The 126,660-nt window shown below is 52.1% G+C and overlaps 4 protein-coding genes across 5 annotated transcripts; 2 read left to right on the forward strand and 2 right to left on the reverse strand.

Moving 5' to 3' along the window:
• Nucleotides 1–7,851: 7,851 nt before the first annotated feature.
• NPM2 (nucleophosmin/nucleoplasmin 2) lies at nt 7,852–12,008 on the reverse strand. 2 transcript variants are annotated; one of them, XM_030964298.1, is made up of 10 exons: nt 11,711–12,008; nt 11,530–11,623; nt 11,339–11,424; nt 9,964–10,080; nt 9,124–9,217; nt 8,542–8,657; nt 8,351–8,379; nt 8,229–8,265; nt 7,966–8,043; nt 7,852–7,882 (listed from the first exon to the last, which is right to left on the reverse strand). In XM_030964298.1, the coding sequence occupies exons 1-9, from the start codon at nt 11,777–11,779 to the stop codon at nt 7,999–8,001; spliced, it is 687 nt and encodes a 228-aa protein (XP_030820158.1). In that variant the 5' UTR covers nt 11,780–12,008; the 3' UTR covers nt 7,852–7,882; nt 7,966–7,998. The 2 variants fall into 2 exon arrangements, with proteins under 2 accessions (XP_030820158.1, XP_030820157.1); XM_030964297.1 differs by having other exon boundaries at nt 8,229–8,268.
• Nucleotides 12,009–13,088: 1,080 nt separating this feature from the next.
• Nucleotides 13,089–19,372, forward strand: PBDC1 (polysaccharide biosynthesis domain containing 1). Its single transcript, XM_030964077.1, has 6 exons — nt 13,089–13,159; nt 13,293–13,358; nt 15,410–15,469; nt 16,381–16,521; nt 19,071–19,182; nt 19,254–19,372. Exons 1-6 carry the CDS (start codon nt 13,133–13,135, stop codon nt 19,370–19,372), a joined length of 525 nt encoding a protein of 174 aa, XP_030819937.1. The 5' UTR covers nt 13,089–13,132.
• Nucleotides 19,373–26,013: 6,641 nt separating this feature from the next.
• XPO7 (exportin 7) lies at nt 26,014–89,639 on the reverse strand. The gene is given in 28 exon segments (XM_030964242.1): nt 26,014–26,350; nt 27,847–27,974; nt 28,685–28,783; nt 30,636–30,796; nt 34,697–34,835; nt 36,958–37,172; nt 39,397–39,479; nt 41,144–41,251; nt 46,866–46,954; nt 47,940–48,046; nt 49,048–49,156; nt 50,353–50,416; nt 51,883–51,963; nt 52,976–53,049; nt 54,752–54,887; nt 57,468–57,573; nt 59,201–59,394; nt 62,023–62,195; nt 64,847–64,993; nt 65,997–66,116; nt 67,130–67,203; nt 67,696–67,861; nt 68,946–69,050; nt 71,840–71,932; nt 74,062–74,228; nt 76,914–77,007; nt 79,566–79,712; nt 89,528–89,639. Coding segments are annotated over 28 exon segments (3,291 nt in total). The 5' UTR covers nt 89,546–89,639; the 3' UTR covers nt 26,014–26,256.
• A 1,306-nt stretch (nt 89,640–90,945) lies between these two features.
• On the forward strand, nt 90,946–96,497 carry DOK2 (docking protein 2). Its single transcript, XM_030964078.1, is given in 6 exon segments — nt 90,946–91,008; nt 92,974–93,068; nt 93,070–93,253; nt 94,069–94,159; nt 94,934–95,115; nt 95,652–96,497. Coding segments are annotated over 6 exon segments (1,461 nt in total).
• Nucleotides 96,498–126,660: the final 30,163 nt, after the last annotated feature.

The following is a 126,660-nucleotide window of genomic DNA, read 5'->3' on the forward strand; positions in this document are numbered from 1 at the left end:
GGACAGGGACAGGCAGAGCAGAGGCAGGGCACAGGTGAGGGACAGGAAGGGAACAGAAAGGAGACAGGTGAGGGACAGGTGAGGGACAGGTGAGGGACAGGCAGGGCACAGGTGAGGGACAGGAAGGGAACAGAAAGGAGACAGGTGAGGGACAGGCAGGGTGCAGGGACAGGCAGGGACAGGGACAGGCAGGGCAGGGACAGGCACAAGCAGGGACAGGCAGGGACAGGCAGGGACCCGGCACTCACCGCTGCCTCTGTGGCTCCACATCCCCCTGGGCGCTGGGGCTCGGCTGTTCCCTGTGCAGGGAGAGCGCAGAGGCGGCGGTGAGTGGGTGCCAAAGCTCCCCTTGTCCCCACGCTGTCCCCACGCTGTCCCCGCGCCCGCCGCGTGTCCCTGCCCGCCCGTGCTGACGGTGCTGTCGCCCTTTTGTCCCTCGCGCGGCCTCCAGAAGGCTCCACGGGCAGCGGGACGGGCTCGGCCCCCGCAGCCCCCGGCGCTCGGGCCCGGCCGCGCTCCGGGGCCACAATGGCGCGCACAAAGGGGAAAATTCCCCATTCTCCCCCAAACTTCTCCTTTCAGAAGGGACGGAGTTGGGAAAAGCTCGTGCGAGCCGGGTGGTGACAGCGACACTGACGGCGGTGGCACCGCCTCTGGGGACACCAAGGCCGCTGTCCCCGCAGATCGCGCTGCGGATGGAGCGGGAGCAGATCCCAGAGAGCCGGGAGCATCCTCGGGCTGCGGGAGGAGGCGGCTCTGCCCTCCCTGGGGACCCCCCGGCACAAAGACCCCCAGAGCCATCCCTGGCGCGGGGTTTGCGGCGCTGCCCGCCCCCCCAGCCCCTCCCCGGGCCCGGGACCGGTGCGATGGGCGCTCCCCGAGCGGCACAAGGGCGGCATTGTCCGGGCGGGCACAGCCCTGAGCTCACAATTTCCAGCGCCGGACGGAGCCAGCCTCGCCCCCCGCCCCCGGTGGCGCTCCGGGGACAGCGGAGGGCCGCGGTGACAGCGAGCAGACGGAGGCGATGGCGGAGAAGGAAAACAAACCCGAGCGAGGCGTGCGGAGAGACGCCACAGAATTGGCGAGAGGTGCCAGGGCCGCGCAAGCACCTCGGCCACCGCGGTGCCCCCCCCGCGTCCCCAGAGCGCGGGGACAGCTTATCAGGAGCGCGCAGGAGCCACCGCCCCGATGGCAGCCGCGTTCCCCATGGCAACCCCCGATCGAACCGCGGGGCCGGGCCAGGTCCGCGCCTGGCCCGAGATAAGCGCGGCTGTTTTGGGATTTTCCCGGCCAGGAGGGCTCGGGGGAGCGGGGACAGGACGGGGGGGACACGCAGCGTGTCAGGGAGATGCTGAGGGCACCGAAAAGAGCCGGGCAGGGAGCGTGGGAAGAGAGAGAGAGATGGAGGAAGGAAGGATGGATGGATGGACGGACAGACGGACAGGACACCGGTGCCCCCCCCGAGAGGGGAGCCAGCGCTGCGCTGCCGCGGGAAGAGCTCGGTTCCCTCCTCCCCACCCCGAGGAAATCCGGATTTGAATTCTCGCAGCCGCCAAAGCCATCAGCGCCCGGCCCCGCGCCAGGGGCCAGGCCGTGAGAACCCCCCCAGGGCCCGGGGGGAGCGGGAGGGGACCCCCCCAGCCTTCCTCCATCCCCTTCTCCTCCTCCTCCTCACCCTCCCTTCCCGCCCGTGTGTGCCCGAATTGCGGCGCGGCTGTCGCGGCTCGCAGCCAGCAGCGACACGGGGGGACACGCGGGGTCACAAGTTCCCTGAACAGACGGTTCCCGCCAGCCCTGGGACGGTGTCCGGTGCTTCCCGGCCCAGCCCCGGCCTCCTCCTCCTCCTCCTCACCCTCCTCCTGCTGCTGCTGCTCCTCCCAGCACAAGCTCCGAACAAACAGCGCAGGCGAGGCCCGGAGCATCCTCGCCGCTCACCGGGGAAACCGAGGCACCGCCACACGCGGGGCCCCACCGGCAACCTGAGCGCGACAGCCACAGCGACCGTGGGTCCCCGAGCCGCGCCTCGCCGGTGTCCGGTTCCTCCTCTGTCCTGTTTGTGTCCCCGCCAGCCCGCGGCTGTCGCCGGCCATCGCTCCCGTGTCGCTGCCCCGCCACCTCGGTGGCCTCCAAAGCCACCAGCTGCCACCCCCGGGCGTTTTTCCATGGCTGGGATGGACCAGCCGCGCGCACGGGGATGCTCCGTGCCTCAGTTTCCCTGCGGGGAAGGTGGATGGGGAGGGGAGGGGGAGTATCAACAACCCGCCCACCCCATCCCGGAGCGGATGGAGATGGAGGAGGCATTTCCACCTCCTCGGTTCCTCCCATCCGCGGAATCTGGGCCAACGCAGCTCCCCCGGCCCAGCCCTGCAGGTTTAAAGGGGGGAGACGTGGCCTGAACCCCAAAACTCCCGGGGATGAGAGAGGGGGGCTCCTTGCCCGGCCCCCCCTGCCCCGATGGCCACCCCACAGCCCGCTTTGGGCCGCGCCTCACGTGGCTCGTAATCCGGGATTAGAGCGGGATTAGCCTGCTCATCCCGCACGCGGAGGGACCCGCTGCGGATGGGTGAGGAGGCCGCGCCCTCCGCGCCTCCCCCAGGGGCGTTGGGGGAGCCCCCGCACCCCAAAACCCCCGGTTCTGCCAGCCCTGGGCTCGGCACACCCAGCGTTGGGTACCCGGGATGGGGGGCCTGGGGTCACCCGGGGGGGTCACACCTGACAGGACACCCGGGGGTCCCGAGGTTGCCCTGGAACGAGCCCAGCTGAACCCCCCCTTGGCTCCATCCACGGCCAAGAGATGGGGGGGACGCCCCGAATTTACACCCCAAATTCTGCCCCTAAATCACCCCCCTCAATGCTCCGTGGCAATGGGGAAATGGGGATTTATTCTGCCCCTAAATCCCCCACTGGTGCTCCATGGCTGTGGGGAAATTATTCTGCCCCTAAATCACCCACCCTGATGCTCCATGGCAATGGGGAAATAGGGATTTATTTGCCCCTAAATCCCCCACTGGTGCTCCATGGCAATGGGGAAATGGGAATTTGGCCCCTCCGGGCTCTGCCAGGGGGGTTGGGGCACCCCAAAATTCCGGCCAGGGAGCATCAAACCCTTCACGGGGGGGGTGGGGTGGGATTGGGGTGTTCCCCCCCAGCAGCAGCAGCGCTGAGACCCCACAAATTCACCAATTCCCTCCTCAGGTGGGGCTGGGCAGGGCTGGGCGGTCCCGGCCTCGTCCCTGGGCGATGTCCCCGGGGAGGGGACACGGGGGTGGCCCGGGGGGCGCTGAGAGCTCTCTGGTGCCTTTGGGGGGCTCGGGGAGGGGTCCCCGGGTCCCTCCCCCGCCCTTCCCCCAGCGCCGGGCGTGGGGACAAGGTGGGGCGGGGGAAAGCGACGGGAAAATGGAGAGCGGCGGTCACAGAGCGGCCCCCCGCACCCGGCGTGTCCCCACGGTGTCCCCAGCGTGTCCCCCGCGTGTCCCCGTGCCTGCCGAGCCGCTCACTCACCTAAGGCCGGGCTCCCCGCATCCCTCCGGGCCGATGCTCTCCCCCGGGCCCCGATCACGCGTGGGCTCCCGGGGGGGCTGCGGCGCATCCGGAGCCGTGATCGCGGGGCCGCGGGCGGCAGAACGGCGCAGCGAGCCTATCACCCCCCGGCAGCCCGGCCCCGCCGCCCGATAACCGCGCTGGGCGTGCGGGGGAGGCTGCGTGGAGCGCGGCTGGGAGGGCGGAGGAGTGCGCGGCCGCCCGGGAGGGGGGCGGCGGTGAGCGCGGGGGTGCCGCTCGCCTCTCCCCGGCTCGCTGCTGGCTCAGTCCCTTTCCCAACAAGAGGAGAATTAGCCGGCATCATGACGAAGCAGTATTGGCTGCCGCTCCTCCCGCTTTCCCCGGCACAAAGAGAGAGGAAAACAGGGATAACCCGGCCTGGCCCCGCTGCCAGGGGCAGCCCTGGCACCCCCCGGCCCCCGCTGGGCACCGGGCGCGGCTGCCCCCGCTCCTCCCGGAGGGATTTTGGCACCCCCAGCACCTCACGGGGCTGCGGCAGCGTGGGGGGGAGCGGGGGGGCGGCACCTCCCGCCCGATCCGAGCCCCAGGATGGGTCTGGGGGCGCTGCGCCCACCCCTCGCTGCCTCAAGAGGGGAAATCCAGCGGGAATTTCCATCCGCGGCCCCGGCGCAGCCCAGGGAGTGGTGGGAGGTGCTGGGAATCTGCCACAACCGAGCGCTGACTCTGGCGGGGAGAGCTGAGCCCCCAAAACCCCAACGCCCCCCAAACCCTGGGGGTCGCGGTCCTGGGCAGGGCAGGGCTGGGCACGGGGGGCTGCGGCCACCTCCATCCCTCCGGGGGCGCTCGGAACGTGATCCCGGCATCCCGGGAACCGGCACGGCAGCGGAGCCGCGGCCGGACCCGCCGGGGGCGGCGGGGCTGCGTTGGTGCCGCAGCGCCGGGAGCCGGAGTCTATTCCCGGCTCTGTGTGGGAGCGCTGCCTGGTGACAGCAGCAGCAGCAGCTCCCGTTCCGGGGCTCCTCCTCGCTGCTTCTGCTCCTCGCTGCCTCAGTTTCCCCCCACCCCGCTCAGCAAAGCGCTGCTGGACCCCTCCGGATGGACACGCAGGGCCTGGGGTGTGTCCGGGCCGCACATCTGGGAGGAAACACACCCAGGGCTGCACATCTGGGGGGGATCCAGGCCCAGAGGTGAACATCTGGCAGGGATACAGCCCCACGGGGATGCACACGCGTGTCCTTCAGCGCCAGGAGCATCGCGGTCCTGGCTCCGCCATGCCGCCGTTCCCCCGCGGGCCCGGGGGGCTCCGCCGGCCCCCGCCGCCCCCCGGGGCCGTGCCCGTGAATCATCGAGGCTGCGGCCGCCTCTCCGCCGCCACTAACCCAGTTTCTCAAGCATGAAGACGATCGCAGCGGCTGCTCGGCGGCTGCCACCTGCGCCCGGGGGCTGCTCGCGCTCCTGACCCGGCCGTGGCACCGACACGCCCGGGGGTGCCCGCGGGAGCGGCGGGAGGAGTTCGGGGGCGCCCCGATCCCGCTCCGACCCACAACGCGCGGTGTTTCACGCACGCACTCAAAGCGAGCCCGGTCGCGGTGCGGGAGGATGCGCAGGGGGTGCAGGAGGATGCCCGGGGGGTGCGGGATGGGGTGCGGGGGTCAGGCCCTACCTTCAGGGGAGCCCATGGCCCGCAGGCAGCGCTGCCCGTCCGCCGGGAGCCATCCCCGCGCCGAGCAGCCCTCCCGCCCCTGCGCCGCACGCGCGTTACCACAGCGACCGCCCCCCGCCCGCCGCCGCACCGGGAGCGGCACCGGGAGCGGCACCGGCACCGGGGATCGCCCGGAGCTGCAGCGGGGGCAGGAGCGGCCCCGGGGCTCGGCCGGGGAGGGAGGAGGTGCAGGAGAGTGCTGTGGATCGAGAGAGGGATGGAGGAGGTGCAGGACAACCCTGTGGAGACACAGAGGGATGGAGGAGGTGCAGGACAATCCTGGGGCTTCAGAGAAGGACGGAAGGAATGCAGGACAGCCCTCTGGATTTAGTGAGGGACGGAGGATGTGCAGGAGCATCCTCCGGCCTTGCCAAGTGATGGAGGAAGTGCAGGAGCATCCTTCAGCCTCACTGAGGGGTAGAGAATGTGCAGGACAGCGCTCTGGATGAGTGAGGGATGGAGGATGTGTAGGACAATCCCCTGGACACTCAGAGGGATGGAAGGAGTGCAGGACAGTCCTCTGGCCTCTCCAAGTGATGGAAGAGGTGCAGGAGCATCCTTTGGCTTCACCGAGACATGGAGGAGGTGCAGGACAATTCTCCGGACCCACAGAGGGATGGAAGGAGTGCAGGACAATCCTGTGGGTTTAGAGAGGGATGAGGCAGTGCAGAAGAGTCCTCTGGACACCCTGAGGGATGGAGGGAGCGCAGGAGAGCCCTGTGGATTCAGAGAGGGACGGAGGAGGTGCAGGATCATCCTCCAGCCTCAGTGAGAGATGGGAGAGGCGCAGGACAACCCTGGGCATTCAGAGAGGAATGGAGGAGGTGCATCCTGGGGATTGAGGGAGCAGTGAGGGAGTGCAGGACAACCCTGGGGGACACACACAGGGAAGGAGGATGGGCAGGAGCATCCTTCGGCCTCACTGAGACGTGGAGGAGGTGCAGGACAGTCCTGTGGATTCAGAGAGGGATGGAGGGAGTGCAGCACAATCCTCTGGTTTGCCAAGTGATGGAGGAGGTGCAGGAACATCCTTCAGCCTCACTGAGGGATGGAGAATGTGCAGGACAATCCCCTGGACACACGCAGGGATGGAGGAGGGGTAGGAACATCCTTCAGCCCCACTGAGACGTGGAGGATGTGCAGGACAGTTCTCTGGACCCACAGAGGGATAGAAGGAGTGCAGGACAATCCTGTGGATTTAGAGGGGATGGAGGAGGTGCAGGGGCATCCTTTGGCCTCACCGATGGAGAATGGGCAGGACAGTCCTGGGGACACACACAGGGATGGAGGAGGTGCAGGAGCATCCTCTGGATTCAGAAAGGGATGGAGGAGGTGCAGGAGCAACCTTCAGTCTCAGTGAGGGATGGAGGATGTGCAGGACAATCCCCTGAATTTAGTGAGGGATGGAGGATGTGCAGGACAATCCCCTGGACACCCCGAGGGATGGAGGGAATGCAGGAGCATCCTGTGGATTCAGAGAGGGATGGGGAGTGCAGGACAATCCTGGGGACACACACAGGGATGGAGGATGTACAGGAACATACTTCAGTCTCACTGAGGGACGGAGAATGTGCAGGACAGTCCTGTGGAGACACAAGGGGACAGAAGGAGTGCAGGACAATCCTCTCAATTTAGTGAGGGATGGTAGGAGTGCAGGAGAGTCCTCTGGATTCAGAGAGGGTTGGGGGAGTGTGGGACAATTCTGTGGACACGCACAGGGATGGAGGATGTGCAGGAGCATCCTTTGGCATCACCGAGGGATGAGGGAGCACAGGACAACCCTGGGGACACACACAGGGATGAGGGAGTGCAGGAGCATCCTTCGGCCTCACTGGGGGACAGAAGAGGTGCAGGACAATGCTGTGCACACACAGAGGGATGGAGGGAGTGCAGGACAATCCTCTGGTTTTGCCAAGTGATGGAGGAGGTGCAGGAACATCCTTCAGCCTCACTGAGGGATGGAGAATGTGCAGGACAATTCTCTGGACACACAGAGGGATGGAGGAGGCACAGGAGCATCCTTCGGCCTCACTGAGACATGGAGGAGGTGCAGGAGAGTCCTGTGGATTTAGTGAGGGATGGAGGCAGTGCAGGACAATCCCCCGGACACACGCAGGGATGGAGGAGGCACAGGAGCATCCTTCGGCCTCACTGGGGGATGAGGGAGTGCAGGAGGGTCCTGTGGGCACACACAGGGATGGCAGGAGTGCAGGACAATCCTCTGGATTCAGAGAGGGATGAGTGATGGGTGTGGAGCAGTTGTCACGCCCGGGATGTGCCTGGAGCAGGGCCGGGAGCTGCCAGCGCCTCCCGGGGGTGCCACAGCCCCCGTGGGGTGGGGACAGCGCTGCTGTCACAGCTGTGGCCCTGTCCCCTCTGTCCCCAACCCCATCCCGGGGGTGCAGAGCGGGGTTAGCCCCCCTCTCACTGCCCCAAGTGGGGTTCAGGGCCCCTCTGGGACAGCCAGGTGCCCCCAAATCCCAGCCAGGTCAGTGGGACCCCATCCTATCCCCCTAATCCCCCTTTGTCCCCTTCTCACAGCCCCCCAAATCCAGGGTGGGGGGTGCTCCCACAGCCCCCCAGTCCCGCAGCAGCACGGGGATCCAGGATTGCAAAATGTGCTTTATTTTGGGAACGACACCACCACCACCACCAGCAGCTGCTGCTGCTTCCAGGCACCTGGAGGAAAGGAGGAAAAGGATTTTTAGTGGGGTGACCCCGCTGTGGGGTCAGAGCCCCCCGGGACACCCCCCAATCCTCACCTGGATGGAATTCCCGGAATTCCCCAATTCCCGTCATTTCTTGGCTGCTCCTTTCCTGCCCCGGCCGGCCCCGCGTCCCTGCCAGAACGGGGAGGGGGCTCAACATGGGGTGGGGGTGGGGGGGGGGGAGCCCCCAAATCTGCGCTTCCCCCCCATTTTGGGTCCAGCGGTGCTGCCCGTCACACCCCGAACCCCCAGGACCCCCGGCCCGGTATCCCGAGGGATTGGGGGGTGCAGGGGACGCCCCCTGGAGCTGCTCCTACCTTGGCTGGGGGGGGACGCGCGGGGGCCAGGCTGTTCCTGCTGGCACAGAAATGGGGGGGTCGGGGTGGGGGTCCCGGCCGCGGGGACCCCCCCGCTCCACCCCCGCGGTTTCCATACTCACGGCTCCTCCTCCTTTTCCCGCTTCCTTTTCTGGGGGAGAGAGAAAGAGACAGAGGATGAGGAGTCTTCCTCCCGCAGGGATGAAGGTCACGGCTCATCCCCTGTGCAGAGGGGGATTTGGGGTCCCTGCCCCCCCTCCCCGTGCCGCAGGGACCCCAAAACCCCTCCGACCCCCCCCCCATCAGTGCTGACCTTGGCCGTGCCGCCCTTCTGGGCACCTGAGCCCTTGGGGGGCTTCTTGGGGGCCTCCTCTGCTGCTTCCTCCTCATCATCATCATCCTCATCCTCGTCCGAGCTCAGGTCCATGACTGCGGGAGAGGCCGGCTGAGCCCCCAAACCCCGCTGGGGGGGTCGGGAGGACCCCAATACCCCTCAGGGGACACGCGGGGGGTGTGAGGGGGACCCCAATACTCAGTGAACACCTGGGGGGGTTCAGGGGGTCCCCGATAATCACGGGACACATGGAGAGGGGTCACGGGGTGGGGGGGACACCCCGATAGTCACTGAACACGCAGGGGGGGGTTCAGGGTGTGGGAGAAACCCCAATACTGGCGATCATGTGGGGGGGACACCCCGGTACTCACTGGGGGTTCAGGGGACACCCCAATACTCACTGGACACACTGGGGGGCTCAGGGGACACCCCGGTACTCACTGGACACACTGGGGGGCTCAGGGGACACCCCGGTACTCACTGGACACATTGGGGGGCTCAGGGGACACCCCGGTACTCACTGGACACACTGGGGGGCTCAGGGGACACCCCGGTACTCACTGGACACGTGCTGGCCGCTGACAAAGAGCGGCCCGGAGCCGGCTCGCAGGCGGAAGGTCACCGGGGGGGTCAGCTCCACTCCGGCCAGCGAGGCCTGGGACATGGGGGTGGGAACAATTCCTGGCAACAGCGACCCCCGGGACAGCAACAGCGACCCCCAGCCCCCGGAGCCCTTCCCCGGACAGGAGCAGCCCCCAGACCCCTCCCGGGACAGACCCCGGTCCTCTGAGCCCTCCCCGGGACAGGGGCAGTTCCCGGAGCCCTCCTCGGGGCAGCCCCCAGCCCATCCCCGGCAGAACCGCCGGAGCCCCCCGGGACAGCCCCCAGAGCAGCCCCCGATCCCCCAAGCCCTCCACGGGACAGACCCTGGACAGCCCCGAGACGCCCCGAACCCTCCCCGGGACAGCTCCCGGAGCAGCCCCCAGACCCTCCCCGGGACAGGACAGGAGGGGTCCCCCGGGGCAGCCCCCAGACCCCCAAGCCCTCCTCGGGGCAGGAGCCCCCCCAGACCCCTCCCCAGGACAGCGGCAGCCCCCGGACCCCCTGAACCTTCCCCGAGACAGCCCCCAGACCCCCAATCCCTCCACGGGGCCCCGGACCCTCCCGGGAGACTCCAGCAGCCCCAGCCCCCTGAACCTTCCCGGGGATAACGCCAGACCCTCCCGGGCAGGACCCCCCCCAGCCCCGAACCTTCCCGGGGCAGGAGCCCCCCCAGACCCCTCCCCAGGACAGGGGCAGCCCCAGCCCTCTAAGCCCTCCCTGGGACAGGAGGGGTCCCCGGAGGAGCCCCCAGACCCCCGAGCCCTCCACGGGACAGCCCCCAGCCCCCCCGGGCCTCACCATGGGCAGCACCGAGGGTTTGAGCGTGGCCAGCGGCACCGGGGCGCGGCTGTCGCCGTCCTCGGCCACCACCTCGAGCACGTGGAACTCATCCCGGGCCGCGTCCCCCAGGCACACCTGGGCACGGGGAACGAGGGAACCCCCTCAGGACAGCCCCAGAATGCGGCCCGAACCCCAAATTTGGGGTTTTTTGGGGGGGGGGGGTGAGGAGATCTCCTGGCAAGCCAAACAAGTAATTCATCCCTGCAGGAGCCATCGCAGCACCGGGAATTTGGGGGGCACCCCGTCCCTGCCACCATCGCTCCCACATCCCGATAATTAACTAATTAAATTACTAATTAATCCCAGGCAGTGGGAAGAACAAACCCCCACTCAACCCCCCCTTTTTTTTTTTAGGGTATTTTTTGAGGTATTTTTGGGAGGTTTGGGGTTTTTTGAGGTATTTATTGGTTTTTTTCGGGGGATATTTTTTTGGTTTTGGGGAGTTATTTTTGGGGTTTTGGGGAGTTATTTTTGGGGGTATTTTTTGAGAATTGGAAATTTTTTTGGGAGGGGTTTTGGGGTTTTTTGGGGGGTTTTGCGTTTCTTTTGGGTCGTATTTATTTGGGTTTTGGGGTCTTGGAGGGTTTTTTTTGGGGGGTATTTTTGAGGGGTTTTGGGGGGCGTTTAGGGGTTTTTTGGGGGTATTTTTTGGGTATTCTTTGAGATTTTGAGGTTTTTTGAGGGGTTTTTTGGGGGATATTTTTTGGGTCTTAGGGCTTATTTTTGGGGATTTTTTTGGGGTTTTTTTTGGGGTTTTTTTTGGGGTTTTGGGGTCTTTGTTTGGTTTTTTGGGGGTATTTTTGAGGGGTTTTGAGGGCTATTTTTGGGGGGTATTTTTGGGGGTTTTTTTTTTTTGGGGTCTTAGGTTTTTGGGGGTTTTTTGAGGGGTTTTGGGGTATTTTTGGGGTTTTTTGGGATATATTTTTCGGGTCTTAGGGTTTTTTTGGGGTATTTTTGAGGGGCTTTGGGGGTTTTTTGGGGTTTTTGGGAAGATGTTGGTTTGGGGTATTTTTTTTGGGGGGTTTGGGGGATTTTTTTCGGTCTCAGGGTTTTTTGAGGGGTTTTGGGGGTTTTTCGGGTTCAGGTGTTTTTTGGGGGATTTTGGGTTTTGGGGGATTTTTGAGGGTTTTTGGGGGTTTTTTTTTTTTGGGGGGTTTTTTGAGGAGTTTTTGAGGGGTTTGGGGGGATTTTTTGAGGGGTTTTGGGGGGCATTTTTTTGATCAGGGTTTTTGGGGTATTTTGAGGGGTTTTGGGGGTATTTTTTGAGGGGTTTTTGGGAGATATTTTTTTCGGATCGCAGGAGTTTTTTTGGGGTATTTTTGGGGTCGCTCACCGTGCGCAGCACCAGCTGCTGCTCGCAGTTCCAATGCTCGGTGACTCGGAAGGTGCAGGAGCTCCTGGCGCTGCTCAGCTCGCACCCTGCGGGGACAGCAGGGACAGCAGGGGACAGAGCCACACGCGGGTCCCCCCGGGCAGGGGGTGACACCTCGGGGGGGGTTTGGGGCGGGGAGGGGTGACACTCACCCCAAAGGACGGACACGGGTCTGTCGGAGCCGCTGTCGGTGCTGTCCGTGAAGGACATGGCTGGGGAGGGGACACGGCTCGGGGGTGGCACAGCCTGGAGGGGCACACACACACACAGAAAATCCAAATTTTGTGGGAAAATCCCCCAAATTCCGCGCCTCCCCCGCCCCCAAAGACTCACCCAAAGCAGCGCCGCGGTTCCGAACCCCAAGGGGAGCCCACAAACAGCGGGGCCACCCCAGAGCGGCATTTATGGGGTCACAGGGAGCCCGCCCACCCCATCCCCCCACCCGGGGGCAATTAGGAGCAGCCGCGCTGGTAATTAGTTAATTAACTACTCAGGTGGGGGGGTTAATGAGCGTGGGAGCCCCAGCGACCCCCGCGCTGTGTGACAGGTCACCGTGCGGTGACATCACGGGTGGTGGCCCCAGCCTGAGGGTGTTCCCGTGCCCTGGGTGTCCCTCGGTGTCACCCGTGTCCCCTCCCCCTGTGTCCCTCGATGTCCCTCGGTGTCCCTCGGTGTCACCCGTGTCCCCCCATGTCACCCCGTTTCTTGATGTCCCCCCCATGTGCCCCCGTCCCCCTCGTGTCCCCCGATGTCCCCCCGTGTTCTGTGTCCCCTCACATCACCCGTGTCCCCTCCATGTCCCCCTGCGTCCCTCGATGTTCCCCGTGTCCCCTCCATGCCATCCCCCGTTTCTTGATGTCCCCCGATGTCCCCCGTGTCCCCCCGTGTCCCCTCACATCACCCGTGTCCCCTTGCCTCGCGTGTCCCCCCGGGTTGTCCTGTGTCCCCCGATGTCCCCCCATGTTGTCCCCTCCATGTCACCTCGTGTCCCTGTGCCTCGTGTGTCCCCACGTGTCCCCCCCCGTGTGTCCCCTCCATGTCCCCGTGTGTCCCCCCCCCGTGTGTCCCCCACCCCACGTGTCCCCCCGCGTTGTCCTGTGTCCCTCGATGTCACCCCATGTCCCTCCATGTCCCCCTGTCCTGCGCGACCCCCTCGTGTCCCCACCATGGCACCCCGTGTCCCCCGCGTGTCCTGTGTCCCTTGATGTCACCCCGTGTCCCCCTGTCCTGCGTGACCCCCTCGTGTCCTGCGCTCCCCATGTCCCCCCGCGTTGTCCTGTGTCCCTCGAGGTCACCCCTTGTCCCTCGGTCCTGCGTGTCCCTCCCGTGTCCCCCCCCGTACCCTCTGTCCCCATCCCCCCCGTGTCCCTTCTGTCCCCCCCTGTCCTCCCAGTGTCCCCATTCCCAGTCCCCCAAGTCCCTCCAGTGTCCGTCCGCGTCCCTCCGTTGTCCCCTTGTCCCTCGGTCCTGCGTGTCCCTCCCCTGTCCCCCTGTGTCTCCCCCTTGTCCCTCCCCCGCCGCCCATGTTCCCTCTGTCCCCCCGTGTCCCCCTCTCTGTCCCTCCCCATTCCCCCATGTCCCACCCCGTGTCACCCCGTGTCCCCTCTCTCCCTCCGTGTCCCCTCTGTCCCCCCGTGTCCCCCCCTATACCCCCCGTGTCCCCCTCTGTCCCCCCCGTGTCCCCCCATGTTCCCTCTGTCCCCCCGTCCCCTCCGGTCCCCGCCCGGTCCCGGTGCCCCTCCCCTTCCGGCAGCGATGGCGGCGACGGGACTGGCGGGGCTGGTGAGGCCGGGGGGGACCGGGGGGACTGGGTGGCTCTGCGGGCCGTGTCCCCTTGTCCCCATGTCCCCATGTCCCCATGTCCCGTGTCCCGTGTCCGGTGTCCCCGCGGTGTCGCAGCCCCGTGTCCCCGCAGGGTCCCGGCGAGGCCGCGGCGGCCGCTCAGGCGCTGGCGCTGCCCGCGGAGAGCTTCGGCAACGACGTGAGTGCCACTGCGGGGACACTGCGGGGACACTGCGGGGACTGGGGGGGACTGGGAAAGTGAGTGACACTGGGGGGACACTGCGGGGACACTGCGGGGACTGGGGGGACTGGGGGGACTGGGGGGACTGGGAAAGTGAGTGACACTGGGGGGACACTGCGGGGACACTGCGGGGACACTGTGGGGACACTGCGGGGACTGGGGGGACTGGGAAAGTGAGTGCCACTGCGGGGACACTGCGGGGACACTGGGGGGACTGGGAAAGTGAGTGACACTGGGGGGACACTGCGGGGACACTGGGGAGACACTGTGGGGACTGGGAGTGGGGACTGGGGACACTGGGGGGAGTGGAGGGGGGACTGGGAGTTGGGACACTGGGAATGGGGACTGGGGGGACTGGGAAAGTGAGTGACACTGCGGGGACACTGGGGGGACACTGGGGGGACTGGGACACTGGGAATGGGGACACTGGGGGGACTGGAATGGGGCCTGGGAATGGGGACTGGGGGACACTGGGGGGACTGGAAATGGGGACTGGGAGTGGGGACTGGGGACACTGGGGGGATTGGGAATGGGGACACTGGGGGGACTGGGGACATTAAGGGGGCTGGGGACACTGAGGGAACTGGGAGTACTGGGAATAGGGGAACTGGGGGGACTGGAGGGGACTGGGACTGGGCAAGTGAGGGACACTGGGGACACTGGGGGGACTGGGAATGGGCACTGGGTGCACTGGGGGGATTGGGGGAACTGGGAGTGGTGGCACCGGGGGGACACCGCAGGGGACTGGGGACACTGGGGACACTGGTGGGACTGGGACTGGGAAAGTGAGTGACACTGGGGACACTGGGGGACTGGGAAGACTGGGGGTACACTGGGGGGACTGGGAATGGGGACACTGGAGGGACTGAGGGGACACTGGAGGGGACTGGGGGGACACAGAATGGGGACACTGGGGGGACTGGGCTCCTTACTGGGAGGGGGCCACAGATTTGGGGGTCCCTGCCCTGGGGGTCCCTGTCCTTGCAGGGGGGTCCCAGCTTTGATGGGGTTTCATCTTTTGGGGTCCCAGTCCTGGGGGGGGTCTCAGATTTGGGGGTTCCAGCTTTGGGGTTCCCTGTCCTGGAGGGTCACAGAGCTGAGGGGTCCCTTGGGGAGGGTCCCAGTTTTGGGGGTTCCCCCAATCCAGGAGGGTCCCAATCATGGGAGGGGGTCCCAATTTTGGGGTGTCCCAGTTTTGGGGGTCCCTATCTGCAGAGGAAGGTCCCTGTCCTCATAGGGGGGTCCCAGATTTGGGGGTTCCAACTTTTGGGGTCCCTGTCCTGGGGAGGAGTGGTCACAGTCCTGGGAGGGGTCCAGGTTTTGGGGGATCCCAATTTTGGGGTGTGCCAGTTTTGGGGTCCCACTCCACAGAGGAAGGTCCCTGTCATCTCAGGGTGGTCCCAGATTTGGGGGTTCCAACTTTTGGGGTCCCAGTCTTGGGAGGAGGAGGGTCCCAGTTTTGGGGGGGGTCTCAGTTTTGGGGGTTCCCCCAATCCAGGAGAATCCCAATCATGGGAGGGGGTCCCAGTTTTGGGGTGTCCCAGTTTTGGGGGGTCCCAGTTCACAGAGGAAGGTCCCTGTCCTCATAGGGGGGTCCCAGATTTGGGGGTTCCAACTTTTGGGGTCCCTGTCCTGGGGGGAAGTCACGGTCCTGGGAAGGGGTCCAGGTTTTGGGGTGTCCAGGTTTTGGGGTGTCCCAGTTTAGGGGTAACCCAGTTTTGGGGTATCCCGGTTTGGGGTATCCCGGTTTGGGGTATCCCGGTTTTGGGGTATCCCGGTTTTGGGGCTCTCAGTCCCACCCTTGTCCCCTGGGAGGACGAGAACCCCAAAAAGGAAAGAAAAAAACCCAAAATGGGAAAAGAGGAACCCCAAAGGCAGGGGAAAAACCCCACAAAAGCAGGGAGAACACCCCAAAAACGGGGAGGGGGTCCCCGAAATGGGACAGGGACCCCCATCCCGAGGGGACGTTTGTCCCCGGGAGGTGACCCAGGTGTCCCTGGTGCCACCAGCCCCGCGTGGAGCTGGCCTGGGCCATGAAGGCGCATCAGCACGCCCAGGTCTACTTCAACGTGAGTTTGGGGTGCGCGGCTGCGGGGTTTGGGGTGCGGGGCTTTGGGGTTTGGGGTTTTGGGGCTTTGGGGTGGGGTTTCAGCATTTTGGGGTTTTGTCATTTTGGGGCTTTGGGGGTGGGGTTTTGGGGTTTTGGCACTTTGGGGTTTTGGGGTGGGGTTTTTTAGTGGGGTTTTGGGGCTTTGGGCTTTTGAGGTTTTGGGGCTTTGGGGCTTTGGGGTTTTGATGTGGGGCTTTGGGGTTTGGGGGCTTTGGGGTTTGGGGGGTTTTGGGGTTTTGGGGCTTTGGGGTTTGGGGTTTGGGGGCTTTGGGGTTTGGGGGCTTTGGGGCTTTGGGCTTTGGGGTTTGGGGTTTTGGGGTTTGGGGGGCTTTGGGGTTTGGGGCTTTGGGGCTTTGGGCTTTGGGGTTTGGGCTTTGGGGGCTTTGGGCTTTGGGGGTTTTGGGGCATTTTGGGGCTTTGGGGTTTTGGGGTTTGGGGGCTTTGGGGTTTGGGGTTTGGGGGCTTTGGGCTTTGGGGGTTTTGGGGTTTTGGGGTTTTGGGGCTTTGGGGTTTTGGGGCATTTTGGGGCTTTGGGGTTTTGGGGTTTGGGGGCTTTGGGCTTTGGGGTTTGGGGCTTTGGGGTTTGGGGGGCATTTTGGGGCTTTGGGGTTTTGGTATTTTGGGGTTTTGGCATTTTGGGGTTTTGGGGCTTTGGGTCTTTGCAGTGGGGTTTGGGGGCATTTTGGGGTGGGGCTTTGGGATTTTGGGGCTTTGGGATTTTCAGGTTTTGGGATGGGGTTTTGGGGCTTCGGGGTGAGGTTTTGGGATGGGCTTTTGGAATTTTGGGGCTTTGGGGTGGGGTTTTGGCATTTTGGGGCTTTGGGGTGGGCTTTTGGGGTGTCCCAGCTGATGCTGGGCCTCCCCGTGCAGCTCATCTCCTCCGTGGAGCCCAAATTCCTGAAGCTCACCCAGGTGGACGAGCGGATCTACGAGGAATTCCGCAGAACCTTCCGGAACCTGCGCGTGGACGTGCTGGACCCCGAGGAGCTGAAATCTGAGGCGGCCAAGGAGGTGTGCTGGGGTTTGGGGGTTTTTAGTGGGGTTTCCCTCCTTTTTAATGGGGTTTTTAAAATAAAAACCTCAAAAAACCCCCCAAACCCCCCAAAATACCACAAAAAAACCCAAAAATATCTCAAACCCCCAAAATACCTCAAAAAACTCCAAAAAACACCTCAAAAACCCCAAAACCCCAAAAAATACCACAAAAACCCCAAAAAACACCTCAAAAACCCCCAGACCCCAGAAAATACCTCAGAAAACCCCAAACTCCAAACAGTACCGTAAAAAAGAAAACCAAAACCCCCCAAAAAATCAAAAAAACCCCAAACCCCCCAAAAAAACCTCAAAAATACCTCAAACACCCAAAACACACCCCAGAATACCTCAAAAAAAAAAACAAACCAAAAACACCTCAAAAACCCCAAACCCCCAAAAAATACCTCAAAACAACCCAAAAGTGAAAAAATACCTCAAGAACCCAAAACCACAAAAAAAACACCAAACCTCTCAAAAAGCCAAAACCCTCAAAAAATACCCTAAAAATCCCAAAAACCCCAGAGGTGTTTTGAAGGGTTTTAGTGGGGTTTTGCCCCCTTTTTTTGTAGGATTTTTGGGGTGCTGAGGGTGTTTTTAACCCCTCAGAAATGGCGCCTCTGCTCTGAGGGGATGCTGGAGGATTTCAACTAGGCCCGGCCAAGGCTTGGGTGGGGTTTGAGGGATTTTAGTGGGATTTAGGTTTTTTTTTTGTGGGGTTTGGGGGTTTTTAGTGGGATTTGGGGGTTTTTAGTGGGATTTGGGGGGGGTTTAGTGGGGTTTTGGGGTGCTGAGGGTGTTTTTATTCCCCTCAGAAATGGCGCCTTTGCTTTGAGGGCATGGTGGAGGATTTCAGCTACAGGGCCAAGGCTTGGGTGGGCTTTGGGGGGGTTTAGTGGGATTTGGGTTTTTTTAGTGGGGTTTGGGGGTTTTTAGTGGGATTTGGGGGTTTTTAGTGGGATTTGGGGGGGTTTAGTGGGGTTTTGGGGTGCTGAGGGTGTTTTTAACCCCTCACAGAAATGGCGCCTCTGCTCTGAGGGGATGGTGGAGGATTTCAACTAGGCCCGGCCAAGGCTTGGGTGGGGTTTGGGGGGTTTTTAGTGGGGTTTGGGGGATTTTAGTGGTGTTTCCCCCCTTTTTATGGGATTTCCCCCCTTTCTCTTGGAGTTTTGGGGTGCTGAGGGTGTTTTTAGCCCTCCAAGAAGTGGCGCCCCTTCTGCCTCAGCTTCGAGGGGATGGTGAAGGATTTCAGCTATGGGGCCAAGGCTTGGGTGGAGTTTTAATGGGGTTTTAGTGGGGTTTGGGGATTTTAGTGGGGTTTCCCCCCTTTTTAATGGGGTTTTGGGGTGCTGAGGGTGTTTTTAACCCCTCAGAAATGGCGCCTCTGCTTTGAGGGGATGGTGGAGGATTTCAACTAGGCCCGGCCAAGGCTTAGGAAAGGCTTGTGGGGCTTTTAGTGAGGTTTCCCCAGAAGGCAGTGTGTGGGGTTTGGGGGGGTTTAATGGGGTTTGGGGGGGTTTACTGGGATTTCCCCCCTTTTATTGGGGTTTTGGGGTGCTGAGGGTGTTTTTATTCCCCTCAGAAATGGCGCCTTTGCTCTGAGGGCATGGTGGAGGATTTCAACTATGGGGCTGGGGCTTGGGTGGGGTTTTAATGGGATTTCCCCCCTTTTTAGTGGGATTTCCCCCCTTTTTAGTGGGGTTTCCTCCATTTTAATGGGGTTTCCCCCCTTTTTAGTGAGATTTTGTGGTTCTGAGGGTGTTTTGAGCCCCTCAGAAATGGCACCTTTGCTTTGAGGGCATGGTGGAGGATTTCAGCTACGGGGCCAAGGCTTGAGTGGGGCTTGGGGGGTTTTAATGGGATTTGGGTTTTTTTAGTGGGGTTTGGGGGGATTTTAGCGCGGTTTTAGTGGGGTTTTGGGTGCTGAGGGTGTTTTTAACCCCTCAGAAATGGCGTCTCTGCTCTGAGGGGATGGTGGAGGATTTCAACTAGGCCCGGCCAAGGCTTGGGTGGTGTTTGAGGGATTTTAGTGGGATTTAGGGGTTTTTTTTGTGGGGTTTGGGGGTTTTTAGTGGGATTTGGGGGTTTTTAGTGGGATTTGGGGGGTTTTAGTGGGGTTTTGGGGTGCTGAGGGTGTTTTTAACCCCTCAGAAATGGCGCCTTTGCTTTGAGGGCATGGTGGAGGATTTCAGCTACAGGGCCAAGGCTTGGGTGGGCTTTGGGGGGTTTTAGTGGGATTTGGGTTTTTGTAGTGGGGTTTGGGGGTTTTTGTAGTGGGGTTTGGGGGGATTTTAGCGCGGTTTTATTGGGGTTTCGGGGTGCTGAGGGTGTTTTTAACCCCCCAGAAATGGCGCCTCTGCTTTGAGGGAATGGTGAAGGATTTCAGCTATGGGGCCAGGGCTTGGGTGGGTTTTATTGGGGTTTGGGGTTTTTAGTGGGGTTTGGGGGGATTTTGGTGGGGTTTGGGGGGATTTTAGCACGGTTTTATTGGGGTTTCGGGGTGCTGAGGGTGTTTTTACCCCTCACAGAAGTGGCGCCCGTTCTGCCTCAGCTTCGAGGGCCTGGTGGAGGATTTCAACTTCGGGACGCTGCTGCGCCTGGACTCGCGTGGGGAGTACTCGGAGGAAAACTCCATCCTGGGTGGGTTTGGGGTCTGGGGGGCCCCGGGGGGACCCCAAAGCCTCCATGCTGAGCCCTGTCCCCCTCTGCAGCCACCAGGATCCAGTTCCTGGCCATCGAGATCGCCCGGAACAGGGAGGGATGCAACGAGCACGTGCACGGCCGGGGCAGGGACGGGGGAGAGGGGGCACGGGGGGGAGCCCTGAAATAAATCCTGAAAAATGCAATGGGTGCTGGAAAAACTTCTGTAAATCCTGAAAAACTGCAGTGAATCCTGAAAAATGCAATGGGTGCTGGAAAAACTTCTATAAATCCCAAAAAACTGCAATGAGTGCTGAAAAACTTCTATAAATCCTGAAAAACTGCAGTGAATCCTGAAAAATGCAATGGGTGCTGAAAAAACTTCTGTAAATCCTGAAAAACTGCAGTGAATCCTGAAAAACTGCAATGGGTGCTGGAAAAACTTCTGTAAATCCTGAAAAACTGCAGTGAGTCCTGAAAAACTGCAGTGAATCCTGAAAAAACTTCTATAAATCCTGAAAAATGCAATGAGTGCTGGAAAAACTTCTGTAAATCCTGAAAAACTGCAGTGAATCCTGAAAAACTGCAGTGAATCCTGAAAAACTTCTATAAATCCTGAAAAATGCAATGAGTGCTGAAAAACTTCTATAAATCCTGAAAAACTGCAGTGAATCCTGAAAAACTTCTATAAATCCCAAAAAACCTCAGTAAATCCTGAAAGGACTTTTATAAATCCTGAAAGAATTGAATAAATCCTGAAAAAATGCAATGAGTGCTTGAAAAAACTTCTGTAAATCCCAAAAAACTGCAGTGAATGCTGAAAAACTTCTTTAAATCCTGAAAAACTGCAGTGAGTCCTGAAAAAACTTCTATAAATCCTGAAAAATGCAATGAGTCCTGAAAGGGCTTCTATAAATCCTGAAAGAATTCAATAAATCCTGAAAAACTGCAATGAGTGCTGACAAAACTTCTATAAATCCCAAAAAACTGCAGTGAATCCTGAAAAAAAATTATAAATCCTGAAAAATGCAATGAGTCCTGAAAAACTTCAGTAAATCCTGAAAGGACTTTTATAAATCCTGAAAGAATTCAATAAATCCCAAAAAATCAATAAATCCTGAAAGAATTCAGTAAATCCCCAAAGGGCTTTTATAAATCCTGACAAAACTTTAATAAATTCGAAAAGGACTTTTAATAGAACTTAAATAAATCGAAAAATTGCTTTTATAAATCCTGGAAGAACTTTAATAAATCCCAAAATTATTTTAATAAATCCTAAAAGAACTTTTGTAAATCCCAAAATTATTTTAATAAATCCTAAAGTGACTTTCATAAATCCTGAAATTACTTCTATAAACCCAGAAATGAATTCAATAAATCCTAAAAGAACTTTAATAAATCCTAAAAGTTCCCTAAGCTGTAGATTTTTTCCCCTTTTTTTAGACCTATTTAAACCTGAACTAAGCACCCCAAAACCCCCAAACCTCAACCACAACATTTCCAGTAATTTTTTAAATAAAAAATAAAATAAACTAACCCACAAGAAGAGACTTTGAGTTTCTTATCTCTTAAAACAGCAAGTTTTTATTGTTTAATATTGTTCATTTTATTTTATTTTATTTTATTTTATTTTTGCTTTATTTTATTTTATTTTATTTTATTGTATTGTATTGTATTTTATTTTTGCTTTATTTTATTTTAATTTTATTTTACTTTATTTTAAAATGAAATTACATTTCTTTAATTTGATTTTATTTTATTTTACCTGTTAAATAAACAGTTTTTCCCACTTCTCTCCAAGGAAATCTTTTCCCCAAACCACTTCAGCAGGGGCTGCTTGAATTTGCTTTTTTTAAGAAACCCCTTTAGGAATTTTTCTCCCCAAATGACCCCAAACCAAGACAAACGGGGCTTGGGAAGGTTCTGGAAGGTCAGAGCTGCCTCTGCCCCCTGCAGCTGGAAATAAAGATTGGAAAATCCCGATCCCAGTTTGGGGTCCCTGTTTGAAAATCCCAAAATCCCAATCCTAGTTTGAAAATCCCAAAATCCCAATCCCAGTTTGGGGTCTCCATTTGAAAATCCCAATCCCTGTTTAAAATCCCAATTCCAGTTTGGGGTTTGTGTTTAAAATCCCAAAATCCCAATCCCAGTTTGGGATTTCTGTTTGAAAATCCCAATCCCTGTTTAAAATCCCAATTCCGGTTTTGGGGTCTGTGTTTGAAATCCCAATCCCAGTTTGGGGTCCCTGTTTGAAAATCCCAATCCCTGGTTGGGGTCCCTGTTTGAAAATCCCAATCCCTGGTTGGGGTGCCCAGTTGAAAATCCCAAAATCCCAATTCCAGTTTGGGGTCCCTGTTTGAAAATCCCAAAATCCCAATCCCTGTTTGAAAATCCCAAAATCCCAATTCCTGTTTGGGGGTCCCCGTTTGAAAATCCCAATCCCAGTTTGGGGTTCCCCGTTTGAAAATTCCAGTTTGGGGTCCCTGTTTGAAAATCCCAAAATCCCAATCCCTGTTTGAAAATCCCAATCCCAGTTTTGGGGTCTGTGTTTAAAATCCCAAAATCTCAATCCCATTTTGGGGTTTCTGTTTGAAAATCCCAAAATCCCAATCCTGGTGTTGGGGTCCCTGTTTGAAATCCCAATCCCTCTTTGGAGTTCCCCGTTTGAAAATCCCAAAATCCGTGTTTGAAAATCCCGGTCCTTGTTTGGGGTTCCAGATTGAAAATCTCAATCCCTGTTTAAAATCCCAATTCCAGTTTGAAAATCCCAAAATCCCAATCCCAGTTTGGGGTCCCCATTTGAAAATCCCAATCTCTGTTTGGGGTCCCTGTTTAAAAATCCCAATCCTTGTTTAAAATCCCAATCCCTGGTTGGGGTCCCCAGTTGAAAATCCCAAAATCCCAATTCCAGTTTGGGGTCCCTGTTTGAAAATCCCAAAATCCCATTCCCAGTCTGAAAATCCCAATCCCTGTTTGGGGGTCCTTGTTTGAAAATCCCAATCCCTGGTTGGGGGTCCTTGTTTGAAAATCTCAATGCCTTTTTGGGGTCCCTGTTATCCCAAAATCCCAATCCTGGTGTTGGGGTCCCTGTTTGAAATCCCAATCCCAGTTTGGGGTCCCCCGTTTGAAAATCCCAAAATCCTTGTTTGAAAATCCCAGTCCTTGTTTGGGGTCCCCATTTGAAAATCCCAATCCCTGTTTAAAATCCCAATTCCAGTTTGGGGTCCCTGTTTAAAAATCCCAAAATCCCAATCCCTTGTTTGAAAATCCCAATCCTGGTATTGGGGTCCCTGTTACCCCAATATCCCAATCCCTGGTTGGGGTCCCCAATTGAAAATCCCAAAATCCCAATCCCAGTCTGAAAATCCCAATCCCTGTTTAAAATCTCAATCCCATTTTGGGGTTCCTGTTTAAAAATCCCAAAATCCCAATCCTGGTGTTGGGGTCCTTGTTTGAAATCCCAATCCCAGTTTGGGGTTCCCCGTTTGAAAATCCCAATTCCCTTTTGGGGTCCCCATTTCAAAATCCCAAAATCCCAATCCCAGTCTGAAAATCCCAATTCCCTTTTGGGGTCCCAGTTTGAAAATCCCAATCCCAGTTTGGGGTCCGTGTTTAAAATCCCAAAATCTCAATCCCATTTTGGGATTTCTGTTTGAAAATCCCAAAATCCCAATCCCAGTTTGAAAATCCCAATTCCCATTTGGGGTCCCAGATTGAAAATCCCAATCCCTGTTTAAAATCCCAATTCCTGTTTGGGGGTCCTTGTTTGAAAATCCCAATTCCCTTTTGGGGTCCCAGTTTGAAAATCCCAATCCCTGTTTAAAATCCCAATCCCTTTTTGGGGTCCCTGTTTAAAATCCCAAAATCCCAATCCCAGTATTGGGGTCCCCCATCCCCTTTCAGGTCGTTCCCTAAATTGGGCTCAAAATTCCAGGATTTGGGGTCGGTCCCGGTGGGTTTTGGGGCTCAGGGTTCAAGGGTCTCCCCCCAAATTCAGGGGGGGATTTTTTGGGGATTTTTTTGGGGTTTGATTGGGAAAATCACCCTGAGGGAAAGGGCTGGGGGGAAATTTGGGATGGAGATTTTGGGGTGCTCGGGGAAGTTTGGGGACGAGCTCAGGGAGATCTCGGGGTTCTGAGAGAAATCTTGGGGTTCTGGGGGAGATTCTGGGGAAGAGCTCAGGGAATGGGGAGATTTGGGGGTATAGGAGGAATCTTGGGGTTCTGGGGGAAAATTCGGGGTGCAGGAGGAGATCTTGGGGCGCAGGGGGAACTCTGAGGGTTCTGGGGTGAATCTCGGGGTTCTGGGAGGGAACTCGGGGTTTTGGGGTCACTCTCGGGGCTCTGGGGTCACTCTGGGGTCACTCTCGGGTTCTGGGGTCACTCTCGGGGCCCTGCGGTGACTCTTGGTGTTTTGGGGACACTCTCGGGGTTTTGGGGTCACTCTGGGGTCACTCTTGGGGTTTTGGGGTCACTCTCGGGGCTCTGGGGTCACTCTGGGGTCACTCTTGGGGTTCTGGGGTCACTCTCGGGGCCCTGCGGTGACTCTTGGTGTTTTGGGGACACTCTCGGGGTTTTGGGGTCACTCTGGGGTCACTCTCAGGGTTTTGGGGTCACTCTCGGGGCCCCGCGGTGACTCTGGGGTCACTCTCGGGGTTCTGGGGTCACTCTCGGGGCCCTGCGGTGACTCTTGGTGTTTTGGGGACACTCTCGGGGTTTTGGGGTCACTCTGGGGTGACTCCTGGGGCTCCGGGAGCACTCTCGGGGTCACTCAGGGTCCCTCAGGGGTCAGGCACTCTTGGGGTCACCGTGGGGTCCCTTGGGGCTCAGGCCATCTCGGGGTCCCTCTTGGGGTCACTCAGAGTCCCTCAGGGGATACCATGGGGTCCCTCAGGGGTCACTCTCAGGGTCACTCTCAGGGTCACTATGGGGTCACTCTGGGGTCCCTCTCAGGGTCTCCATGGGGTCCCTCAGGGCTCAGGCCACTTTTGGGGTCACAGTGTCACTCCAGGGTCACTCAGGGTCCCTCGGGGGTCACTGTGGGGTCCCTTGGGGGCTCAGGCCACTCTCAGGGTCACTCTTGGGTCACTCTCAGGGTCTCAGCCACTCACTGTGGGGTCACCATGGGGTCCCTCCAGAGTCACTTTGGGGTCACTCAGGGGTCACCATGGGGTCACTCTTGGGGTCCCTCAGGGTCTCAGCCACTCACTGTGGGGTCACTCTTGGGGTCCCTGTGGGGTCACCATGGGGTCCCTCAGGGGGTCACTCAGGGTCCATCAGGGTCACTGTGGGGTCACTCAGGGTCACTATGGGGTCCCTGTAGGGTCACTCTTGGGGTCCCTCTGGGGTCCCTATGGGGTCACCATGGGGTCTCTCAGGGGGTCACTGTGGGGTCACCATGGGGTCCCTTGGGGGTCACTCTTGGGGTCCCTCAGGGTCTCAGCCACTCACTATGGGGTCACTATGGGGTCACTCTTGGGGTCCCTCCGGGGTCACTGTGGGGCCCCTCAGGGGTCCCCCTGGGGGTCTCAGCCACTCGCGCGCGGCTCAGTAGAAACCATTGAGTTTATTTGCAGTCACAATGCTTACACTGTTTGCAGCAAACACCCCGACATCAACCAGCATCTGCTCACGCGGGAAAGGACCCAACACACACCAGGGCGGCACGGGAACCGACAGCAACCCAACCAAAGGAAATGAAAATCGGAAAAAAACAAACCCAAAACAAAAAAAAAGAGAGAAAAAAAATAAACAACAAAAAAGAAACAAAGCAAAAAAAAGAAACAAAAAAAAGAAACAAAAAAAAACCAAAATAAAAAAAGAAACAAAATAAAAAAAAGAAAATAAAAAAAAGAAACAACAAAAAAAAGAAACAAAATAAAAAAAAAAAAAAAAAAAAAAAAAGAGGAAAAAATAAAATGATAATAGAGTGTCTGGGAAGAGAAACGGAAGCCCTCAAAGGCCCCGAGTGTTTTTGGGAGAGCTGAGCAAGAGGATGCACACGACTAGCAGCAACAATAGTGGGGTACACGGCCAAGGGGCTCCTGCCCTGGATCCCCCCCAAACACCCTCGGGGGGCTCTGCACGAGAAGCGGCCTCGCTGCTGCCAGGGGGCGCTCGGGGCTCCCCACGGGGAACCCCCGCCAGCCCCCGCTCCAGCCCGGCAAAATGGGGAAAAAGGGATGGAAAAGGGGAAAAGAGGGCCCTGGGAGGGGCTACTGCTACAGAGGGGACAGGAGGGACACCCACGAGCAAGCACGAACGGAGGGGTCACGTCATGGCTTCGAGTTCCCAAGAACGAGGGCGAGACGGGACCGGGAAATTGTGATTTTTGAAGGGGGGCTTAATAAGAAAAAATATACATTTGGAATTTTACAATGCCTCTTTTTTTTTTGGTGGTTTTTTTTATTATTATTATTATTATTTTTAATATTTTTTTGTTGGTTTTTTTAAATTATTATTTTTTTTTGTGTTGTTTGAGTTTTTGCTTCTCTCTACAGCTCGTCTCACTAAATAGATCTCTGCACTTTCACACAGCCACCCCCTCGCCCAGTAAAGCTTCAGGCCACGCTTTCCTCACTCGCATTCACAACCCTCACACCAGCACTGGGTGCACCAGGACTCTGTAAAAATTTCAATCACACTTTGTTTTTTTTTTTTTTTTTTTTTATCTTTTTGTCTTTTTTTTTTATCATCATTTTAGGGTTTTTGTGTGTGTTTTTTTTTTTTTTTTTTTTTTGCAGTTTTTTTCTCGTGTTTTTTTTTTTTTTCAATCTTGTTTTTCTGAAACTCAATATAAACCTTGCTCCAAAATGTTATGAAAAAATGTACATGTTTTTTTTTTTTTTTTTTTTTTTTTTTGTTGTTTTTATACAAGGCAGGCTTTTCGCAGCGGAGCGCCGCCGGTTCCACATTCCGGCCAGGGAAGGAAAAAGAGAGACACAGACACCTTGGAATTCCTGCACCTGGATTCTGCCCTTCCCACGGGAAAACACCTGCCCAGGTGAGCTCCACCTGCTGCTCGCTCCTCCCGGGGCCCTGGCACCGCGCGGGGCCGGGCTCAGCTCGCCAGCTGTCAGCTCATCATGTCGTTGCTGTTGACGCCGTAGCTCGAGTTCTTCATGGAGTCGTTGACCTCCCTCCGGAACGCCGACAGGTTCTGGGTGAACCTGGGGGACAGGCCAGAGCACGTTCCGGCGTTCCGTGATCCCAGCGTTCCATCATTCTATCACATTCCACCATTTCCATGGTTCCATGATTCCAGCATTCCTTCATATCAGCGTTCCATCATTCCAGCGTTCCACCAGTCCATCACATTCCACCATTCCATGATTCCAGCATTCCATCACATTCCATCATTCCATCATTCCACTACTCCATCATTCCATCAGCATTCCAGGATTCCAGCATTCCATCACATTCCATCATCACTCCATCATTCCACGATTCCAGCATTCCATCATTTCACCATTCCATTATTCTACCATTCCATGGCTCCATAATTCCACCATTCTATCATTCCAGCATTCCGTGATTCCACCATTCCATGACTCCACCATTCCATGATTCCACCATTTCCATCATTCTATCACATTCCACCATTCCATGGTTCCATGATTCCAGCATTCCTTCATTTCAGCATTCCATCATTCCATCATTCCAGTGTTCCACCATTCCATCACATTCCACCATTCCACCACTCCATGATTCCAGCATTCCATCACATTCCATCATTCCAGCACATTCCATCATTCCAGCATTCCATCATTCCATGATTCCATCATTCCACTACTGCATGATTCCATGATTCCAGCATTCCATCACATTCCACCATTCCATCATTCCACGATTCCACCATTCCAGCGTTCCACCATTCCATCATTCGACCATTCCATCACCCCAGCATTCCATGATTCCAGGATTATAGCATTCCAGCACATTCCACCATTCCATGGTTCCATGATTCCACCATTCCATCACTCCACCATTCCATCACTCCATCATTCCAGCATTGCGTGGCTCCATGATTCCACCATTCCATCATTCCATGATTTCATGGCTCCACCATTCCACCATTCCATCATTCCATCACATTCCACCATTCCATGGCTCCATGATTCCACCATTGCATCATTCTACCACTCCGTCATTCCATGATTCCGTCACTCCAGCATTACACCATTCTATCATTCCATCATTCCATCACTCCATGATTCCACCATTCCATGATTCCAGCACTCCATCACTCTCTCATTCATTCCACCGCTCCATCATTCCACGATTTCCCCACTCCACCATGGGACAGTGGGAAATACCCATGGGTAATTTAGGATCCCTGCCAACCCAAATCATTCCACGATTCCAACCATGAAGGAATCTTTCCATGGGAAGTTTCCCACAGGAATGGGATATTGGGAAGGAATTCCCAGAGGAAAATCTCTGGTTCCTCCATCCCTGGAAGTGTCCTAGATCAGGTTGGATCCCCTGGGATGGTGGGAAATACCTGTGGATATTCGGGATCCCTCCTCCCAGCCCAAGCCCATCCCATCCCAGGGAACGCTGTTCCTATTTCCGTTCCTGTTCCCAATCCCGCTCCCGTTCCCATTCCCGATCCCGATCCCGCTCCCGTTCCCATTCCCGTTCCCGAATCCGCTCCCGCTCCCACCTGTCGCGGTTCTTGGTGAGCAGGTTGCGCTCGATGCCCTCCATGAGGTTCTCGAAGCACAGGTGCATGGCCTGCTGCTTCTCCGGGGGCTGGCTGTTCACGATGCTGTTCCTCAGGTCCGAGAAGTACTGCGGAGGCAGGACAGCCAGGGGTCAATCCCCATGGCATCGGGATTTGGGATCGCCACAGCCCCCTCGGGGCGCTGGGAATGAGGAGGGAGCATCCCAAAGTATGAGGGTGGAGGTGCATTGATCAGCTCCAAGGACCATCCTGGCCATGGATCATTCCAAGGATCATCCCGGCCATGGGATCATCCCAAGGATCATCCTGGCCATGGGATCATCCTGGCCATGGGATCATCCCAAGGATCATCCTGGCCATGGATCATTCCAAGGAGCTCTCCTGGCCATGGGATCATCACAAGGGTTATCCCGGCCATGGGATCACTCCAAGGATCATCCTGGCCATGGGATCACTCCAAGGATCATCCTGGCCATGGGATCATCCCAGGGACCATCCCGGCCATGGGATCATCTCAAGGAGCTTTCCTGGCCACAGGATCATTCCAAGAATCATCCTGGCCATGGGATCACTCCAACGAGATTTCCTGGCCATGGGATCATCTCAAAGATCATCCCGGCCATGGGATCATCCCAAGGACCATCCTGGCCATGGGGATCATTCCAAAGAGCTCTCCTGGCCATGGGATCATCCCAAGGATCATCCTGGCTGTGGATTATTCCAAAGAGCTCTCCTGGCCATGGGATCATCCCAAGGATTTTCTGGCAATGTTCTCCTCCCTCATCCAAGCCTTTTCCAGCTGGGATGGATCCCTCACCTTCTCGTTGAGCAGGATGAGGCCGAGCAGGGGCCGGGACATGGACCACTGGTTCCGGCAGTCCTCGAAGATGATGATGTTCAGCACCGTCGAGAGCATCTGGCACGGGGAGCCAAGGGTTAAAGGCGGCCCCTGCATCCCATCCCGTGGATCCCAAATCCCATCCCAATCCCATGGGTCCTATGTATCCCATGGATTACACCCCAATCCCATGGATCCCATGGAGCTCATGGATCCCATCCCATAGATCTTCATGGATCCCAATGCCATGGATCCTATCCCATGGATCTTCATGGATCCCATCCCAATCCCATGGATCCCATGGAGCTCATGGATCCCATCCCATGGATCTTCATGGATCCCAATGCCATGGATCCCATCCCATCCCAATCCCATGGATCCCATCTGAATCCTGTGGATCCCATGGATCCCATCCCAATCCTGTGGATCCTGTGGATCTCATGAATCCCATCCCACTCCCATGGATCCCATCCCACTCCCATGGATCCCATCCCAATTCCATGGATCCCATCCCAATCCCATGGATCCCACTCCCATGGATCCCATCCCACTCCCATGGATCCCATCCCAATTCCATGGATCCCATCCCAATTCCATGGATCCCATCCCAATCCCATGGATCCCATCCCACGGATCCCACCCCGATACCATGGAATGGGATCCATGGGATTGCAATGGGATCCCACGGATCTCACGGATCCCACCCCAAATCCCATTCCACCCCATCCCATGGATCCCAATCCCATCCCAAACCCCACCCCAGCTCCCTCCTCTCTCTGGGATTTGGGAATCTCCTGGAATGCTCCTGGACACTCAAGGTTCTGCAGCTTTGAGCCAACGAATCCCGGTGGGTTTTGGGGCTCCTCTGTTGTTTTTTGGGCTCTCCAGGTGTTTTTCGGAGCCCCCAGGTGAATTTTGGAGCCCACAGGGGAATTTTGACCTCCTCAGTTGTTTTTTGGTGTCCTCATGTTATTTTTTGGCCTCCTCAGGTGTTCTTCTGAGGGCCCCAGGTGCATTTTGGAGTCCCCAGGTGAATTTTGGCCTCCCCAGCTGTTTTTTGGTGTTCCCAGGTATATTTTGGACTCCCCCAGGTATTTTTTAGGCTCTCCAGGTGTTTTTCAGAGCCCCCCAGGTATATTTTGGAACCCCCAGGTGTATTTTGGAACCCCCAGGTGTATTTTGGACCCCCCCAGGTATTTTTTGGGCTCTCCAGGTGCATTTCAGAGCCCCCAGGTGCATTCTGGAGCCCCCCAGGGGAATTTTGGGTCTCTCCAGTTGTTTTTTGGTGTCCCCAGGTTATTTTTTGGCCTTCTCAGGTGTATTTTGGAGCCCCCAGGTACATTTTGGAGCCCCCAGGTGTTTTTCGGAGCCCCCAGGTGTATTTTGAAGCCCCCAGGTACATTTCTGGAGCCCCCAGGTGTATTTCGGAGCCCCCAGGTCTATTTTTGAGCCCCCAGGTGCATTTTGCCCCCCCAGGTGTACTTTTGCCCCCCCTCCAGGTGTATTTTGGAGCCCCCAGTTGTTTTTGGAGCCCCTCAGGTGAATTTTGGCCTCTCCAGTTGTTTTTGGAGCCCCCAGGTGCATTTTTGTCCCCACAAGTGCATTTCCCCCAGGTGCATTTTCCCCCAGGTGCATTTTAACCCCCCCAGGTGCATTTTTACTCCCCCAGGTGCATTTTTCCCCACCCAGGTGCATTTTTCCCCTCCCAGGTGCATTTCCCCGTGCATTTTTTCCTCCCAGGTGCATTTTTGCCCCCAGGTGCATTTCCCCCCAAGTGCATTTTTCCCCCCCCAGGTGCATTTCCCCCCCCCCAGGTGCATTTTTACCCCCCCAGGTGCATTTTTACCCCACCCAGGTGCATTTCCCCCCCCCAGGTGCATTTTTACCCCACCCAGGTGCATTTTTCCCCTCCAGGTGTGCTGGGGCTGACCTGCTGGATCATCTCGGGGTGCTGCTGCATGATGTGCAGGAAGCGATCGCTCTCCTGGGCCAGAGGCGTCGATCTCTTCTTGGTGCTGCGCGAGAGCTGCTTGAACAGGTAGGTGACGATGTGGTCCAGGCAGGAGCAGCAGCCCGTGCACACCATGGTGTCTGCGGGGACGGGGGGAAAAAAATGAGAGTTTGGGGGGAAAAACGGGGTTTGGGGGAAAAAATGGGGGTTTGGGGGGGAAAGAATGGGGTGGGGAAAAAGCGAGGGTTTGGGGAAAAAAAAATGGGGGTTTAGGGAAAACAAAGAGGGTTTGGGGGAAAAATGGGGGTTTGGGGAAAAAGAGAGGGTTTGGGGGGAAAAATGGGGGTTTGGGGGAAAAAAGGTGGGGGTTTTGGGGGAAAAGTTGGGAAGAAAATTGGGAAAAATGGGGGGTAAGGGGAGAAAATAGGAGTTTGGGGGGAAAAACTGGGGGTTTGGGGGAAAATGGGGGTTTGGGGGGAAAAATGGGGGTTTGGGAAGGGAATATGAGGGAAAATTGGGAAAAATGGGGGTTTGGGGAAAAAAAAAGGGGGTTTGGGAAGGGAAAATGGGGGTTAAATGGGGAAAAAAATGGGGTTATGGGGAATGTGGGATTTGATGGGAAAAAAGAGGGTTTTGGGAAAAAAGGGAAAAACCACAGACTTTGGGGGGAAAAACTGGGGGTTTGGGGGAAAAAATGGGGGTTTTGGGGGGAATATGGGAAAAAATTGGGAAAAATGGGGGTTCAGGGGAAAAAATAAGAGTTTGGGGGGAAAAATGGGGGTTTAGGAAGGGAAAGTGGGGAAAATAGGAGGAAAAATGGGGTTTGGGGGAAAAAACAGGGGTTTGGGGGAAAACCAGGGGTTTGGGGAAAAAATGGGGGTTTGGGAAGGGAAAATTGGGAAAAATTGGGAAAAATGGGAGAAAAATAGGGTTAAAATGGGGATTTGGATAGAAAAAAAGAGGGTTTTTGGAGAAAAAACCACAACTTTGGGGGAAAAAATGGGGGTTTGGGGGAAAAAAAAAAAAGGGGGTCTGGGAAGGGAAAATGGGGAAAAATAGGAGGAAAAATGGGGTTTGGGGGAAAAAATGGGGTTTGGGAAGGGAAAATGGGGAAAAATAGGAAAGGGGTTTAGGGGAAAAAATGGGGTTTGGGGGGAAAATGGGGGGTTTGGGAAGGGAAAATGGGGAAAAAATTGGGGAAAAATGGGGAAAAAATGGGAGTTTGGGAGGGAAATGGAAAAATGGGGAAAGAGGGGGTTTTGGAGGAAAATAAAGTGGAAGTGTCCAAGGCCAGGTTGGGCTAATTTGGGATTGTCCCTGGGATTGGGGCTGAAATCCTCTCCAACCCAAACCATCCCGCCTCCCCAGCTGTTTCTTGGTGTTCCCAGGTATACTTTTTGGACTCCCCAGGTATTTTTGTAGGCTCTCCAGGTGTTTTTCAGAGCTCCCCAGGTATTTTGGAACCCCAGGTGTATTTTGGAAAACCCCCAGGTGTATTTTGGACCCCCCAGGTATTTTTTGGGCCTCCAGGTGCATTTCAGAGCCCCCAGGTGTACTCCTGAGCCCCCAGGGAATTTTGGGTCTCTCCATGTTTTTTGGTGTCCCCAGGCTTTTTTGGCCTCTCAGGTATTTTGGAGCCCCAGGTATACTTGGAGCCCCCAGGTGTTTTTCTTTTCGAGCCCCCAGGTGTATTTTGAAGCCCCCAGGTACATTTTCCTGGAGCCCCCAGGTGTATTTCTCGAGCCCCCAGGTCTATTTCTTTTTGAGCCCCCAGGTGCATTTTGCCCCCCAGGTGTACTTTGCCCCCTCCAGGGTATATTTTGGAGCCCCCAACCTAGTTGTTTTGGAGCCCCTCAGGTGGCTTGGGGCCTCTCCAGTTGGTTTTGGTGGGGCTAGGTGCATTTTGTGTCTTGTCCCATTGGGGTGCATTTTCCCCCAGGTGCATTTTCCCCAGGTGCATTTTTACCCCCCAGGTGCATTTACTCCCTCCCAGGTGCATTTTTACCTCATACTAAGGTGCATTTTTCCCCTCCCAAGGTGCATTTCCCCAGGTGCATTTTTCCTCCCAGGTGCATTTTGCCCCTCCCAGGTGCATTTCCCCAAATTGCATTTTCCCCAAAGGTGCATTTTCCCCCAGGTGCATTTTTACCCCAGGGTGCATTTTTACCCCACCCAGGTGCATTTCCCCCAGGTGCATTTTACCCCACCTAGGTGCATTTTCCTCCAGGTGGCTGGGGCTGACCTGCTGGATCATCTCGGGGTGCTGCTGCATGATGTGCAGGAAGCGACCCTCTCCTGGGCCAGAGGCGTCGTCTCTCTTCTTGGTGCTGCTAGAGCTGCTTGAACAGGTAGGTGACTTGATGTGGTCCAGGCAGGAGGCAGCAGCCCGTGCACACCATGGTGTCTTGGGGGAAGGGGGAAAAAATGAGAGTTTGGGGGAAAACGGGGGTTTGGGGGAAAAAATTGGGGTTTGGGGGAAAAAATGGGGGTTTGGGGGAAAAAACCAGGGGTTTGGGGGAAAAAAATTGAGGTTTAGGGAAGGGAAAATGGGGAAAAATGGGGGAGAAATGGGGGGGAAAATGGGGGTTTGGGGGAAAAATGGGGTTTAGGGGAAAAAAGGGGGTTTGGGGGAAAAAAATTGGGGTTTGGGGGGAAAAGAATTGGGGGGTTTGGGGTTTGGTAAAAAAATGGAGGTTTGGGAAGGGAAAAATGGGGAAAAATGGGGAGAAATGGGGGGGGGAAAAGAAGTTGGGGGTTTGGTGGAAAGATGCGGGTTTTTAGGGGAAAAATGGGGGTTTGGGGGGAAAAAATGGGGTTTGGGGGAAAAATGAGGGTTTGGGGAAAATTCTGGGGGTTTGGGGAAAAAAGAGGGGGTTTGCTGGGGAAAAAGGTGGTGTTTGGGGGGAAAAACCGGGGGGTTTTGGGGAATAATGGGAAAAACTGGGAAAATGGGGGTTCAGGGAAAAAATAAGAGTTTGGGGAAAAACGTTGGAGGTTTTGGGGAAAAAATGGGGGCTTTTGGGGAAGGGAATATGGGGAAAAAATTTGGGAAAAATGGGGGTTCAGGGGAAAAATTGGGAGAGTTTGGGGGGAAAATGGGGGTTTAGGAAGGGAAAATGGGGAAAATAGGAGGAAAAATGGGGTTTAAGTGGAAAAAATGGGGGTTTTGGGAAGGGGGAAATGGGGAAAAATGGGAAAAATGGGAGAAAAGTAAGGTTAAAATGGGATTTTGGGATAGACAAAAAGAGGGTTTTTGGGGAAAAAACCACAACTTTGGGGGGAAAAAATGGGGGTTTGGGGAAAAAAAAAAGGGGGGTCTGGGAAGGGAAAATGGGGAAAAATAGGAGGAAAAATGGGGTTTAGGGGAAAAAATGGGGTTTAGGGGAAAAAATGGGGGTTTGGGGGAAAAATGGGGGTTTGGGGGAAAAATGGGGGTTTGGGAAGGGAAAAATGGGGAAAAATTGGGGAAAAATGGGGAAAAAATGGAGTTTGGGAGGGAAATGGAAAAAATGGGGAAAGAGGGGTTTCCTGGAGGGAAAATAAAGTGGGAAGTGGCCAAGGCCAGGTTGGGCTAATCTGGGATAAGACCCACTGAGATAGGGGCACAATCCTTCTCAACCCAAAACATCCTAGGGAAATTCCAAAAATTTCCCAGAACCGTTAATTGTATGAGATCGATTGAAGGGAACATAACTGCTGCAAATTCTCCAGATCCCCACATGGAAAATTCCAAATCCTCACATGGAAAATTCCAAATCCCCACACGGAAATCCCCACGTGGAAAATTCCAAATCCCCACGATGGAAAAATTCCAAATCTCCACGTGGAAAACTCCAAATCCCCACACGGAAATCCCCACGTGGAAAATTCCAAACAAAAAATCCCATGGAAAATTCCAACCCTATTTTTGAAAATTCCCCACATGGAAAATTCCAAACCCCCACATGGAAAGTGGGGTTTTTTAACCCCGATTTATTTACAAATCCCAGGAAAACTGCACCCCAATCCCAGGAGCAGCAGGGGGGAGCCGCAGGCGTTACCCAGCGCGGTGAGGCCCTCGGAGATGGAGGACAGGATGTACATGATGACGTGGGGCTCCAGGCTGGCAATGAAGTTCATGTGGTCCTGGGTGAGCACTTCCAGCAGGGAATAGTAGGATTGGCTGAGCTTGGGATAATCCTGCAGGAAAAAATCGCCTTGGTTTTGCTGGAAGCATCAAGTTCCCAAATCCAGCCTGCCATGAATCAGCTGGGATGAGCGGGTGGATCTCCTGGGAAGAACTGAGCAAGGATTCTCTCTCCCAGAAAATTCGTATTCCAAGAGATTTCCCATTTTCCTTCCCCTCTCCCATTCCACCATTTCCCATTTTCCTTCCCCTCTCCCATTCCAACATTTCCCATTTTCCTTCTCTCCCCATTCCAACATTTCCCATTTTCCTTTCTCTCTCCCATTCCAACATTTCCCATTTTCCTTTCCCTCTCCCATTCCAACATTTCCCATTTTCCTTTTCTCTCCCATTCCAACATTTCCCATTTTCCTTCCCTCTCCCATTCCAACATTTCCCATTTTCCTTCCCCTCTCCCATTCCAACATTTCCCATTTTTCCCTTCTCTCTCCCCATTCCAACATTTCCCATTTTCCTTCTCTCCCATTCCAACATTTCCCATTTTCCTTCTCTCTCCCATTCCAACATCTCCCATTTTCCTTTTCTCTCCCATTCCAACATTCCCCATTTTCCTTCTTTCCCATTCTATTCCATGCTCCCAACGCTGCTCTATCCAATCATTTTCCCCACTTTTTATTTTCCCCAGGGAAAATCTGGGAATTGTGATGGGATTTCAAATCCATTCCAACCCAAACCATTTCATGACTCATAAATTCCAAACTGGATGGGATTTCAAACCCCCTCCCACCCAGAATTTGGGAACTGGGATGGGATTTCAAACTCCAAATCTGGGAATTGGGATGGGATTTCAAACTCCAAACCTGGGAATTGTGATGGGATTTCAAATCCATTCCAACCCGAACCATTCCATGATCCTTTAAATTCCAAACTGGACGGGATTTAAAACCCATTCCCACCCAAAATTCTGGGAATTGGGATGGGATTCCAAATCCATTCCAACCCAAAATCTGGGAATTGTGATGAGATTTAAAACCCCTTCCCAACCAAAATTTGGGAATTGTGATGGGATTTCAAACCCATTCCCACCCAAAGTCTGGGAATTAGGATGGGATTTCCTACCCAATGTCGGGGAATTGTGATGAGATTTCAAACCCAAAATCTGGGATTTGTGATGGGATTTCAAACCCGTTCCCACCCAGAATTTGGGAATTGTGATGGGATTTCCCACCCAAAATCTGGGAATTGTGATGGGATTTCAAACCCTTTCCCACCCAAAATTTGGGAATTGGGATGGGATTTCAAACCCCTTCCCACCCAAAATCTGGGAATTCTGTGCTTCTTCTCCCACCCTCACCCACAGGGAGTGGGAATGGATGAGATTTAAAATCCATTGCGACCCAAAATCTGGGAACTGTGATGGGATTTCAAACCCATTCCCACCCAGAACTTGGGAATTGTGATGGGATTTCCCACCCAAAATCTGGGAATTGTGATGGGATTCAAAATCCATTCCCACCTGGAATTTGGGAATTGTGATGGGATTTCCCACCCAAAATCTGGGATTTGTGATGGGATTCAAAACCCACTCCCACCCAAAATGCAGGGAATTCTTCCTGTGCTTCACCCAGAGCCCGGTGCCCATTCCCTTCATCCCTCCTTCCTCTCCTGCAGCTTTTCCTGGGATGGAACTGGAACTCCCAGGGATGGAACTGGAATTCCCAGGGATGGAACTGGAATTCCCAGGACAGAACTGGAACTCCCAGGACGGAACTGGAATTCCCAGGGATGGAACTGGAATTCCCAGGATGGAACTGGAATTCCCAGGGATGGAACTGGAACTCCCAGGACGGAACTGGAATTCCCAGGATGGAACTGGAACTCCCAGGACAGAACTGGAATTCCCGGGGATGGAACTGGAATTCCCAGGGATGGAACTGGAGTTCCCGGGGATGGAACTGGAATTCCCAGGACGGAACTGGAACTCCCAGGACAGAACTGGAGTTCCCAGGGATGGAACTGGAATTCCTGGGGATGGAACTGGAATTCCCAGGGACTGAACTGGAACTCCCGGGGATGGAACTGGAACTCTCAGGACAGAACTGGAATTCCCAGGACGGAACTGGAACTCCCAGGACGGAACTGGAGTTCCCGGGCCGGCGTTCGGGGCCGTCTCACCAGCAGGTCGCTGTGGGGGATGGAGAGCAGCAGTTTGATGAAGGTCTGCAGGGCGTTGTCCAGCGCGTCGTCCCCGTAGAGCCGGAAGACGCCGAAGTTGACGTAGCTGCCGCTGAGCGCCGCCTTCAGCATGGAGAAGCAGATGGAGATTCCCTTCAGCTTCAGCGCGTACACCTGGTCCTTGGGCACCTCGCCCAGCGTCAGGATGCGATTCCCTGCGGGAATTCCGGCTCGGGATCACCACTCCCATCCCACCCCGGGGTTTCAAATCCACTGCAACCCGAAATCTGGGAATTCCAAACTGGGACGGGATTTCAAATCCATTCCCTTTCCTTTCAGCTTCAGTGCCTACACCTGGTCCTTGGGCACCTCGCCCAGCGTCAGGATGCGATTCCCTACGGGAATTCCGGCTCGGGATCACCACTCCCATCCCGCCCCGGATCAAATCAAACTTGGAATCAAATCCATTCCAGCTCAAACTGATCCCTTGAATTCCAAACTGGATGGGATTCCAAATCCATTCCAACCCAAGCCATGCCACGATCCCTTGAATTCCAAACTGGATGGGATTTCAAATCCACTCCAACCCAAAACTGGGGAATTGGGATGGCATTTAAATTCCATTCCAATCCATTATCTGGGAATGGAGATGGGATTTCAAATCCATTCCAACCCAATCCATTCCATTCCCTTCATCTTCAGCATTTACACCGGTCCTTGGGCACCTTGTCAGGATGCGATTCCCTGCAGGAATTCCATCTTGGGATCACCACTCCCATCCTGCCCCGAGGTTTCAAATCCATTCCAACCCAAACCATTCCATGATCCCTTGAATTCCAAACTGGATGGGATTCCAAATCCATTCCAACCCAAAACTGGGGAATTGGGATGGCATTTAAATCCCATTCCAAGTCAAAATCTGGGAATTGGGATGGGATTCCAAATCCATTCCAACTCAATCCATTCCATTCCCTTCAGCTTCAGCGCCTACACCTGGTCCTTGGGCACCTTGTCAGGATGCGATTCCCTGTGGGAATTCCATCTTGGGATCACCACTCCCATCCCGCCCCGAGGTTTCAAATCCATTCCAACCCAAAACTGGGGAATTGGGAGGGGATTTCAAACCCATTCCAATCCAAAATCTGGGAATTATTTATGTGGTTCCTTTCCAACCCAAACCCTTCCATCATCCAGGATGTTTCCAGGATTCATTCACGGATCAATCCAGGATATTTTCAGGATGAACTCAGGATTTTTCCAGGATAAGTCCAGGATTTTTCCAAGATGAATCCAGGATGTTTCCATAGATGAATCCACAATTTTTCCAGGATGCATCCAGGATGAATCCATGGATGAATCCAGGATTTTTCCAATATGAATCCAGGATTTATCCAAGATTAATCCAGGATGTTTCCAGGATGAATCCATGCATAATCCATGATTTTTTCAGGATGTTTTCATGACGAACCCAGGATTTTTCCAGGATAAATCCAGGATATTTCCATGGATGAATCCAGGATTTTTGCAGGATGAAACCAAAATTTTTCCATGGATGAATTCGGCATGTTTCCAGGATTTATCCATGGATTAATCCAGGATAAACCCAGGATATTTCCATGGATGAACCCAGGATTTTTCCAGGATGTTTCCAGGATGAATCCATGGATAAATCCATGATTTTTTCAGGACATTTTCAGGATGAACCCAGGATTTTTCCAGGATGAAACCAGGATGTTTCCATGGATGAATTCAGCATGTTTCCAGGATTTATCCATGGATGAATCCAGTATGATGCCAGGATTTATCCATGGATGAATCCAGGATGAAGCCAGGATATTTCCATGGATGCATCCATGATTTTTCCAGGATGTTTCCAGGATGAATGCAGGATTTTTCCATTGATGAAACCAGGATTTTTCCAGGATGAACCCAGGATGAATCCAGGATTTAGCTATGGATGAATCCATGATTTTTCCAGGATGCTTCCAAGATGAATCCATGGATGAATCCAGGATTTTTCCACGGATGAAACCAGGATTTATCCATGGATGAATCCAGGATGAATCCAGGATGCTTCCAGGATTTATCCATGGATGAGTCCAAGATGCTTCCAGGACTTCTCCAGGATAAATCCAGGATATTTCCATGGATGAATCCAGGATTTTTGCAGGATGAAACCAAAATTTTTCCATGGATGAATTCGGCATGTTTCCAGGATTTATCCATGGATGAATCCAGGATAAATCCAGGATGTTTCCAGGATGAACCCAGGACGTTTCCAGGATTTATCCATGGATGAATCCAGGATAAATCCAGGATATTTCCATGGATGAACCCAGGATAAATCCAGGATATTTCCACGGATGAACCCAGGACGTTTCCAGGATTTATCTGGGATTTTTCCCCGGCTGCAGCCCGGGCAGCTCCAGGATCCCTCACCGTAGGTCGTGATCATCTTGCTGGTCTCCCGGAAAAGCAGGATCCCGTTGGGAGAGGAGACATCGAACTGCAGCCGTTGGGACCTGCAGGAAAAACAGGGAATGCTCAGAGCCAGGGCTGGAGAGAGCCGGGAACGTTCTCCCGGAAAAGGGAAACCCCAGGGAGAGCTTCCAGCACATTCCAGGGCCTGGAGGAGCTCCGGGAGAGCTGCAGAGGGATTTGGGATAAGGGATGGGCACAGGATTGGAAAAGGGGGAGATTTGATGGGATTTTGGGAAGGAATTCCTGGCTGGGATGGAATTCCCAGAAATGCAGTGGATCCCTGGGAATGTCCAAGGAAAGGTGGGAAAAGGGAAGGATCCAAGGAAAACTTGAAGGGGCTCCAGGAGAGCTGGACAGGATTTGGGACAAATCCTCCGTCCCCAAATTTTGGGATAAAGGGATGGAGGGACAGGACACAGGGAATGGATTTAAACTGGGAAAGGGGAGATTTGAGGGGATTTTGGGAAGGGATTCCTGGCTGGGATGGAATTCCCAGAGGAGCTCGAGGCTGCCCCGGATCCCTGGAAGTGCCCAAGGAAAGGTTGGATCCCCCAGGGATTTAACAGGCTTTAAACCCCTTCTAAGGTGCAGAATTCCATGAAATCCTGGATTTTTGGGAATTTCCTACCTGTTATAAATGGGGTTTGTGAAGAAAAATGGGGATTTGGGGGGAAAAAATGGGGATTTGGGTGGCAACAACCACACCCAGAGAGCTGAAATCAGCTTTAAAGACCTTCCAAGGCTCAGAATTCCATGAAATGGCAGATTTTTGGGAATCTCCTACCTGTTATAAAAGGGATTTAGAAGGAAAAATGGGATTTGGGGGGAAAATTGGGGGGAAAAGGGGGATCTGATGGGGGGAAAACGGGGAAAACATGGAGATTTGGGGGAAAGAATGAGGATTTTGGGGGCAACGACCACACAGAAAGGGATGAAATAACTCCTCCCAAAGCTCAGAATTCCATGAAATCTCAGATTTTTGGGAATCTCCTACCTGTTATAAATGAGGATTTGGGGGGAAAATGGGGGAAAAATGGGGATTTGATGGGGGGGAAATGGGGGGAAAAATGGGGATTTGTGGGAAAAATGGGAATTTGGGGGAAAAACGTTGGTTTTGGGGGCAACAACCACACATGGAGGGATGAAATAACCCCTCCCAAGGCTCAGAATTCCACGAGATTCCAGGTTTTTGGGAATTTCCTCCCAGTTATAAATGGGGTTTATGAGGAAAAATGGGATTTGGGGGGAAAACGGGGGAAAAAAATGAGAAGTTTGGGGGCGACAACCACACAGAGAGGGATGAAATAACCCCTGCCAAGGCTCAGAATTCCATGAAATCTCAGATTTTTGGGAATCTCCTACCTGTTATAAATGGGGATTTGGGGGGAAATGGGGGAAAAAATGGGAATTTGGGGGGAAAAAAGGAAATTTTGGGGGAAAAACGTTGGTTTTGGGGGCAACGACCACACATGGAGGGATGAAATAACCCCTCCCAAAGCTCAGAATTCCATGAAATCTCGGATTTTTGGGAATCTCCTACCTGTTGTAAATGGGGTTTGTGAGGAAAAATGGGTTTTGGGAGTGCAAATGGGGATTTGGGGGAAAAAACGTTGGTTTTGGGGGCAACAACCACATAGGGAAAGAAGAAATAACTGCTGCCAAGGCTCAGAATTCCATGAGATCCCGGGTTTTTGGGAATTCCTACCTGTTGTGGACCAGCTCGGCCATGAGCTTGAGGACGGGCGTGGTGCAGGCGGGGTCGTGGTACCAGAGCTCGATGGCTCGCTGCAGGATGGGCATGTACGAGGGGTAACTGCCGCGGGAATTAAGGAATTCCCGCTTTTCCAGCCCAAAAAATTCCACGGGAATGGGATATGCCAGGAGTGCAGCAAGGCAGGGTGGGGTTTAGGGTCACATGAGGATGGGATTTGGGGTTTTTGGGGATTGTTCTTGGTGGTTTTTATCCTGGAAACATGGGGTGGGGTTGCCAGCACTGGGATTTGCCTAGAGGGTTCCTGGGGTTCTGGGATGGTTGGGGATCAAGGGTTGGGATTGGGATCGGGGTTTGGGATCAGGTTGGTAGGTCAGGGTCCAGGGGTGGGATCACGGATTTTGGGATCCCAGGATCAGGATTGGGGATCAGGGTTTGGGATCAGGACTGGGATAATTTTAGGATTGGGGTGGTCTCTTTATTGGATCCAGATTGGGTGATGAGATTTTATTGGGTAGTTTTTTGTATCAATTTATAATTTTTATTTAATATTGTAATGTATATTATTGATTTGATTTTTGGTATCAATTTAGATCAGTAACTGTCTTTAGGATGAATGGATCCAGATCTCTAATCAGGATTTGGGGATAAGTCAGATTAGCATTGGGATTGGGATCAGGATCGGATTTAGGATCAACATCAGGTTGGGATCAAGTTGGGATCAGGATCGTTGGGATCTCATAAGGATGAATCAGGACTGGGAGTCAGGATTTGGGATCAGGATATCAGGAGTTTTAGGATGGTGAATCCAGGATTTATCCGTGATGCACCAGGATGTTTCCAGGATTTGTCCATGGATTAATCCAGATATTTTCAGGATGAACTCAGATTTTTCCTGCATAAATCCAGATTTTTCCAAGATGAATCCGATTTTTTCCAGGATGTTTCCAGATGAATCCTGATCAATCCTATTTTTTCAGGATGTTTTCATATGAACCCGATTTTCCGGTGATGAAACCAGATGTTTCCTGGATGAATTCAGCATGTTTCCAGATTTATCCATGGATGAATCCGTATCCAGCTTCTCCGAATGCATCCAGATATTTCCATATTTCCGCTTATTTAAATCCAGATTTTTGCAGGATGAAACCAAAATTTTTCCATGGATGAATTGGCATGTTTCCAGACTATTCCATGGATGAATCCAGAAAGCACTATTTCCATGGATGCACTTTTTCCAGAATGTTTCCAGGATGAATCCAGGATTTTTCCATGGATGAAACCAGATTTTTCCAGGATGAACCCAGGATGAATCCAGATTTAGCTATGGATGATCCATATTTTTTCCAGGATGCTTTGATGATCCATGGATAATCATTTTCCCTTACTTCATATCTATAACTCTTTTTTCAGAGCTCCGACTTCTCCGTAAATCCAATTTTCTTTCTTTTTCACCATTTTCCATGGATGATCGCATGTTTCCAGGTTTTATCCATGGATGAATCCAGATAATCCAGGATGTTTCCAGATAACCCAGGACGCTTTCCAGGATTTATCCATGGATTAATCCAGGATAAACCAGGATATTTCCATGGATGAACCCAGGATAAATCCAGGATATTTCCACGGATGAACCCAGGACATTTCCAGGATTTATCCACGATTTCTCAGGATAAACCAGGATATTTCCCATGATGAACCCGACACATCCAGGATATTTCGCACCGATGAACCCAGACGTTTCAGGATTTGTCCAGTTGTGTATACTCCCGGCTAAAACCCGATATTTCCATGGATGAACCCGGGGATAAATCCAGGATATTTCCACGGATGAACTCAGGACGTTTCCAGGATTTATCTGGGATTTTTCCCCGGCTGCAACGTCGGCAGCTCCAGGATCCTCACGTAGTCGTCCATCTCGCTGTCTCCCGGGAAAAAGCAGGATCCCGTTGGGAGAGGAGACATCGAACTGCAGCGTTGGAACCTGCAGGAAAACGGGTAAGGCTCAGAGCCCAGGGCGGGAGAGAGCCGGAACGTTTTCCCTAAAAGGGAAACCCCGGGGAGAGCTTCCAGCTACTTCCAGGGCCTGGAGGAGCCCGGAGAGCTGCGGAGGGATTTGGGATAAGGGATGGGCACAGATTGGGAGAGGGTGATTGTGGGATTTTGGGAAGGAATTCCTGGCTGGGATGGAATTCCCAGAAATGCAGTGGTTCCCTGGGAATGTCCAAGGAAAGGTGGGAAAAGGAAGGTCCTAAGGAAAAACTTGAAGGGGCTCCAGGAGAGCTGGACAGGATTTGCGACAAATCCTCCGTCCGCCCAAATTTTGGGATAAAGGGATGGAGAGGGGACAGGACACAGGGAATGGATTTAAACGGGGAAAGGGAGATTTGAGGGGATTTTGGGAAGGGATTCCCGGCTGGGATGGAATTTCCAGAGGAGCTGAGGCTGCCCCCAGGATCCCTCGGAAGTCGCCCAAGGAAAGGTTGATCCCCCAGAGTTTACACAGGCTTTGAACCCCTTCTAAGGTGCACAATTTCATGAAATCCTACATTTTGGGAATTTCCTGCCCTGTTAATAAATGCCGGTTTTGTGAGAGAGAAAAATGGGGGGATTTGGGGAAAAGTGGGATTTGGGTGGTAACAACCACACCCAGAGAGCTGAAATCAGCTTTAAAGGACCTTCCAAGGCTCAGAATTCCATGAAATCGCTTGATTTTTTGGAATCTCCTACCTGTTACAGTAAAAAGGGATTTAGAAGGAAAAATGGGATTTGGGGAAAATTGGGGAAAAAGGGGGGATCTGATGGGGAAAACGGGAAAACATGGAGATTTGGGGGGGGAAAGAATATGAGGATTTTTGGGGGCAACAACCACACAGAGAGGGATGAAAATAACCCCGCCCAAAGCTCGGAATTCCATGAAATCCTGGATTTTTGGGAATCTCCTACCTGTTATAAATGGAAATTTGGGGGGAAAATGGGGGAAAAATGGGGATTTGATGGGGGGAAATGGGGGAAAATGGGGATTTGGGGAAAAAATGGGAATTTGGGGGGAAAAAATGTGAAATAACCCCTCCCAAAGCTCAGAATTCCATGAAATCTCAGATTTTTGGGAATCTCCTACCTGTTATAAATGGGGTTTGTGAGGAAAAATGGGTTTTGGGGGGAAAACGGGGGAAAAAATGAGAAGTTTGGGGGCGACAACCACACATGGAGGGATGAAATAGCCCTGCCAAGGCTCAGAATTCCATGAAATCTCAGGATTTTTTTTGGGAATCTCTACCTGTTATAAAAGGGGATTTGGGGGAAAAAAAGGAAATTTTGGGGGAAAAACGTTGGTTTTGGGGGCAACAACCACATAGGGAAAGAAGAAATAACCCCTGCCAAGGCTCAGAATTCCATGAAATCTCAGATTTTGGGAATCTCCTCCTACCTGTTATAAATGTGGGTTTGGGGAAAATGGGGAAAAATGGGGATTTGGGGGAAAAAATGCGCAAATAACCCCTCCCAAAAGCTCAGAATTCCATGAAATCCTGATTTTTTGGGAATCTCCTACCTGTTATAAATGCCAGGGTTTTGTGAGAAAAATGGGTTTTGGGGAGTGCAAATGGGATTTGGGGAAAAAACGTTGGTTTTGGGGGCAACAACCACATGGAGGGGATGAAATAACCCCTGCCAAGGCTCAGAATTCCATGAAATCTCAGATTTTTGGGAATCTCCTACCTGTTATAAATGGGGATTTGGGGGGAAAATGGGGGGAAAAAATGGGAATTTGGGGGGAAAAAAGGAAATTTTGGGGGAAAAACGTTGGTTTTGGGGGCAACGACCACACATGGAGGGATGAAATAACCCCTCCCAAAGCTCAGAATTCCATGAAATCTCGGATTTTTGGGAATCTCCTACCTGTTATAAATGGGGTTTGTGAGGAAAAATGGGTTTTGGGAGTGCAAATGGGGATTTGGGGGAAAAAACGTTGGTTTTGGGGGGCAACAACCACACAGGGAAAGAAGAAATAACCGCTGCCAAGGCTCAGAATTCCATGAGATCCCGGGTTTTTGGGAATTCCTACCTGTTGTGGACCAGCTCGGCCATGAGCTTGAGGACGGGCGTGGTGCAGGCGGGGTCGTGGTACCAGAGCTCGATGGCTCGCTGCAGGATGGGCATGTACGAGGTAACTGCCAGAGGGAATTACATTCAACAAAATTCCACGGGAATGGGATATGCCAGGAGTGCAGCAAGGCAGGGTGGGGTTTAGGGTCACACGAGGATGGGATTTGGGGTTTTTGGGGGGATTGTTCTTGGTGGGTTTTTTATCCTGGAAAAATCATCGGGGTGGGAGTTGCCAGCACTGGGATTTCCAGAGGGTTCCTGGGATTTTGGGATCGGATTTGGGATCAGGGTTGGGATTGGGATCAGGGTTTGGGATCAGGATTGGGATCAGAATCAGGATTGGGATCAGGATTTGGGATCAGGATCAGGATTTGGGATCAGGGTTTGGGATCAGGACTGGGATCAGGATTTAGGATCAGGATTGGGGATGGGATCAGGATCAGGATTGGGATCAGGATTTAGGATCAGGATCAGAATTTGGGATCAGGATTGCGATCAGGATCGGGATTTGGAATGGGATCAGGATTTGGGATGAGGTTCAGGATTGGGATCATGATCGGGATCAGGATTTGGGATCAGGATTTGGGATCTCGATCAGGATTTGGGATGGGATCAGGATTGGGGATCAGGATCAGGATTGGGATCAAGATTTGGGATCAGGATTGGGATTGGGATTTGGGATCTAGATCAGGATTGGGGATCAGGATCAGGATCTCGATCAGGATCGGGATCAGGACTGGGATCAGGATTTGGGATCAGATCGGGATCAGGATCTCAATCAGGATTTGGGATGGGGTCAGATTGGCATTGGGATTTGGGATCAGGATCAGGATTTAGGATCAGCATCAGGATTTGGGATCAGGATTGGGATCAGGATCAGGATTTGGGATCTCGATAAGGATCGAGATCAGGACTGGGGTCAGGATTTGGGATCAGGATCAGGATCAGGGTTTGGGATGGGATGGGGATTTGGGATGGGATGAGGATTTGGGGTCAGGATCAGGACTGGGATCAGGATCAGGATTGGGATCAGGATTTGGGATCTCGATAAGGATCGAGATCAGGACTGGGGTCAGGATTTGGGATCAGGATCAGGATCAGGGTTTGGGATGGGATGGGGATTTGGGATGGGATGAGGATTTGGGGTCAGGATCAGGACTGGGGTCAGGATCAGGATTGGGATCAGGATTTGGGATCAGAATTTGGGATCAGGATTGGGATCAGGATTTGGGATCAGGATCAGGATTTGGGATCAGGATCAGGACTGGGATCAGGATCAGGATTTGGGATCAGGATCAGGATTTGGGATCAGGATCAGGGTTTGGGATCAGGATTTGGGATGGGATGAAGATTTGGGATCAGGATCAGGACTGGGGTCAGGATCAGGGTTTGGGATGAGGATCAGGATCAGGATCAGGGTTCGGGATGAGGATCAGAATTTGGGATCAGGATTTGGATGGGATCAGGGTTTGGGATCAGGATCAGGACTGGGGTCAGGATCAGGGTTTGTGATCAGGATTTGGGATCAGGATTTGGGATGGGATGGGGATTTGGGGTCAGGATCAGGACTGGGATCAGGATTTGGGATCAGGGTTTGGGATGAGGATACATCCACTCGAAGAGCATCATGAAGCTGGTCTTGGCGTTGAAGGCGAAGGCGATGCCCCGCAGGTCCCGCACCAGCCCCACCAGCGTGCGCTGCGGCGGCACGGAATCCACGCAACGGCAGGAAATGGAAGTAAAATAAAATAAAATAAAATAAAATAAAATAAAATAAAATAAAATAAAATAAAGACAAAATAAAATAAAATAAAATAAAATAAAACAAAATAAAACAAAATAAAGACAAAATAAAATAAAGACAAAATAAAACAAAATAAAATAAAACAAAATAAAACAAAATAAAATAAAACAAAATAAAGACAAAATACAATAAAATAAAATAAAATAAAATAAAATAAAATAAAATGAAATGAAATAAAATAAAAATAAAGACAAAATAAAATAAAATAAAATGAAATAAAATGAAATAAAATAAATAAAAAAAAATTTTAAAAATGGAATGGAATGAAATGAAATGGAACCAAGTGAAATAAAAGAAAATAGATAGAAGAAATAGAATAAATATTATAAAAATATAAGAAAGAATGGAATAAAATAAAACAGTAAAAAAGAGTAAAATTCAGGCACCCCCAATTCCCACTAAACTGATCCCAAGGGATTCAGGCTCCCCCAGTTCCCATTAAACTGTTCCAAATTCCCTCTGGACCAATCCCAAGGGATTTAGGAACCCCAATTCCCATTAAACTGATCCCAATTCCCATTATATTGATCCCAAAGGATTCAGGAACCCCAATTCCCATTAAACTGATCCCAATTCCCATTAAACTGATCCCAATTCCCATTATATTGACCCCAAGGGATTCAGGAACCCCCAATTCCCATTAAACTATTGATCCCAAGGGATTCAGGAATCCCAATTCCCATCAAACTGATCCCAATTCCCTCTGGACCGATCCCAAGGGATTCGGGCACTCCAATTCCCTCCTGGCCAGCTCCCACCATTCCAGCTTTTCTCCCAGGGCTGGGCACAGCTCCCTGCTCCCCCTGCCCGCCCCAAACCCCAAATCCCAGGGAAAAGATCCCGGGAAAAGCAGGAAAAGGGGAATTGGCTCTGGCTGACCTTGGCCTCCTGCTCGTTGAAGGAGTTGGTGCTGAACATCTGAGCCACGGTCTCGAAGGCAGCGGTGAGGGGCAGCATGAACTGCTCGTACTGATCCTCGTCCTCCCCTGGAAAACAGGGAAAAAACATGGAAAAATCCATGGGAAATCCATGGGAAATCCCCCATGGACTGCTTGTACTGATCCTCATCTTCTCCTGGAAAAATGGGGGAAATCATGGAAAAATCCATGGGACAGTCCCCCATGAACTGCTCGTACTGATCCTCGTCCTCCCCTGGAAAACAGGGAAAATCATGGAAAAATCCATGGGAAATCCATGGGAAATCCATGGAAAAATCCCTCATGAACTGCTCGTACTGCTCCTCATCCTCCCCTGGAAAACAAACATGGAAAATCCATGGAAAAATCCCTGGGAAATCCCCTATGGACTGCTCATACTGATCCTTGACCTGTCCTGGGAAAAAATGGAAAATCTATGGGAAAACCATGGGAAATCCATGGAAAAATCTCTCATGAACTGCTCCTACTGATCCTCGTCCTCCCCTGGAAAACACGGAAAAATCCATGGAAAAATCAATGGAAAAAACATGGGAAAACATGGAAAATCCATGGAAAAATCCATGGGAAATCCCCCATGGACTGCTCGTACTGATCCTCATCTTCCCCTGGAAAAATGGGGAAAATCATGGAAAAATCCATGGGAAATCATGGAAAATACATGGGAAAATAATGGAAAAATCCATGGAAAAATTCCCCCATGAACTGCTTGTACTGATCCTCATCCTGCCCTGGAAAAACATGGAAAATTTATCCCCAAATCTTGGTGGGATGGGAAATTGATCCTAAATCTTATTGGGATTTCAACCCCCAGTTTTGGGGACTTTTTTTCAATCCCCAGTTTCGGGATGGAAAAAAATTTTCCCAAATTTTGGTGGGACGGGAAAATTTTATCTCCGTTTTTACGGGATGATTCTCCGCACCCGCCCCAATTCCTGATTTTCCTTTTCCCAACCCCCCAACTCCCTTTCCTGGTGAAGCTCCAGCTCCCTAAATCCCACCACCCACTTCCCAAAAGCCGGAATTCTGCTGGAATTCCAAGGGAAAAATACCTAAATCCACCATGAGGAGCCGTCCCAGGGCCGTGTAGAACGTGGTCCGGCAGCGCATGTCCGTCAGGTTGGACTGGTTGTTGATTCCCAGGAAGGAAAAGTGCTCGCTCTGGAAAAGGAAAATTGGGATGGGGTGAGGAGGGAAGAGCTCCAGGAGAAAAAATAAAATAAAAAAATTCCCACATGGAAAAAGTGATTTTTCTTCCTAGGGAAATGGTGGGAAAATCTGATGGGAAATGGAGAAACCTGGCGGAGCCTCAAGGGTTTTTCCAAGCCTGAGATGGAATCCTGAGCATCCAGAAGCCCAAAAATTCACTGGGATTGATGGAATGATGGAATCCTGGAGCCTGCAGCATTCCCAGAGGGAAGATTTCAAATCCCAATTTGCTCCCTCCTGCTGAATTCCCAGAGGAATTCCAGGAATTCTGGCTCTGCCTCTGGCATGGGAATCCTGGTTGTTTTTCCATGGAAAAAAATGGAATTCCAGGCTGGGAATTGGGGCTGAAGGCCCCTGGGAATGCCTGGAGAACATCCCTGAGCTCCAGGAATCCCTGGAAATGATCCCTGAGCTCCAGGAATTCCTGGAAATCATCCCTGAACTCTTAAGAATGCAGGGAAAACATCCTGGGAACTCCAGGAACTCCTGGGAAACATCCTGGAAATTATCCCTGAACTCCAGGAAAGCTGACAAAATTTTTGAAAAAATTTTAAAAAATTTTTGTTTTTATGAAATTTTTTAAAAAATTTTCTCTAGAATAAAAACCCTAAGCTAGAAAGCGGAAAAACATTCCTGGAATTACCTGGAAAACCTCCCCTAATTCCAGGAATGCCTGGAAAACATCCTGGCAACTCCAGGAATTCCTGGGAATCATCCCTGAACTTCAGGAATTCCTGGGAAACATCCTGGAAATGATCCCTGAACTCCAGGAATTCCCTTCCTTGTTCCAGCAGGGACTGCAAACCCTCTGGAATTGCTGCTGGGATTGGGAACATCATGGAATGGAATCCTGGAATGCTCTAGGTTGGAAGGGACCTTAAATCCCATCCTCCCCCCTATCCCAGGCTGGGAATTTTCCAGGAATGAGCTTGGATTCCATGGAGAGCAAAAATCTTCGGGAATGGGAAGAGCCACCAAACCCCTTCAAAACCAAAGAATTCCACCCAAAAAAACCCCCAAACTTCCCCCAAATCCCCATTTTCCAGAGGTTCCTCCAGCACCACGGAAAGCCAGGGAGGCAGACGGGATTCCAAAGGGGATCCAGGATGGAATTTTCCTTGGGAATGAGGCGGGGAAGGGGCGCTCACCGTGTGATTGTTCAGCATGAACTGCACGGCGCTGAGCTTCACCAGCTTCCGCACGCTGCTGTACGTGCAGGGGGTCAAGGAAGAGGCACAACTCCCGGGAATTCCCGGAATTCCTGGGAAACGCTTCCAGGGACAGGCTGGAAAAATGGGATTGGGGCTGGGTTACTCAGGAAGTTGGGAATTTTTGGTTTGTTCCAAGGATAACCCAAATTGTGAAAATCTCGGCTTGGGGAGACGTCCTGAGGAAAAACTCAGGGCCTGGAAGTTGTGGAATTCCTGGAAATTCTGGAATTCCTGGAACTTCTGGAATTCTGGGAAAACACTTCCAGAGACAGGCTGGAAAAATGGGATTGGGGCTGGATTACTCAGGAAATTGGGAATTTTTTGTTTGCTCCAAGGATAATCCAAGTTGTGCAAATCTCAGTTTGGGGAGAGCCTTAGTGACCTCTGGGGAAAAACTCAGGGTCTGGAATTTCTGGAATTCCTGGAAATTCCTGGAAAACACTTCCAGGGACAGGCTGGAAAAATGGGATTGGGCCTGGATTACTCAGGAAGTTGGGAATTTTAGGCTTGTTCCAAGGATAACCCAAATTGTGAAAATCTCGGCTTGGGGAGACGTCCTGAGGAAAAACTCAGGGCCTGGAAGTTGTGGAATTCCTGGAAATTCTGCAATTCCTGGAAATTCTGGAATTCCTGGAAAACACTTCCAGGGACAGGCTGGAAAAATGGGATTGGGGCTGGATTATTCCAAAAATTGGGAATTTTTTGTTTGTTCGAAAGATAACCCAAATTTTGCAAATCTCAGCTTGGGGAGAGCCTCAGTGAAAAACTGGGGAAAAACTCAGGGTCTGGAATTCCTGGAAATTCTGGAATTCTGGGAAAACACTTCCAGGGACAGGCTGGAAAAATGGGATTGGGCCTGGATTATTCCATAAATTGGGAATTTTTTGTTTGTTCCAAGGATAATCCAAGTTGTGTAAATCTCGGTTTGGGGAGCGGCTCGGTGACCCCTGGGGAAAAACTCATGGTCTGGAAGTTGTGGAATTCCTGGAAATTCCCAGAATTCCTGGAAAACACTTCCAGGGACAGGCTGGAAAAACGGGATTAGGGCTGGATTACTCAGGAAGTTGGGAATTCTGTCTGGTTCTCAACAAACTGGGAATTCTCTTCTGTTTGTGCCAAGGATAAATGGAATTGTGCAAATCTCAGCGCGGGGGAAAAAAAACCCCGGGAACTTCTGGAACTTGTGGAATTTCTGAAACCTCTGGAATTCCTGGAACTTGTGGAATTCCTGGAACCTGTGGAATTCCTGGAAAACCAGAAGACAGAACTGCAATCTGCCTGTGGACTCCAAAGGAACTCTGACCCACGATAACCAAAAATCAACATCCCACGAGCCTCATCCCGCCCTCCTCTCCCCTCATTCCCAAAAAATCTGGGGGAAAACCAGGAATGTGGGCCAGCTCCCATTCCAGCAGAACGTCTGGATGACTTTTCCCAAGGATTTGGGAGCCCTTCCCAAAAGGATATCCAATGGAGAGGTCGTTGAGCAGCTGCAGGGTCTTGGAGGTGATCGGCTCACAGCGGCCCCAGTACTTCAGGTTGGTGATGCTGGGAAGGAAAAACAAGGATCAGAGGGATTTTTCCAGGATTTTTCCGGGAATTTTTCCCCAGATTTTCCCCCCCCCACACGAAAAGAAAAAAACCCCCCCCACCAGCTCTGGCGGGGAATTTGTGGTAGATTTTCCCAGTTTTCCCATCTCCCAACAGCACCGGGCATAAGGGGGAATAAAATCACCGGTCAGGTTGTTTGTGTGGACCGGCACATGGATTCTGTGGAATTGGTTACCTCTGTGGATTGTGAATTTTCCTGGTCTGTGGGGTTGTGCACGGATCTGTGGGTGGCTGCACCTGGATTGGAGGGGTGGGTTACATCTGGAATTTCTGGGATTGGCTGCACTTGGAATTTCTGGGAATGGCTGCACCTGGAATTCTGAGGGATTCCAGGCCCTTGGAATTCTGTGGGATTGGCTGCACTTGGAATTTCTGGGAATGGTTACACTTGGAATTCTCTGGCATCCCAGGTTACATCTGGAATTCTGTGGGATTGGTTACAGCTTTATCGACCATTTTGTTGGGTGTTGGGATTGGTTAATGTTTGTTACGCCCCTGAAATCTGGGTTGGTCAGGTTTATCTGTACCTGGAATTTCTGGGATTGGTTACACCTGGAATTCTCTGGAATTGGTTACACCTGGAATTCTCTGGGATTCCAGGCTGGTTACCTTGGAATTGTGTGGGATTCGCTGACCTGAATTTCTGGGATTGGTACACCTCGGGAATTACACCTGGTTCTGGGATTGGCCCCTGGAGCCTGGCTGCACCGTGATTGTTACATCTGGTCTGGGATTGGCAGCACCTGGGATTCTGTGGGATTGGCTGCACTTGGAATTTCTGCAGAATTTTTGCAGAATCTGTGGCGTTTTTGTGGCGCTTTTGGGGGCATTTGGGAAATTCCATCCTAAACTCCCCGAGCTCCCTTCGGGCCTCCCCTGGAGCAGCAGGCATCCCAAGTTTTTAGGGCGAGGAATTGCAGGAATCGCTGGAATCCTGCGGGACACTCACATCTTCCCGATGAACACGCTCAGCACCATGGTCTCGTCATTCAGCCCCAGCACCTCCGAGAGCCTCCGGTACAGCTGCCCAAAAAAACCAAAACATGGAATAAAAGCTTCCAAACTGCCAGGAAAACTGGGAATTCTCCCCCAAAAATCCGCTTTTCCCTCTCTGCACAAGGGGATGTTGTGGGGTTTCCCCATTGGGTTGATCCAATCCATCATAATCCTGATTTTTTCCTCTTTTTTTTTTGTCCTAGCAGCACGGCTCGACAGAAAGAAGGAAGATTTGGGTTTTCCCAGGAAAATTCCCTAAAAAAAAAAAAGGGATATAAATGTGCTCCACCTCCAACCACAGCCAGGATTTGAGTGGATTTCTCTGGAATTCTCAGCAGTTCCCAAATCCCTGGGAAGGGATTTGATCCCAATCCAATTTCTCCTCCAGGAAGGAACAGAAGCCAATCCCAGAGCAACATTCCCGTTTATTTTTTTAATTGGAAAAAATGGATTTTACATCCCAAAGCACAGCTGCAAATCCCTTGGGATGAAGGGAATTCAGATTTATTGCCATTTTAAAATCAGGGAGAAGCTCAGGGGGGTGTTTGAGGTGATCCCAGGAATAAAAAAAATTGGGAAAAACCAAACCCACGTCTCTAATTCCCAATATTCCCAACCCAGCTCAGTGTTCAGAAAGTAAAAATTTGGGAATGAATGAGGAAATCACAGAAATGGCATTTAATTCCAGGTAAAATTAGAAGAAATCACAGAAATGTGGTTTAATTTCAGGAGAAATCACAGAAAATGGGATTTAATTCCAGCTAAAATGAGGAGAAATCACAGAAATGGGATTTAATTTCAGGTAAAATGAGGGGAAATCCCAGAAAATGGGATTTAATTCCTGGAACAATCACAGAAAATGGGATTTAATTCCAGCTAAAATGAGCAGAAATCACAGAAATGGGATTTAATTTCAGGAGAAAGATGGAAATTTGGATTTAATTCTGGGAGAAATATGAGAAAATGGGATTTAATTGCAGGTAAAATGAGAAGAAATCCCAGAAATGGGATTTAATTCCAGCAAGAATCCCAGAAAATGGGATTTAATTCCAGGAGAAATCACAGAAATGGGATTTAATTCTGGGAGAAATCTGAGAAAATGGGATTTAATTCCAGGTAAAATGAGGAGAAATCCCAGAAAATGGGATTTAATTCTGGGAGAAATCCCAGAAAATGGCATTTAATTCCAGGAAAAATTAGAAGAAATCACAGAAATGGGATTTAATTCCAGGAAGAATCCCAGAAAATGGCATTTATTTTCAGGAAGAATCCCAGAAAATGGGATTTAATTCCTGGAAGAATCCCAGAAAATGGGATTGAATTTTGTGAGAAGGTCTGGAAAATGGCATTTAATTCCAGGAAAAATTAGAAGAAACCACAGAAATGGGATTTAATTCTAGGAAGAAATCACAGAAATGGGATTTAATTCCTGGAAGAATCACAAAAAATGGGATTTAATTCTGGGAGAAATCCCAGAAAATGGCATTTAATTCCAGGAAAAATTAGAAGAAACCACAGAAATGGGATTTAATTCTAGGAGAAATGACAGAAAATGGGATTTAATTCCAGCTAAAATGAGGAGAAATCACAAAAACGGGATGGGATGTATTTTGAGGAAACGTGATGAGAAATGAGAGAACATGGGAGTGAATTCCAGGTAAAACGAGGAGAAGTGGATGGATGAGGACTGGTTTTCCTGGGAAAGGTGGGATTTGGGAATTCTGCCCACCTTGGAAGACTTCTGCACCTGGTCCCCGATGTAGATCTTGCGGAACTGCTCGAAGAAGCTGAGCATGGCCAGCTCCAGCTTCTCATTGCCCGCCTGAGCCAGGCGCGAGTCCGTCAGGTTCATCAGCTGCAGCACCCTGGGCAACGGGGATGGGGAGAGGGAAAGGGAAAAAGGGAAGGGAAGGGAAGGAAAGGGAAGGGGAGGGAGGGAGGGAGGCAGGGAGGGAAGGGAAGGAAGGGAAGGGAGAAGGAAAAGGAAAGGAAGGAAGGGAAGGGAAAGGAAGGGAAAGGGAAAGGAAAGGAAAGGAAGGGAAAGGGAAGGGAAAGGAAAGGAAAAGGAAAGGAAAGGAAAGGAAAGGAAAGGAAAGGAAAGGAAAGGAAAGGAAAGGAAAGGAAAGGAAAGGAAAGGAAAGGAAAGGAAAGGAAAGGAAAGGAAAGGAAAGGAAAGGAAAGGAAAGGAAAGGAAAGGGGGAAAGGGAAAAGGAAAGGGGAAAGGAAAGGAAAGGAAAGGAAAAGGGGAAAGGAAAGGAGAAGGAGAAGGAAAGGGGAAAAGGAAAGGGGGAAAAGGAAGGGGAAAGGAAAGGGGGGAAGGAAAGGGGAAGAGTGGGGGGAAGGAAAAGGGGGAAAACAGAAAGGGGGAAAAAGGGGGGGAAGGGGGAAAGGGGGGAAAGGAAAGGGGAAAAGGGGAAAACAAGGGGGAAAAGGGGGGAAGAAATGGGGGGGGGAAGTGGGAGAAAAGGGGGGCAAGATGTGAGGGAAAGAAGGGGGAAAACAGTAAAAGGGGGGAAAGAAAGGGAAAATGGAAGGGAAAGTGGGGGATAAGAGGGGGAAAAGGGGGGAAGAAATGGGGGAAAAGACAGAGAAAAGGGGAAAAAAGGGGAAAGAAGAAAAGGAAAAAGGGGAGGAAAGCGGGAAAAGGAGGAGGAAAAAAGAAAAGGAAAATGGGGGAGAAAGTGGGAGAAAAGGGGAGGAAAGGGGAGAAGAAAAGGGGGGAAGAAAAGAAATGGGGGAAGAAATGGGGGGGGAAGTGGGAGAAAAAGTGGGAAAAGGGGGAAAGCAGGTGGACAATGGAAAAAGGGGGGAAAGAAAGGGAAAATGGGGAGAAAGTGGGGAATAACAGGGAGAAAAGGGGGAAGGAAGGGGGAAAAGGGGGGACAAAAATTCAATTTTCCCTGCTCCTTCCCCCTCATTCTCTGTTACACCCCAAATTCCCACTTGATTTTAATCCCAAAAACCCAGGTCATAACATCATAAAATCCAAATTTTCCAAGCCCAACATTCCCAGTATTTCCAAGTCAAATACTCTCAATAATTCCCAGTATTTCCATGCCAAACATTCCCTAATTAAGAATTAATTAACAATTCCTTTTTCCACCCTCATTCCCTGTCACAACCCCAATTCCCACTGGGAATCAGCAGCGGCACCCAGGGCCCTCCATCCCCTTCCCAACTGAATTCCCACTGGAATCAGAGCTGGGAAAAGGGGAATGACACTCTCCCAGCTTTCTGGGAATGGGATTTTGCTGGAATATCCTGGGTGGATTTAATGGAATATCCTGGGTTGGTTTCGTTGGGATATCCTGGATGGATTTTGCTGGAATATCCCAGGTGGATTTTTCTGGGATATCCTGGGGGGATTTTGTTGGGATATCCCAGGTGGATTTAATGGAATATCCCAAATGGATTTTGCTGGAATTCTCAGGTGGATTTTTCTGGGATATCCTGGGTGGATTCTGCTGGAATATCCCAGGTGGGTTCAGCTGGAATATCCCAGCTGGATTTTTCTAGACTATCCCAGGTGGATTTTTCTGGAATTCCCATGTGGATTTTGCTGGAATATCCTGGGTGGGTTTAATGGAATATCCTGGGTGGATTTTGCTGGAATTCCCTGGGGGATTTTGCTGGAATTTTCAGGTGGATTTTGCTGGAATTCCTGGATGGATTTTCCTAGAATTCCCGGGTGGATTATTCTGGAATATCCTGGGTGGGTTCTGCTGGAATACCCCGGGTAGATTTTCCTGGAATATCTCAGGTGGATTTTGCTAGAATATCCCAGCTGGATTTAATGGAATATCCCAGGTGGATTTTTCTGGGAGATCCTGGGTGGGATTTTTCTGGAATACCTGGAATATCCCAGGTGGATTCTTCTGGAATTCCCAGGTGCATTTTGCTAGGATATCCTGGGTGGGTTTTTCTGGGATATCCTTGGTGGATTTAATGGAATACCTCAGGTAGGTTTAATGGAATATCCCAGGTGGATTTTGCTGGAATATCCCAGGTGGGTTTTTCTGGGATATCCTGGTGGATTTTTCTGGAATTCTCAGGTGGATTTTTCTGGGATATCCTGGGTGGATTTGGCTGGAATATCCCCGGTGGATTCTGCTGGAATATCCTAGGTGGATTTAATGGAATACTCCAGGTGGGTTTAATGGAATATCTGGGTGGATTTTGCTGGAATATCCCAGTGGATTTTGCTGGAATATCCCAGCGGATTTTGCTGGAATTCCTGGGTGGATTTTGCTGGAATATCCCAGTGGATTTTGCTGGAATATCCCAGTGGATTTTGCTGGAATTCCCCAGTGGATTTTGCTGGAATACCCCAGTGGATTTTGCTGGAATTCCCCAGTGGATTTAATGGAATTCCTGGATGGATTTTGCTGGAATTCCTGGATGGATTTTGCTGGAATTCCCCAGTGGATTCCGCTGCAGTTCCCTACCTGCAGACCAGCTCGCCGTCCATGGCGTCCTGCTCGTCCGTGCTGGCGAAGGACACGCGGCCGCCGATGACGGCGCCGATGATGTACACCAGCCACGTCAGCCGCCCTGGGGACACAGCGGGGACACCAGGGGACACTGTCAGGGGTGCCACCCACCTGGGCACCCACAGCTGGCACCCCGTGCCAAGAGAAATCCCAAATAAATCCATTTTCCCCCAAATAAATCCGTTTTTCCCTTGGAAAAGTCCTGGATTTAATGGCCATAGGGTGAGGAACCTCATTCTGCCCTGGGGACACCAAGGGACACTCTCAGGGGTGGCACCCACCCTGGGCACCCACAGCTGGCACCCCGTGGCAAAAGAAATCACAAATAAATTCATTTCATCCCAAATAAATCTATTTTCCCCCTGGAAAACGGAATGAGCTGCAGGACAGCACCATCTCCAGCCAGTGAGGAGAGGCAAATCCACAGCCAGAGCCCAGAGCAGGGAAATGAGGGATGGGATCCATGGGATGGGATGGGATTGATGGGATGGGATGGGATGGGATGGGATGGGATGGGATGGGATGGGATGGGATGGGATGGGATTGGATGGGATCCATGGGATGGGATGGGATGGGATGGGGAACACCCTCATAACTTCAACAGGAAGGCAAGGAAATATCCTAAATTTCCCCAGATCTTGAGAATCCCTCCCTTCAGCAAGGATTTTCCAGGAACAAAACCCTCTGGAAGAACAATTCCTTTGGAAGGAGCCCCCACCCCATGCCCAGGCTGACCCTCCTGCACAGCCTGATCCATGGGGCTGGCGCTGGAGCTCTGATGGGATGGGATCCACAGGATTTGGGATGGGATTGGGATCTATGGGATGGGATTGGGACCCATGGGATGGGATTGGGATCCATGGGATGGGATTTGGGATTCATGGGATGGGATTGGGATCCATGGGATGGGATTGGGATCCATGGGATGGGATTTATGATAGGACTGTGATTGATGGGATGGGATGGGCAGCCTGGATGGGAACTCCTCCCAAGGAGCCACCACACCATCCCTTCACTCTGCAGGGAATTTCCAGGCCAGTTCCTTTGGGAAGGGGCCCCCATTCCCTGTCCAGGCTGACCTTCCTGCACGGCCAGGTCCATGGGGCTGGTGGGGCCACAGATGGGATGGGAACCATGGGATGGGTGGTCCATTGGGGATATGGATTGAAAGGGTATGTGGTTTATATGATATTGGTTTTTTATATGGGTGTACTGTGGCTTCCAGACACCATCCCTTCCCTGAGATGTTTAGGATGGGTGGATGGGGGCCATGGATGGGATGGGATCCATGGGATGGGATGGGGTGATGGGGTGGGATCCATGGGATGGATGGTGGGATCCTGGGATGTGTGGTGGATAGGGATGGGATGGGATGGGATCCATGGGATGGGATGGATGGATCCTGGGATGGATGGGATGGATCATGGGATGGATCCATGGGATGGGTGGGGCCATGGATGTGGATGGGGATGGGATGAGATCCATGGGATGGGATGGGATGGGATGAGGTCCATAGGATGGGATGGGATCCATGGGATGAGATGGGATGGGATCCATGGGATGAGATGGGATGGGCAGCACTGGATGGGAACCCCTCCCAAGGAGCAACCACACCATCCCTCCATTCTGCAGGGACTTTCCAGGCCGGTTCCTTTGGGAAGGAGCCCCCATGCCCTGTCCAGGCTGACCTTCCTGCACGGCCAGGTCCATGGGGCTGGCGCTGGCGCTCTGCAGCAGCTCCTGGTAGGACTGGGCGGCCTGGTCGAAGAGCTGCACCAGCAGCGCGCACGTCTTCTCGTACTAGCAGCGCCCGATGGTGGACAGCTGGTCCAGCTGCTGCTGCACCAGCCCCGTGTCCTCCAGAGGGTCCTCCAGGCCATCCCTGCAAAAAGCACGCGCAAAATGGAGCAGGGGAGACCCAGGAGCAGCAGCTCCCTGGTTTTACTGACAGGAGATGCGGGTTGGAGTTCACACAATTGTGGAACGGTTTGGTTTTTCCCACGGAATTTGGGTTGGAAAAGGTTTCTAGCACCTTCCATTGGACAACATCTTTAATGGCCTATTTGCCAAATGCTGGGAGCAAATTCCCAGCGCTTCCAGAGGGGGAAAAAAGAATGAAAACAAAGCAGGGGGTTGTGATTTGTGTTGTTTGACTGAGGTTTTTCCTACAGAATTTGTCCTGGAATGTTTTTAACGCTCAGCTCAGTGCACTTTCCATTGGCCTGGTGGCCAAATTAACCAGGAACTTCAGAGCACACTTTTGGTAGTAAATCCCCAGTGCTTCCAGAGGGAAAAGAGAAGGAAAATAAACCAGGGAATTATGATTTGTGTTGTTTGATTTGAGTTTTTCCTTCAGAATTTGGACTGGAAGGTGCTTAAAGCTCAGTTTCGTCCACTGGCCTCATTCCTAAATTAATCAGGGAAGGGCAAGACAAATTCTCAGCGCTTCCACAGGGAAAAGAGAAGGAAAACAAAGCAAGGAGTTACAATTTGTGTTGTTTGACTTGAGTTTTTCCCACAGAATTTGGGTTGGTAAAGGTTTCAAGCACCTTCCATTGGACAACATCTTAAATGGCCTGCTCACCAAATTAACCAGGAATTTTAGAGCATGTTGTTGTGAGTAAATTCCCAGTGCTTCCAGAAGGAAAAAAATAATGAAAACAAAGCAGGGAGTTGTGATTTGTGGTGTTTGACTCAAGTTTTTCCCCACAGAATTTGGGTTGCAAGGGGTTTCAAGCACCTTCCATTGGACAACATCTTAAATGACCTGCTCGCCAAACTAACCAGGAATTTTAGAGCACATTGTTGTGAGTAAATTCCCAATGCTTCCAGAGGGGAAAAAATAATGAAAACAAAGCAGGGAGTTGTGATTTGTGTTGTTTGACTTGAGTTTTTCCCACAGAATTTGGGTTGGAAAAGGTTTCAAGCACCTTCCATTGGACAACATCTTTAATGACCTGCTCGCCAAATTAACCAGGAATTTCAAGGCAAACTGATGGGAGCAAATTCCCAATGCTTCCAGAGAAAAAAGAGAACGAAAACAAAGCAGAGAGTCATGATTTGTGTTGTTTGACTCAAGCTTTTCCCACAGAATTTGGCTTGGAAGGGGTTTAAACACCTTCCACATGACATCTTTAATGGCCTGGTTGCTGAATTAACCAGGAATTTCAGAGCATGTTGTTGTGAGTAAATTCCCAGTGCTTCCAGAAGGAAAAAAATAATGAAAACAAAGCAGGGAGTTGTGATTTGTGGTGTTTGACTCAAGTTTTTCCCACAGAATTTGGGTTGCAAGGGGTTTCAAGCACCTTCCATTGGACAACATCTTAAATGGCCTGCTCACCAAATTAACCAGGAATTTTAGAGCACATTGTTGTGAGTAAATTCCCAGTGCTTCCAGAGGGGAAAAAATAATGAAAACAAAGCAAGGAGTTACAATTTGTGTTGTTTGACTTGAGTTTTTCCCACAGAATTTGGGTTGGAAAAGGTTTCAACCACCTTCCATTGGGCAACATCTTTAATTAAATTAACCAGGAATTTCAAGGCATACTGATGGGTGCAAATTCCCAATGCTTCCAGAGAAAAAAGAGAACGAAAACAAAGCAGAGAGTCATGATTTGTGTTGTTTGACTCAAGCTTTTCCCACAGAATTTGGCTTGGAAGGGGTTTAAACACCTTCCACATGACATCTTTAATGGCCTGGTTGCTGAATTAACCAGGAATTTCAGAGCACATTGCTGGGAGAAAATTCCCAGTGCTTCCAGAGGGAAAAGAGAATGAAAACAAAGCAAAGAGTTATGATTTGTGTTGTTTGACTCGGGTTTTTCCCACAGAATTGGGGTTGCAAGGGGTTTCAAGCACCTTCCATTGGACAACATCTTAAATGACCTGGTCACCAAATTAACCAGGAATTTCAGGGCATACTGATGGGAGCAAATTCCCAATGCTTCCAGAGAAAAAAGAGAAGGAAAACAAAGCAGGGAGTTGTGATTTGTGTTGGTTGACTCAGGTTTTTCCCCCAGAATTTGGGTTGGAAGGGGTTTAAACACCTTCCACCGGACATCTTTAATGGCCTGGTTGCTGAATTAACCAGGAATTTCAGAGCACATTGCTGGGAGAAAATTCCCAGTGCTTCCAGAGGGAAAAGAGAATGAAAACAAAGCAGAGAGTTGTGATCTGTGTTGTTTGACTCAGGTTTTTCCCACAGAATTTGGGCTGGAAGGGTTTAAAGCCCAGCTGCACCTTCCACTGGCCTGGTTGCCAAATTAACCAGGAATTTCAGGGCATACTGTTGGGAGCTAATTCCCAATACTTCCAGAGGGAAAAGAGAAAGAAAACAAAGCAGAGAGCTGCGATTTGTGTTGGAAAGAGCTAAAACCCCAGCGCATCCTGCCCCGTGCCACGGGCAGGGCCACCTCAGCCATGTCCTCTCCAGGGGGAACACCCCCACTCCTCCCAGCCTTCCCAGCCCCAGGAACACCAGGAGAAGCTGCCAGGCGTGGGGTGGCCTCACCTGAGGATGATGTGCACGGATTCCAGGCGGGAGGTGATGTAGGCTTTGGTCACCTCGGGCGTGTAGGTCTCCAGCATGTGCGGCTCCGTGGCCTTCACGTAGGGCACGGACGCGGCCAGGCGCTGCCACAGGCTCAGCAGGTAGTGCACGCTGTTGGGAGCGAACTCCCAGTGCTTCCACAGGGAGAAGAGAAGGAAAACAAAGCAGGGAGTTATGATTTGTGTTGTTTGATTTAAGTTTTTCCCTCAGAATTCGGGATGGAAGGGTTGAAAGCCCAGCTGCACCTTCCACTGGCCTTGTTACTAAATTAACCAGGAATGTCAGGGCACACTGTTGGGAGCAAATTCCCAGTGTTTCTACAGGGAAAAAAGAAGGAAAACAAAGCAGGGAATTATGATTTGTGTTGTTTGACTTGAGTTTTTCCCTCAGAATTTGGGTTGCAAGGGGTTTAAAGCTCAGTTCCTTCCACCTTCCGCTGGTTGCCAAATTAACCAGGAATTTCAGAGCACACTGCTGGGAGAAAATTCCCAATGCTTCCAGAGGGAAAAGAGAAGGAAAACAAAGCAGGGAGCTATGATTTGTGCTGTTTGACTCGAGTTTTTCCCACAGAATTTGGGTTGGAAGGTGTTTAATGCTCAGCTCGCTGCACCTTCCATCGGCCTTTAATGGCCTGGTTGCCAAATTAGCCAGGAATGTCAGAGCACACTGCTGGGAGAAAATTCCCAGTGCTTCCAGAGGGAAAAGAGAAGGAAAACAAAGCAGGGATTTATGATTTGTGTTGTCTGACTTGAGTTTTTCCCTCAGAATTTGTACTGGAAGGTGTTTAAAGCTCAGTTCCTTCCACCTTCTGCTGGTTGCTAAATTAACCAGGAATTTCAGAGCACACTGCTGGGAGCAAATTCCCAGTGTTTCTACAGGGAAAAGAGAAGGAAAACAAAGCAGGGAATTATGATTTGTGTTGTTTGACTTGAGTTTTTCCCTCAGAATTTGGGTTGCAAGGGGTTTAAAGCTCAGTTCCTTCCACCTTCCACTGGTTGCCAAATTAACCAGGAATTTCAGAGCACACTGCTGGGAGAAAATTCCCAATGCTTCCAGAGGGAAAAGAGAAGGAAAACAAAGCAGGGAGCTATGATTTGTGCTGTTTGACTCGAGTTTTTCCCACAGAATTTGGGTTGGAAGGTGTTTAATGCTCAGCCCGCTGCACCTTCCATCGGCCTTTAATGGCCTCGTTACCAAATTAATCAGGAATGTCAGAGCACACTGCTGGGAGAAAATTCCCAGTGCTTCCAGAGGAAAAAGAGAACGAAAACAAAGCAGGGAGTTACACTTTGTGTTGTTTGATTCAAGTTTTTCCCACAGAATTTTGGGTTGCAAGGGGTTTAAAGCTCAGCTTGTTGCACCTTCCACTGGACTTTATTGGCCTGGTTGCCAAATTAATCAGGAATTTCAGAGCACATTGTTCAGAGCAAATTCCCAGTGCTTCCACAGGGAAAAGAGAAGGAAAACAATGCAGGGATTTATGATTTGTGTTGTCTGACTTGAGTTTTTCCCTCAGAATTTGGACTGGAAGGTGTTTAAAGCTCAGTTCCTTCCACCTTCTGCTGGTTGCTAAATTAACCAGGAATTTCAGAGCACACTGCTGGGAGCAAATTCCCAGTGTTTCTACAGGGAAAAGAGAAGGAAAACAAAGCAGGGAGCTATGATTTGTGCTGTTTGACTCGAGTTTTTCCCACAGAATTTGGGCTGGAAGGTGTTTAATGCTCAGCTCGCTGCACCTTCCATCGGCCTTTAATGGCCTGGTGGCCAAATTAGCCAGGAATTTCAGAGCACACTGCTGGGAGAAAATTCCCAGTGATTCCAGAGGGAAAAGAGAAGGAAAACAAAGCAGGGAGCTATGATTTGTGCTGTTTGACTTGAGTTTTTCCCTCAGAATTTGGGTGGGAAGGTGCTTAAAGCTCAGTTCCTTCCACTGGCATGGCTGCCAAATTAGCCAGGAATTTCAGAGCACACTGTTGGGAGTAAATTCCCAATGCTTCCAGAGGGAAAAGAGAATGAAAACAAAGCAGGGAGTTACACTTTGTGTTGTTTGATTCAAGTTTTTCCCACAGAATTTGGGTTGCAAGGGGTTTAAAGCTCAGCTCGCTGCACCTTGCACTGGCCCGGTTGCCAAATGAACCCGGAATTTCAGGGCACACGTGGTTCAGAGTCGTTCCCAGCACTCAGGAAACACTGGGAGATAATCCCAAATTCCCAGGACGTGCAGCTGAATCCCAGGCCTCCCCCAGCTCCCACACACCGCACAGCCTGAGCTGCTTCCCAGGAATTCCAATTCCACAAACAAAGGGATTTGTTTTTTAAACCTTCTCCCGTGCAGAGCTGTGGTTGTGAGCTGTACACACAGCTGGAAAATTCCGGCAGGTTGGAATTCCAGCAAAAAAAAAAGTGCTTTTAGGGAAATAGCCATGATATTCCAATTCCTCCCAATCCCCCTGAGTGCATCACAGCAGTGAAGTGAGACAGAATCCTAAAAACAAACCAGAATCCCTGAGTGCTTTTAGTGGAAATATCCATGATATTCCAATTCCTCCCAATCCCCCTGAGTGCATCACAGCAGTGAAGTGAGACAGAATCCTAAAAATAAACCTTATTTAACACTTTTTTTTTTTTATTCCCTGCTATGATATGGAAAAGCCTCTGGAGGCATGGCAACAACTCTGCCTTCCCACATGGATTCCATTCAGGATTTCAGAGGCTGATCCAGGCAGGATTCCTGTGAAAATTCCCTGTTTTCCAGGGAATGCAAAGGGCAGGGAAGGGGCTGTACCTGCAGGCTGGTGACGGTGAAGTTGGCGATGAGCCGGATCACCTCGGGGTAGTTCTCCACCTTCACCAGTTCTCCCAGTTGGTAATTGCTTTTCAACCGGGCCAGCAGCCGGCAGAACTCGTGGTAATTGTTGGGGTCTGACAAACTCTGAGGGGACAAAAAGAGGAGGGGGACTCAGGAGCAGCTCTGCTGTCCCCTGCCAGAGGCTCGGATCATCATGGAATCAGAGAGAGCTCCAACAACAAGCCCAAGCTCCCAACAAATCCCACTCTGCCCATTAAATCAGGTCAGCAATTGCCACATTTCCTGTTTTTTGGGATGGTTCCAGTCCTTAAACACTCTTCCAATGGAGAATTGTATCCACAGGAGCAGTTCTGCTGTCCCCTGCCAGAGGTTCAGATCATCATGGAACTGGAGACAGCTCCAATTCCAGGAGTGGAACAAACCCAAGCTCCCAACAAATCCCACTCTGCCCATTAAACCAGGTCACCAATTGCCACATTTCCTGGTTTTTGGGCACTTCCAGGGATGCTTCCAGTCCTTAAATACCCTTCCAATGGAGAATTGTTCTTACAGGATGAGTTCTGCTGTGCCCTGCCAAAGGCTCAGATCATCACAGAATCAGAGAGAGCTCCAACAACAAGCCCAAGCTTCCAACAAATCCCACTCTGCCCAGGCAGCAATTGCCACATCTCCTGGTTTTGGGGCACTTCCAGGGATAGTTCCAATCCTCAAATTCTCTTCCAAGTGAGAAATTGCTCCTAGAGGAGCAGCTCTGCTGTCCCCTGCCACAGACTCAGATCATCATGAAATCGGAGAACAAGTCCAAGCTTCTAACAAATCCCACTCTGCCCGTTAAACCAGGTCAGCAATTGCCACATTTCCTGGTTTTTGGGCACTTCCAGGGATGCTTCCAGTCCTTAAATACCCTTCCAATGGAGAAATTGTTCCTAATATCCACCATGAACCTTCTTTGGTGGTGAAATGGCGGGAAAAGGGAAGAGCAGGACAACGCTGCACTTTGCCAAGCGGGACGTGAAAAAGGGTTTTTTCCTATGAAATTTTTTCCACGAAATCCATGAAAAGGCTATTTTGGGATGAAATGTGGTGGAGAGGATGCAGAGACTCGGTTTCCCCCTGGAATACTCACCTGGGGGTTTTCCAGTATCCGTTTCACTCCATCCACCAGGTGAGATAAGAACTTTGCCCTCTCGGCGTTGTTGAAGAGGGAGCGGCGCACGGAGGCGATCTGCACCAAGCAGGATAAAACCTGCCAGGACACAGAAAAACGGGAATAAACACAAAACCAGGGATGAAAAGGAGGAAATGAAGAAATTTCCCCCTCATGACATGAGCAAGGATTGAGGTTTGGGGCTCCTTTAAGGACCAAACAACTCCTTTGTCTCTGCAGAGGAGAAAGAAATCACAGCACCCAAAGCAACAGCTCCATCCCAAAAATCACAGAATTATGGAATTCCTGAGGTTGGAAAAGCCCTCCAAGGTCAGAATCCAACCTTTGATCCCCACCAGAGCTCTGAGTGCCATGTCCAGGCTTTCCCTGGACACCTCCAGGGATGGGGATCCCAATGGAATAATTTCAGATATCCATTCAAAAAAAAGGATTCTCACACCTCAAATCTCTCCTGAACATTTAAGGCTTGAAATTCAGGATTAGCCATTAACTCTCCACCAGAATAAATGGAAAAATTCCTTCTGAAGGCCCTTCCCTCTCAGCCTTGTTTTCACTGAGCTTTAATTACGAGAAATATTTATCAGATAAAGCCTGAAATGCCTTTTTTATTATTTTTCCGGCAGAGATAATCAACTTTTTATTTTTCCAGAAGAAATAATTCAACTTTTTCCAGAAGAAATAATCAACTTCTAATTTTTCCAGAAGAAATAATCCAACTTTTTGCTCAGTTGTGCTCTTGGCTCTTTCATCCCAACAGACATGGCCTCGTTTGGAAGGGTGGAAGGAGAAATTCCATTCCTGGGGTTCCCAGGTTTGCTCCCCTATTCCTGGTGTGGTTTTAGGATTTGGTTTGGGAATAACAGGAGTTGCTCTCTCAAAGGGATGAGCAAATAGGAGATTCCAAGCTGTGTGAGGGGAAAGGAGGTTGGAATTCCAGCAAAAAAAAAGTGCTTTTAGGGAAAATCCAACCTCAGAGATGCTTCAAAATTCTCAGCAGCATTTGGACACTTCAGCACAACCTGGGGTATCTGAATCCCCAGGGAATCACCCAGAGGAATCCTAAAATAAAGGAAAATAAACCCTGGACTTACCAGAGGAGAAAATGAAGGAGGGATGGAATGATAAAGATCAAAAAACAACTGAAGGGTCGAAGAATCCAAGAATGCTGCAAGAGAAAAGAGGATTTTACCTCCATTTACAGCTTCCTACAGGTCTAATCCTTATTTTACCACCCGTGGCACATGGATTTGTCACACCAAAGCACCACAATCCCAAGAAAAATTCTCCCAGGATTTTATATTTTTAAGGCAAATGCTTTTCCTAGAAATTGAGTCACCCACTGGCGCTTGGAGCTGGGAGAAAATGACAGGAAGGTATTTTAAGAACACAATCTGTGCCTGTCAAACGCCTGCTGGGAACAGCAGGATGTGGGAAAAAGGTGCCAAGTTATTCCCTATTTTTTTTTATAAACCCATTTTTCCTGCTTTTTGGAACGAGAGGTGAAAGACTGGAAGGGAAAAGGAGTTTTAAAAGCAACATAAAATCCCCCAGTAACAAACCAGGTGGGTTTAGGGCTGAGCTTAACCCCTGGCTTTGCAAGGCTGGGGTTTATTTATGAAAAAACCCAAAGATTGGAGCATTTTCCAGGTGGGATCACCTGATCTCCAACTGGTTGGGATCTGCACAGTGCAAAGATCATCCGAGGACTCGTCCGTGGAGGTGCCGATGAAATCGAAGTTCAGGCAGTTGTGGGTGAGCTTGAGGAGCTGCATCAGCAGCCCGTGCTGGCTCTCATCGTTCAGGTTCAGGTTCTTCCCAGAAGCCTGCGGAAAACGTGGAATTAAGGCAGGGAAAAGAGGAAAAAAAATATATAAAAAATCCAGGTGGCGGCTGAGTTTAGGCAGGATTTTATTTGAGGGCTTCGTGGAACGAGCAATGGGTGTGGTTTTATGGGTAGTGAGGTAGAAATAAAAGAAATAAAAAGAAAGAAAAGAAATCTATTCCAGCATAAATAAAACCCCAGAATTTTTCCAACAAAGCATCCCCGTGTTCCTCCCTGAACTACACAGGGATGAGGATTGAGGGATCCAGGAGATCATGGAATTCTCAATAATGTCAAACACAAAACCCTTTTCTGTCTGACAGGAATCCCAAGGGAATGAGGAGAACTGGGACAAAACTGGGACAAGGATTTATTTAAAACAGAAACATTAAATAAATATCAGAGATATTTAAAACAGAAACCCAAATTCTCCTTTCTTTCCTGATGCTTTAAGCCAGGGAACTTTAACCCCAGGCTCAGGATCCAGGGATTTATTTGTAGCTGAAATTGTAGAGAAGAGTTTGATTTCTGGGTTTATTTTTTATATATTACCTAAAAAGATATTGACCTAAATTAAAAAAATATTATATTTACAGATATAAATATATATATACACACACCTAAATATATAAATATATATTTACCTAAAAAAATCTATTTAATATGTATTATTTACATAAAATCTATTTATTAATATAGATTTCTTCAGGAAGAAAAACTTCTTTAATTAATAATTTTTTTTTCCTTGAGAAACAACAGGGAAGCTTAACCCAGGGCTCAGGATGCAGGGATTTATTTGCAGCTGGAATTGTAGACAAGAGTTTGATTTCTCTATTTTCTACTTATTATTTAATTAAAATCTATTTAATATTTCTTATTTAAATGAAGTCTATTAAATATTTATTCTTTAAATAAAACCTATTTCTTAATATCGATTTCTCCAGAAAGAAAAACTTCCTTAATTAATCCATTTTTTTTTTTTTCTTGAAGAACAACCCAAAACCAGAATTTTTTAGGACACAGGAAGGAATTTCATCCCAACATTCCACTTCCCTTAAAAAAAAAGCTTCCTAAAATTTTCTTACCTGTTTCAGTAAACTGCAGGACAGGGTGAAAATATCAAATAAAGAGGAATCTCGGAAGGAAGAGGCGATTTTCCTGTGCTTGGTCAGGGGGTGGGTGGTGTCCGCCTGCAGGGGAGAGAAATTGGGCTCAGAGCTCCTGGGGTCACAGCAGGAAAAGCAGCAGGAATCCCAGGAAATCCACGTTTCCCTCCCCAAAACCAGCGGGATAGAATTCCCCAGCTTTTCCATGGAAAATTAATATTCCTGGTGTTGTATTCATAAAGCTGGGCTGGGTTTATTCCCAATTTATTCCTTCAGTCTTTGCCCAAATCAACGGCAAAAATGGGGTTTATTTGGGATTTTAGGAATGGGAACTCCAAAGGGTTCAATCCCTCCTGGAGCTGCTGGGCAGAAAAGAATAAACAGCAGGAATTAAAATTCCAGATAGAAAAGGGAAATGGAAGGAGTTATCCAGGTTGGACTTTGCTGTTTTATGGAATAAATTCCAGTCCTGGATCTGCCATTGGAGGCCAGAACTCCAGCAAAACTATATTTTTTTCTTTTTTTTTTCCCATGGAAATGGGAAAAATGAGGAAAAATTCCCATTTTTGTGACCAATTCCAGGCAAATCCCACCTGCCTGGGATGGGCACTGGGTTATCTCGGTGGGATGTAGAATTCCTGCAGAAATACCCACTTTGAAATGTTTGTATTTTACTATTGAAATTAAATGAAATTAAATAAACAAAAATTAAAATTATATAAACATAGTTGAATTTTCACTTCAAAACTGAAATAACAAATGAAATTCAGATTTATGATAAAATTAAATTTCAATTTCCAAACCTCTCCTCCAGGATTCGAAGAACCAGGACAGCTCCAACGTCGGATTTTACAACTGAATTTTCCCAACAATTCCATGAAGGACCCCAAAACTCCCACCCTTTATATTGTAGAAGGAAAAGTCCCAACAGATCCTAAATTTTTCAGGTGCTTTAATACCCAAATTATTCCTCAGCTCAGACCATTGGGATTTCAGGGAGTTTAGGAAAATGAACATTATTTAATTCCCATTTCAAGCAATTTGTGGGGATGGAAAATCCCCTTTATTTCTGGCCTTGGGAAATGGGATTTCCTTCTTCACCACCACAGTGAATTGAGTTTAAACAGTGAATTCAGCTTAAATCACTAAACTGTGCTTAAATTGGTGAACTTGGCTTTAAACAGTAAATTTGGATTAAATCAATGAATTTGGCTTCTCCATTTCCAGCTCTGACACCAATTTTATCCCTCTAGGATTTCTCTGGATTAAGTAACATCTCAGGGAAATCTGAAGTTAGTTACTTAATGAGACAAAAAATCAATTTGTTTTTCCATCTGTTTTTTTTAACAAAAATCAGAGACTTTTCCACTCATTGTGACCCTCAGGACTGCAGCAAATTATGTGTGCCTGAGGGAAAATAATGAAAAAAAACCACAGAAAAACCATGGAAAACCCACAGAAATTGGGATAGCAGCAGGTAAAGGTGCTTATTCCAGTTTCCAGAGGAATTCCAGAGGGAATTCCAGAGCACAGCCCTGGAGGGATTTTAAATCCTCTGGAAAAGCTGGGCCAGGATTGGGCCTGGCCGGGCCTCACGGGCTGGGAAAAGGACACAATCTGAGAATCCTGAAGGATTTCTGGGGACTTTATCCCAAAAATTCATTCAGAGTTTCATCCTTGATGAAAGGGATGCTTTAAAAATGGGCAGAGTTGGAAAATTTTGGGGTTATTTCTCCTTGGTCTAGAAGGAGGGGCAGAAAATCAGAGACTTTTCCACTCATTGTGACTCTCAAGACTACAGCAAAATCTGCATGCCTGAGAGAAAACCACAAAAAAAAACCATGGAAAAACCACAGAAACTGGGATAGCAGCACATAAAGGTGCTTATTCCAGTTTCCAGCAGCAATTCCAGAGTGAATTCCAGAGCACAGCCCTGGAGGGATTTTAAATCCTCTGGAAAAGCTGGGCCAGGATTGGGCCTGGCCGGGCCTCACGGGCTGGGAAAAGGACACAATCTGAGAATCCTGAAGGATTTCTGGGGATTTTATCCCAAAAATTCATTCAGAGTTTCATCCTGGATGAAAGGCTTTGTTTAAAAATGGGGACAATAAGAGAATTTGTGTTTTTTCTCCCTGGTCTAGAAGGAGGGTCAGAAAATCAGAGACTTTTCCACTCATTGTGACCCTCAGGACTGCAGCACAACCTGTATGCCTGAGGGAAAACCATAGAAAAAACATGGAAAAACCACAGAAAAACCACAGAAAACCCCACAGAAATTGGGATAGCAGCAGGTAAAGGTGCTTATTCCAGTTTCCAGAGCAACTCCAGAGGGAATTCCAGAGCACAGCCCTGGAGGGATTTTAAATCCTCTGGAAAAGCTGGGCCAGGATTGGGCCTGGCCGGGCCTCAGGGGCTGGGAAAAGGACACAATCTGAGAATCCTGAAGGATTTCTGGGGATTTTATCCCAAAAATTCATTCAGAGTTTCATCCTGGATGAAAGGCTTTGCTTAAAAATGGGGACAATTAGATAATTTTGGATTTTTGTCCCTGGTAAATATGAGGGGCCGATAACAGAAAGTTCTCACACTCATCCTCACTACATAATTCCATTTTCTTGGTTTTTTTTTCCCTTCTCATCCCAGAAAACCACACCAAAACATGAGGAAAGATGGAAGATGCCAATGAAACAAAACAATCCCTCCAGACAGGAGCTCTCAGCATCTCACCACAAAGAGGGAGTGAAAAACAACAACAACAAATACCCAACAAACACAGAAATTCCCCCTGAAACACCTCCCAGACAGCAAAATTCCCCAAAAAACCCCAGAAAAGGCAGGACACAACAATATGAATGAGAAAATTGGACACTTACTTCACTGAGGAAGGCTGTAGCACTTACTTGATTAATTTCATTCGTTAGTTGGGACAGGATTGTCACTCCTATGATGCAGTGCTCTACACTGTCCTGGGGAGGCAAAGGCACAGCTTTTTTTTTTTGGAAAAATTCCCTTTTTTCAATGTTTTTTCCTTGGAAAAATTCTTGGCTAGAAAAGCTTAGTCCTTATTAAAAAGAGTGGAGATTTTGGGAGGTTGATCTGAGTCAATGAATGCAGGAAGTTGAAAGAAATATCAGGAATATCCATGGGGTTGGAAAAGATGGATCCTAAAGGTTGGAACATCCAGAAACAAATCCCTGCTCCTGGAAACAATTCCCTGCTAAAGATTAAATGTGATTCCCATGGATAGGAAAGGAAAAAACAAAGAAAATATTCCTTGATTTTCTACCCATCCATGGGGTGGAAAAGATGGATCCTAAAGGTTGGAGCACCCAGGAACAAATCCCTGCTCCCTGAAACAATTCCCTGCTCCCCGAATTTTTAAGGAGCCAAACATTAAATGGGATTTCCATGGACGGAAAAGGAACAATAAAGCAAAAAATTCCTTCATTTTCTACTCATCCATGGGGTGGATTTGAGGTTGGAAAAGATGGATTCTAAAGGTGGGAGCATCCAGGAACAATTCTCTGCTCCCTTGGAAGCCTCCACTGAAAACCACCAACGTTGAAAAGCCCCAATCCCTTCAAGCTACCTGCAAACTCCCAGATTTTGGTGAATCCTGGGAATTCTGAGGAGGGAATCTGAACTGCAGGAACCTGAAGCAAAGCTGGGAACATCCAGGAATGATTCCCTGCTCCCCAAATTTTTAAGGAACTCCTCACCCTCAGAAGCCCCTGCTAAAAACCACCAACATGGAAGAACCCGAACTCCTTCAGGCCATCTCCAAACTCCTTTCTGGTGGATTTTGGTGAATCCTAGGAACTCTGAGGAGGGAATCTGATCTGCAAGGATCTGGTGCAGAGCTGGGAACATCCAGGAATGATTCCCTGCTCCCCAAATTTTTAAGGAACTCTTCACCCTCAGAAGCCCCTGCTAAAAACCACCAACATGGAAAAGCCCCAGCTCCTTCACACCATCTCCAAAACACCTGGATTTGGGCAAATCCTGGGAATTCTGAGGAGGGAATCTGACTTGGTGCAGAGCTGGGAGCATCCAGGAACAATTCCCTGCTCCCAGGAACAAATCCCTGACTTTTAACCTTCACCCTCAGAAGCCCCTGCTGAAAACCACCAACATGGAAAAGCCTGAACCCCTTCGGCCTCTCTTCCTCTTGTGTTTTTGTGCTAGGAATTCTGAGGAGGGAATCTGACCTGCAGGAACCTGAAAAACATCCAGGAACAATTCCTGCTCCAAATCCTTTTAAAGCACCACCAACATGGAAAAGCCTGAACTCCTTCATGCCACCTGCAACCTCCAAGATTTTGGTGAATCCTGGGAATTCTGAGGATGAAATGTGAGCTGCAAGAATCTGGAGCAAAGCTGGGAGCATCCAGGAACAAATCCCTGACTTTTAAGGAGGACTTCACCCTCAGAAGCCCCTGCTGAAAACCACCAACATGGAAAAGCCTGAACTCCTTTAGACCACCTGCAAACTCCCAAATTTTGGTGAAACTGGGAATTCTGAGGAGGAAATCTGAGCTGCAAGAATCTGGAGCAGAGCTGTGAGCATCCAGGAATGATTCCCTGACTTTTATGGAGCTCTCCACCCTCAGAAGCCCCTGCTAAAAACCACCAACATGGAAAAGCCCCAGCTCCTTCACACCATCTCCAAAACACCTGGATTTGGGCAAATCCTGGGAATTCTGAGGAGGGAATCTGACCTGCAGGAATCTGGTGCAAATCCAGGAACAAATCCCTGGTTGCAGGAACAATTCCCTGACTTTTAAGGAGCTCTTCACCCTCAGAAGCCCCTGCTGAAAACCACCGACACGGAAGAACCCGAACTCCTTCAGGCCACCTGCAACCTCCCAGATTTTGGTGAATCCTGGGAATTCTGAGGAGGGAATCTGACCTGCAAGGACCTGGTGGAAATCTGAACATCCAGGAACAAATCCCTGATTTTTAAGGAGCTCTTCACCCTCAGAAGCCCCTGCTGAAAACCACCGACATGGAAAAACCCCAACTCCTTCAGGCCATCTCCAAACTCCTCTTTGGTGGATTTTGGTGGATCCTGGGACCTCTGAGGAGGGAATCTGACCTGCAGGAAGCGGGTGACGTCGTTGATGACGTTCCTGAAGACGTACTCGTCCTTCTGGCAGTCGAACCAGCCCAGCTTGGTGATCCTGGCGTAGAGCTGGATCAGCGCCTGCGTCACGAACGTCGCCAGCTTCGGCCTCGTGGCCAGGTAGTTCAGCACATAATTCCCTGGAAAACAGGGAAAAGATGGAGCTGCAGGCAAAATCCAGCCCTGTGGGAATGGCCCGAAGGAAAAACAGCTTTGGGGAGGTGGGTTTGAGTGGGGGAAGTTGGAAGGAATGTCGGGAATAAGAGAGAAATGTTGGGGTTTTATTTGGGAATTTAAGATGCTGGGAAAGGGGTGGATTTAGCTCTGGAATAAACCTGGGAAAGGGTTGGATTTAAATCCTAATTCCTGGCCCTGCAATAAACCTGGGAAAGGATTGGATTTAACTCTGGAAAAGTGTTGGATTTAGCCGTGGAATAAAACTGGGAAAGGGTTGGATTTAGCCCAGGGAAAGGGTTGGATTTAACCCTGGGAAAGGGTTGGATTTAGCTCTGGAATAAAATTGGGAAAGGACTGGATTTAGACCTGGGAAAGGGTTGGATTTAGCCCAGGGAAAGGTCTGGATTTAACCCTGGGAAAGGGTTGGATTTAACCCTGGAATAAACCTGGGAAAAGGCTGGATTTAGTCCTGGGAAAGAGTTGACTTTAGCTCTGGAATAGACCTGGGAAGGGCTGGACTTAGCCCTGGAAAAGGATTGGATTTAGTCCTGGAATAAACCTGGGAAAGGATTGGATTTAGACCTGGAAAAGGATTGGATTTAGTCCTGGAATAAACCTGGGAAAGGATTGGACTTAGCCCTGGAATAACCCTGGGAAGGGTTGGATTTAGTCCTGGAATAGACCTGGGAAGGGTTGGATTTAGTCCTGGAATAGACCTGGGGAAGGGTTGAATTTAAATCCTAGCCTATTAAATCCTAATTCCTAGCCCTGGAATAAACCTGGGAAAGGACTGGATTTAGTCTTGGAATAAACCTGGGAAAGGACTGGATTTAGTCTCTGGAATAAACCTGGGAAAGGACTGGATTTAGCTCTGGGAAAGGGTTGGACTTAGCTCTGGAATAGACCTGGGAAAGGGTTGGATCTAAATCCTAGCCTATTAAATCCTAATTCCTGGCCCTGCAATAAACCTGGGAAAGGACTGGATTTAGCTCTGGAATGAACCTGGGAAAAAGGTGAAATTCCCACCCTCAAACCTCCTTTGTTTGCTCCATCAGCTCCAAAAATCTGGGAATTCTGTGGGTTGGAAAAGCCCTCCAAGGTCATCGAGTCCAACCCCAAGGGATTTTTGGGCCAATCCCAAAGGGGTTTTGGGAAAATCCCAAGGATTTTTGGACAACCCCAAGGGTTTTTTTGGGACAACCACACGGGGTTTTTTTTGGAAAATCCCAAGGATTTAAGACAATCCCAAGGATTTTTGGGCCGATCCCAAGGGGTTTTTGGGACAATTCCAAAGGTTTTTTTGGGACAATCCCAAGGGGTTTTTAGGAGAATCCCAAGGACTTTGGGCCAATCCCAAGGGTTTTGTGCTAATCCCAAGGATTTTGGGTCAATCCCAAGGAATTTTTAGGCCAATCCCAAGGGTTATTAGGACAAATCCCAAGGGGGTTTTGAGCCAATCCCAATAGGGTTTTGGGACAATCCCAAATGTTTTTGGAAAAAATCCCAAGGGTTTTTAGGCCAATCCCAAGCATTTTTAGGACAATCCCAAGGCTTTTGTGCTAATCCCAAGGATTTTTAAGCCAATCCCAATAATTTTGTGCCAATCCCAAGGATTTTTTGGGCCAAAACCAAGGGTTTTTAGGCCAATCCCAAGGATTTTGTGCTAATCCCAAGGGTTTTTAGGACAAATCCCAAGGGGCTTTTGAGCCAATCCCAAGGGGGTTTTGGGACAATTCCAAAGGTTTTTTTGGGACAATCCCAAGGCTTTTTTAGAACAAATCCCAAGGATTTACGACAATCCCAAGGATTTTTTGGGCCAAACCCAAGGGGTTTTTAGAACAATCCCAAGGGTTTTTAGGCCAATCCCAAGGATTTAGGACAATCCCAAGGATTTTTTAGGTCAACCCCAAGGGGTTTTTAGAACAAATCCCAAGGGGATTTTAGGACAATCCTGTGGATTTTTGAGCCAATCCCAAGGGGGTTTTGGGACAATTCCAAAGGTTTTTTTAGAACAATCCCAAGGGTTTTTAGGACAATCCCAAGGGTTTTGGACAATCCCAAGGAATTTTTAGACCAATCCCAAGGGGTTTTTAGGACAAATCCCAAGGGGCTTTTGAGCCAATCTCAAGGGGGTTTTGGGACAATTCCAAAGGTTTTTTTGGGACAATCCCAAGGATTTTTTGGGTCAACCCCAAGGGGTTTTTGGAACAAATCCCAAGGGGTTTTTAGGACAATCCCAAGGATTTTTGAGCCAATCCCAATGGGGTTTTGGGACAATTCCAAAGGTTTTTTTAGGACAATCCCAAGGGTTTTTTGGGCCAATCCCAAGGGTTTTTTAGGAGAATCCCAAGGACTTTGGGCCAATCCCAAGGATTTAGGACAATCCCAAGGATTTTGTGCTAATCCCAAGGTTTTAGAAATCCAAGTTTTGAGCAATCCCAAGGGGTTTGGGACAAAAGGTTTTTGGGACAATCCCAATTTATTCCAAGGATTTTGTGCTAATCCCAAGGGTTTTTAGGACAAATCCCAAGAAGCTTTTGAGCCAATCTCAAGGGGGTTTTGGGACAATTCCAAAGGTTTTTTTGGGACAATCCCAAGGATTTTTGTGCCAATCCCAAGGGTTTTTGTGCCAGCCCCAGGGTACTCACGGATGTCGATGCGCTGCTCCAGCGGCAGCGGGTTGTTTGTGCGCGACACCAGTTTGGTAAGGCAGGTGGCCGCCAGCAACTGGGAGTAGGAGGACTGGAAATAACCAAAAAAGGGAAAAAATTAAAAATTTCCCCCAAAAAAATCAACAAAAGGAATTTTAATTCACGGGAAGAAAAATTACAACGGAATTTTAATTCATGGAATTTGAATTCGCGGAATTTGAATTCACGGAATTTGAATTCGCGGCTTTGAGGAAAATTCCAGCCCAGGAGTTGAAGGGAAGCAGCTCCCACCTCGGAAGGATGGGGATGAAATTCCAAAATTCCCACAAATCCCAAAAATCCTGGGAGAAAACGCCAAGGTCTTGCAGGAATTTACAGGAAATTATGCAGCAAGAATTTTTCAGGAATTTCGCAAAGGGATTTACAGGAATTTTGCGGGAATTTTTCGGGAATTAACAAGAATTTTTCAGGAATTTACAACTGCAGGAATTTTGCAGGAACTGCAGGAATTTTAAAGGAATTCTGCAGAAATTTTACAGGAATTTACAGGAATTTTGCAGGAATTCTGCAGGAACTTTCCAGGAATTTTTGGGATGTGGAATTCCATGATTTTGGGGAATTTGGGATGTACTCATGCTCCCTTTCTTGAGGAGCAGCTGGAATTTGGAGAATGTTGGTGAAACCCACCAGGGCATGGAATTCCAAGATTTTAGGGAATTTTTGGGAATGTTTGGGGAATTCTGGGCAATTTTTGGGATGTGGAATTCCAGGATTTTGGGGAGTTTGGGGATGTGGAATTCCAGGATTTTGAGGAATTTTTGGGGAATTTTGGGGAATTTTGGGGATGTTTTGTGGGGATGTGGAATTCCATGATTTTGGGGAATGTTTGGGATGTGGAATCCCAGGATTTTGGGGAGTTTGGGGATGTGGAATTCCAGGATTTTGAGGAATTTTTGGGGAATTTTGGGGAATTCTGGGGATTTTTTGGGATGTGGAATCCCATGATTTTGGGGAATTTTTGGGATGTGGAATTTCACGATTTTGGGCAATTTGGGGATGTGGAATTCCATGATGTTGGGGAATGTTTGGGATGTGGAATTCCACAACTTTGGGGAATTTTTGGGATGTGGAATTGCATGATTTTGGGGAATTTTTGGGAATTCTGGGGAATATTTGGGATGTGGAATCCCATGATTTTGGGAAATGTTTGGATGTGGAATTCAACAACTTTGGGCAATTTTTTGGCATGTGGAATTCCATGATTTTGGGGAATGTTTGGGATGTGGAATTCCAAGATTTTAGGGAATTTTGGGGAATACTTGGCAATGTTTGGGATGCACTCACGCTGCCTCTCTCGAGGAGCAGCTGGCACTTGGGGAACGTTGGTGAACCAGGGCATGGAATTCCAGGATTTTGGGGAATTTTTGGGGAATTTTTGGGATGTGGAATCCCATGATTTTGGGGAATGTTTGGGATGTGGAATTCCAGGATTTTAGGGAATATTTAGGAATATTTAGGATGTACTCACGCTGCCTCTCTCGAGGAACCACTGGCACTTGGGGAATGTTGGCGAACTCCCACCAGGGCATGGAATCCCAGGATTTTTGGGGAATGTTTGGGATGTGGAATTCCACAATTTGGGGCAATTTTTGGGATGTGGAATTCCAGGATTTTAGGGAATGTTTGGGAATGTTTGGGGAATATTTGGGATGTACTCACACTGCCTCTCTCTTGAGGAGCAGCCAGCACTTGGGGAATGTTGGTGAACACCACCAGGACATGGAATTCCATGATTTTGGGATGTGGAATTCCATGATTTTGGGAAATTTTTGGGACTGTTTGGGGATTTTTGGGGTGGGATGTGGAGCATGATTTTGGGGTTGGATGTGGAATAAACTTTGGGAATTTTTGGGTGTGGAATCCATGATTTGTGTTGGTGTGGACATGATAGGGATATGGGGTGCCTCTGGGCCACGGGGGTGGTCGGGTTGGGGTGGGGGTCCACCGCCCCCTGGGGCAGCAGCTGGGGGGGACACCACCAGGACATGGAATTCCATGATTTTGGGATGTGGAATTCCATGATTTTGGGGAATTTTTGGGACTGTTTGGGGAATTTTTGGGGAATTTCTGGGATGTGGAATCCCATGATTTTGGGAAATGTTTGGATGTGGAATTCAGCAACTTTGGGCAATTTTTGGGATGTGGAATTCCATGATTTTGGGGAATGTTTGGGATGTGGAATTCCATAATTTTAGGGAATTTCTGGGAATATTTGGCAATGTTTGGGATGCACTCACGCTGCCTCTCTCGAGGAGCAGCTGGCACTTGGGGAATGTTGGTGAACCAGGGCATGGAATTCCAGGATTTTGGGGAATTTTTGGGGAATTTTTGGGATGTGGAATCCCATGATTTTGGGGAATGTTTGGGATGTGGAATTCCATAATTTTAGGGAATTTCTGGGAATATTTGGCAATGTTTGGGAAGCACTCACACTGCCTCTCTCGAGGAACAGCACTGGCACTTGGGGAATGCTGGCGAACCCCACCAGGGCATGGAATTCCAGGATTTTGGGGAATTTTTGGGGGAATTCTGGGAGTGGAACCAGATTGAGGGGGGGGGAATTTTTGGGAATATTTAGGATGTACTCACGCTGCCTCTCTCGAGGAGCAGCTGGCACTTGCTCAGGCAGTCGGGGCTGTTGGTGAACTCCACCAGGGCCTTCTCGGCCTGCAGGCGCGTGCCCGTGTCCGTGGTCTCATAGAGCTGCTTGCACAGGTTCTCCAGCTGGGCCAGGCTCTGCGCGGGCGGGAAACGCGGGAAACCATGGGAAACAACCATGGGAACCATGGGAAACCACCAGGGAAACCATGGGAAACAACCATGGAAACCATGGAAACCATGGGAAACAACCATGGAAACCATGGGAAACAACCATGGAAACCACCAGGGAAACCATGGGAAACAACCATGGAAACCATGGGAAACAACCATGGAAACCATGGAAACCATGGGAAACAACCATGGAAACCATGGGAAACCACCAGGGAAACCATGGGAAACAACCATGGAAACCATGGGAAACCATGGGAAACAACCATGGAAACCATGGAAACCATGGGAAACAACCATGGAAACCATGGGAAACAACCATGGAAACCATGGGAAACCACCAGGGAAACAACCAGGGAAATCAGGGAAACCATGGGAAACAACCATGGAAACCATGGAAACCATGGGAAACAACCGGGGAAACCATGGAAACCATGGGAAACAACCGGGGAAACCATGGAAACCATGGGAACAACCAGGGAAACCATGGAAACCATGGGAACAACCAGGGAAACCATGGAAACAACCGGGGAAACCATGGGAAACCACCATGGAAACAACCATGGAAACCATGGGAAACAACCAGGGAAACAGGGAAACCATGGGAAAATCAGGGAAACCATGGGAAAATCAGGGAAATCAGGGAAAATCAGGGAAACCATGGGAAACAACCAGGGAAAACAGGGAAATCAGGGAAACCATGGGAAACCAGGGAAAACAGGGAAATCAGGGAAAATCATGGGAAACCACCAGGGGAAACAGGGAAAAGCAGGGAAAAACCAGGGAAAATCAGGGAAAACAGGGAAATCAGGGAAACAACCAGAGAAACGCGGGAAACCATGGCAAACCATGGGAAACAATGGGAAACAACCAGGGAAAAACCAGGGAAACCATGGGAAACGGGGAAACAGGGAAACCAGGGAAAATCAGGGAAAACCAGGGAAAAGCAGGGAAATCAGGGAAAACCAGGGAAATCAGGGAAACCATCAGGGAAACCAGGGAAACAACCAGGGAAACCAGGGAAAATCAGGGAAAACAGGGAAACAACCAGGGGAAACAGGGAAATCAGGGAAACAACCAGGGAAACCATGGGAAACCATGGGAAACAACCAGGGAAATCACCAGGGAAACCAGGGAAACCATGGGAAAACCATGGGAAACAACCAGGGAAATCACCAGGGAAATCACCAGGGAAAACCAGGGAAAACAATGGGAAACAACCAGGGAAAATCAGGGAAAATCAGGGAAACAACCAGGGAAACCATGGGAAACAACCAGGGAAACCATGGGAAACCATCAGGGAAACCAGGGAAAATCAGGGAAACAACCAGGGAAACCATGGGAAACCAGGGAAATCACCAGGGAAACCAGGGAAACCATGGGAAAACCAGGGAAAACAATGGGAAACAACCAGGGAAAATCAGGGAAAATCAGGGAAACAACCAGGGAAACCATGGGAAACCATCAGGGAAACCAGGGAAAATCAGGGAAACCACCAGGGAAACCAGGGAAACAACCAGGGAAAAACCAGGGAAAATCAGGGAAAATCAGGGAAAACAGGGAAAAAAAGGAAAACAAGAAAAACCAGGGATAATTAGGGAAAACCAGGGAAAAGGCGATTCAGGGACACTGCAGGGACTGCACAGCACTGGCAGTTTGTGTTCACACATGTGGGACTCACCAGGACTTCTCCTTCCCTTTCCTTTCCTTTTTCCCCTTTATTTTTTCCTTCCCATTCCCCTTTCTTTTCCTTTTCCTTTTCCTTTTCCTTTTCCCTTCCTTTCCTTTCCTTTCCTTTCCTTTCCCTTCCCTTTCCTTCCCTTCCCTTCCCTTCCCTTCCCTTCCCTTCCCTTCCCTTCCCTTCCCTTCCCTTCCCTTCCCTTCCCTTCCCCCTCTTTACAAAATTCCCTGCACAGGAATTCCTCTCATTTCCACCTTTTCCATTCCACAGGAATTTTGCAGCAATCTACAGAAACCTTGCAGGAATTTCCAGGAAAATCGGCAGGTCTCCAGGAATTTCCCAGGAATTCTGCGCGAATTGACAGAAATTTTGCAGGAATTCTGCAGAAATTTTCAGGAATTTTCACAAATTCTGCAGGTATTTTGCATGAATTAACAGGAAATATTCAGGAATTCTGTAGGATGAGGATTTCCCTGGAATCAATTCCCTTCCCACTTCCAAAGAAACAATTCCCAGCGATTCCTGCCCTGGGGAAAATTCCTTAATTTCAGGAGTTTTTAATCCATCATTTCCACAAAATTCCCTCAGTTTTTATCCATCATTTCCATCATTTTGAGAGCTTTTTATCCATCATTTCCAAAATTTCCCCAAAAAACCCCATAATTTGGGGAGCTTTCATCCATAATTTCCACAAAATTTTCATAATTTTGGGAGTTTTCACCCTTAATTCCCATAACTTTGGGAGTTTTCATCCATAATTTCCATTACTTCCATAAATTTGAGAGTTTTCATCTGTAATTTCCATAATTTCAGGAGTTTTTACCCATAATTTCCATAAATTTGGGAGTTTTAATCCAAAATTTCCACAAAATTTCCATAATTTTGGGAGTTTTCACCCATTATTTCCATAAATTTGGGAGTTTTCATCCATAATTTCCACAAAAGTCCCACAATTTCAAGAGTGTTCAACCAAAATTTCCACAATTTTCAGAGTTTTTAGCCACAATTCCCAATATTTCTGTAAATTTGAGACTTTTAATCCATAATTTCTTAAAAATTCCCATAATTTTGGGAGTTCTCATCCCTAATTCCCAAATTTTTGGGAGGTTTTATCTGTAATTTCTATCATTTCCATGATTTCAGGAGTGTTTATCCATAACTTCCATAATTTGGGAATTTTCATCCCTAATTTCCTAAAAATTCCCATAATTTGGGAATTTTCATCCCTAATTTCCTAAAAATTCCCAAAATTTGGGATTTTTCATCCATAATTTCCATCATTTCAAGAGTTTTCATCCATCATCCCAAATTTTCACTTCCAGGACCTCCCAAAATCCCAAATTTCCCAAATTTTCACTTCCAGGACCTCCCAAAATCCCAAATTTTCACTTCCAGCACCTCCTGATCCTTCTCCTTCTCCCAAAATTCCTTCCAGCCAACAAAACCCATGGAAAAAAAATAAAATTTTAATAATTCCAAAATTTCCCAAATCCAAAGGAAAAGGGAATGATCATTTTCCCAGACAGGAAATTCCATCCCAATTTAAGGAAAACATTTCAGGAACAGGAATTTAAAGGAAAAATGGGGAAAAAGAAATGGGATTTTTGACCTCCCTCTGCTCCATGGAGGAAAAAAATCCCAAAAGCACAAAATTCCCACTAAAACACAGAGGGATTGCTCATAATTCCCAGAATTTTGGATTTTTTTGGGATAAAAACCAGGTAGAAATCCATAAAAAAAACCCCAAAAAACAGGTTTGGGTTTCATCATTCCAGGTGGAAATCCATAAAAAAAAAAGGGATTGGGAAATCTTCAGAGTTAACAACAAAAATCCAGGAAAAATTAATTCAGGCTTTGTCATTCCAGGTAAAATCCATAAAAATATTTTTGGGCTTCATCATTCCAAGAATGATTCCTTAAGAAATATTTTAGGGCTTCACCAAACCAGGAAAAATCCCTAAAAAAATCTTTTTGGGCTTCATCATTCCAGATCAAATCCAGAATAATTTTTGGAGCTTCTTCACACCAGGTAAAAATCCATAAAAATTTGGATTTGGGCTTCACCAAATCAGGAAAAATTCCTTAAAATTTGATTTGTGCTTCATCATTCCAAGTAAAATCCATAAAAAATAATTTAGGGCTTCATCACTCCAGGAAAAATTGTTTAAAAATGGATTTGGGCTTCTTCACTCCAGGTAAAATCCATAATAAATATCTTTGGGTTTTACCAAAGCAGGAAAAATCCAGAAAAAAAATGGATTTGGGCTTCATCAATCAGGAAAAATTCCTTAAAAAATTTTTGGGCTTCTTCATTCCAGGTAAAATCCATAAAAAATTTTGAGGGCTTCACCAAAGCAGGAAAATTTTTAATTGACTTTTATCAAAAATTTTTGGGCTTCACCAAACCAGGAAAAATTCTTTAAAATTCTTTAAAATTGGATTTGTGCTTCATCATTCCAGGTAAAATCCATTAAAAATATTTTTGGGCTCCAGCAGGTCAAGAAAAAATCCATAAAAAAATATTTTTGGGCTTCACCAAAGCAGGAAAAATCCATAAAAAATTGGATTTGGGCTTCACCAAACCAGGAAAAATTCTTTAAACTTCTTTAAAATTGGATTTGTGCTTCATCATTCCAAGTAAAATCCAGAAAAAATTTTGAGGGCTTCATCACTCCAGGAAAAATCCATAATAAATATTTTTGGGCTTCACCAAACCAGGAAAAAATCCAGAAAAATTGGATTTGGGCTTCATCATTCCATGTAAAATCCATTAAAAATTGGATTTGGACTTCACCAAACCAGGAAAAATTCCTTAAAATTCTTTAAAATTGGATTTGTGCTTCATCATTCCAGGTAAAATCCATTAAAAATTTTGAGGTCTTCATCAAAGCAGGAAAAATCCCTAAAAATTGGATTTGGGCTTCATCACTCCAGGAAAAATCCATAAAAATATTTTTGGGCTCCAGCAGGTCAGGAAAAATCCATAAAAAATGAGTTCAGGTTTCATCCCAGGGAATAAAATCCATGGAAAAATCTTTTTTTGGGCTCCCCCACAATCCCAGAAGTTCCTCTGGGAATTGTTGGAAATTCCAATTTCTCAGGAAGCAGCAATGGGATTTTCCCAATTTCCCAAATCCTGTTGCTAGTGGGGGAATTTCTTTCCCAAAAAAATAATCCCAAAGAATATTCCATAAAAACCCCTCTGGAGCCAGGCTGAGAATGTTCTGCTGGAAATTCCAGGGGAAAAAAATTCCAGGGAAAAAAAATTCCAGAGCCTGAAAGGGGCTCCAGGAGGGTTTGGGATGGATTTCCATGGAAAATGGGGAATTCAATGGGATTTTGGGCAGGAATTTCATGAGAAATTGCAGGAATTTCCCCCTGGAAAAAGGGGGAATTCAATGGAATTTAATCTGGGATTTTGGGCAGGAATTCCTGGAATTGCTCTGAGTTCCTAAATCCCTTCTCCAGCCTGGAAGCAAAAAATCCAGGAAAAAAATTCCAAAGCCTGAAGAGGCTCCAGGAGAAGGTTTGGGATGGAGGAATTTCATGAAATTTCCATGGAATTTCATGAGAAATTGCAGGAATTTCCCCCTGGAAAAAGGGAAAATTCAATGGGATTTTGGGCAGGAATTCTTGTCTGGGATGGAATTCAGGATCCCTGGAAATTCCCAACCATTCCAGCTTGGGATAACAAAAGGATTTGTCCCCAAAATCCCATTCCCAATGCCCTGGAATTGCTCTGAGTTCCCAAATCCCTTTCTCCAGGCTGGAAGGAAAAATTCCAAGGAAAAAATTCCAGAGCCTGAAGGGGCTCCAGGAGAAAGTTTGGGATGGAGGAATTCCATGAAATTACAGGAAATTTCATGAGAAATTGCAGGAATTTCCCCCTGGAAAAATGGGAAAATCAATGGGATTTAATCTGGGATTTTGGGCAGGAATTCCTGGAATTGCTCTGAGTTCCCAAATCCCTTCTCCAGCCTGGAAGCAAAAATCCCAAGGAAAAAAATTCCAAAGCCTGAAGAGGCTCCAGGAGAAGGTTTGGGATGGAGGAATTTCATGAAATTTCATGGAATTTATGAGAAATTGCAGGAATTTCCCCTGGAAAAGGAAATCAATGGGATTTTGGGCAGGAATTTTGTCTGGGATGAATTCAGGATCCTGGAAATTCCAAATATTCCAGCTTGGGATAACAAAGGATTTGTCCCCAAAATCCATTCCCAATCCGGATGCCTGAGTTCCAAATCTTCTCCAGGCTGGAAGAAAAATCCAAGGAAAAAAATTCCAGAGGCAGAAGGGGCTCCAGGAGAAAGTTTGGGATGGAGGGACAGGGATGGATTTCCATGGAAAATGGGGAATTCAATGGGATTTCGGGCAGGAATTTCATGAGAAATTGCAGGAATTTCCCCCTGGAAAAATGGGAAAATCAATGGGATTTAATCTGGGATTTTGGGCAGGAATTCCTGGAATTGCTCAGTTCCCAAACTTTCCAGCCTGGAAGGAAAAATCAAGGAAAAAATCCAAAGCCTGAAGAGGCTCCAGGAGAAGGTTGGGAGGAGGAATTATGAAATTACAGGAAATTATGAGAATTGCAGGAATCTGAAAAAGGGAAATAATGGGATTAATCTGGGATTTTGGGCAGGATGTGAGTCCCAAACTTCTCCAGCCTGGAACACTTCCCAAAGTTCTGCTGTTAAACTTTAACCCCGCTGAGCTCAGCATTCCCAACCCCTCCAGCTCCAACTTTTCCAACTTCCCCTTCCCTCAATCCCAAATTTACCAGGGAAAACTCAAATTTGGGGCAAAATTCTGAGGAAAATCTGGATTTTCCTATAAAAACCCTGGTGAATAAAGCAACAATTCCTCTTTTTTTTGGGTTTTTTTTTTGGGATCAGAATTCCCAGGCCCATTCCCAGCTCTGCTGAGTTAATGAACTGCTCGGGATTGATTCATTCCCAAAGTTCCAGGGATAAGAAATAAATAACTCCTGGGAATTCTGCTCCATCCCACAAAAAAAAAAAAACCCCAAAAGCTGCAGGGAAAACCCCCCCAGCTGGGCCTGGCTTTGGGATTTGCTGCCTCTGCGGCTTTGGGGTCAATTTTCGGGGTTTGGGGTCATTCTCAGAGGATTTGGGGTCAATTTTAGGGTGTTTGGGGTCAATTTTAGGGTGTTTGGGGTCAATTTTAGGTTGTTTTGGGACCAATTTCAGGGGGCTCAGGGCCATTTTCAGGGGATTTGGGGTCAATTTTAGGGGATTTGGGGTCATTCTCAGAGGATTTGGGGTCAATTTTAGGGTGTTTGGGACCAATTTCAGGGCTTTTGGGGTTGATTTTAGGGTGTTGGGGTCAATTTTAGGGTGTTTGGGACAATTTCAGGGGATTTGGGGTCAAATTTAGGGTGTTTGGGGTCAATTTCAGGTTGTTTTGGGACCAATTTCAGGGGGTTTAGGGCCATTTTCAGGGGATTTGGGGTCAATTTTAGGGTGTTTGGGGTCATTTTCAGGGGGTTTGGGGTTGATTTTATGGTGTCTGGGGTCAATCTCAGGCAATTTGGGGTCAATTTTAGGGTGTTGGGACCAATTTCAGGGGATTTCAGGGGGTTTGGAGTTGATTTTAGGGTGTTTGGGGTCAATTCCTCAGGGTCTGGGGTCAATTTTAGGGTGTTTGGGGTCATTTTCAGGGGGTTTGGGGTCAATTTCAGGGGATTTAGGTTCAATTTTAGGGTGTTGGGGACAATTTCAGGGGGTTTGGGGTCAATTCCTCAGGGTTTGGGATCAATTTTGGGTATTTGGGGTCAATTTCAGGGGGTTTGGGGTTGATTTTAGGGTATTTGGGGTCATTTTCAGGGGGGTTGGGGTCAATTTCAGGGGTTTGGGGTTGATTTTGGGGTGTTTGGGGTCAATTCCTCAGGGTCTGGGGTAAATTTTAGGGTGTTTGGGACAATTTCAGGGGATTTGGGGTCAATTTTAGAGGATTTGGGGTCCATTTTAGGGTGTTTGGGACCAATCTCAGGCAATTTGGGGTCCATTTTAGGGTATTTGGGACCAATTTCAGGGGGTTTGGGGTCATTCTCAGAGGGTTTGGGGTCGATTTTAGGGTGCTTGGGGTCATTCTCAGGGGGTTTGGGGTCAATTCCTCAGGGTCTGGGGTCCATTTTAGGGTATTTGGGGTCATTCTCAGGGGATTTGGGGTCAGTTTTAGGTTGCTTTGGGACCAATTTCAGGGGGTTTAGGGCCATTTCAGGGGATTTGGGGTCAGTTTTACGGTGTTTGGGGTCAATTTTAGGGTGTTTGGCACCAATTCCAGGTTGGTTTGGGACCAATTTTAGGGTGTGGGGGTCAATTTGAGAGGGTCTGGGGTCAATTTCAGAGGTTTTGAGTCAATCCCAGTGGTTTTGGGGTCAATTTCAGAGGTCTGGGGTCAATCTCAAAGGGTTTAGGGTCCCTTTCAGAGGGTTTGGGGTCAAATTCACAGGTTTTGGGGTCACTCTCAGAGGTTTAGGGTCACTCTGAGATGGTTTTGGGGTCAATTTCCCAGGTTTTGGGGTCACTCTTAAAGGTTTGGGGTCACTCTTAGATGGTTTAGGGTCACTCTGAGATGGTTTAGGGTCACTCTGAGATGGTTTTGGGGTCAATTTCCCAGGTTTTGGGGTCACTCTCAGAGGTTTAGGGTCACTCTTAGAGGGTTTAGGGTCACTCTGAGATGGTTTAGGGTCACTCTGAGATGGTTTTGGGGTCAATTTCCCAGGTTTTGGGGTCACTCTTAAAGGTTTGGGGTCACTCTTAGATGGTTTAGGGTCACTCTGAAATGGTTTTGGGGTCAATTTCCCAGGTTTTGGGGTCACTCTTAGATGGTTTAGGGTCACTCTGAGATGGTTTGGGGGTCACTCTCAGAGGTTTAGGGTCACTCTGAGATGGTTTTGGGGTCACTCTCAGAGGTTTAGGGTCACTCTGAGATGGTTTTGGGGTCACTCTCAGAGGTTTAGGGTCACCCTCAGAGGGTTTCCAAGGGTTTTGGGTTCCTCCATTGGGGGTTTGAGCCCACTCAGAGGATTTTGTTCCCTTCCTGACGGGTTTTTCAGGGAGCTTTGGGTCCTTTCCCGGGGGTTCTGTGCCTCCACTCCAACCTGGAACTTTCCCACCCTCATTTCCCTCCTGCTTCCTGCCCCACGAACTTTTCCACTCGGGGTTTGCCCTGAAACACTTCTGGGAAAACGTTCCCCAAGCCTGAGGGTCCACAGGGCTGGGAAATGAACACAAATCCCAAATCCTGCTGGGAAAGGAACAGAACCGGGCAGGGAAAGGATCCCAAACCGGGCTGGGAAAGGAACCCAAACAGGGCTGGGAAATGACCCCAAACAGGGCAGGGAAAGGACCCCAAACAGGGCTGGGAAAGGACCCAAACAGGGTTGGGAAAAGAACCCAAACTGGACTCGGAAAGGAGAAGAACCCGGCTGGGAAATGACTCCAAACTGGGCTGGGAAAGGACCCCAAACAGGGCCGGGAAAGGACCCCAAACAGGGTTGGGAAATGACCCCAAATAGGGCCGGGAAATGACCCCAAACAGGGCTGGGAAAGGACCCCAAATAGGGCCGGGAAAGGACCCGACCCGGGCTGGGAAAGGACCCCAAACCCGGCTAGAAATGAACCGAACCGGGCCGGGAACGCCGGAGATCCCCCCAGGGCGCGAGTCCGCAGCCCGGAGCAGGGACGGATCCGCAGAGCCGCCGCTGACAGCGGCACGGCCGGGGGTGACAGCGGGGCCCGGCCGGGGCTCCCGAGGGGAGAACGGGGATCCCAGCGCGCTCGTCCCGGGGATCTCCGCACCGGGAGCGCCGGGCAGCGGGCGGAGGGAGCCCGCGGGGGAGCCCCGGCACGGACGCGATGGGGCGGGCAGAGCCGCCGGCAGCCGGGGGGACCCTGGGAGAGGCCGCCGGGCCCCGCGGGGGGACACGGGGGGAGCGCGGCCTGCGCGCCTGGGCCGCGCCGGGCCTGGCCGGGCCTGGCCGTGCGGGGCTCGGCCGCGCGGGCCGGGGGGCGGCGCGGGGGTGCCGGGAGGGCGGCAGGCGGGCCCGGGCGAGCCCCGCGCTGCGGCCGGAGCTCACCTGCACATGATCCGCCATCTTGCCCCATTCATGCTCCGCTCGCGCCTCCACCCCCCGCCTGCGCCGGGCCCGGCGCCACCGCGTCCCCCCGCGCCGCCGCCCGCACCGCGCATGCGCCGCGCCGGGACCCCGCCCCTCCCGCGCCTGCGCGCGCTCAAAGGACACGCCCACAACGCGGAAACCACGCCCTTCCTGCGCGCGCGCAGGGCTAGGCCACGCCCATCCCGATTAGACCACGCCTCCATGTTTGTGCGGGCCTGCGCGCGGCGCCGGGGCACGCCCACAGAGGCCTGGCCACGCCCCCTGTGCGCGCGCGGCGCGCTGCGTCTGACGTCAAGGCGGCGGCGCGAGGAGGGGGGAGGAGGGAGGGGCGTGAGGCGGGTTTGTTGACACGGCCTTAAAGGGGCCGCGCACCCCCGGGACACAGCGGGGACAGAGCGGGGACAGCGCGGGGGCAGCTCAGGGGCAGCACGGAGAGAGCACGGGGACAGCACGGGGATAGCACGGGGATAGCACGGGGATAGCACGGGGACAGCGCGGGGACAGCAGGGGGACAGCACGGGGACAGCGGAGACAGAGCCGGGACAGCGGGGACCGCGCTGTGAGCACTGGCACCAGCACACCCGGTGCCTCCGGTGTCACCGGTGTGACCCAACACCAGTGCCACCAGTGCCACCAGTGCCACCAGTACCCCCAGTGCCTCCCGTGTCATCACTGCGAGCACTGACACCGGTATGAGCAGTGCCACCAGTGCCACCAGTGCCACCAGAGTCCCCCCAGTGCCCAGTGCCCATCAACACCACAGGGTGGCACAGGGGCGTGTCCTCAGTGCCACACCCACAGTGCCACACCCACAGTGCCACCCCACCTGTCCCCAGTGCCACACCCATGTATCTGGCGGTGCCACACCCACAGTGCCATGCGCGCCTGTCTGGCTGTGCCATTCCCCCGTGTCCCCAGTGTCACACCCGTCCATGTGTGTGCTGCGCCACTCCCCCGTGTCCCCAGCGCCACCCCCGTGTCCCCGTGGGCACCCACAGGAAGCCGCCGCGCGCAGGAAGCGGCAGAGCCCGGGCTGAGCGCGGCACGGGTGGAGCCCGGCCTGGTGACATCGCGGGGACACAGCCCCCGGGACCCCCGGGACACTGAGGGACACTTGGGGACAATCAGGACCCCCAGGACACCGCGGGCACTGTGGACACTCGGGACCCCCAGGACACTCTGGACAGTCCAGACTCTCAGGAGACACTGGACACTCGGGGACACTTGGGGACACTCCAGACACTCTGGACACAGCGGACACTCCGGACACTTTGGGACACTCAGCACGCTCTGGACACTTAGGACACCTGGGACACGCTGGACGCTCGGGGACACTCGGGGACCCTGGGGACAGGCCGGACACACGGACACGGGCGATGGAGGAGGCGCTGGTGAAGCAGGGCTGGCTGTACCTGCAGCTGCAGCAAACCTTCGGCAAGGTCAGCGGGGCCGGGGGCCTGGAGGGGGAACCCACGGGGATGGGGTGAATCCTACAGGGATGGGGTGAATGCCATGGGAATGGGGTGAATCCTACAGGGATGGGGTCAATCCCATGGCAATGGGGTGAATGCTGTGGGAATCAGGTGAATCCCATGGGAATGCAGGCCCCAAAGCCGCATTTAGGGACAGTGACGGCTGCAGGCCCCAAAGCCACATCTGGGGACAATGACGGCTGCAGGCCCCAAAGCCAAATTTGGGGACAGTGACGGTTGCAGGCCCCAAAACCTCATTTGGGAACAGTGATGGCTGCAGGCCCCAAAGCTGTGTTTGGGGACAGTGACAGCTGCAGGCCTCAAAGCCTCATTTGGGGACAATGATGGCTGCAGGCCCCAAAGTTGCATTTGGGGACAATGATGGCTGCAGGCCCCAAAGCCGCACGGTTTCCGCTGCCGATAAAGGCCGGGGTTGGGCAATGGCTGCGAGGGGAAGGAGCTGAGGGAAGGAGCTGTGGGAAGGAGCTGAGCAGCCTCTCCTGCCCCTCTCCCTTCTCTCCCTCCCCACAGAGCCCATCCCGAGGGGATCCACCCCACAGGAAGGGTGGGGATCCCAAAACCCCATGCCAGGAAACGGGATCCGTGGGACCCGGAGCTGCCGGGGAGGTTTTGGGGCCGCTTCCCCTGCCCCCACTTCCCCTCTGCCCTGGGGCCTCCCGCGCTCCCCAAACCCAGAACTGCTGCTGCTTTTGGGGCAGAGCCTGAGAGATGAGAATTTGGGGTTTTTAAGGGAAAACGGGAGGAAAAAGGAGCTGGAAGGTGTTCACGGCTTTTAGGGTGAGGCTGTGGTGCTGGAAAGGCCTTGCTGAGTGTGTCAGGGGTGTTTATCCAGGGATTTAAATCCCAATTTATGTCACCCCTATCTTCAGCCAGACCCTGCAGGGTTTTGCACCTTTTTCCTGCCTTGGGTGATGCTAAGCATGGTCCCGAGGGAAGGTAAAAACTCCTGGGAAGGTAAAAAACCCTGGAAAGGTAAAACCCTTCTGGAAAGCTAAAAATTCCTGGGGAGGTAAAAATTCCAGGAAAAGTAAAAAATCCTGCGAAGGTAGAAGTTCCGGGAAAGGCGAAAACTCCTGGAAAGGTAAAACCCTTCTTGGAAAGGTAAAAACTCCTGGAAAGATAAAAAGTCTCAGAAGGATAAAAATTCCTGGAGAGGTAAAAAACCCCTGCGAAAGTAAAAACCCCTGGAAAAGTAAAAATTCCTGGGAAGGTAAAAGTTCCTGGACAGGTGAAAACTCATGGGAAGGTAAAAATTCCTGGAGAGGTTAAAATGCTGGGAAAAGAAAAAACTCCTGGGAAGGTAGAAACCCCAGGGAAGGTTGAACCCCATGGAAGGTCAAACCCTTTTGGGAAGGTCGCACCCCATGGAAGGTCAAACCCTTTTGGGAAGGTAAAAACCTCTGGAAAGGTTGAACCCTTTTGGGAAGGCAGAACCCCAGAAAAAGTAAAACCCCATGGAAGGTCGAACCCCACGGAAGGCTGAACCCTTTTGGGAAGGTAAAAACATCTGGGGAGGTAAAAACCGTAGGGAAGGTCAAACCTTTTTGGGAAGGTGGAACCCCAGAAAAGGTAGAACCCCATGGAAGGTCAAATCCCATGGAAGATAGAACCCCAGGGAATGTTAAACCCTTTTGGGAAAGTAAAAACCCATGGAATGTAGAACCCCGTGGAAGGCAGAACCTCATGGAAGGTCAAACCCCATGGAAGGTCAAACCCCATGGAAGGTCGAACCCCAGGGAAGGCTGAACCCCTTTGGGAAGGTAGAACCCCATGGAAGGTCAAACCCCATGGAAAATAGAACCCCAGGGAATGTCGAACCCTTTTGGGAAAGTAAAAACCCCATGGAAGGTGGAACCCCAGGGAAGGCTGAACCCCTTTGGGAAGGCAGACGCCCCGGTTGTCCCCCGGCAGAAGTGGAAGAAGTTCTGGGCTGTGCTGTACCGGGAGAGCCCGCGCTGCGCGGCGCGCCTGGAGCTGCAGGAGGGCCCCGAGCGGGCGCGGGCGAGGGGGCGCCGGGCGCTTCGGTCCGCTCAGCGACTGCGTGCACGTGGCCGAGGCGGGCGGCGACGCCTCCTGCCCCAAGGACACCGTCCCCTTCCTGCTGGAGACCACGGAGCGGCGATTCCTGCTGGCCGCCGACGGCGCCGAGGCGGCCGAGTGGATCCAGCGGCTCTGTGAACTGGCGTTCCCGGTATGGCCCCATCGCGGCTGGGGAACGGGGGATCCACTGGGGGGGATCCACTGGGGTGGGTGGGATCTGCTGGGGTAGGTGGGATCTGCCAGGGTGGGTGGGATCTGCTGGGATGGGTGGGATCTGCTGGGATGGGTGGGATCTACTAGGATGGGTGGGATCCACTGGGATGGGTATCCGCTGGGATGGGTGGGATCTGCCAGGTTGGATGGGATCCACTAGGGTGGATGGGATCTGCCAGGGTGGGTGGGATCCACTGAGTTGAATGGCATCCCCTGGGATGGATGGGATCTGCCGGGATGGATGGGATGCACTGGGATGGATGGGGTACCCTGGGATGGATGGGATCCACCAGGGTGAGTGGGATCCACTGGGATGGGTGGCATGCACTGGGATGGGTGGGATCCACCAGGATGGATGGGATCTGCTAGAATGGATGGGATCCACCAGGGTGGGTGGGATCCACCGGGATTGGTGGGATCCACCGGGGTGGGTGGGATCCACCAGGATGGTTGGGATCCACTGGGGTGGGTGGGATCCACTGAGTTGAATGAGATCCACTGGGATGGATGGGATCCAGTGGATTGGATGGGATGCACAGGGATGGATGGGATCCACTGGGATGGATGGGATCCATTGGGATGGATGGGATGCACAGGGATGGATGGGATCCACTGGGATGGATGGGATCCATTGGGATGGATGGGATTCACCAGGATGGATGGGATCCATTGGGATGGATGGGATCCACTGGATTGGATGGGATCCACTGGATTGGATGGGATCCCTCACCTGCTGCTCTTCCCCCGGGGCAGAGGAGCCGGGAGGAGCCGGGAGCAGCCAAGGAGAGCGCGGAGGGCGAGTTCTCCATGGAGGAAAATTCCCTGTACATCTCACGGGGCAAAGGTGGGAGCGGGGCTGGCGCTGTGTGGGGTGGGGAGGGGAAATCTCCTCCCCCAAAGCCTCTTCCTGTCTGTGGGGCCGGCTGGGCTGCGCTATCAGCAGCGGTCATCCTGGCCAGCCCTTATCAGCCGGACACTGCTGGCCTGGCTGGAGGGGTCACCCACAGCCCTTCTGCAGGGTGGGACATGTGTCGTGCTGGCCCTCCCACTGGCTGGAGAGGCTGTCCTGGCTTCACACCCAGCCCCTTCTCCATGGTGGGACATGTGTCCAGTGCTGTGTCCATCCCAGCTGGCCTGGAGCAGGCTGTCCTGGCTTCATCACACCCCCTTTGCCTTTGGGTACACATGTCTATTCACCCTGTCCATAATAGTGGTGGAGCCACCTGTTGTTTGGGGTATTGTGGGTGGAAACGTCCAGCACCAGCTGTGTCGCTCCGTGCTGTGTCCATCCCAGCTGGCCTGGAGCAGGCTGTCCTGGCTTGGTGGTCACTCACAGCCTTTCTCCAGGGTGGGACAAGTGTCCAGTGTCCACCCTGTCCATCCCAGCTGGCCTGGAGCTGTCTGTCCCGGTTTGGGGGTCACTCTGTGGGGTGGCACATGTGCCCAGCACCAGCTGTGTCCGGGGCTCCGGCCTGGGGGTCACTCACAGCCCCTCTGTGGGGTGGGACACATGTCCAGTGTCCACCCTGTCCATCCCAGCTGGCCTGGAGCCACCTGTCCCGGTTTGGGGGTCACTCTGCGGGGTGGGACCCGTGTCCAACGCCGTGTCCATCCCCAGGCGGCCTGGAGCAGGCGTTTGAGGTGACAGTGAGGGCGACGCCATCGTCGCAGCGCTGCCGGCTGCGGGGCCGCTGCATCCTGCGGGCGGGCGAGGAGGCGCTGGAGCTGTGGCACCCTCAGAGGCAGGAGCTGCTCTCCAGCTGGCCCTACCGCTTCCTGCGCCGCTTCGGCCGCGACAAGGTCAGTGTGGGGCACCAGGGCCGGGCTGCACGTGGCCTGGGCACCGCGGGCACTGGCCCTGCCTGTTTTGGGGAGATAATCAAAACTCCACAACTTTGTGGAAGTTGTAAAGCCGGTGTGTTTATTACAGCGCTGGACGCATGTGGGAATCGTTCCCTTAAAATGACACGCGTGCCTCTGGGAACTTAGGTCCCTTTTTATCCCCCTCTCAAATACATATGCATACAATTTCACATTAGATTCATACATATTCATTTTTATGAATTTCACGTGACATTTGCCGCTAGTTCTTCTTTATCAGAAAGAATTCCTAGGTCAGGCTGATTTGCTCTCACAGCAGTTTCTGTCTCTCTCTGTCACCCTCTGTCTCCCCCCCTTTTCTCTGTCCTTCACTGAAGCAGTTTCTCTGAGCCCAGGTTCTGCAGTCAGGCTAAATGTTTCCTAACCACAGACTCAACTCAAAAATGTACATTTCACCGAAATCAAAATGGATTCCTACCCTGGAAAATTCCCACTTTGCCTCATGCCCTCCACAGGTCACCTTCTCCTTCGAGGCCGGCCGGCGCTGCGTGTCCGGAGAGGGCAACTTCGAGTTCGACACCAGGCAGGGCAACGAGATCTTCCAGGCCATTGAGGCGGCCATCGAGGTCCAGCGGGGCCGGGGGAGCCCTGCAGACGAAGCCCCGAGCCACGGCAGGACGCCCAGCTGGGCACAGGGCCACGAGGAGCCCAAGTGTCCCTCCGCGGAGGCCAAGGTGCCCAAAGGGGAGGGCAAAGGGGTCACGGGCAGGCTGGTGGTGCCCCCCGGCGCTGGGGAGGCCTCGGGGCCGTGCCAGCTGTCGCGGGCTGGGGACTGTCCCTACGCTGAGCCCCACGACTCGCTGCGCCCGCCGGACAAGGGCCGCAGGCCGGACACGGCTGGGGTGGAGTCCGAGTACGCCGTCCCCTTCGACACCATCGCCAAGGCCTTCCTGGCGCGCCAGTTTGGCGCCCCAGGCTGTCCCCAGGAGGGGCTCCCCGAGCCCCCCAGCGTCCCCAGGGATGCAGGGGGGGGTCAGCAGCCCCCCGGCCGCCCCACGGCCCCCAAAGCCGAGCACATCTACGACGAGCCCGAGCGGCTCGCGCGGCTCTCGGGGCTCTCGGGGCTCTCGGGGCTCTCGGGGCTCTCGCTGTACGACGAGCCCGAGGAGGTGAAGGGGGAGGCCTGGAGGCTGCAGGCGGCCCCCGAGGAGCGCCCCGGGCTCGGCTGTCCCTACAACGCCCAGCGCGATGACTACGCCGTCCCCAAGAGGCCCTTCCTGCTGCAGGGCAAGGAGTGGCTCGGCGACAGCGACTATGACAACGTGGCCCTCAGGGTGGCCAAGAAGAGGAGCCTGCAGTGAGCGGCAGTGGGGGAGAGGAGGAGGGGACACCCCAAATCCCCCAGTCGGACTTTACCCCATCCCCGGCAGAGCTGAGAACCCCCCCAGCTCAGGGGCACAGCTGGGAGGTGGCAGGGGACACCAGGGAGGTGTCAGGGGACAGCCCGGGGGGGGCAGGGGACAGCTGGAAGCGCCGGCTGTGCCCACTGGAGGGCAGTGCGAGCCCAGCGGAGCAGCGCTGCCCGGGCAGCCGCAGCCCCGGGACCCCAAAGGCCGCTCGAGCAGCGGCTCTGCCCCTCTCATCCCCCCGGGATGCACTTGCAGGGGCGGCTGGAGCGCGAATGGCCTGGGGCGCTCAGGATGGACATCCCAAATCCCCAGAATGGGCATCCCAAATCCCCTGGGATGGACTTCCTGAATCCCCAGGATGGACATCCCAAATATTCCAGAGACGGACATTCCGAATCCCCAGGGGTGGATATCCCAAATCCTCCAGGGATGGACATCCCGAATCCCCCAGGGATGCAGATCCCTCCCCTGCGCCTCTCCCCTGCCCCCACGCAGCTCCCAGTGCTCCCAGTATGTCCCAGTGCCACGGCAGCGCTGGGTCCTTCCCTGCCCGGAGGTTCTTCCCCCCCTTGCTCAAAATAACCCACAAACTCCGACTGTTTCAGCCTCACTTTTGGTTTTAATTCTCTTCATAAACGCCCTTTCCAACCCCTCTGAATTCCAGATGGAAATCTGGGCTTTATTTTCATGGAGATTTTCACGGCTGGCTCCAGTCCTCCCAGTGCAAACCAGTACACAGCCAAGTGGTCCTTTTCCTCTCCTTTCTCCTTTCTCCTTTCTCCTTTCTCCTTTTTCATTTTTCCTTTCCTTTTTCCTTCCCTTCCCTTCCCTTCCCTTCCCTTCCCTTCCCTTCCCTTCCCTTCCCTTCCCTTCCCTTCCCTTCCCTTCCCTTCCCTTCCCTTCCCTTCCCTTCCCTTCCCAAACCCCTCCACCCTTTCCTGGGCACATTCAGCCCCTTAAGCAGCCCCACCCCAATTCCCATGGGATTTCCTGGGATCCCTCAGTGCCCAGGACCCCCCTGGGACCCCCCATCCCCATCCCCACCCCGGAGCCACCTCGGGATCCCGGTTCCTCAGGTTTTCCATGGAAAGCACGGCCATTCCATGAATTATTTAAAACCTCTCCCAATCAAAGGTGAGGCTCAGGTGCTGCAGTTCATTTCCTGGATCCTGAGGATCCAATTAATGAGCCAAATTAAGTGGTTTTGATAAGAGATGCTGATTAAAGCTCTGGCTCCATCGCTGCATCCCAGGTTGGATGCACTGGGGGGAATGGGATGCACAGGTGGGATCCTGCTCCAGGTGGGATCCTGTTCCAGGTGGGATCACACAGGGAAAAACCCCTACAAGCGGTCCAAAAGAAAGGGAAAAGTTTCCAGCAGGATTTTCCACGTGGGATTGAGGAAAATCATGGAGCGAGGGCAGAGCTGGAAGGGTTTGGGAAAAATGGGATCATCCCCATCCAAGCCGGATGGTTCCCATCTCCAGGCTGGGATTAAGGAAAATTCCCGGCTGGAGAGATGGGTCACGTCCATGCTGGAAGGGTTTGGGAAAAATGGGATCATCCCCATCCAAGCCCGGCTGGTTCCCATCTCCAGAGACAGTAAATTCCAGGAGAATTCCCAAGCTGGAAAAATGGAATAATCTCCATCCATGCCCAGCTGGTTGCCATTTCCAGAGCTGGGAAGATCCAGGAGAATTCCCAAGCTGGAAAAATGGGATCATCCCCATCCATGCTTGGGCTGATTCCCATCTCCAGAGCCAGGGAAATCCAGAATTCCCAGGCTGGAAAAAAATGGGATCGTCCCCATTTTTCAAGCTGGTTCCCATCCCCAGAGCTGGGGAAATCCAGGAGAATTCCCTGTCTGGAGCTGGGAACTCTTGGCAGCTCGGGGCTGTTCATCGGGAATCGATCGCTGGAGCACATGTTATTATTAATTAATTAACGCTCATTAGCAGCTTATTCATTATTAATCGGTGTTAACACAACCCTCCCTCCTCCCGCTGCATCCCTGCTCCTTCCAGTTTTCCTTCCTTAACCAAAGGAATGGAAACTCTGCCCAGACTTTGCTTCCCAATCCCGGGGGAAGCCAGGGAATGCGGGATGGCTGGGAATGGAACTGTGAAAACATGGAAACAATTCCCCAAATTCCCAATCCTGTGGGAAGCCAGGGAATGTGGGAATGGAGCTGTAAAAACATGGAAAGATTTCCTGGAGTCAAATTCCCAATCCTGTGGGAAGCCTGGGAAGGTGGGATCTCTGGGAATGGGGCTTTAAAAATGAGGAAACACTTCCCAAAATTCCCAATCCTGGAGTTAATTTCCCAATCTTATGGGAAGCCAGGGAATGAGGGATTGCTGGGAATGACACTGTAAAAACATGGAAACAATTCCCAAACTTCTCAATCCTATGGGAAGCCAGGGAATGAGGGATTGCTGGGAATGGAGCTGTAAGAACATGGAAACAATTCCCAAACTTCCCCGTCCTGTGGGAAGCCAGGGAATGTGGGAATGGAGCAGTAAAAACAAGGAAACACTTCCCAAAATTCCTAATCCTATGGGAAGCCAAGGAATGTGGGATCTCTGGGAATGGAGCTGTAAAAATGAGGAAACACTTCCCAAAATTCCCAATCCTAGGAATGTGGGATCTCTGGGAATGGAGCTGTAAAAACAAAGAAACAATTCCCAAACTTCCCAATCCTGTGGGGTTTGCAGCAGGGATTGTTTGGAATGGCACCAATCAATTTTTAGCAGGGATTGGGGGAAATTTTGGGAATTTCGGTGCTGGAATTGCATCCCCTACCTGGGTGGGGTTTCGAGTGGAAAAGGGCGCCTGGCCTGGAGAATTCCAGCTGGAAAAACCCTTGGAAAGGCTCAGCCAGGGGCTGGGCTGGGGACAAAAAAATAAATCAATGGAAAAAGGGGGAGGGAAGAGCTTAAAGCCCAAAGCTCCAGACAAATGGAGAGATTTAATCTGATTTGGGAGTTATTGTCCTGATGGAATTATGCTGATTATGGATCGTTTAGGGGCAGGGATAATCAAAACATGGATTTGTTCCCGAGCTCCGAGGGGCTCCTGAGCCTCTTCCCGGGGGTGGAGCTGCATCCCAAGGGAAAACTGGGGAGGCCTGGAGGGGCAGAGTGAGGAAAAAGGAGCCTGGGAATCTTTGGGATGGGGAAATTGGGGCTGGGATGCAGAAAATGGGATGATCCCAAGGGAAATGGTGGGAGCAGAGCGAGGTAAGGGGGATAAGGATATGTCTGGGATGGGGAATGGATCAGGAATGCAGCCCTGGGAAGGTAAAAACACCCGGAAAGGGAAAAACTTTCTGGAAAGGTAAAAATTCCTGGGCAGGTAAAAATTCCTGGAAAAGCAAAAAAAAAAAAAAAAAAAATCCTGGGAAGGTAAAAACTCCAGAAAGGTAAAAAGCCCTGGAAAGGTAAAACCCTTCTGGAAAAGTAAAAACTACTGGAAAGATAAAAAGTCCTGGAAAGATAAAAACTCCTGGGAAGGTAAAAACTCCTGGGAAGGTAAAAACTCCTGGGAAGGTAAAAATTCCTGGAGAGGTAAAAACTCCTGGGAAAGTAAAAATTCTTGGGGAGAAAACTGGGATGATCCCAAGGGAAAGCTGGGTTGGGAAAGGCTCAGATGATCTGATCATGGAAAGAGGGAAGTGGGGATCTCCAGGATGGAGAGGATGGGAAATCTGGATTGGGAGCAGACCAGGGATGGAAAAACCAGGATGATCCCAAGGGAGAGCTGTGCTGGCAAGGCTCTGATGGTCAGGGCATGGGAAGAGAGAGGGGGGAATCTCCAGGATGGAGAGGATGGGAAATTTGGATTGGGAACAGAACAAAAATGGAGAAAACTGGGATGATCCCAGGGAAAACTGCTCTGGAAAAGGCTTGGGTGGTCAGGGCATGGAAAGAGGGATGTGGGGATCTTCAGGATGGAGAGAATGGAAAAATTTGGATTGAGAACAGACTGAGTGGAGAAAACTGGGATGATCCCAAGGGAAAGCTGGGTTGGGAAAGGCTCAGATGATCTGATCATGGGAAGAGGGAAGTGGGAATCTTCAGGATGGAGAGGATGGGAAATTTGGATTGGGAACAGACCAGGAATGGAAAAAAACCAGGATGATCCCAAGGGAGAGCTGTGCTGGCAAGTCTTGGATGGTCAGGGCATGGGAAGAGGGAAGTGGGGATCTCCAGGATGTGGAGAACAGGGAACAAACCTGCTGCGAAGCGGGATGGGGACGCTCCCCACGGCCCGGAGACGCCGCTCCCGTTTTTCCTGCTGCTCCTCGCAGCTCGTTTTCCCATTAGTGTCTGCTCGGATTAGGGATGCGCTCGCTCTCCCCCTCGGGCCGAATCGCAGGCGCCAGCAGGAGCTGGAAACTGCATTAGGGCCGTGCGGAGGAGCCCCTGATGCCATTAGGGGCGAGCATTAGAGGTGCTAAGTGACAAGGAGCTCATCAGGCCGGGATTGATGGAAATGCCGTTCCCGGAGCCGGCAGGAGCAGGGCCCTTCATTCAGCAGAAATTGTCTAATTGGGAAGGTCTGGATTGTCTCTGCCTGTCTCCTTCCCGGAGCTCTGGAGCTCCTCGGGATGCGGCATCAGTGGGAGTGAGGAGAAGGTGGAGGTGGCAGAGGGGAGGGAGAACTCCCAAATCCATCCATCCTGCTCGTCCTTGCCCTCTCGCAGCTTGAGGATTCCCAGACTGGTCATTCCTGGGAATTCCAGTCGGTCCGGAAAACTGGGCTGGGGAGTCCCCGGAGCCGGGTTCGTGCGCTGTGCCGAATGGCAACCAAGGGAGTGCACAAAGCCGGGCCCTTGTTGCGCCGGAGCTGCTTTGCGAAGGAAGCCGGGCTTTGGCAATCACAACAGGGAGTGCACAAAGCCGGGCTTTGTTGGGAAGGAAGCCGGGCTTTGTTGGGAAGGAAGCTGGGCTTTGTTGGGAAGGAAGCCAGCTTTGTTGGGAAGGAAGCCGGGCTTTGTTGGGAAGGAAGGTGTCGGGATCTTTAGCTTGTCAGAGTGACCCCAAGAAATGTTAAAAGTCTTTTTCCCAGCCTGGCAGTCAAAGAAGGAGTCAGAGCTCTTCATTTCTCGGTCTCAAGGTTGTTTATTGTTCCTTATCTATAAAATATTTTCTCCTGTCCTGCCGAGGTCCGTTCAGCAGGACAGACAGAGGCGCACTGACACCCTCAGGGTGCTGTTTCCTTTTATACTAAAAACTACGTGTACAATATTTACAATTCCTTCCCAATACCTATCACCTATGTTAGACAGTGAGCTTCTACTCTAAACCAATCCCAAAATGCCACCATCACAGCAGGAGATGGAGGCCAAGAAGAAGAAGAAGGAGAAAGGCTGGACACACCCAGTTCCCTCCATCTTGCCCCCTGAACCCCCATACCAAAAACCCCAAAATCTACTTTTCCACCCTGTAACTTCACCATTATTCTACCTAAACTGTCGTGGCTTGCTGATCTTCATACAAGGTTGGTAACTCGCTCTACGGGTCATAATCAAACCCACAGGTGTTTTGGGCTCTGTGCCAGGGTCTCTGAGCCCCCTGGCAGGGTCTGGGCTGCTCAGGACAGGCAGAGGGATGTCCTGGGTTCCCACAGGAAGCCGGGCTTTGTTGGTGTTATAAATGATCAAATCGTGAGCCAAAACTATCAAAAATTTAGCAAAGATTTATTAATTTGTCTGCGAGACCGAAGTTTGGTCGTCGAAACCACCGCAGCCACGGAGCTCAGCGTCGAGCCCGGCATCAGCGCTGGGTGAACACGGATCTGACCCCCGAGTGTCGGAGCGTCCCCGTTCACACTCGCGGCTCCCGCAGCGAGGTTTTATACAGGTTATTCTGCCCGAGGCAGAGACGGCCGAATGTTCTTTGTGTCTCTTCACATGCATAACCGTGGCTTTCCATGTGCAGAGGCAGACAAAGATCCAGTCCAGGTGCCTCGATGTTGTCAGAGAACTTTGGGGAACTCGGCATTCACGTGCATCAGGGTGGCGTGTTGATCATCGTGGTAGATGTAATTCTATTTGTACGTTAAAAAAACCCCGATGTCATCTCAACAAAGTCCGGGAACTGGATGTATATGAACAAGACACTGCTCCCAGGGTAGTCAAAAGACACGGTTTGGATTTTACAATATTTTATACATTATTGGCATGAATTATCTCTACCATATCCTACAGCTGGGAAGGCAGCCGTGCAGCCGCGTGTCCGCAGCCGTAATTCCTTCACCCCGCATTGATCCAGCGGCCTCTGCTGCCCACAGAGCAGCTGGGGCACGGGCTGGGTATCAATCCCGGCTGGGGGCAGACGGACTGGGCATTGATCCCGGCCGGGGGAAGGGGCTGGGCATTGATCCCGGCCGGGGGAAGGGGCTGGGCATTGATCCTGGCCGGGGGCACGGGCTGGGCATGGATCCCCGCTGGGGGAAGGGGCTGGGCATTGATCCCGGGCACCTCGGCCGGGCTGGGGCACCCCTGACCCTGCCCCTGCTGGGAGGGAATTCCCAGGGTGGTTCCAGCCCGGAGCATCCTCACCCCCTGTTCCTTCTAGGAGTGAATTCCCAGGATCACTCCAGCCCAGACCATCCTCTGCCCCTGGTCTTTTCAGGAGGGAATTATCAGAATCGTTCCAGCCTGGAGCGTCCTGGAGCACCTCTGCTCTTTTCAGGAGGGATTTTCCAGGATCATTCCAGCCTGGAACATCCTCAGTCCCTGCCCGTGCTGGGAGGGAATCCCCAGGATTGTTCCAGCCTGAAGCATGCTCAACCCCTGCTCTTTCTAGGAGAGAATTCTCCAGATCATTCCAGCCTGGAACATTCCTGATCCCTGCTCATTCTGGGACCAATTCCCGCATTAATCCCAGCCTGGAGAATCCCTGATCCTTGCTTGTTCTAGGAGCAATTCCTGGGCTGATTCCAGCCTGGAATATCCCTGATCCCTGCAGGTTCTGGGAACAATTTCCAGATTAATCCCAACCTGATCCCAGACTGATATCAGCCTGGAGAATTCCTGGTTCCTGCTTGTTCTGGAACCAAATTCCCAACCTGATCCCAGCATCCTTGACCCCTGCTTGTTCTGGGGGCAATTTCCGGATAAATCCCAGCCTGATCCCAACCAGGAACATCTCTGATGCCTGCTCCTTCTGGGACCAAATTCCCACTCTGATCCCAGCCTGGAGAATCCCTGATCCCTGCTTGTTCTGGGGGCAATTTCCAGATTAATCCAAGCCTGGAGAGTCCCTGGTCTTTGCTTGTTCTGGGCCCAAATTCTCAGTTTGATCCCAGCCTGACCCCAGTTGGATTCCAGCCTGGAACATCCCTGATCCCTGCTCATGCTGGAACCAAATTCCCAGATTCATCCCAGCCTAGAGAATCCCTGCTCCCTGCTCATGCTAGGACAAAATTCTCACTCTGATCCCAGCTTGATCCCAGCCTGGCAAATCCCCGATCTCTGCTCATGCTGGAACCAAATTCCCAGATTCATCCCAGCCCGGTCTTCCCTCCCCTTCCCGCCCATATAAACACCTGGGAATATTTACAATTATGGCTTTTTTGGGGGATCTGCTGCTGCAAAGGGCAGATCCCAAATCCCACAGCACCAAACTCCCTGCCGGGGGATGCGGGGATGGAGGGGAAATTTGGGATCTGTGAGATTGAGGGGGGCACGGATGAGACCCCGGCGTGAGATCCCATGGGACGGGAGAGGAGAAGGGAAAACCTGGATCAAAGGAGCAGCCGGACTCACTGCTGAGGACACGAAGGGCTCGTTCCAAGGGTGTGGAAAAGCTTCTGGAAAGGCAATTTCCAGCTGGTTCTGATCCAGGGAATCGCTGGTTTTATGGGATTTTGCTGCCGGATCTGTGTTTTGTGTGGATTTCTGCAGCCGTGCTGGGCCGGGGGTCCATGGGAGCAGGAGGAGCGTCCCCACCCCACCCCCAAATCCCTTCTTGTCGAATTCCAGCAGGGAATATTGGATGGAGGTGACAACTCCCTGTCTGGAGCCTGGGAAAACACTGCAGCTCTTTGGATCCAACGCCCCAATCATTAATTAATGATGGGAAACCCATTAAGAGGATCATGCAGACCCTGATGATGAGGAGAGGATGGATCCATATCCCGAATTCCCGGCCCTGCCTGCCCCTCCCTGCTCCCCCAGTGTTTAAAAGCCAGCCTGGAACCCTGGGATTTTTCCAAGCCTTCCTCTCTCCCAGGTCTCCATGGAAGTGAATGTTCCATGTGTTCCTTTGCCTCAATCCGCCGTGTTTGGACCAAAATAATGCTCCGTGCGCTTCCCAGAGCCGCTCTGCGGGCGGATTTTGTCAGGAAATAAAAATATCCCACCACCCACCTGGCCAGGCTGAGGCTGCAGAGATAAAATTCACAATCCCAGCCTCGGCACCGCCGGGAATTCTGCAGCGTGGAGAGGCCCAGAGAGGTTTCCCAGGCCAGGCTGGAGCCCCTGGGACAGTGGAGGTGTCCCTGCCATGCCAGGGGTGGCACTGGGTGGGATTTCAGCTCCTTCCATCCCAAATTATTCCTGGATTTTATTTTCCCATCCCTCTGTCCCTGGAGGTGCCCACTGGGTGGGATTTAGGGTCCCTCCATCCCAAACTGTTTCTGGATTTTATTTTCCCAACCCTCTGTCCCTGTCCCTGTCCCTGTCCACAGCCAGGTTGGGATAATCTGGGAAGGGTGGGAACAGTCAGAGTTGGGTCTGGCTGATCCTCCCAACCCAAACCATCCCAGGGTTTTGTTTTCCCACCCCTCTGTGGGTGCTGCAGGAGCAGCCCTGGACGCCAGGATTTGCTGGACACGGGGAATGGGTTCCCCCTGCCAGAGGGTTAGATGGGATTTTGGGAAGGGATTCCTGCCTGGGAGAATTCCCAGAGAATTCCCAGAGGAGCCGTGGCTGCTCCGTGCCTGGAAGTGCCCTGGCTGGGATAATCTGGGACCATGGAATGAGCTGGGATTGAACATCTCCTCCCCCGCCCAGAGCATTCCAGGGCTGCTGCACTTCCCACCCAGGTGTGCTCCGGGAGGGATCCGCTCCCTCCGTGCCCCGAGGGCATCGCTGTGCCCGGCTGTGCCCATCCCTGTGCCCGGCTGTGCCCATCCCTGTGCCCAGCTGTGCCCATCCTTGTGCCCCCCATGCCCATCCCCATGCCTGGCTGTGCCCATCCCTGTGCCCCCGTGCCCATCCCTGTGCCCCCCATGCCCATTCCTGTGCCCCCCATGCCCATCCCCGTGCCCGGCTGTGCCCATCCCAGAGCCGGACTCGTCTTTCCCAGGATCTCCTCGGAGCCGGCAAGCGGCGGAATTTCAGAATTTCCACCTCTCCCGGTGGAGGGGGAGCCAATCACCGGCAGCTGGCGAGAGCTGAGCATTGTTATTAATTTCCAGGCGAGCATATGCTGCGCGTTAACAACGCCCGTGCCGTGGCACAAGGGCCCAGCCCGGCCAGATGGCTCAGCCTGCCTTGGGAATGGCTCCTGCCATCCCACAGAGTTCCCAGATTCATCCCAGCCTGATCCCAGCCCAGAGCAGCCCTGATCCCATCCTGATCCCACTCTGATCCCAGCCTGATCTGAGCCCAGAACATCCCTGATCCCTGCTCGTTCTGGGACCAAATTCCCAGTCTGATCCCAACCTGGAGAATCCCTGATCCCTGCTTGTTCCAGGAGCAATTCCCAGATTAATTCCAGATTAATCCCAGCCCGGAGCACCCCGATCCCTGCTCGTTCTAGGAGCAATTCCCAGGCTAATCCCAGCCTGATCCCAGCCCAGAGCATCCCTGATCCCAGTCTGATCCCAGCCTAGAGAATTCCTGATCCCTGCTCATTCTGGGAGCAATTCTCAGATTAATCCCAGCCTGATCCCAGCCTGGAGCATCCCTGTTCCCAGCCCAGAGAATTCCTGATCCCTGCTCATTCTGGGAGCAATTCCCAGTCTGATCCCAGCCCAGAGCATCCCTGCCCACCCCTGCTCATTCTTGGACCAAATTCCCAGTCTGATCCCAGCCTGGAGAATCCCTGTTCCCAGCCCAGAGAATTCCTGATCCCTGCTTGTTCTCGGACCAATTCCCAGATTAATCCCAGCCTGATCCCAGCCCAGAGCATCCCTGATCCCTGCTCATGCTGGGAGCAATTCCCAGATTAATCCCAGCCCAGAGCATCCCTGATCCCTGCTCATTCTGGATCCAAATTCCCACTCTGATCCCAGCCTGGGCTTTCCTTTGGTCGTCTCCATCCCCAATTCCAGCAGGACCCTTTCCCTTGGGAATTTTGCCCAGATTTCCCTGCAGCCCCCTTTTCTCCACCTTTTAGTGACAGCAATGGATGGAACGAATCCCTTGGGGGGGCTCCACAGGATGAACCCGGGATGTCGGGCTTAACAACCCCACATCCTCCTGCCACACCCGAATTCCCGAATTTTAGGGAATCTCGGAGCTTTTTCCTCTCCCTGGAGCTCCGGGAATGCGGCGGCAGCACCGTCCCCGTCCCTTTAAATCCCAGGGCTGGAATCGGGAGCGAAACCTCTCCAGGGAAGAGGGGTAAAAATAACTCCGAGTGCGCGGCCGCGGGAGCAGCCGGGCTCTGTCAAGGGCAGGGGCGAGCGCTCGTTAAAAATAGGAATAATTAATTATTCCAGCGGGGACAGACAGGGCGCTTAATGAGGGCTTGGGCTGGAAGATTCCCAGCGTGGAGCATCCAGAGCCCTGGGAAGGTCCTGGAAGATCCAGGGTGGGATGGGAGCGCTGGGTGGTGCTGGGAGGGCGGGAGGAGGAGGAGGAGGAGGAGGAGGAAGGAGCTGCTCCGTGCCAGGGAAAGAAAATTCAGGGATCTGAATGCCAGCCCTGAGCTGAGCCCGCTGACGGAGCCGTTGGGTCCCCCGGGCAGCGCTTGGGTTTAATTCCCCGTTTTTAATTAAAATGGGAATTTTTGCGGGTCTGGTGGGAAGGGGCAGATCCAGGGGTGGGATGGGGCAGATCCAGGGGTGGGATGGGGCAGATCCACAGGTGTTGTCTTACACATGGGGCAGGATGGGGCAGATCCATGAGGGGGATGGGGCAGATCCGTGGGGTTGGATGGGGCAGATCCAGGATGGGGCAGATCCAGGGGTGGGAAGGGGCAGATTCACGATGGGGCAGATCCAGGGGTGGGATGGGGCAGATTTATGGAGTGGGATGGGGTGGGAAGGGGCAGATCCACAATGGGGCAGATCCAGGGGTGGGATGGGGCAGATTTATGGAGTGGGGTGGGGTGGGAAGGAGCAGATCCACAATGGGGCAGATCCAGGGGTGGGACAGCGCAGCTCCAGCTCCCTCCTGCCCCTCAGCCCGGAGTCAGGCCGGGCAAACCTCGCCCCGCCGGGGCTGCGGCCCCATGAAATAAACACCGGAGGTAAAATGGGGAGAGGAGCAGCTGAGCACAGCCCCGGAGAAATATCAGAAATATCGGGCATTGGAGGAGCAGAAGCCTCGAGATGGAGCCTTTTCCTTGGATCTCCTGGGCTCCCAACCCTGCCAGGGCCATCCCGGGAGGAGCCTGAAGGATCTGATGTTTTTTCCCGCTCACTGCACCCAATTCCCGAGCTGTGGGGCTCCAAACCCGCCCATCCCAGATTTCCTGAGCCCCGGGGAGGGGGGGAAGGGAGAGGCCGGTCCATAGAGCAGCTCCCGATGCTGCTGACCCAGCCGGGAGATGATTCACGGCCCCGGCGCTGCCGAGCGTTTCTGCAGGAGGAAGCAATAATGGAGATGAAGCAAATCCATCGTCTCCGCGGGATTTATGGAGTGCAGCCGCAGCTCCCGACCTGCCGGGCTCTCCCCCAGCTCCCGCCGCCCTCCGGCTCCGGGGAGGTGAAACCCAGGGTCGAAACGGGAGTCCTTTGGGAGATGGGAGTGCCGGGAGGGAGGGTGCCCTGGGTGTGATCCTGGGTGGATGGGATGGAGCAGTCTGGCAGGGGGGGGAGAGGGGTGGCAGTCAGGGAATGTATCCTGTTGAATGGGCCGATGGCGTGGGCGGAGGCAGGGAGGGATGGGCTGAGCAGCTCAGGGAATGCTGATCCCACTGGAGCCAGGGCTGGGATGGAGCAGCCTGTCACGGAGAGGAGGGTCAGGGAGGGGAGTGGGATGAGCAGCTCAGGGAATGCTGATCCCATTGGAGCCAGGACCAGGATGGAGCAGCCTGGCAGGTAGGGAAGGCCTGGAGAAGGAAACAGAGTGAGCAGCTCAGCTCAGGGAATGCTGATCCCCTTGGAAATGGAGGAACCTGGCAGGGAGGGAAGGGCAGCCCTGGGTTGATCCTGGCACAGCAGCTGCGGGCTGTGGGGATGAGCCTGTGCATCAGCACCCGCAGTAATCGAGTTACAAACTCCAGCAGCGACCCACAGCTCCACTTTTCCATCATTCCAGCCTCATGGACACCCCAGACTCCCAGAGTCTGTTTCCAATTAGCCCGGCTCTCCTGGCCCCGTGCCGAGGGGATTTGTGTGCTCATCATCCTCACCCCGCGCCTGGGCACGCAGCCCCAGGGGAAAACGGGGAATAGAATCAAGGAATCTCAGCATGGACCTGAAATCCCTTGGGCAGGGACCCCCCTCCCCATCCCAGCCGTGCCCGAGGTTTGGGCACCCCTTGGATGGAGCCCCTGGATCTCTGTGGGGATGAGGAGAGCCTGCAATGGGATCTGGTCCTGCAGGAACCAGCAGAGCTGCCCCAATATTCCCATCCCTGCTGCTTTTCCCCTTCCAGGCCCATTCCCGAGGGGCTGATTCCCATTTTTCCTGGAGAGTGCAGCGCTCCCTCATTACACTTTAACCTTTATCCCATTATTGCAGCCCTCAGTGCTTTCCTGTCCCCAAAGCCCCATCAGGGCCAGGCCCAGCCCCTCCTCCTGCCCTGAGCCCCCTCTCCAGGCTCCTTGCTCTCTTCCTCGTGGATAATTTGGGATTATCGATCCCAAATCCCCCTCCAGGGGCTCTGCTCTGTTATGGCTCCATTTTCCCTCTCTGCTGTCATCCCAACAATCCCACAGCATTCCCCGTCCCCCTGCATCCAACAGGAGCATGAAGGGATTGGGAATTCCAGGATTTTGTGAGCAAAGCTCAGAGGGCCAGGATTGGGAATTCCAGGATTTTGTGAGCAAAGCTCAGAGGGCCAGGATTGGGAATTCCAGGATTTTGTGAGCAAAGATCAGAGGGTCAGGATTGGGAATCCCAGGATTTTGCGAGCAAAGATCAGAGGGCCAGGATTGGGAATTGCAGGATTTTGCGAGCAAAGATCAGAGGGCAGGATGCAGGGAGGGGTTGTGGCATCCAGGAATGGGGGAAAATGAGCCAGGGATGGGGTTTAGAGCGGGATTAGGCTGTTCACACCCCGGACAGGGGATGCAGGATTGAGGAATGGGGGAGAATGAGACGGGAATGGGGTCTGGAGCGGGATTAGGGTGTTCCCACCACAGGGACGGGGTCTGGAGCTGGATAAACATGTTCACATTATGGGCATGGGGTTTGGAATGGGATTGGGGTGTTCCCACCACAGGGATGGGGTCTGGAGCAGGATTAGGGTGTTCACATCATGGGCATGGGGTTTGGAATGGGATTAGGGTGCTCATACCATGAGGATGGGGTATGGGATGTAGGAATGGGGTGGCACGGGAGCTGGGGCGGGGTCTGGAGCAGGATAAACGTACTCACACCACAAGGATGGGGTCTGGAGCTGGATTAGGGTGTTCCCACCACAGGGATGTGTTCTGGAGCTGGATAAACGTGCTCCCACCGTGAGGATGGGGTCAGGAGCAGGATAAACGTGTTTACATCACAAGGATGGGATCAGGAGCAGGATTAGGGTGTTCCCACCGTGAGGATGGGGTCTGGGGCAGATAAACGCGCTCCCAGCACGCACGGCAGCGCCCTGCACACACACACACACACCCCGCTCTCCCTCCACCCCCGCGCCCGGAGCTGCCCCCGGCAGGCGCGGGATGCGGCAGGCAAGATTAGCGCTGTTTCCTTTTCGCCGCCGAGGAGCGTAATCCCCCCTTTGAACGGCGCATCCCGCGCTTGATGCTTCCTGACATGAATATTATCGTCCCCGAGCAGCCGCAGAGCGCGGCTGTCGCCCGCGATTAGGGCGCTGACACAGATCGGCGCGAGATTTCACAAGCGGCTCATTACGGCTGACTCGGGCTCGGCGCGGCTTATATAACTCATCTTGCATAAAGCTGTCACCCGCAGGAGCTGCTGCTGCCCCGCCGGGTGCGCGCCGAGGCGGCTCCGGGCGCTCCGAGGCCACCGAGGCTCCTCCCGCCCGGCCCCGCCTGGCTGAGCATTCCTGCATCCTGAAACTGCAATTCCTGCACCCCGAAACTGCAATTCCTGCATCCTGAAACGGGAATTCCTGCATCCTGAACAGCAATTCCTGCATCCCGAAACTGCAATTCCTGCATCCCGAAACTGCAATTCCTGCATCCTGAAACTGCAATTCCTGCATCCTGAAACTGCAATTCCTGCGTCCCAAACAGCAATTCCTGCACCCCGAAACTGCAATTCCTGCATCCCGAAACTGCAATTCCTGCATCCTGAAACTGCAATTCCTGCGTCCCAAACTGCAATTCCTGCATCCCAAACTGCAATTCCTGCACCCCGAAACTGCAATTCCTGCATCCCGAAACTGGAATTCCTGCATCCTGAACAGCAATTCCTGCGTCCTGAAACTGCAATTCCTGCGTCCCAAAGCAGGAATTCCTGCGTCCCAAACAGCAATTCCTGCGTCCTGAAACTGCAATTCCTGCATCCTGAAATGCAATTCCTGCATCCTGAAACGGGAATTCCTGCATCCTGAACAGCAATTCCCGCATCCCGAAACTGCAATTCCTTCATCCCGAACTGCAATTCCTGCATCCCAAACAGCAATTCCTGCGTCCCGAACTGCAATTCCTGCATCCTGAAACTGGAATTCCTGCATCCTGAAACGGGAATTCCTGCATCCTGAACAGCAATTCCTGCATCCTGAAACTGCAATTCCTGCATCCCAAACTGCAATTCCTGCGTCCCGAACTGCAATTCCTGCACCCTGAAACTGCAATTCCTGCATCCCAAACTGCAATTCCTGCGTCCCGAACTGCAATTCCTGCATCCCGAACTGCAATTCCTGCGTCCCGAAACTGCAATTCCTGCGTCCCAAAGCAGGAATTCCTGCATCCCAAACAGCAATTCCTGCACCCCGAAACTGCAATTCCTGCATCCCGAAACTGCAATTCCTGCATCCTGAAACTGCAATTCCTGCGTCCCGAACTGCAATTCCTGCATCCCAAACTGCAATTCCTGCGTCCCGAAACTGCAATTCCTGCATCCCGAAACTGCAATTCCTTCATCCTGAACTGCAATTCCTGCGTCCCAAACAGCAATTCCTGCACCCCGAAACTGCAATTCCTGCATCCTGAAACTGGAATTCCTGCATCCTGAACAGCAATTCCTGCATCCCGAAACTGCAATTCCTTCATCCCGAACTGCAATTCCTGCATCCCAAACTGCAATTCCTGCATCCCGAAACTGCAATTCCTTCATCCCAAACTGGAATTCCTGCATCCCAAACTGCAATTCCTGCATCCCGAAACTGCAATTCCTGCGTCCCAAACTGCAATTCCTGCACCCCGAAACTGCAATTCCTGCATCCTGAAACGGGAATTCCTGCATCCTGAACAGCAATTCCCGCATCCCGAAACTGCAATTCCTTCATCCTGAACTGCAATTCCTGCGTCCCAAACAGCAATTCCTGCATCCCCAAACTGCAATTCCTGTGTCCTGAAACTGCAATTCCAGCATCCCAAAGCAGGAATTCCTGCGTCCCAAACAGCAATTCCTGCACCCCGAAACTGCAATTCCTGCATCCCGAACTGCAATTCCTGCGTCCCGAAACTGCAATTCCTGCGTCCCAAAGCAGGAATTCCTGCGTCCCAAACAGCAATTCCTGCATCCTGAAACTGCAATTCCTGCATCCTGAAATGCAATCCCTGCGTCCCGAAACTGCAATTCCTGCGTCCCGAAACTGCAATTCCTGCATCCCGAAACTGCAATTCCTGCATCCCAAAGCAGGAATTCCAGCATCCCGAAACCACAAAAATTCCAGCATCCCAAAACAGCAATTCCTGCCTCCTGAAAAAAACCAGCAAATCCTGCATCCCTGGGGAGGAGAATCCATGGATTGTGGGGAAAAACCATCCGGGGTTTTTCCGGAGGGTTTGGGGATTTGGGGCTGGGCGGGAGGGCACAGGGGTGGGATGGGGTGAGAGGGAGGTGGCGCAGGGTTGGAAGGGGTTAAAGGATGGCTGGAGCCTTGGAGGGGTGAAAGGAGCCCCCCAAAAATCCACTGGAGAGTCAGAGTGGTTCCAATAGGAGAGGAAGAAAGGTAGCAGGGTTGGAAAGGGTTAAAGGATCACCAGAGCCTCAGAGGGGTGAAAGGAACCCCACAAAATCCGGTTTTCTGTGGGATGCCAGGCTGGGGGCTGGGATGTTCCTGGTCCATCCCATATTGGATGGGGATCTGTGGAATCACTCCCGGTCCATCCCAGCCTGGATGGGAACCTGTGGAATTCCTCCCATCCCATCCCATCCCATCCCATCCCATCCCATCCCATCCCATCCCATCCCATCCCATCCCATCCCATCCCATCCCATCCCATCCCTTCCCATCCCATCCATCCCAGATGGGACCCCATGGAATCCCAAGCTGGGAACTGGGATGTTCCCAGTCCATCCCATCCTGGATGGGAACCTCTGGAATTGTTCTTGGTCCATCCCATCCTGGATGGGGATCTGTGGAATTGCTCCCATCCCATCCCATCCCATCCCATGCCATCCCATCCCATCCCAGATGGGACCCTGTGGAATGCCAAGCTGGGAACTGGGATGTTCCTGGTCCACCCCATCCCAGATGGGAACCGGTGGAATTGTTCCTGGTCCATCCCATTGTGGATGGGACCCTATGGAATTGTTCCTGGTCCATCCCATCCCAGATGGGACCCTATGGAATCTCTCCTGGTCCACCCCACCCCTCTGCAGACCCCCCCCAGCCCCGATGTGACCCTGCTCCCCGAAGGGCTCATCTCATTAATCTGCAATTAATCAGAGCCCTCGTTAGTGACTGCAGACAAACCGCGCCTCTGCCGGCTCCTGCCAGGCCTGGGGGGCTCACAGGCAACACTTGGGGGCTTTTCTCTCTCATTTCCCGACATTTTGGGTCTGAGCCTTCCCCCGGAGCTCCCAGCCCACATTCTGGGAGGTTTGCTCCATTTCAGGGGTACTCAGCTCCCTCTGAGGAGTTTTCTGGGGGTGCAGAGCCTTCCCTGGGGTTTGCGCTTCCCCAATCCCCGTTTTAGTGGCTCCGTGTGTTGTAGGGCGACATTTTGGGATCGGGAGCCCGGTGAGCCGAACAAACCCGTGAAACCCGAGCTGTGCAATCGTTCCCACGGTACCTGAGCGAGAGGAGGGAATCCCTGCCAGCCCCATCCTCGCCAACCCCGCTCGGTACCTGAGCGAGAGGAGGGAATCCCTGCCAGCCCCGCTCGTTCCCAGACACCCCGGAGCCGAGGATGCCACGGGATGCTGGCGCTGGCCAGGACAGCCTAATTAGGGATAAATCATTAATGATGAGCCCTTCCTCGCTGGTAGGTGGGGGGATGTGGCACTGTGGCCATGCTCACAGGGGTCTCAGGTTGAGGGAAGAGACGAGGATCTGACTCCGTGTTTCAGAAGGCTTGATTTATTATTTTATGAGATATATTACATTAAAACTATACTAAAAGAATAGAAGGAAGGATTTCATCAGAACGCTAGCTAAGAATAGAACAAGAAAGAATGATAACAAAGGTTTGTGGCTCGGCTCTCTGTCCGAGCCAGCTGGGCTGTGATTGGCCATTAATTAGAAACAACCAACATGAGCCAGGCTGCACCTGTTGCATTCCACAGCAGCAGATAACCATTGTTTGCATTTTGTTCCTGAGGCCTCTCAGCTTCTCAGGAGGAAAAATCCTAAGGAAAGGATTTTCCATAAAGCGTGTGTGTGACATGGCACCGCTTTGTGGCACGGCGGGTGACAATGCCACGGGCGCTCCGCAGGGATCCCACCGGCGCCGCCACCTGCATTCCTGCCCCACCCCTCCCCTGTGTCCCCTTTGTCCCTCCTGTCGCTGCTCCGCCGCCGCTGTGACATCTCCTCCCAGCTCCCAGCCCCTGCCTTATCATTAAATGGAAATCACGGGCAATAATCGCAGCCGGGAGAGAAACCGGGATGGGCTGGGATGGGGAAATGGAGAGTGAGGACAAAGCCTGGACCACCAGGAGGAGGAGGAGCGGCCGCTCCCGCTCCTCTCCCGGGCTCAATGGGAGGGAGAAGCGGGATGGAGGCGGTGCCCGCCCTTCCCGCTCCCTTCCAGATCCCAAATCCCCTTTTCCCCGCACCCACGGCTCAGCCCCTTCACTCTGCTCCTGCCAGCGGCTGCCGAAACCCCAAACCCGCCTCCCGAAATCCGGCAGGAACGTGCCGGGCAGGGAGGGAGGTGCAATCGGCTCCTCCTTGCCTCCTCTGCCCGCTCCCTCTTCCCTCCCCGTCCCTCCTGGGATGCTGAAATTCCTGTTCTGGGATGCAGGAATTCCTGGTTTGGGGCGCTGGAATTCCTGTTTCAGGATGCTGGAATTGCTGATTTGGGGCGCTGGAATTCCTCTTTTAGGGTGCAGGAATTGCTGTTTTGGGATGCAATTCCTGCAATTCCTGCAATTCCTGCACCCCAAACCAGCAATTCCAGCATACCAAAACTGCAATTTCTGCATCCCGAAACTGTAATTCCAGCATCCCCCCAAAAAAAGAGCAATTCCAGCATCCCAAACCAGCAATTCCTGCACCCCAAAACCACAAAAATTCCAGCATCACAAAACAGCAATTCCTGCCTCCTGAAAAAACCAGCAATCCCTGCATCCCTGGGGAGGGGAATCCATGGATTGGGGGACAATGGGGACAATGGGGACACTGGGAACATCAGGGATGCCAGGGACACTGGGGACACCGGGGATATTGAGGACAATGGGGACACCGGGGACACTGGGGACATCAGGGATGCCGGGGACACTGGGGACACTTGCTGGAGTAACCAGCAAGACAACTCCCAAATTTCATGGGAATATTTTGATCCACATTTGGCATGAGGACACTGGGGACACCCCCGGGGCCTGTCCCAGCAAGGTGCCAGCCCCAGGAGGCTCCATGGGTTCCAGTTCATCCATTCCAGGAAAAACGGGATTGGGATTGAAATTCCAGCTTTGATCCCAAAGAGGGATTAAAGGGAAGGGGATCCCAACTTGGGGTGGGATGGATGGATGGATGGATGGATGGATGGATGGATGGATGGATGGATGGATGGATGGATGGATGGATGGATGGATGATGGGAGATGGATGGAGGGGAGGAGGAGAAGGATGAAAAGGAAGGAAGGAAGGAAGGAAGGAAGGAAGGAAGGAAGGAAGGAAGGAAGGAAGGAAGGAAGGAAGGAAGGAAGGAAGGAAGGAAGGAAGGAAGGAAGGAAGGAAGGAAGGAAGGAAGGAAGGAAGGAAGGAAGGAAGGAAGGAAGGAAGGGGAAGAGATCAGGGATGAGTGGTTGGATCTGAAGGATTCCCCGATCCCACGAGAACGGAGAGAGGAGACTCCGGCCCTGCCCATCCCAAGCCGCTGGACACAGCTCGGAGCTGCAGGACCCAAATCCATCCCAGGCTCATTCCCGCGGCTCCAGGGGGAGCCCTGCAGGCCAATCAACGCCAGGGCGCTAATGAGAGGCCCGGAGTTAATTGGCAGCTGCCTAAATGAAGCTTCCTAATGCGCAGGAGGAGCCGGGATCGGTGGATTCGGAGCCGGGCACATCCAATTTGTGCCGGCAGCAGCCTCGGGAAGCTCAATTAAGCTGCTCTGGCTTTTCTAATCAATCCCACCCCACTCCCCCTGGGCTGCTGAGGGGGTGAGGGCAGCAGGGCCATGCCTGGATTCCAATTCCAATGGAATTTTCATCCTGGGATCCACAGGCAGCAGGGAATTTGCCACCCTTATTTAAATTTTGGGTTTTTTTTTTTTTACTTATAAATCAACCCCCAAATTTTCCTTTGGAAAAGGTTTCCTGGAAAAGACGGGTTTGGCTTTATTCTCATCCTGCCCTCCTGGAATGTTCCTCAGGACATTGGCAGGAAAATGTGATTTTCCCCACCCTGAGGATGTGGAAAGGAAGGAATTTTCCAAGGTTTCTCCAGCAGGGAATCCCTGCTCTGTGCCTCAGATGGAGACGGGAATGGGGCAGGATTTGGGATGGGGATGGAGATGTGGATGGATTCCTTGGGCTCTTGGAGCATCCCCGTGCTCGTGATTTTCCCCATGGATTCTTTTCCTTTGGGAACAGCCCAAGGGGCAGGAAAATCCCCCCAGCCACAGGAATTTCCTCCCTGAGGAAGAGGATGGAGCAGCCCCACCCTGCGCTCGCGCTGGGGATGGGATCAGCATCATTAAATCCCATTTTCCCCATGACCCAACCCGTGCTGGGTTTTAATTAAATCAGCCTCATTAAATCTCATTTCCCCCATAACCCAACTCGTGCTGGCCCTGTTTTAATTGGGGACGGGGTCGTGTGGGGTTGGTGGAGCTGCTGAGCCCCCCCAGCTCCCTCCTGACTGCCAGCGCCAAAAAAATCCCAAATTGTGGGAGCATTGGGGGGTAGCATGGTGAGGATGGACGGAGATGAGAGATCTCTGCAGCCAGGTGGTGGAATTTGGGGTTTATTGCAAAGGGCCTGGGTGCAGGGCCCTGCTGGGAGCTGCCAGGCACAGCTCAGAGCAGGCTGAGAGAAGAGAGGGGGAGAGAGGATGAGAGGGAAAGAGAGTAAAAGGGTAAGAGAGTAAAAAGGGTAAGAGGCAAGAGCTAAGAGGGGCAAGAGACCGAGGTTCCCATTCCAATACAATAAATCTTCTTCTGTGTTGAATATTCTCATTCTCACTAACCAATCTAGTACAAGACACAAATCCTACAGCATTTCCATACAGCCTTTAAGAATCATTACATTGCCATATTGTGTTACATTTTAAACCCTAAAAACTCCTCTTTGGGCCCCTCCTGCCAAGCTGTAGGGTCTGCTCTGACCCTTGGGCCTGTCTGCAAGCAGAGGGTGTTGTTCCATCAAAAGGGGATCACCTTCAGCCAGCCACACCATTGTTTTCCAGTTGTTCAGTAACTGAGGGATCTCAAAGCTTGCTTTCATTTCCAATCTCACTTATAGTTTCCATATTCTCAGAATCTTTTGCCAGGCAATCATATTTATAAGGCTTTCCTGTTCCATCTTCCCCAGCACCTCATTAAGCTGGAAAAGGAAAGCAGCAAATCCCAACTGGAGAGCCCCAACCCCATCCCTGCCCTGCTCATCCTCCCGCGGTGTTCCCGAGGCATTCCCGAGGGATTCCCTCTCCAGAGCCACTCCAGCCCTGGGAACAGGATCACGGAGCTGCCCGGGGAGGAAAAGCAGCCGAGGTGGAGGAGCCCGGAGTGCCAGGTCGGGATCAGATGGCGGCCAGGCCGCTCCTGCAGCTATAAATAAATAAATATCCCTGCTGACACAGCAGGCAGGGCTGCAGGGCTGAGCCAGCCCAGAGAGCCGAAGGGATTTGGGGACCTTGCCAAGGCCCCCGGGGCTGAGCGGTGCCAGCAGAGCCGGGAGTGGCTGTGGCATCTCCCGAGTGGCATCTCCTGAGTGGCACCTCTCGAGTGGCATCTCCCGAGTGGCATTTCCTAAATGGCATTTCCTAAATGGCATCTCCTGAGTGGCACCTCCTGAGTGGCATCTCTCGTGTGGCACCTCCTGCGATGTTTTCCCAGGATCTGTCCCCTGTGCGCCCCCGATGTCTCACCTCGGGTTGGCACCTCCTCCCTGAGCATTCCCGAGGCCGGGATCCCATCCCAGCTCCATTGGAGCCTTTCCCGAGGCAAGGTGGCCCTGGGAGGGGACACACCCAGTGCCACCATGGATGCTGTGGCCGCCTCCTCCTGTCACCGAATTTTTGGGAGTTTGAGGTGACCTGCACATGGCAGAGCCACCACGCTGGTGGCATCCCAGCGCCACCATGGATGCTGCAGCCAGCCCCTGCTCTCAGTGATTTTTGGAGCTCTCCGTGCCCTGCACGGGGCGGAGCCACCGCGCTGGTGGCCCCGGTGGCAGGGAGGAGGTGACAGGCGCGGTCCCCCCCCCGGAGGAGCTGCTGTCACCTCCGCTGCTCTCTCGGCCGTCAGCCTCGGCGGCCCCGAATCGCTGCTGACATTTCCGTGCCAGCCCTCGGCACCTGAGCCAGACGCCGGCGCCGGGAGGGAAACGCTCGGGAATTTTCTGTGCCAAGGAACAGATTCCTGCCCATCCGCGCTGTGCCCCGGTGTGCGAGCGGGGCCGGGATCACCGGGAGGGGCCGGGATCGCTGGAAACGGCAGGGATCACCGGGAACAGGAGGGATCACCGGGAGAGATCATTGGGAGGGCCAGGATCACCGGGAGAGATCACTGGGAAGGGCTGGGATCACCGGGAGGGACAGGGATCACCGGGATGGGATTACCGGGAGGAATCACCGGGAGGGGCCGAGATCACTGGGAGGGATCACTGGGAGGGATCACCGGGAAGGACAGGGATCACTGGGAGGGATCATTGGGAGGGGCCAGGATCACTGGGAGGGATCCCTGGGAGGGACAGGGATCACCGGGAGGGGCCGGGATCACCAGGAAGGGATCACCAGGAGGGGCTGGGATCACTGGAATGGGCAGGGATCACTGGGATGGACAGGGATCACCGGGAGGGATCACTGGGAGGGATCACTGGGAGGGACAGGGATCACCGGGAGGGGCTGGGATCACCAGGAAGGGATCACCAGGAGGGGCTGGGCACTAGGAATGGCAGTACTGGGCAACGGGGGGCACTGGGGAGGAGGACGGACCGGGAAGGGCAGGGATCACCGAGAGGGGCTGGAATCACCAGGAGGGATCATTGGGAGGGGCTGAGATCACTGGGAGGGGGCGGGATCACTGGAATGGGCAGGGATCACCGGGATGGACCGGGATCACCGGGAGAGATCACTGGGAGGGATCACCGGGAGGTGTCGGGATCACCGGGAGGGGCAGTGCCGGAATGGCCGGGATTTGGGATCGGGACACTGCTGGGATGGGCTGGGATCTTCCGTGGGGGACCAGAGTGTTCCCCTGGGATGGAGGGGGGAAAAGAGAGGGAATTGTTCCCATGGGATGGAGGGAACAGGGATGGTGACAAAGGGAATTGTTCCCGTTGGATGGAGAAAACAAGGATGGGGAAAAGGAGAGGGAATGCTTCCCCTGAAATGGAGGCAGCAGGGATGGAGGCAAAGGGAATTGTTCCATCGGGTGGAATGAATGAGAATGGAGGCAAAGAAGAAGGAATTGTTCCCATTGGATGGAGGGCACAGGGATGGTGACAAAGGGAATTGTTTCCATCAGATAAGGGAATCATTCCCATTGGATGAGGGCACAGGGAATTGTTCCCATCGATGAAGGGAAGGGTGACAAAGGGAATTGTTCCCATCGGATGAGGGCACAAGGATGGTGACAAAGGGAATGGTTCCCACCAGATAAAGGGCACAGGGATGGTGACAAAGGGTTGAAGGGCACAGGGAATTGTTCCCATCAAATGAAGGCATAGGAATTGTTCCAGTTGGATGAAGGGCACAGGGATAGTGACAAAGGGAATTGTTCCCCTGGGATGGAGATGGGATGGAGATGGGATGGATAAGGATGGAGATGAAGGGAATTGTTCCCATCAGATGAAAGGCACAAGGAATTGTTCCCATGGGATGGAGGGCACAGGGATGGTGACAATGGGAACTGTTCCCATGGGATGAAGGGCACAGGGAATTGTTCCCGTTGGATGAAGGGCACAGGGAATTGTTCCTGTTGGATGAGGGCACAGGGATGGTGACAATGGGAATTGTTCCCGTTGGATGAAGGGCACAGGGAATTGTTCCCCCGGGATGGACACACAGGGCAGGACACGCAGCCCAGGGAGGAGCCGCCCTTGCAGAGGCTCGGGAACGCCGCGGGAGCAGCCGCAGCGGGGCCGGCTCCCTCCTCACGCACTCCCGGCCAGGGAACGCAGCAAATCGAGTTTGGCTGAGAGCTGGGGCCGGGCCGGGCGGCCGCTCCCGCCCCCCATTCCCGGGAATGAGATTTCCAGGCACTCCCGGCATGGTGAGTGAGTAATTGCAGCAGCGCTGGCCTGGCCCTGGCGTCCTTGGCTGCTGCTTCCCGAGCCTCCACGGCTCCAGGGGAACAGCAGGACTGGGAAACGTCTGGAAAAACACTGAATTCTGTGTATCAGCAGAGGAGGCCGGGCTGGATGCCTCCTCATTCCTTGGGGGGACAGGAGAGGATCCCCATGCCACGAAAAATGGGAATTAGGGGTTAGAAATCCTTCCCTGTGAGGGTGGTGGGATGGAATTCCCAGAAAAGCCGTGGCTGCCCCATCCCTGGAAGTGTCCAAGGCCAGGTTGGACCTGTCAGGACCCAGGACATCCCTCTGGCTGTCCTGAGCAGCCCAGACCCTGCCAGGGGGCTCAGAGACCCTGGCACAGAGCCCAGAATGCCTGTGTGGGTTTGATTGTGACCTGTGGAGCAAATTACCAAACTTGTATGAAGATCAGCAAGCCACAACAGTTTAAGTAGAATGACAGTGAAGTTATCACGGGGTGACAAATAGATTTTTGGGGTTTTTAGAATGGGGGTTCAGGGGGCAAGATGGAGGGATCTGAGTGTGTCCAGCCTTTCTCTTTCTTCTTCTTGGCCTCCACCTTCTGCTGTGCTGTTGGCACTTTGGGTTGGTTTAGAGTAGAAGCTCACTGTCTAACAGAGGTGATAGGTATTGGGAAGGAATTGTAAACATTGTACACGTAGTTTTTAGTACAAAGACATAACACTGCCCTTGGGGCAGGCAGAGTGCCTGGAACTGTCCTGCTAGACGGACCTCGGCAGGACAGGAGAAAATATTTTATAGATAAGGAACAATAAACAACCTTGAGACCGAGAACTGAAGAGCTCTGACTCCTTCTTCGATCACCAGGCTGGGAAAAGAGACTTTTAACATCTCCTGGGGTCACTCTGAGCAGCGAGGGGCCCCGAGAGGACCCACCTGGGGATGGTGGGAGGTGTCCCTGCCCATGGCGAGGGTGGAACGGGATGGATTTCAATCCCTTAGAAGTGAAACCATTCCAAGATTTCCATGGATTCAGCTTCCCAGCAGCGTCTGGCAGCTCCCACCTCCCCTGGCACAGCCACAGCCGGGGCGAGGAAAAAAACGCGGGGCTGGAAAACCTGGAAAACTGGGATGGGCCGGAGATGGGATGGGATCCCTGCCTTGGGAATGCTCAGATGGAGCTGGGATGGGATCCCTGCCTTGGACAGGCTCAGATGAATCTAGAATGAGATCCCTGCCTTGGAAAGGCAGAGGAGGGAACTGGGATGGGATCCCTGCCTCAAACTCCCAAAAAGTTTGTGACAGGGTGGGCTGGCTGCAGCATCCATGGTGGCACTGGGATGCCACCAGTGGTGGCTCTGCCATGTGCAGGGCACGGTGAGCTCCCAAAAATTCACTGAGAGCAGGGGGTGGCTGTGGCATCTATGGTGGCACTGGGTCTGTCCCCTCCCAGGGCCACCTGTCATGTGCTGGTCACCTCAAACTCCCAAAAATTCGGTGACAGGAGGGAGGTGGCTGCAGCATCCCTGGTGGCACTGGGCCTGTCCCCAGCTGGGGCCACCAGTGGTGGCTCTGCCATGTGCAGGTCATGGAGAGCTCCTAAAAATTCACTGAGAGCAGGGGGTGGCTGTGGCATCCATGGTGGCACTGGGATGCCACCAGCGTGGTGGCTCTGCCATGTGCAGCTCATCACGAGCTCCCAAAAATTCGGTGACAGGAGAGAGGTGGACACAGCATCCCTGGTGGCACTGGGTCTGTCCCCCCTGGTTCTGTCCCCACCTGCCATGTTCAGGTCACCATGAACTGCCCAAAACCCGGCGCCAGGAGGGGCTGGCATTTCTCACCGCGGCTCCCGAGCCATCAGGAAGCAGCAGGGAAGGGCTTGGATTCCCCGGCAGAGGTTAAAGAGGCAAAATCAGCTCGGAAACAGCAGCGAGGGCAAAAATAGCCGCAGCTTTGCGTGGAGCTGTCGGGGTCCATCAGTGTCGGGGCGTTCCGAGGACTCCCGTGGCCCGTGGCCGCTGTCAGCAGCAGGCCTGGGAACGCCATTCCCGAGGAATTCCCTGCGGGAAGGGCGAGAGGCCGGGCCGGGCTGAGCCCCGCGGGTTCGGCAGCGGAGAGCCCCGGCCGGCCCCGGGGGCAGAGAGGATGAGGATGCGGATGCGGATGAGGATGCGAGGATGAGGATGAGGACGATGAGGATGAGGATGAGGATGAGGATGAGGATGAGGATGAGGATGAGGATGAGGATGCGGGGCTTTCCCGGCAGCGGGAGGAGCTCTGGGAAGGAGGAGGGACGCGCAATGTCCCCGAGGGTGTCCTTGTGCCCGCGCTGAACCCGCCGCGCTGCCGGGGCTGGGGGCAAACCTTGCCCCGAGTGCAAAACAATCAAAAATATCAGAGTCACGTCGGCAAGGGCAGGAAATGAATTCCAGGCCGGGCTTGGAGCAAGCTGGGATGCTGGGAGGTGGCGCTGGGTGGCTTCAGGGTCCCTCCAGCAAGTCGACCCTCTGCGGGTCGGTAAAGGGCGGAATTCCAGAGTTTGGGAGATGGAGGATTTAATCAGAGGGGCTCGGTTCCGTGCACATCCTGGGAGGGGAAAGCTCCGATCTGGGAATTCCCGGCCTCAAACTGGGCCCAGGGAGACGATGCCCATGGCAGGGGTGGCACACGGTGGCTTTAGTGTCCCTTCCAAGCAAAGCGAGCTGGGGGTCTGTAAAGGACGGAATTCCAGAGTTTGGGAGCTGGAGGATTTAATCAAAGGGGGCTCGGTTTGGTGCCCATCCAGGGAGGGGAAAGCGCTGATCTGGGCATTCCCAGCCTCAAACTGAGTTCAGGGAGGTGATGCTCTATTCCTGCTCCATCTCTGGGATTGGGGAGAGCCGGGGCTGGGAGCAGAGGTGAGGTCCCGCCTTCCAGCCATCCCTGAGACCCAAAAAACTCTCAAGGGAGTTAAAGAACCCCCATTTTGGGGCTCAGGCTGCTGCAGGCGCCTGAAATGGGGCATTCCAGAGCAGAGCCAGCGCTCGGCGGAACGGGAAGCAGCATCCAGGCGCGGATGTCCCCTCTGGTCACCCAGGTGTCCCCGCAGCCGGGCGGCTGAGGCTCCTCCCGGCGGTTTTAGGACGAGGAGCAGGCGGAGAGAGCGGCTCCGTCCCCACGGATTACAGCGCTAATGCCCAATCCATCACGGTAACAACCTGGACTCCGATTAACGCGATAACGCTCGGCGGAATTAAAGCCGGCAGGGTGAGCAAATCCCACCCATGCTAATGGGGCTTAAAGGGAGGGAGGGGAGGGATCCGCCGGTCCCATCGATCAGCTCCGGAGCGGGAGCAAAGCCGGGGAGGCCTCTCCATCCCCAGGGGACGCTGGAGCCATCGGGATCCTCTGGAAATGAGAGAGAGCAGCAAGCCCTGGTTGTGCTGCTGGAGGAACTGGGATCACTGGGAGCACTGGGAGCTGCCTGCCTGTCATCGGCTTTGCTGATTAACCTCATCACCCCACAGAGGCTGGGAATAAAGTTGTGGAGTTTCTTGTGTTTTTGTAGGTTTTTTTTTTTTGGTAAAGTTTTATTTTTTCTCCCCTCCCAAGCCTGAATATTTCTGTCGGTGCTCGTTCCTCTCCCCCAGCACCACGAGGCCTTGCCGGTCTCCTGCGATCCCAAAACCCGGATCTGCATCCCACCCTCACCCTTCCGAGCCTCCTTTTCCTTCTGAGCAGGACGGGCAGCCCCAGACAGAGCCCCCTTTGTGCAGGGACTGTCCCCTGCGTGTCCCCTCCCGCTGCTGCCACCGCAGAATCCGAGCTCCCCTTCCCCCAAAACCCGGCAAGGGGAGGGACAATGAACTGCGGGGTGCTGCCCCCGGTTTGGGGAGCTCCCGGGCTGTAAATTGGGCTGGAATCAATGAATAAATTTAATTTTAAATGAATGGAATAAATTTGGGCTGGCTCCCCGCAAATGAGAGGCCGGGGAGCTGCCGATTCCTGATAAGGGGGAACGCTCCGGGATTAACCCCACGGAATCCATGACCCCCATCCCACCCCGAGCTAATTAGGTGCTCAGCTAATTAGAGGGGGCTTTTCCCGCTGGTTCTCACACCCGGCAGGCCCTGGCGCAGGGGCTGAGGGAATAAAACCCGGGTGGAGCAGCTGCGGGGACAAAACCCCGGCGGTGTCACCTCGGGGGGACCGAGCCGAGCTCTGGCACATCCCTGCTCTGGGAATCCTTTCCCTGGCTCCGAGGTGCCGGAGATGTGAATTACCCAGGGATCCAGGCGGGAATTATCCAGACATGAATTATCCAGGAATTATCCAGGTGAGATTTACCCAGGGGTCCAGGCAGGAATTATCCAGACATGAGTTAACCAGGTGGGATTTACCCAGGGATGCAGGTGGTATTTATCCAGGCAGGATTTATCCAGGGATCCAGGCAGGAATTATCCAGACATGAATTATCCAGATGGGATTTTTTCCGGGGATGCAGGCAGGATTTATCCAGGGATGTAGGCAGGAATTATCCATGTGAGATTTTTCCAGGGGTTCAGGCAGGAGTTAACCAGGGATTTACCCAGGGATCCAGGCAGGAATTATCCAGACATGAATTAACCAGGTGGGATTTACCCAGGGATCCAGGTGGGATTTATCCAGGCAGGAGTTAACCAGGGATCCAGGCATGAATTATCCAGGTGGGATTTACCCAGGGATCCAGGCAGGATTTATCTAGGGGTGCAGGCAGGAATTATCCAGACATGAATTAACCAGGTGGGATTTACCCAGGGATGCAGGTGGGATTTATCCAGGAATTATCCAGGTGGGATTTTTCCAGGGGTTCAGGCAGGAGTTAAGCAGGGATTTATCCAGGGATCCTGGCAGGAATTATCCAGATATGAATTAACCAGGTGGAATTTACCCAGGGATGCAGGTGGGATTTATCCAGGCAGGATTTTTCCAGGGATCCAGGCAGGAATTATCCAGGCAGGAATTATCCAGATGGGATTTTTTCCAGGGGTCTAGGCGGAAGTTAACCAGGGATTTATCCAGGGATGCAGGCAGGAATTATCCATGTGAGATTTTTCCAGGGGTTCAGGCAGGAGTTAACCAGGGATTTATCCAGGGATCCAGGTAGGAATTATCCCGATAGGAATTAACCAGGGATCCGGGTGGGATTTACACAGAGATCCAGGCAGGAATTATCCAGGCAGGGATTATCCAGGGATCCAGGCAGGAATTATCCAGGCGGGTTTTTCCCAGGGATCCAGGCAGGGAAGGAGCAGGAATTTGCCCTCCTGAGGAAGAGGCAGAGGGACCTGGCCATGGCCTGGAGCAGCTCCCGCTGCTGGGATCCCACCGGAGCAGGGAGGGGAGGGAGAGCAGCGGGCTCTGTGTCCCGGGAATGGATTTTGGGAAATCCGGCTGCAGGTGTGACACCCAGAGCAAGCCAGCTGGGAGCTGGCCAGGTGAAAAATGTCCTGGTCACTGCTGGGGAACGGGGACACCCCCAGCGCTGGGACCCCCGTCCCCTCCTGCTCCCCGGGGCCTTCATCGGGGTGATCCTGGTGGAGCATCCTCTTCCTCCTCCTCCCCCTCCTCCTCCTCCTCCTCCTTCCTGCTTCCCAGGATGGGATCCCCATCCCTGGGGCTTGGAGGGTCCTGGCCCCAAATCAGGGGCACAGAGAGGGGTGAGGGGTTCCAGCGCTTTGCTGGGGGATGAGGATGAGGAGGAGGAGGAGGAGGAGGAAAGGCTGCCCCCTGGCCCTGCAGGGGGTGGTGACCCCAATCCCACTCCCAGCGTGGGGCAGAGGGGT

This window comes from Camarhynchus parvulus, chromosome 22 (genome assembly GCF_901933205.1).
Source record: "Camarhynchus parvulus chromosome 22, STF_HiC, whole genome shotgun sequence".
NCBI lineage: Eukaryota > Metazoa > Chordata > Aves > Passeriformes > Thraupidae > Camarhynchus > Camarhynchus parvulus.

What these genes read in the sequence shown, in the direction of transcription:
- PBDC1 (XM_030964077.1), top strand. Translation starts at nt 13,133, where the DNA reads ATGGCGGCGACGGGACTGGCGGGGCTG. An exon ending in AATCTGAGGCGGCCAAGGAG is followed by an intron (nt 16,522 to 19,070) that starts GTGTGCTGGGGT and finishes TACCCCTCACAG; the next exon opens with AAGTGGCGCCCGTTCTGCCT. An exon ending in GGAGGAAAACTCCATCCTGG is followed by an intron (nt 19,183 to 19,253) that starts GTGGGTTTGGGG and finishes CCCCCTCTGCAG; the next exon opens with CCACCAGGATCCAGTTCCTG.
- NPM2 (XM_030964297.1), bottom strand. Translation starts at nt 11,779, where the DNA reads ATGCCGCTCTGGGGTGGCCCCGCTGTTTGTGGGCTCCCCTTGGGGTTC. An exon ending in GAACCGCGGCGCTGCTTTGG is followed by an intron (nt 11,624 to 11,710) that starts GTGAGTCTTTGG and finishes GTGCCCCTCCAG; the next exon opens with GCTGTGCCACCCCCGAGCCG. An exon ending in CGGGAAAAGGAGGAGGAGCC is followed by an intron (nt 8,269 to 8,350) that starts GTGAGTATGGAA and finishes TTTCTGTGCCAG; the next exon opens with CAGGAACAGCCTGGCCCCCG.